The 104,534-nt window shown below is 46.9% G+C and overlaps 1 protein-coding gene across 4 annotated transcripts; it reads left to right on the top strand.

Annotated features, from left to right (window-relative positions):
* The first annotated feature begins 12,851 nt into the window (after positions 1-12,851).
* On the top strand, positions 12,852-82,382 carry LOC117053340 (leucine zipper putative tumor suppressor 3-like). Of its 4 annotated transcripts, none has more exons than XM_033161012.1 (5): positions 12,852-13,235; positions 67,088-67,184; positions 73,285-73,773; positions 76,605-77,435; positions 81,473-82,382. In XM_033161012.1, the coding sequence occupies exons 3-5, from the start codon at positions 73,324-73,326 to the stop codon at positions 82,187-82,189; spliced, it is 1,998 nt and encodes a 665-aa protein (XP_033016903.1). In that variant the 5' UTR covers positions 12,852-13,235; positions 67,088-67,184; positions 73,285-73,323; the 3' UTR covers positions 82,190-82,382. The 4 variants fall into 4 exon arrangements, with proteins under 4 accessions (XP_033016903.1, XP_033016904.1, XP_033016905.1 ...); XM_033161013.1 differs by lacking the exon at positions 12,852-13,235 and adding an exon at positions 50,458-50,560; XM_033161014.1 differs by lacking the exon at positions 12,852-13,235 and adding an exon at positions 50,766-50,790.
* The last annotated feature ends 22,152 nt before the right edge of the window (positions 82,383-104,534 follow it).

The following is a 104,534-nucleotide window of genomic DNA, read 5'->3' as shown; positions in this document are numbered from 1 at the left end:
TATTTAATGGTCAAAGGACTGGGTAAAGAGGAATGATGATGATGATGATGATGATGATGATGATGATGATAATAATAATAATTGTATATGCCGCCCATTTGACTGGGTTCCCCCAGCTACCCTGAGCAGCTTTCAACAAATTAAAACAATACAACATCCCTTCTACGATTGGATTGAAGACTTCTACAAATTTGCAACATATGAGCAACTTGCATATAAATGCAGACTTGCCATGGACAAATTCAATGATATTTGGAATCCATTCTTACAAATACTGCAATAGGTTAAGATCTGGTAAAGTAAAATAACAACCTTGTAAAATATACAGTTTTGGGTCCCCCCCCCCTACTTTGTTTTCCCTTCTGCGTGGGTTCTGCTTCTCTTTTTCTTTTTCTCTTTTTTTGTTTGTATCTCACCAAGTTTGGTGCACGTATAATTGTGCACTTTTTGAACTTTCAATAAAGATGTTAAAAAATAAACAAAAACAAAAAACCCAGTACGATATCAAACATTTTCAACTTCGGGTCTTCGGGTGTCTTCTAAAAGTCAGGTGGTTGTGTATTTCCTCGCAAGCTGACGGGAGGGCAGGCACGACTGGTACCTAAAGACATGTAAGGGTGGTGCCAGGCGAGCCTCTCTGTGGAGAGCATTCCACAATCGGGGAGCCACCACGGAAAAGGCCCGTTCTCATGCTGCCACCCTCAAACTTCTCTGTGATGGGGGACATGGAGAAAGTCCTCAGGTGACAAGTGGAAGGTCAAGGTCAGTTTGTATGGGGAGAGGAGGTCCTTAAGATATGGAGGTCCAGAGCAATGTAAGACTTTATGGGTCAAACACCAGCACTTTGAATTGGGCCTGAAAACTAATTTTATGCTCACACCAACCCTGCGAGGTAGCTTTGGGGGAGAAAGAGTGAGTTGTTTAAGGTGATCCAAAGAGCTTCATGCCGAGTGGAGATTTGAACCTGCCAGGCCTAGAGTTAGTGCCTCTCTCGTGTGAGCACATTTTCTCTCCACCCCCCGCCCCCCGCAAGCACAGAAGAGGCAACGTGAGGCCGCAAACAGCTCACTGCAAACAGCCTGCTTCCAATCTGCCACGATCTTTGGTCTCCATCGGATGCATATTAGTCCTGGGACGTGTCATCACGTGATTTCTCCTGGGGCTGGGAATCTCCTTATATGATGAAATGAACATCTGGTGAGCGTCAGATCCGATGGACACTAAGCTCTAAATAAGCTAGGAGCTGAAATAGCAACCAGATGCTAAGAAGCAGGAGGCTCAAACTTGTCTTCTTCTTCTTTGGCGATCACTCGTAGCCGAGTAAGATGGTCTTCCATAAACACGGTTTTAAAAATGAGTCCGTAAGTGACTGTGGAGGCCAATTCTGGATCCACACGTCCTTCCACAGTGGGGACGTTGGTTTCTGGGCGGGAGTTGATCCCAGTGTGGATTTGCCAAGCGTGCCTTCCTCTTAGCATGTTTCTCCCTTGCGTCCTGAGTTCGAGTGTCTTCAAAGCCCGTGACACCTTTGCCTTGAGACAGTCTTTAAACCTCTTTTGTTGACCACCAGCATTACGCTTTCCATTTTTAAGTTTGGAATAGAGTACAGTTGCTTTGGAAGACGATCATCAGGCATCCGCACAACATGACCAGTCCAACGAAGTTGATGTTGAAGAATCATTGCTTCAGCACTGGTGATCTTTGCTTCTTCCAGTACACTGATATTAGTTTGCCTGTCTTCCCAAGTGATGTGTAAAAGTTTTCGGAGAATCCGTTGATGGAATCTTTGGAGGAGTTGGAGGTGGCATTTACAAGTGGTCCATGTTTCACAAGCATACAGTAAGGTTGGTAGTACAATAGCTTTGTAAACAAGCATTTTGGTTTCCCTGCGAATGTCCCGGTCCTCAAACACTCTGCACTTCAATCGGGAGAAAGCCACACTCGCAGAGCTCAGGCAGTGCTGGATTTCGGCATCAAAACTTGTAACTCCCCGTGGCCCAAGAAACGGAAGGGGACTCGGGGCATCATCCAGACTGACGCCTCCGCAAAGTCCACGATGATATTACCTTGATATAGCACCAACTGTATCAGCTGCCAACCAAATGGACCTCACTTTCAAAGATGGCAGGGTCAGACGAAGAACCATAACCACTTCCATTAAAGAGAATGAGCGCTCAGGTGCCGGCTCCTCATCCGCCGTCGACTATTCCAGCCAGTTCATAGCAAAAAAAATTATTTGCTGATAAGGAACCGGGATCCCGCCGCGATAATGGAACGGAATTGTTTCTCCTCTCTTTCAAGTTAAGGAAATAAGAGATGAAGCTAGGGGGAACTGAATAATAAAAGATTATTCTCATAATAACAACGCAGAGATTTGCAGGGAGTTGAAACAGCTTCCCAGAATTAGAAGCTGTCAGTAATTATAACCTAGTTCAGTGTGGGTGCTATTTAAAGATAATATGTTAAAGGCGCGTTTGATAGAAATTATTTGATTGTGCCATTGGGATGGGGATGCCGGGGGCTCATTCAGACTAGCAGCCGCAAGCTTGGATGTCAGGGTGGCCTTTTCTAACGGGAACATTTGGTATGATTATCCACAGATTTTGGATTTCTGTTTTCATTCGTTCTCTGCATCAGTGTTCCCCAACTGTTTGATAGCTGAGTTGCGTACAGTTCTGAGTCAAAACTGGGCAAAACACTTTTTGCATGGGAAAAGGATGGCGCCTTTGAGAGAAAAAGTAGGAATTACTCAGAAGTCGAGACAGACAGCTCTGTCCATTTCTGCTTCTATTTTCCAGTCTTCAGTTCTGTTCTTTATTGCTACAATCACAGATCAACCTCCGTATTTTCCCCATCCTAAATTTGGTTCTCTGCATAACTTTGTTGGTTTGTTTGTTTGTTTTCAGGGTAAATGTTTATTGGGAGCTTTGAGGAAGTCTTGACATATATCCTTGGGGATAATTAAAGGAAAACAGTCAAACAAGCCAATAATTAAATAATCATTTACCTTTGCTGGAGTCTTTGCCTTCCTTTGCACAATCCCATTAAGGAAAATATTTCCAGTAAGGGTTGGCTCTGCATCACTTTGCACATCACTTACTTTATTTTATATAAAAAAGGTCTCACCAAAACTCACCAGCATTTTAGGGCTCATTTCTCCTTCAACACATATTTTCTATGCAATTTTGCCTGAGCACACACATTTTTTTGCAAATGATTTCCTGTATTAGAATGCCTTTTCAGTAACATATGCACCTTTATGCACACATTCCCGCAAGATGTGTATTTTTTGCACACGTTCACGTGGCTGGAGGAATGGCATTTCGTAATCTGGGAAAGTGTGGATTTGTAAAGAGAGCTGCATTTTTTGTTCATCCACTGTTTCAGGAAATGCAAATCAGGAAGGTTCGCATTAAAATCCACCTCTCACGCTGACAATCTCTCACACATTCACATTTTCTCTCTCTCTCTCTCTCTCTCTCTCTCTCTCTCTTCCATCCACACACAGAGGACCCTACTTTTCCCATCTCCCTGCAACAAGATGCCCCTCCCCACGAAGAAGAAGGAGAAGGAGGAGGAGGAGGAGGAGGAGGAGGAGGAGGAGGAGGAGGAGGAGAAGAAGAAGAAGAAGAAGAAGAAGAAGAAGAAGAAGAAGAAGAAGAAGAAGAAGAAGAAGAAGAAGAAGAAGATTTAAAAGCTGCTGGAACTGAGATGTGACTCCAAGCAGTGATGGATAGTGGAGGAGGCAGAAAGTACAATTTCAGGAGAAGCTGCGTAGGAAACGTGTTTGCTTCAGAGGCTAGGTGTGTAGGAGCTGGGTGAAACTTCACGCCAAGCTGCTGGTGGATTGGCTCAGGAGCTGCAAGCAAGGTGGGAGGACCAGGCACGTGTGCAGAGGGGAGCATCGCCAACCCCACAGCGAAGCAAGCAGCGAGAGCCGTCGGAGAGTCGGAGAGCCAGACCTCGCCCTGCGTGCGGCTACTTTTCTTGAGATGAGTCAGTGGCAGGGCATATGCCTCGCAAGCAGAAGGGCCCAGGCTCAACCCTCTGCAGCCGCAGGGTCACAGAGCGAGCCGCCAGGAAATCATACCCTGAGAGCCAGTGTGGTGTAGTGGTTAAGAGCAGTAGGCTCGTAATTTGGTGAACCGGGTTCACTTCCCCGCTCCTCCACATGCAGCTGCTGGGTGACCTTGGGCTAGTCACACTCCTTTGAAGTCTCTCAGCCCCACTCACCTCACAGAGTGTTTGTTGTGGGGGAGGAAGGGAAAGGAGAATGTTAGCCGCTTTGAGACTCCTTCAGGTAGTGATAAAGCAGGATATCAAATCCAAACTCTTCTTCTTCTACTGTTCAGAGTGGGAGTTAACATGGGTACTTTTTATCACATGTGGTGGACATGTAAAGAGGTAAAAGCTTTCTGGGAGATGATATATAACGAGTTAAAGAAAATGTTTAAAAACACTTTTGTTTAAAAACAAATAAACCCAGAAGCTTTCTTACTGGACGTAGTGGGTAAAGGGATACAGAGACAAGATAAAAAAAAAATTGTTCTTATATGCAACAACTGCAGCAAGAATTTTATTAGCCCAGAAATGGAAATGGCATGAAGTACCAACAAAATAAGAGTGGCAGACGAAAATGATTGACTTTGCAGAACTGGCAAAACTGACGGGAAGAATCTGGAACCAGCGAGGTCAAGTATCCCAAAAAGACTGGAACTAATTTATATTATATTTGAAAGACAACAGTAAGCAATTAACATCATTAGCAGGGTTATCTGAAGATTTGTAAGATGAATTAGTTACCTATTCAGGTTGAGTAATTTAATATTTTAATATTCACTGACACTCCAGGTACACCCAAAATGAATTTCAATAGGAGTAAATGTCAGGTTCTGCACTTGGGCAGGAACAACCAGCAGCACAAATATGAGATTGGGGAGACCTGGCTTGACAGCAGTACATGTGAAAAGGATCTAGGGGTCTTGGTGGACCACAAACTGAACATGAGTCAACAGGGTGATTTAGCAGCAAAAAAAAAAAAAAAAGGTAATGCTATTCTAGGCTGCATCCACAGAAGTCCAGTGTCCAGGAAATAATAGTACCATTCTATTCTGCCTTGGTCAAACCACACCCGGAATACGGTATCCAGTTCTGGGCACCACGATTTTTGAAGGATGTTGACAAGCTGGAAGGTGTGCAGAGGAGGGCGACCAAGATGATCAAAGGTCTGGAAACCAAGCCTTATGAGGAACAGTTGAAGGAGCTGGCTATGTTTGGTCTGGAAAAGAGGAGACTCAGAGGAGATATGATATCTTAAGGGCTGCCACACACGGAAGAGGGAGCAAGCTTGTTTTCTCCTGCTCCTGTTCTGGTAGGACCTGAACCAATTCAAGTTACAAGAAAGGAGATGCTAACAAAATGTCAGGATTAACTTTCTGACAGTAAGAGCCGTTCGACAGTTGAAAAGACTCCTTTGGAAGGTGGTGGACTGTCCTTCGTGGGAGGTTTTATTTTAAAGCAGAGGTTGGATGGCCATCTGTCACGCAGGATCTAGCTGAGATTCCTGCATTGCAGGGCGATGAACTAGGTGACCCTTGGGGTCCCACCTGTGTACAATTCTATTATTAAGGGCTTCTTGATCAGGGCAGTCACATTTTCAGATTCAGCTAAACTCTGACATGTCAGTTTGAGTTGTAAAAATGGGCTTCTTATGGGGCTATTCTTTACAGTCAGATGATCAAGGGTCTGGGAAACCAAGCCTGATGAGGAACGGTCGAAGGAGCTGGGTGTGTTTAGCCTGTAAAAGAGGAGATGGAGAGAAGAAGAAAAAAGCCCTCCTCAATAGCTCAAGGGCTGTCACAATGTCACACCCCTCCTTGCCAACAGCCTTGGCCAAAGTGGCAGCCGTCGTGTGTGCTTTTTTGGGGGGGTTGGCAACCTCTGATGGAAACTGCCACCAGCCTCCTCCAGCCATCTGCTGTTAGTTTCTTCCTTTCTCCTCGGGTCCCTGCAAGGAGAAGGGGGCTCTTATGCTGAGAAGGAGAGAGATGCGCCCACTCTCTGTGAGTAACCACTGTCAAATTGGATCCTGCCACAGCAAGACAATAAATAACGTCTCTCTCTTCCCATTTAAGTTGCTATGGACATGGGGACACCGGAAAGCTGCCTTGTGCTGAGTCAGATTGTTGGCCTGCATCGCTCAGGGGTGGGGGGACTTTGGCCCTCCAGGGGTTGCTGAACCACAACTCCCATCTGCCCCAGCATGCAAGGCCAAGGATGATGGGAGTTGTAGTTCAGCAGTGTGCGGAGAACCCCAGATTCTCCATCTCTGCTTTAGCTCAGTGTTGTCTACAGTAGCCACTGACAGCCCCCTCCTCCATTAATTGGTCTGATCCTCTGTTTAAGCCATCTGGGTTGGTGGCCCCCACTGCCTCCTGTGGCAATGAGTTCCAAAGTTTATCTATGCACTGCATGAATAAATGCTCTTTTAAAATCTGTCCTGAATTTTCTAACCCTCAGCTTCATTGGCAGAGGCACCAGCTTCTCTAGCAGGGGCTGACATGACATCATGTGATGTCCTCTGAATATTGAGGGGGGCAGCCCCCTCAAAAGAAATATTTGAGGGGCCGAAACTGCCTTGGTCCCTAGGATGTCGCTGCCTGAAGTTCTAGTGTTATGAGAGAGGGAGAGAAACTTTACTCTGTTGGTTCTCCCTGTGCCATGCATAATTTTACTAATTCCTATCCCATCTCCCCCTTCTGATATTTCATGCATGCATGATCTCCCACAATGTGTACATTTCGGGGGCACTTTTTCTTGGGCTGCCGAATCGCATCGCAAAATTCAGAGGCGTGTGGCTTTCATAGAATCACAGAATCGTAGTTCTTCTTTATTTCTCAGATGGCTTCAGCGAGTATGAATTACGGGTAGATAGATTTGCATTAGAAAGCAAATCAAACCATCCTTACTCACTTTTTTCACCTGTTTTTGCAACTCTGCCTCCTAGCTCGCCTTGTGCTTTTGACTGTCACACGCTGTTTCTGACTCACCTCAGACTTCTTCTCATCACCTGCCTGGCATGTATTGCAGATGCACAAAGGGGGCATGCACCCTGAATTCTGCCCCCCCCCACTTCTGAGTTTGCCACCTCCTCTTGTGCAATGTGTGGGGACCTGAGATGGGTGCAGAAATCAGTGCCAACCCCCCCCCCCCTCTCTCTCTCTCTTTCTCCTTGCTTTGGCTAACTCTGTCTGGTTGCAAAAAGAGAGAGAAACCTTCCAGCGATCCATCCCGTCATATTCTGGGCCTCTAAAGACTCCACGACGCCCACAAATATCCTCGTGCTTGATGAAAACAAAGCAAATTCAAAAGCCACATTTGGCAAAATTGCATCAACAAGCAGATTCCCAGCCAGGGCGCCATTCCGAGGGGGTAGATATTTGCAAAGAACCGCCAGGCCATGTGTTCAATTTGGCGCCTTTCTCTTGCCAGGGCCTGCTCTGATTGGGTGGCTTGGGCAGGATGCTCTCCAGTGAGAGCCAGGGTGGTGTAGTGGTTAAGAGCAGTAGTCTCATAATCTGGGGAACCGGGTTCACGTCTCCTCTCCTCCACATGCAGCTGCTGCGTGACCTTGGGCTAGTCACACTTCTCTGAAGTCTCTCAGCCCCACTCACCTCACAGAGTGTTTGTTGTGGGGGAGGAAGGGAAAGGAGAATGTTAGCCGCTTTGAGACTCCTCCTCCTCCTCCTCCTCCTCCTCCTCCTCCTCCTCCTCCTCCTCCTCCTTCTTCTTCTTCTTCTTCTTCTTCTTCTTCTTCTTCTTCTTCTTCTGTGGTGTAGTGGTTGAGAGCTGTAGACTCATAATCTGGTGAACTGGGTTCACGTCCCCACTCCTCCACATGCAGCTGCTGGGTGGCTTTGGGCTGTTGTTGTTGTTGTTGTTGTTGTTGTTCAGTTGTTCAGTCGTATCCGACTCCTTGTGACCCCATAGACCAGATCACACCAGGCATGCCTATCCTTCACTGCCTCCCGCAGTTTGGCCAAACTCAGGATAGTCGCTTCAAGAACACTGTCCAACCATCTCATCCTCTGGCATCCCCTTCTCCTTGTGCCCTCCATCTTTCCCAACATCAGGGTCTTTTCTAGGGAGTCTTCTTTTCTCATGAGGTGGCCAAAGTACTGGAGCCTCAACTTCAGGATCTGTCCTTCCAGTGAGCGACCTTGGGCTAGTCCAGCCATGGGCTTGTGTCACTGGGCTCATGCGTTTATCACCATCACCATTTATTCTTATTAATATGGCGCCCATCTGACTGGGTTGCCCCAGCCACTCTGGGCAGCTTACAATCAAATAAAAACATCAAACACAGTAAATCATCAAACATTAAAAACTTCTCTAAACAGGGCTGCCTTCAGATGTCTTCTAAAAGTTGGGTAGTTCTTTATCACCGTGACATCTTAAGGGAGGGCGTTTCAGAAGGAGGGTGCCACTACAGAGAAGGCCCTCTGCCTGGGTCCCTGGAACCTCACTTTTCGCAGTGAGGGAACCACCAAGAGGCCCTCAGAGGTGGACCTCAGCATCCGGGCTGAGTGATTGGGGTGGAGAAGCTCCTTCGGATCAATTGTGTCTACGGCCAGTCAAATGAGCGTGCTCTTTGTATGATTGCAACCGATGACGGAATTCAGGATTTGATCTACTTTGGTGCAGAATGTTGACTTGTATAGCGTTTCACAGTCCCTGCATATTAGGGCATATTCCAGAACGCCTGGTGTTTGGAACCAAGTGGTGGGATAATATGTCTGGAGACATTCAATTACTTTGACTATACATGCTAAATGGAGAAGTCTGGTGTTTTCACGTAACAAGAATATTCAAGGACCAGTATTTGGGAAAGGGAAATGTTTTCATCTGCAAATACATGGTGTGTGTGTGTGTGTGTGGTGTGCACATTATGTAAGGATTACCTGTGTACGTGCTGGTGAGCAATAACGATAATTGCATCTCCAAGCTCTTGCGCTTTGCTTCCTGCCAGTGGTGAATGCAGGGCCAACCCACATCTGGAACATCAGCACCGGAGGCAGAGACTGACAGCTGTAGGCTGGGTGGGCCCTTTCTGGGAAAAGTGGGGAGGGAAAGGGAGACGGGATACTTGGGACACCAGCAAGGCTGACAAGTTAACTCTGGGGTGGACCACATGGTGGTTACCTAGCAACCACCTAGGTTGGTTATTGGAGAATGAATATCTGGATTAGTATATAAAACCCACAGATTCGGAGGGAGTCGATCTCTAAATGCCATTTGTTGGGGAGCGATGGAGTTTCTTGCTGACACGCTTCGCGCTGTGGGCTTTCCAGGCATGCACACCAAGGCGTATAAAAACAGGGGTTGGGGGAATTCAAATAAATGGAACCAGGGTCTGATCTCATGGGTCAGGGAAAGCCTGGACAAAAATCTACCTCTTTCCAAGCGTCTAGCGTCCAGATCAAAGGAGGCAATTGCATCCCTATATTGTGACATGGGTGGTTGCTGCTTCTCATATGGCAGTGGGAAGGGCGTCCCGCTGCGCATGGGCAATGGAAGAAAGTAATAGTAAATTTATTATTATTATTATTATTATTTTTAAAAAATCTGTATAACTGACTAAAGTGTGGTAATGTTGGATAAATATAGGAAAACTAATAACAATTTTTTTTAAAGGAATGGAATCATAAATTGTAGAGTTGGAAGGGACTCCAAGGGTCATCTAGTCCAGCCCCCTGCAATGCAGGAATCTCAGCTAAAGCATCCATGACAGATAGCCACCCACCTTTGCTTAAAAACCTCCAAGGAAGGAGAGTCCACCACCTCCCGAGGGAGACTCTTCCACTGTCGAACAGCTCTTCCCACCAGAAAGTTCTTCCTAATTTTTAGTCAGAATCTCCTTTCTCATAACCTGAATTGGTTCATGTCCTACCCTCCAGAGCAGGGGGAAACAAGCTTGCTCCATTTTCCACGTGACAGTCCTTAATATATCTGAAGATGGTTGTCATCTCTTCTCTGTGTCCTTGGTCTGATCAAGGCACAATAGGTAAAGGTAAAGGGACCCCTGACCATTAGGTCCAGTCCTGTCCGACTCTGGGGTTGCGGCGCTCATCTCGCTTTATTGGCCGAGGGAGCTGGCATACAGCTTCCGGGTCATGTGGCCAGCATGACTAAGCCACTTCTGGCGAACCAGAGCAGCGCATGGAAACACCGTTTACCTTCCCGCCGGAGCGGTACCTATTTATCTACTTGCACTTTTGATGTGCTTTTGAACTGCTAGGTGGGCAGGAGCTGGGACCGAGCAACAGGAGCTCACCCCATTATGGGGATTCGAACCGCCAAACTTCTGATCAGCAAGCCCTAGGCTCTGTGGTTTAACCCACAGCACCACCCGTGTCAAAATATAGGGGTGCAATTACTTCTCTTGATCTGGACGCTAGACTTTTCTGCTCATGCAGCCTAGAATAGCATTCGCTCTGTTAACAGGCAGGAGTACCTCTGAGCATATGCAGAGTGCATATTCCCCCCCCCCGCAACCATAGCTTGGACTCCCCCCGCCCTGACATACCTGGGCTTAAGGGGGTTAAAGTTTCCCTAGCAAAGGGCTTTCAAGTACCTTTGAGCTCCGGCATCTACTATCTTCGAAAAATGAAAACAACATGTAATTGTATAATTATTCCAGATCTCCCTGGGCACACACTTAGTGGGCTGTGCATTTCTTATTTAAACCCAGTCTCTATAGCAGCGGCGGAACCGCATTAGCCGTGGGAGATGAGAAGAGTCGTCGAAGGAAGTTGAGAGTGACTGAATCACATCACAGGTTGCAATGGCTTAGAACCAGGGTGGCAAACACAGGGGCCTGGATCCAGCGGCCTGCCGGCCTCCCATCTTTCTCCCCATCAGGTGAATGCAACAGGGAAACCACCCCATTGCCCCACTGGGAAGGTTTAAACCCTTTCTGAATTCATTGAATCCTTGAAAGTTGCCATTGACCCCCACCCAGATTCTTAGGAATGTAAATGAAATAAAGGGAAGAAACAATCGTCATTGATTTATTATCAACCACTTTGGTTAGGTATCTTAAAGTGTAAAAAACAAGGATATGACTATTGAATTGTGGAGTCGTCTTATTAAATACAGAGTTTCCTCATCGGCCAGGGACGTGCCCTCTGTACAAGTCCATCCTCTTTAGTGCTGAAGCTCAGACTTCCAAGTTACTTCTTAGTAAACTTCTTTTTCGATCTCTAGGGCTTTATTCATCCCCTGCACAGTCCTGCTGACCCCAAGAGGATCAATACTGACCCCTTTAGGAAACCCTGCACAGCAACAGGGGAATCTGGACAAAGCAATTTCCATGGGGCATAATTCGCACACATCACGCCCCCTCCAAAAAAAATGAGCATTCAGCTTCAATAGACCGGGTCCATCATGTCTAACCGCCAATTACAGAGGCTCTTCGCCTCCACCACAAATTTGTTTAATCTCTTTTAACAGTCATCTTTTAAAGCTTCACTTTGTTTTTAATATTTGACGTTTTATTGTGTTTTTCTATTTTGCTGGAAGCCGCCCAGAGTGGCTGGGGAAACCCAGCCAGATTTGTGGGGTATACATAATAAAATTATTATTATTATTATTATTATTATTACTACTACTACTACTTGTGGCAGGGAGTTCCATACACTAAGGAAATACTGTGTGAAGAAATACTCGAGCTTCTGCCTCTTAATATTATTGGGCCATCCATGAAGTTCTAGTATTATGAGAGAAGGGCGAAAAGCTATTTATATTAGAATCATAGAGTTGTAGAGTTGGAAGGGATACCAAAGGTCATCTAGTCCAACGCCCTGCAATTCTGGAATCTCATCTAAAAGCATCCATGACAGATGGCCATCCAACCTCTGCTTAAAAAACCCAAAGAAGGAGAGCCCACAACTTCCCGAGTTTCCCCTGATGTTTAGTTGGAATTTAGTTGAAGCCGTGGGTTCGAGTCCTGCCCTCTGGAGCAGGAGAAAACAAGCTTGCTCCCTCCTTCATGTGACAGCCCGTAAGATACTTGAAGATGACTATGCTACCATATCTACTCTCTGTCTCCTCTTTTCCAGGCTAAACATATCCAGCTCCTTCAACCGTTCCTCATAAGGCCTGGTTTTCAGACCCTCAGTCATCTTGGTTTCCCTCCTCTGCACACCTTCCAGCTTGTCAGCATCCTCCTTAAATTGTGGCACCCAGAACTAGACACAGTACTGTATATTCCAGGTGTGGTCTAAGGCAGAATAGAGTGGTATTAGTACTTCCCTTGATCTGGACACTGGAATAGCATTAGCTTTTTTTGCTGCCGCATCACACTATTGACTCATGTTCAACTTGTGGTCCACCAAGACCCCCTAGATCCTTTTCACATGTCCCCTGGATGTCTGTCAACCCAGGTGTCCCCCATCTTATATTTGAGCAGCCGGTTCTTTCTGCCTATGTTCTGCCTCTGTTGAAATGTCTGTTTCGTTAGCTTGCGCCCAGTTCTACAATCTGTTAAGGTCAATATTTATGAACGTGGATTCAGTTTCCCAATTGGAGGAAACGCTTCATCACTTGCAACTTCTAACCGGTGCACAGAAAAAGCAATCCGCGCAAAATGAGACAATAAAACGTGTTCAAAAAATAAAAATCTCATCAAACCCAAACATCTCCCATCACGCGTGGACCAGCCCCGACTCTTCCTCCATGCCTTGGAGCGCTGCAGTGCGGGAAGAGTTAAAAAGGGCAGGCGATCCACCCTCCTCCCGGATCCTGCTCTCCGATAGGCTGGGGCTGTGACAAGGGGGGCGTGGCCAGGGGGGTTGGCTGCCGTTTGCCGCAAGAAAAGGGGCAAGATGCGTGTCTGCGAGTGCGCGCGTGTGTATCGGTGACGCTGGCCGGGATGCGAGCCGCCAGCCCGCTCGCCTGCAGCGCCGCTCGCCTCCTTCCTCGCAAAGGCTCCGCGAATCGCCGGATGGCCGCCTGAGCGCACGCTTTGAATTCCGCCCCCGTGCAATTGGTCGGAGGTCGTCATTTTCGGTTGCATTTCATTTTTGAACTCCAAGCTCCTTCCCCGTCGTGGTGCATGCTTCTCTCCTGCATCCCGAGCCGCCGCCACCAAAAAAAGAGAGGATTAAAAACCGGACGCCTCCCGGCTGAAGGAGCTGCTGCGCGCCCAGGGCGCATCGCCTGCGTTCCTGCAAAGAGTAAGGGCACAGCGGGGAGGAGGAGAGGTACCTCTTTGCCTACACGCCCGGGAGGGATTTGGGGAGGGGGCGCAGGAGGAGGGAGAGAGGGAGGCGTCGCCACACACACTTGGACCGGCGGGGTGGTGGTGGTTGTTGCTTGCATGGTGGTGGAAGACTGGTTACGTTTGCACGCACCACCTTTTCTCCCCTTTTGCAAAATCGCTCAGGGTTGAGGAAATCAGTGCATGAAGAGGATTCTGTGGGAGGACGGAGCGTGTGCAGATATTGTTGCAATTAAAATGTGGTGCACGGCGGAGAATGATGCGGGGGTCCTCGGAAATAAGTCTCGCCACCTCTTCTGATTCCCCCCCCCCCCCGCCGCTTGTTAGTTTAGTTTGCCTTCCCCCACCTAACCCCCGTGAGCTTGGAGACCTCTGCTTCTTGCAATATAATCTGACGCCGGGGGTGGGGTGGGGATTGGAGGGGCGTTCATCTCCGTTGCAATGTGTGCATTGCTCCAGAATAAAATATTTCCATCAATTTCTTCCCTTTTTTAGGGGGGGGGTGTCATCTGGGGCGCGGGTATAGCCTCTTCGCTTGCTTTTCCCCACCCCACCCCTCCCGCCTTGCAATGTTGAAGAAGCAGCCACCCATTGATAAAGGATGTACGTGCGTTTGTGTGAGTAAAACCGTAAAACCCCTTGCAGGTATGATCAGGGATGGTTGGTGTTAAGGTTGTGTGTGTGTGGTTTTTTTTTTTTTTAAGATGATGTCATAAATGGGGTGTCATCCAGAGCGCGAGGTGAGGTGCTGGCGTTTGGGTGATGAACAGGGGATGGCTGCAAATTATGTCATCTGCTTTTTCTGGATGTTTGCTACTGCTGCGTGCCATTTCGCTGGCAAACTAGAGGGGAGGGGAGGGAACCCGCTCCCCCCTTTTTTTTAGGCTAAGCCAAGGTGCAGAAACTGGGAGAGAGGGGTTCGAAATGGCTAAATAATGCCCTTTGGTTGGTTGGTTTCTTAATGTCGGCAGCATTGTAGCTGCAAAGCGAGGGTGTCCATAAACTCCTGGTAAACGTGACATGCTGTCCAGCTGAGCAGAAGGATTAAATGTCCTCTTCCTCTATGTGTGTGTGTGTGTAGACCGAAACATTTTTGCTTGCTATAACCCTCCTTCACATCGTTTTTGGCTCCCTATACGCATGGATATATTATTCTACGATGATCAGGTCTCTTCTTTGGCTGTGCATGGATCACCGAGCTCACCGGAGATCTCCCGTTTCTTGAAGATGGAGCCTTCGTTTGTGGGTTGTTGTTTTTTAAAGCGGATTTCATTTCAGTCCTGTCGTCGTGGACATATCTTCAAAAAAAATGATAATAATCCAGATCCTGTGAATTTGGCATATCCTTTATTTGGGGCATCTGAAATCCACCCGGTCTCTTCTACATCGCGTCCATAACCTTCCTTCTCCCATACCTAACAAGGTTTCCTAAAATAGAGAGCGAGGGAGAGGAGAGTACAAATCGCATCTCTTCGGGGAGAGCCATCCAGCAAGTGTAGCTGGGTAGACCTGTACTATAGGGGACAATATTGAGTGTGTGGGACACACACACACACACACACACACACACACACACACACACGAATCAAGTGGCTTTGGTCTGCTGAAGCATTTCCTCATTACTGCTCATCTCTAGAGTTGGCCCAGTGCATAACTGGGTCATTGTGCCTGCAAATTTCTCCCTCTCTCTCTCACACATATATAATTATTATATCCTGAAGCTGGATTTCTGAGCTGCTTTAGGAAGGCATTTTTCTGCTCCCCCCCCCCATCTCCCTAGTAGAGAGCTCAGGGAGCACGTAACTGCAGTGCAGTGGAGATAAGGGAGAGAGCTGGGTAGCGTTCTCTCCCTCCCCATCCTCTGCTACCCCCTTGCTAGCTACCCTGCACTCGGGCTTATTTTCACGCTGGCTCGGTTGGGCATGAGATAAGTATGTTGGCAGGGTTACACATGCATGCACATCCGTGTTGTCTTTCACACTCCAGCAAAACCTTTGATCTCCCGATCTAGGAGAGCGAGAGAGCGAAAGGTTTCTTCCTGGTGAAGGAGCACCCCATTGGTTGAAGGAGCTGCTTTCTACCAGATCTGTGGTGCAGCTGTTCTTTGCAAGGCAAGGGTAGGCAACCTAAGGCCCATGGGCCACAAGAGGCCCATGGGGGTCATTTAACCGGCCCACAAGCCGCCCCTGAACCGAGCTGCCCACTCGGCGAGTCCCCATGCACTGCGCTAAACCTGCTCAGCGACTCACTCCCATGGTGCCAAAAATCGCATCTGCGCATGCTCAGACGCCGAAAATCGCATCTGTGCAGATGCAGACACCGAAAACCGCGGCCACACGTGTGTGATCTGGCCCACGGAGGGATTTCCGCTGGAGTGAACCGGCCCAGTAAAGGTAAACCTTGCTGACCCCTGGTGTAAGTCTTCACTGCCCATTCAGGCAAAAGTGGCCTTTCTCTGGAATGAGTCTCTGCCCCACTTGGGATGCTCTCAGTCTGCATTTCCACAGTGGGAGACACCAGAGGAGGAGGAAAAGCAATACTAACAGGAGGTGAATGTAGGGGCCCAGATTTTGGAATAAACCACCTGTGATAGACTCCCAGAATTGTAGGATTGTGGTGTCGGGAAAGGATCCCAAGCGTCATCTAGGCCAACCCCCCGCAATGCAGGAATCACAGCAAATAATCACTCAGATGGCCATCCAATCTCTAATCAAAGGAAGTAGAGAACGGGGCCTTCTCTGCAGTGGCTCCCTGTCTGTGGAATGCTCTCCCCAGGGAAGTTCATTATACCCCTTTAGACACCATGCAAAAACGATCCTTTTTAACCAGGCTTTGGCTGATTTGATTGACATCCTATGCCCTTCTAAAATGTTTTTTTTGGGGGGGGGTGGAGAAGAGTTATTGGGTTGTTGTTTTTATTTTGATTACAGTATATATTTTGTGCTTTTATATTTTGATTTTGTTTTGTGAACCGCCCTGAGACCTCTGGGTACAGGGCAGTATATAAATTCAATAATAATAATAGTAACAACAACAACAACAACAACAACAACAACAACAGAGGCACACCACTTTTCAAGTTAGTCCGCTCCACTGTCAAACAGCTCTTACAATCAGAACGTTCTTCCCAATGTTTAGTCGGAATCTCCTTTCTTGTAACTTGAATTGGTTCAGGTCCCGCCCTCCAGAACAGGAGAAAGCAAGCTTGCGCCTTTCCATGCGACAGCCCTTCAGATAGTTGAAGACGGCTAGCCTATCTCCTCTAGATCTTCTATTCTCCAGGCTAAACATAGCCAACTCCTCAACTGTTCCTTGTAAACCTTGGTTTCCCAGACCCTTGGTCATCTTGTTCAACGTTCTCTGCACATGTTCCAGCTTGTCAGTATCCTTCTTAAACTGTGGTGCCCAGAAATGGACACAGGACTCCAGTAGGGCTGGGTGATATAGCAATACATAATCTTCGGGATGCAAACACAGCAAACCCGGAAGTATTTTTCCAGGTTTCGCCACACACGCATGCCCAGAAGCACTAAACTGTGCCGCACGCATACACTAAACCACGCGATGCACAGAAGCGGTCCTCCAGTTGTGAATTCCTCAGGATGTGGACGGACCTCCGGAGCGGATCCTGTTCGCAACTGGAGGTACCATTGTATATCTTCCAAAACTGGTTTGAAGTCCATATTGTGACAATCTGTTTCATAAATTTTGACCCGGCGATATATCACAAATTATGATGTGTGTGTTTGTGCTCTGCGAAAATCACAATGTGGGGGGGACCCATGAAGCCAGCCGGCACCTCTGCGTAGATCCATCCTTATTTCAGACATTGTGATATAAAACGATAAGGCAGAGGGCAGTGGAGACTGGTCCTTTAGGGCAAGAGGGACACTGCCCAGCCAAAGTCAGCCCCCATCTGCCTGCCTTCTTAACTACAGCCAGTCTTGGGGGGTGGCATTGCCTGTTGGTTTCCTCCTCCTTAGCCAAGCGTAGAACTCAGTGGGGAGGTGTACTGGACTGGTTGGAGGCAGAGGAATGGTGGGAGGAACCAGCTGGGGAACCCCCAAAGGAAGAAGGCTCAGAGCCCGGGTTGGTGGTGGGACAATGAGTGGTCAGAGGGAGAAGAGGAGGTGCCAGAAGCTGAAGAGGTAACAGGGCTTAGTGAGCAAGGAGAGTCTGTGGCAGAGAGCAGTCCAGAATCAGGGGCAGAAGCTGAAGCAGGAGAGGAGGGAGGAAAGGCAGAGAAGAGTCTGGCTGGTGCAGAGTCACGGGTGTCACCCCCCCTTTTTTGCTGCGAAAACCTCCCCTCCCCCCTGATCTCCCAGAACCAGAAGAGGCATGAAAAGGGGTGGAGGAGAGGTTGGCTGCATGCAGACACAGTCTCCGATTGCTTGGAAAGAGCCTTGGTGAGGAGGCGAAAGCTTTCCATCCAGATGGGCGGGGTATAAATAATAAATTATTATTATTAATTATTATTTCAGTCTCTGCAACTTAATTTCATGGAGGAAGACTGCCAGGAATTAGCCATTCTGCTCCTTAGGCCTGACACTCAACTAAGTTTGTGGAAGTCGTGTTAATAAAGAGTTCACTCCATCTTTGAACGGTGTGATTACGGACAACGCTAGAATCCGTTGGCTGTGCCTGCCATTGGCTCTGCCTGCTGTGCTCTCTAGCGCCACCTAGTGTTAGTCTCCCTGCCTTCCGCTCTATGAGTCCCAAAGGGTACCAGCCTACCACTGGCAATGAGAAAGACCTCTCTCTCTCTCTCTCTCTCTCTTTTCCTGAAACCACAAAGACCTGCTGCTATTCTGATCAAGGCAGTTCCTTGTTTGTTGGGCCAGTGATCTGACTTGCCATGAGGCTGCTGGCTTCCTGCCTCCAGCCCCCACAAGCCCACCTGTCTTCTGCCGGCGTTTGCAGCCGCTGAGGTTGCAATTTTGGGGAATACGGAGTTTTGTGCCGTTTGTTCTATTTAGGGACAAGGACCACGACCGACTTCGCATGTGTCTGTCTCTCTCCATGCCCTTCGGAGCCTCCCACGCACTGCTGATTTGTACGTGCGAAAGACAAATGCAGTTTTTAAACCTGCCTTTATCGAGTTCTTAAAACTGCAAACTCTTGTTCCAGTGTGACCGTCAAGTGCACCTCCGACTTGCTACGCCTTTTGTGTCGCCTGCAAACAGATGCTTTATTTGGGGGAGTGAGATCTTAGCCCCGCACCTCCCGGGTTCCTCCCTCCCATAGAGTTTGCACACGTTTTAGGAATGGCTTTTCTACATCTGAACCTCTCCTCTCTCTATGGCACTGTCTTGCAACAGCTAATCTTCCTCACCGATTCCTTTCTCGTGACTGTTGTCCTATGAGGAAGAACTTTCTGACTCTCCTTCCTTGGAGGTTTTTAAACAGAGGTTGGATGGCCATCTGTCATGGATGCTTTAGCTGAGATTCCTTCATTGCAGGGGGTTGGACTAGAGGACCTTTGGGGACCCCTTCCAATTTTACAATTCTGTGGTTCTCTATGGCCCTCAACCTATCCTAAAACTGCCTCATTCTTCTGTCACGAGAAAAGTTCCTTCCTTCTGCTTCCTTTGCTTCATTCCATGGTGTTCGCAACACCATTGGAAAGGGCAATATCTTGTTTGATAAAAAATAATATGATGTTTGTTAATTTCTTTCACTGGTTGTATTGCTTGGGAGAAGATTTTTTTTCTGCAGCTGCCTGAACAAATTGGGAAGCTACTACTACTCTCTCTCTCACATAATTTTTATAAAATTTTCTGTTTTGCAATTTAAAATACTCATTTTACATCCTTAAAATATCAGTGACTTCCCTTCTTCTCTTTCTATGGTTCATTTTACATATCATAGATCCCTGCATATTTTACAAAAAAACTATACCATTCAGTATTCCACTATTGCATCCATCAAAACTTATTTACACTCTTGAATTTATCTTAATGCTGCCAGCGTTCTCCCCTAGTACTCTAAAGCTGGAAAGGAATCGCTTTCCGTTGTTTCCCAGAACATAAGGTGTATCGGTCAGTTGTACTAAAAATAATAACTCTCTGTATACATATTATTTAAGGGATGCGGGTGGCGCTGTGGTCTAAACCTTGCCGATCAGAAGGTCGGCAGTTCGAATCCCCACGACGGGGTGAGCTCCCGTTGTTCGGTCCCAGCTCCTGCCCACCTAGCAGTTCAAAACCATGTCAAAGTGCAAGTAGATAAATAGGTACCGCTCCGGGGGGAAGGTAAACGGCGTTTCCGTGCGCTGCTCTGGTTCGCCAGAAGAGGCTTAGTCATGCTGGCCACATGACCCGGAAGCTGTCTGCAGACAAACGTCGGCTCCCTCTGCCTCTAGAGCGAGATGAGCGTGCAACCCCAGAGTCGTCTGTGACTGGACCTATCAGTCAGGGGTACCTTTACCTATACATATTATTTATATTTGGCATTTATATCCCACCTTTCCTCCAAGGTGGTGACGTACATTCTTCTCTTCCCTGTTTTCTCCTCATAAACAACAAGCCTGTGAGGTAGTCTAGGCTGAGAATGAGTGACTGTTTCAAGGTCACCCAGTCAACTTAATGGCTGAATGGGGATTTGAACCCTGCTCCCCCAGGTCCTGGTCCAGCATTCCAGCCACTACACCACAGAGTAACCTCATCAGGTCCAGTGGGGTTTTGTTGTTTTGTTGTTTAGTCGTGTCCGACTCTTTGTGACCCCATGGACCAGAGCACGCCAAGCACTCCTGTCTTCCACTGCCTCCCGCAGTTTGGTCAGACTCATGTTGGTCGCTTCGAGAACACTGTCCAACCATCTCATCCTCTGTCGTCCCCTTCTCCTTGTGCCCTCCATCTTTCCCAACATCAGGGTCTTTTCCAGGGCGCCTTCTCTTCTCACGAGGTGACCATAACCCAGTGGGGTTTACTTCTGAGCAGATGTGCATAGGATTGGGGATTCCAATCCGAGGTCGCCATAGTGAAAATGGACACAGGCCAGTCTCTATTCCAGATTAGGGAAGAGGGATAGATCTGATTCACTTCCCATCTGACGGTGAACCCACCTAAGTCACAGTTTCTGAAACAGTGCAAGAACTGAAGGGCAGTTGTCCTTCGAAATCCGATCCGGTGCTCACGACAGGAGTGTAGGGAAGTCTCCCTTTGGGAAGAGTCTCCTGTACGTAAGACTTTCCTGCGGGAAGTAGCGCTGGGCAATATGTCGATATATCGCCCCAATCCGGTTTGAAGTCCTTATCATGGTATCAGTTTCATCATTTTTGACCTGGCGATATATCACGAATCGTTGTGTTTGTGTGCTGTGCAAAAATCGCAATGTGGGGGAAACCGTGAAGCCAGCCAATGGCTCCACATAGCTCCATGCTTATTACAGACATTGTGGTATATCGGCATATGACAATCTTTAGCTGGTGATATGTCGCTATGTAATAAAACAGATATCGCCCAACCCTAGTGGGCAGGTGCTGCTTCCGAAAGACATTTATTCTGGCCTTCTGATCACTTGTTCAGGGCTTTCCAAAGGCTGCAACTGGAGCATGGGAACGGTCTGAAAGCCCCTCGCAAGCCTCAAAAGGCTTTCAGATAGCCCTGGGAACTCCAATAATCAGGATATCAGAGCTCAGCATCACCTGATGTCAAGGTGACACCAGGTGACGATTGACAGGTGGGCAATCCTGCCCACATGCCAAATCTGGCTCTCCAGGTGGTGGGGAGATAACACCCCGAAGAGGTTCTGCACCCCTGCCTTAAGGCAATACGCTCAATCTAGCCAGCGCTAATTAATATTGCGGATTTTGCATTTTTTGGATCGGTTGGAATTTGTGGGCGCTCTTCAAGGGCAGCCCCACATAGAGCGAGTTGCAGTAGTCCAGCCTATAGGTTCCTAAAGCGTAAATGTCCGCAGATAGGCTTGTCTGCTGCAGAAAAGGATGGAGCTGGCAGCCCAGCCCAAGCTGGCATGATACCCGAGGGCCCAAAAGCAACACCTGGTCGATGAGGACCCCCAAACCGAACCGAACTTGGGGTGCAACCCCAATCCAAAGCAGAACTGCAACACCTGTCCTGGCCGCTCCCTGTAACTTGCAGCAACCGCTGCTCCCCACACAGCCAGTTTAAAATAGTCCGTGAGCAAGACAGCGCATTATTTAGGACAATATGTACTTGCAAAAGAGACGGGTGAAAGATATTAGTTCTTTTGTGGCTGTGAATCATCGTGCCTTCAGTTACAACATTCAAGCACTGTGCGGCGGAAAACTGTGATGCTTATTCCTGGTCCCGTCCCACCCCCCACACCGTCAGCTGAAACCTTTCTCCTGAATCTGAACTCGTGACCCGAATTTTTTTCTCTCCTTTCTTCTGGCAGACATTCGTGGTTCTGGTTTGAGAAAACAAACGATGCTTTGGGTGGATCTGAGATTGTGCTTTCGGGCTTAACCTTAGTCCCCAGCTTGAGATATACCATATTTTTCTGTGTATAAGACTAGGTTTTTTTAACGCAAAAAATTAGGTTTAAAATTGGGGCTTGTCTTATACACAGGTAGTGCTGAGGGGTGTTTTCTTAATTTGGAGTCCCCCGAAATAGGGGGCGTCTTATACACCGGGGGGGGGGGGGAGATACGATATTTGCAAGCTTCCATGCTCCCAGTTTGCGATTGGGAGGCAGGAGCTACCAATCGGCTAGAATCACTTTGTGGGTTTGTGATTTTCTTTGGGTGTGTGTGTGTATGTGTGTGTGTGTATGGGGAGAGGTGTGTTAATCCTCCCACGATTCAGCCCAGTGGTTCCTTGGCAGTGAATTAAATTGGAGCGATTGGTACAAGGAACTGACGAGATCCAGCGAAGAGTGTGTTTCTTTTCTCCCCTTTTCTTGCTTTGCTCGATTGGAATTGGCTAGCGGTGAATCTGCAGCGCTTGAAAAGAGCTTTCAGAGTGGAATTTTAGCAGCAGATTAAAAGATTATTAAGAAGGCGGGCTGGATTTGTTGCCATCCTTCCAGCCAAGGCTGTTTAAGAGAAGGATTTTGGTTGTCGCCGTCGCCGTCGTCGTTCCCTTGCTCTATCAAGGCTGACCTTAATGTTCGCTTGGAAACGGACATGACAAGGAGGGTCCGAAATGGGAGGTGAACACTTGCAGCCCAAAAGCTAATATTAGACTTTCTGGTGCCAACTTTGCAAGAAGGGGATGGGATGGGAAGGAGCCGCCCAGAGTGGCTGGGGAGACCTGGCCAGATGGGCGGGGTATAAATAATAAATTATTATTATTATTATTATTATTATTATTATTATTATTATTATTATTATTAAGAGTGGAGACCGTTGGATTTCACAATCGCCTTTCCTTACCAGGGCAAGAACCTGTGCTTTTCATAGGGGCCCGTGACATGGCGACACTGTAGGCCGTGTTGGATTTTCCAACTTCCCGCTTGCAAAAATGAGGGTTGCTAAAAAGTTGCAACATGACTTGGGAATTCAAAAGATATTTCGGTTAAAGTAATGTGATTTAGGTTTGCTTGATAAGTGAAATACAGTGGTACCTTGGCTCTCAAACGCCTTGGTTCCCAAACTCCGAAAAACCCGGAAGTAAGCGTCCCGGTTTTCAAACGTTTTTCGGAAGCCGAACATCCAATGCGGCTGTCGGTTATTGTTTCCGGGGCACCTGCACCAATCAGAAGCTGCGTCTTGGTTTTCGAACATTTTGGAAGTCAAACGGAGTTCCGGAACGGATTAAGCTTTGCTCTTTTGTTTTTGCTGTTTATTTTGCTTTTTTGTTTTTGAGGCGTTTTCGGTTAATTTGTTTTTGTGACTGCGTGGATGATAATTTTTATCATCTACAGTGCTGTCTTACTTATTTTATAGTACAGTACATAGATTATTGCTTTCATTGTATGGATCAATGGTCTCGTTAGATAGTAAAATTCATGTTAAATCGCTGTTTTAGGGGTTGTTTTTTAAAAGTCTGGAACGGATTGATCTGTTTTGCTTTACTTTCTATGGGAAAGCGCGCCTTGGTTTTGGAACGCTTTGGTTTTGGAATGGACTTCTGGAACGGATTGAGTTTGAGAACCAAGGTACCACTGTATGTATAAAATTGCATAGAAATCATTAAAAATCGTAGAGTTGGAAGGGACAACAAGGGTCATCTAGTCCAACCCCCAGCAATTCAGGAATCTTTTGCCCAACATGGGGCTCGAACCCATGACTCTAAGATTAATAGTCTCCTGCTCTGCCGACGAAGCTATCCCTGGCTTTCCAAGTATTTGCAGTTATATTATACATTATTTATTATGTTTATGATTAATTATTATTAGATGGCATTACCTGACATTTTCAGAAGCTAAAATTAAAATTCCTTGGTTTTCCGAAAGCAGTGCTTCTTCATCGGATGTAGACCATTCTGGGCTGCATCAATAGGAGTATAGCGTCTAGATCAAGGGAAGTAATAGTACCACTGTATTCTGCTCTGGTCAGACCTCACCTGGAATACTGTGTCCAGTTCTGGGCACCACAGATCAAGAAGGATACTGACAAGCTGGAACGTGTCCAGAGGAGGGCAACCAAAATGGTCAAAGGCCTGGAAACGATGCCTTATGAGGAACGGCTTAGGGAGATGGGTATGTTTAGCCTGGAGAAGAGAAGGTTAAGGGGTGATATGATAGCCATGTTCAAATATATAAAAGGATGTCATATAGAGGAGGGAGAAAGGTTGTTTTCTGCTGCTCCAGGGAAGCGGACACGGGGCAATGGATTCAAACTACAAGAAAGAAGATTCCACCTAAACATTAGGAAGAACTTCTTGACAGTGAGAGCTGTTCGCTGCCAAGGAGTGTGGTGGAGTCTCCTTCTTTGGAGGTCTTTAAGCGGATGCTTGACAGCCATCTGTCAGGAATGCTTTGATGGTGTTTCCTGCTTGGCAGGGGGTTGGACTGGATGGCCCTTGTGGTCTCTTCCAACTCTAGGATTCTATGATTCTATGAATGAGGTTATACAAATGAATAAAGTACTAATAATAACAGAGGCAGCCCTTTCTCGCTGGCGAGTTTAGGGCTCTGGCCACCTAGATCACCCGACTGCTTCTGGCTGGTGACGGACAGCCAAAACCCACATTGTTCAACTGTGTGAGACACCTGGGAGTGAGAACCTTTTAATTGCCACCTCCAACAATCCAGCGAGGCATTTAACAGCGATGCCTTTGATGCAACCTCCCCACCCCCCCCAAAACCCCCACACACCACGAGTTGACATTTTCCCCTCTGCAGAGTATGGATAATGAACGCATTGTACCTGTGTAGGAGAAACAGGGAGTGAGACTAATTGCGCTTGCCTAATCCCCTAAACTGGAATAGCTGTCATAGTTTCGGGAGCCAAAGGGAAGCTACAGCCAGAGGAATTGCATTTCGCTATGAAGGCTGCACACACGCGCACGCACACGCATGCATTTTATTAATTTTCCAAAAATAAAAACAACAGCAATACAAAAACAAAACAAATTGACTTCCCCCATGTCCCTTCCTTGGTTCCATCCTTTCCTTTATCAACATACTGCATGTCCGTAGTTAAATTTAAAACTCATTTAATTTACCTATTGTCCATTCATAACAAAATTACTTTTAAAACGCTGCTAATGTATTAACCCGTGTACGTTGCTTCTGAATATATGCAATAAACACCTTCCATTCTCCCTTAAATTCGCCATCGTCTCTTCCTCTTAGTTTCATTGTCAATTTTGCCATTTCATACAAAAAAAGATACCCCTGTGTTGCAAATTACAAGCAGGATATGAAAAAGGCAACGCGTGGACCAAATAATGTAGGGCAAAATGTTTCTTATAATGTCAAATAATATGCAGCGAAATTTCTTTATAATGTCAAATGATATGCAGCCGTATAACCACTACTCCATGTAAGGAGCATGTATATTAAGTTATGAACTGGAGAAGATTACACCGAAACAGTGTACTTATCCGGAATGCTGCCTATCTGGAATGCTGTCTTCGCTGCATATTATTTGACATTATAAAGAAATTTCGCTGCATATTATTTGACATTATAAGAAACATTTCGCCCTACATTATTTGGTCCACGTGTTGCCTTTTTTCATATCCAATTTTGCCATTTCAGTATATTCCGTTAAGTTAATTTAACTTGCCAATCCTTTTTAGCTGGGACACCTTCTTCTTTCCAGTGCTGTGTTAGTAATGTCCGTGCACCTGTGGTTGCGTACATAAATAAGTTCTTTTGAGATTTTGGTAAGTCCTCTCCTGCAATACCTAACAGGAAAGCTTCTGGGTTTTTTTTTTTAAAACAAAGGTTATTTTAAACATCTTCATTTCATTATAGATCATTTCCCAATATTTCTTTATAATTTTACACTCCCACCACATATGAAAAAAACGGCATTTCACTATAAAGCCTTGAATGGTTCAGGACCTCAGGACCTCGAGGATTGCTTTCTCCCTATCTAAACCACCCTGGACTGTGTTCATCCTCTGAGTCCCTCCTTCGTGTGCCTCCTCCTCAAGAGGTCCGGAGGGTGGCAATACGAGAACGGGGCCTTTTCTGCAGTGGCTCCCCATCATGGGATGCTCTCCCCAGGGAGGTTCGCCTGGCGTCTTCATTATGCACCTTTTGGGCACTTGGCACTGTGGTCTAAACCACTGAGCCTCTTGGGCTTGCCGATCAGAAGGTCGGCGGTTCGAATCCCCGCCACGGGGTGAGTTCCCGTTGCTCTGTCCCAGCTCCTGCCAACCTAGCAGTTCGATAGCATCCCAGCGCAAGTAGATAAATAGGTGACAGGAAGGTAAACAGTGTTTCCATGCGTTCTGGTTTCTGTCACGGTGTTCTGTGGCGCCGGAAGTGGTTCAGTCCTGCTGGCCACATGACCCGGAAAGCTGTCTGTGGACAAATGCCGGCTCCCTCAGCCTGAAAGCGAGATGAGCGCTGCACCCCATAGTCGCCTTTGACTGGACTTAACCGTCTAGGGGTCCTTTACCTTTACCTTTACACCTTTGGGCTCCAGGTGAAAATGTTCCTCTTCAACCAGGCCTTTGCCTGATTAATATCCTGTTGTTGTTTAGTCGTTTAGTCATGAAGAGTCGGACACGACTAAACAACAACAACAACAAAAACAACTAATTTTTTTGTGACTAGCACATGCAGAGTGGGTAGGTTACTATCTTTTGAAGGTAGAAAACAGAGTCCCAGGTTGTGGTGTTTGTATTTGGGAATGCAAATGAAGTGAGAAATTGTTAAATGTCTGCCGTATGTCAGTGCAAACGGGACAAGCTGAAATCCACAGGGCTCATGCAACTCTTCGTAGTAGTTTGGCAGCAGAGGGGGAAATCTCTTGCACAACTCTTAAAAACTGGAGCTGTTTAGCCTCCTTCCTTTAGGCTTTTCCAGCTCTTGAAGTGGCTTGGAGGCCTAGCAGAAATGAGAGTGTTAACAGGCAGTGCATTTACAAAGCAGCAACACCATGGAGGCATTGCAGAAAGCAGATGAATTTTCCACGTCTATGGGAAGACTGTGACTACACGCCATAGATTTAAAACCCATTTGACGGACATGACTCTCCCAAAGAATCCTGGGAACAGTAGTTTGTTAAGGATGTTGGGAATTGTAGCTCTGAGCAGGGTAAACTACAGTTCCCAGGATTCTTGGGAGGAGTCGTGTGCTTTTAATGTGCTTTAAATGCGTATGCAGTCATCGGCTGTGTGATCAATCTGTGTGTGAGCTGTGCCATTTTGGCTTGGCTTCTGTTGTTGTTGTTTTTTAAAAAAACCAAAATAATAAATAAATAAATTGCATATAGAAATCTAGGGTGGTGGTGGATTTGAGCCTGACTTCCTCCCTGACATGCTAGCTTTCTACATGCAGGGATTTATGTATTAATTGTACACAGGAGCATTCCACCATGTGAGTCCTGTCAAACTTAACTGCTGTGGCCCAGCAATAGGTTAACCCACAGGGGGGAAGTAGGGCCTTGACTTTCAGCCAGAGGTTTGCTGGTAATGGAGAGGTAGAACGAAATTGAGTAAAACTCTGGATTTAAGAAATGCTGAATGAGACTGACTTGTTGCATCTTACACATGCACTAGCGTAAGAGTGTACATAGAAATGAGAACAGGGCCTTTTCTGCAGTAGCCCCCGCTTTGGGGAATGCTCTCCCAAGGGAGGTTTGGCTGGTGCCTTCATAGTACACCTTTAGGTGCCAGGCGAAAACTTTCCTCTTCAACCAAGCCTTTGGCCGATTGTATTTTAATCTTTGTTGGAAGCCGCCCAGAGTGGCTGGGGAGACCCAGCCAGATGGGCGGGGTACAAATAAATTATTATTATTATTATTATTATTATTATTATTATTATTATTATTATCCAATGCCAACTAAATGTGGGAGTGGGGACTTATTGCTTTGCTTCTGTTCTTGTTTTTATTATGCATTTTGTGTTTGTTATCTTGCATTTCTATGATGTGAAGCATCCCGAGATCTATGGATGGAGGGCGACATACAGATTTAATAAACAACACATGAGTGGAAATAACATACAGTCGTACCTCGGGTTATGCCCGCTTCGGCTTACATATTTTCGGGTTACGTACTCCGGGAACCCAGAAGTGTTTTTCGGCGCATGGACGCTTCTGCGCATGTCCGTGCAGTCTGTGCATGTGCAGAAGTGCAATATAGCGCTTTGCGCATGCGCAAAGTGGACGATCGGGTTACGTACTTTTCGGGGTGCGAACGGATTGGGTACATAACCTGAGGTACCACTGTATATAAACGCATTATATATGGGGAAACCGCTTTGCAAAATGAAAAATGCCCATATTAGGGAAAATGGCACGCAAACGTATAAATTCGGAAAAGTTCAAACTAAAAAGTGGGTGAGTTTTTATGATCACCTTTAAAAAAAAAAAAAGCAATTGCAAACTCATGTGGGAATGCGAAGAACTGAAGCTTGGAAAACCGGGGAGAAGCAAAAATGGACAGGTGTGCTCACCTGCACCCGGAGAGGCAAATTTGGCCTCCACACCTGAAGGTCACCCCCACCCCCCTTTCTGCGCTACAGGAAAAAGGCATTTGTGTTGTCCTGCCAAAATGACGTCCCTTTTACCCGCTCCCTGTTTGCAGTGCTGCTTAATGCGACCCTGTTTGGGACTTGTGAGACGCCATTGTCCATGGACAGCCTTTTCCTCTTCTCCTTCCGCGCATCATCTCCCCTTCGTTCTCCCTCCTGCCCGGCTGCCCACCCCGTTTGAGCCGCCTGAGGACCTCGCTCGGGAGCCCGTGCTGGCTGGCTGGCGAAGGCTGGAGCGGAGGAGACGTTTGCACGGGCACATGAGGTTAAGGAGAGCTGACATTTGGCCCGGAGCCTCCGAACGTTGTCTCTGAAGTGGCGGAGAGAGGCTGCCGGCCGACCTTCTCCTGGGAAGATGGACCCGCACGGCTGTTCCGAAGAGGCAGCCCATTCAGTTGCAACGAGGGCTGATTGTGGAGTGGAGGAAAACGAGCAAAATAGAGACGTCGGGCAGGCTGCCAGCTTGGCTGCCAACAGCAATGGGAGTTTCGCGGCTTGTGATTAGATTTCAATTATGCTTGGTTTAGGGTGCGGGGGGGGGGGGTTCTCCGCCGTCATCTGTTGCGGCTCTGTGGACTTGGAAAGGGGTTGCCTGCGGCCGGCCTTGGCTATCAGGAGAGGAAAGCAAAGCCTTGGGGTGCTTCCAAGATGTCACTGTTAGCAAGAGGGGTTCGAGCCCCTCTTTCTGAGCCGTTTGGCAGGAGATCGGCCTACCTCAGAAGGCGGAAGGGTCTCCTAGGTTGGAGGTTTTGAAGCAGATGTTAGAGGGCCACCTGTCCGGGTTCCTGGGTGAGAATAGGTGTCCTCGCGACTCTACTGTTCTGTGACACGGAGGTGAATTTTGCTCAGCTCACAATTTAATGTGAATCTACTTAATTCATGTTTCCTGAACCAATAAGCAAATTGAAAGGCAGCTTTCCTTTGAAATTCACACGTCTTAATTTTTTAATAAGTGTGTGTGTGTGTGAGAGAGAGAGAGAGAGGGAGAGGGGGGGGGGAGAGCGTTATCTCCAAGGAGTGTCTCCACCCCCATCGTTCAGCCCAGACACTGAGGTCCTCCAATGGTCTTCTTCTGTGTTTGTATGCGATGAAGGGTCTTCCTCCCAGAGCTTGAGAAAGAGAACTGTCATTGTCTAGGAGAGGTTGTAGATCTCTGATGATGCGTTGTACTGTTTTAACTTGGGAGCTGTATGTGATGACTAGTGGTGTTCTGTTATTTTCTTTTTTGGGTCTGTCTTGCAGCAAGTTCTCTCTGGGTATCAGTCTGGCTCTGTCGTATCAGTAGCTGTCTTAATACAAAGAAATTTCAGAAATAGACTGGAAAGAGAAGTGGCTGAATTGCAACTAATCACCAAACTTAAAACCATGGAGAAACCTGGTTTGAACAAAGACATTGGATTCTTATCTCATTATACATAACAAAGCCATCTTTAGCCATCTCACCCCTTGCATTTCCCTGCAAGACTAACTGCAGCTGTTTAGAGTCGTCAACAGGTTTTCCACACTTATCAGCCTATCACCCATTCCCACCACCCTTCTGAGTAATTGTGAGGATCTGAAAGGGTTACACACAGATCTAGCTACGCCGTCACACAGGAACTGACATGTGATGTTATGCTTTGTAATATGAGACTGCTGTAATTCTCAGAGAGCGAGTCTGAAGTCTGTGTGAGAAGGTTGCTTTCGTTTTTGCTTGTACCGGAGAGGAGCCATGAACGCCTCATCTCCGGGCTTTTGAGTTATGCTACGCTGCAATAAATCTGCTTTGCTGACAGTGGAGGAGTCAGTGTACGTTTGTTAAAGACTGCTGATTAACAAAGACGATATTGCAGGGGGTTTCGCTTCAAGAACGCTGTGCATTTGAACTCTGCTATGAAGGTGAAAGTGTTTTGGAACTGCGCGATCGGGAAGCCTGCCGGACCCATTTTGGTGATTTGTGGCTTCTGAACGCAGGGGTTTTATTGCTCCTGACCCCTCGCAACACAAAAGGTTATGGGCAAAAGGTTATGGCTTTGCTAATTGCCTGCCTGCTATCGTCTTCAAAGGGAGGAATGGACAGCGTGCCACGGCAGTGAAACCCAGCTGGAGTGCAGCCAGGGCTGGCAAGCATTCGCTGGTGGGACGACGCCATTAATCCGGAGCCGGGAGTTTGAGTTCTACAGCAGTAAGTAGAAAAGCCCCGGGGGGAGAGAATGGCTGCCGCTGCTGAAGGAAATGAATCCTTTTCCTGCCCCTTTCCTCCACTGAATGGAGAAAATTATTTGGAATGGAGAGTGAAAGCCCAAGCTTGGATTCTTGCCAGAGGGCTTAGTGAATGCCTGAGAAACCCCCCTGTCCAAGCTGCTGCTGGCGCTGGAGCTGCAGCGGTCGCAGCTGCACAAGCTGAGCAACGCAGGGATGAGAGAGCCAGGGGAATGCTCATAATGGCCCTGGAAGGTTCCCAATTGCCCCTGATAGCTGGACTTGAGAGTGCCCACGCTATCTGGACCGGGCTGGAAGGAATTTATATGAGACCTACAGCTGGTGCAAAAATCCATTTGACCAGGCAGCTGTATGGCTTAAAACTGGCTCATGGACAGAGCGTCCAAGAACATGTGCAAAAGGTGATAGCCACGTTGGAAAAGCTGAGGCTTTTGGGCATCACGTATACGGAGGAGCAGAAGTCGTATATCTTGCTCACTTCTGTTTTTGATGAGTATGAGAGCCTTTGTCTCACTCTGGAAGCCATGCCTGCTGCAGATCTTAATCTCCGGTTGATTGCGGGACGCTTACAGGAGGAGGAGAGTAGGAGGCACAGTGACTCCGGCAATGGATATGCTGGAGGCTGCCCTGTTCCCAGCAGGAGAGGGGGGGCAGCTAGAAACAAAAGCCATGATGAGTCAACTGTGCAGGCCTTTGCTGCTACACGTCGCTGTTATCTCTGTAATTCGAGTAGCCACCTGCAACGAGACTGCAAGGCCAGAGGCGCTGCTAATGTAAACACACAGATAAGAGGTTTTGGCAAGCCTGGAACCGCACGTAGGAGAGACAGAGGTGGGGGCTCGACTGGAACAGGCCCACGTCATCTTGCTGCTGCTATGGCTACCGTCAAGGACGTTCCTGTTGCTAAGTTACAGTTCATGATTGACACAGCAGCATCTCACCATTTTATACCACCTGGTAACCATGCTCGGGACTGCAAGGACATTGTTGGAGGCAAACAAGTTTCCCTTGCTGATGGTTCAAAGAAAAAGCTACAGACTGAAGCTACTGTCTTTGTTGATTTTTTACAGGCTGATCTTCAATGCTTTGTTCTTCCAGGCATGAAGCGCTGTTTATTGTCTGTGTCTTCTCTTTTAAGGGATGGGTATGTGGTTCATTTGGAGAATGATGTCTGTACCATCTCTAAAGGGGGTAAACTGTTGGTCAGTGTGCCTTGTAATGATGATGGAGTTTTTGTTTTGGAAACAGGTAACAGTACCTCTGACACAGCACAGGCGCTGTGCGCGAATACACCGATGCATCGTGATTGTTTACACTTATGGCATCGACGCTTTTCTCATAGGAATTGGCAGTACGTAAAGAAGGCCCCAGGTAACACGCAAGGGTGCGAGTTTTCACCATGCTCACGGTTTCTTGACTGTGCTGCATGCAAACAGGCCAAGGTAAAAACGTGCCATTTTCCTAGATCAGATAGAGTCACCACGGAGTGTTTTGCCCTAGTTCATGCAGATCTCTGTGGTCCGTTCCCGACGCCCAGCATGGGCGGAGCCAAATTCATTCTAACTCTCACGGACGACCACTCGAGAGCAGGATGGTCGATTCCGCTCAAACACAAGGGGGAGGCGGCCAGCATGATCAAGGAGTGGGTCGTTGCGGTTGAACTTGAGTTTTCCTGCAAAGTTCGCAGCTTTCAGTCGGACCGAGGAATGGAATTCTTAGGGTCCACACTGCAAGGGTTTTTCCGCCAGAAAGGTATCAAGCACAGGTTGTCAGCTCCATATGCTCCTCCCCAGAACGGAGTTGCCGAGAGGAGGAACAGGACGCTGCAAGAGGCGGTGTCAGCCATGCTTTTCGATGCTAAGTTGCCTCAGAAGTTCTGGGCTGAAGCATGGAAGTGTGCTTCTTTCTGTTTGAACCGCACCTACAATTCGGTGGTAGGTGACACGCCCTATGCTCTGTTGTATGGCAAGAAGCCAAAGGTTCACTTCATGAGAGTGTTCGGCTGCCAGGCTTATGTGCTGCTGCCTAAAGCCAAGCGCCGCAAAGGTGGACCTAGGTCCCAAAAGATGATCTTCGTCGGGTACGAGCCAGCCTCCAAGGCCTGGAGGTTCGTCTACCCTGAGGGGAAGGATCAGTCTCGGGTAGTGCTCAGCTGCAGTGCTGAGTTCTGCGAGCAGGAGGGGTGGAAACGTGTTCACGGCAATCCAGAAGTTCTCACTGACATTCTGGAAGGTCCTGAAGATGTGGGACAAGCAGGTGCACCACCGGCTGGTGGTGGTGGTCCGGGTGGTGGTCCGGCTGGTGGACCAGGTCCAGCTGGCGGACCAGCCCCGGCCGTTGGTCCAGCTCCGAGAGGTGGTGGTGCTGCCACTCCTGGCACTTCTGGTGGTTCGGGCCGAGCACCCAACCAAGGCCAGGTTGCACCACGTCCAGTAGCTACTCCGAAGCAAGAGCCGCGGAGTGCACCAGTTTCTCCAAAGGCTAGATCTGGAAGACAGTTCAAGCGCAGTAGAACGTCTCCAGAGGCTGGTCCAGGGGAACCATTCAAGAGGAGCAGGTCAGTAGGAGAGTCACCAGACGCCAGGGACTCACAGGCAGAGTCCAGCTCGTCTGGGTCAGAGGGGGACTCCGATGACACACTGAGGAGGTCCCAGAGGACCACGAAAGGAATCCCTCCTGAAAGATACACAGCCACTAGTGTGTGGGCTTGTATGGCTCTGTGTGAGCCAGAGAGCTTTGAGGAAGTGCAGAAATTGCCTGAGCCGGAAGCCAAGAAGTGGCACCAGGCAATGCAGAAGGAGATGGACTCTATGAAGGCACTGAAGGTGTTCTCCACAGTGACGCTGCCCAAGGGCGAGCGTGCTGTGAGCAGTCGCTGGGTGTTTAGGCTTAAACCCACAGCAACTGGAGAACCTCAGTACAAAGCTAGGCTAGTAGCCAGAGGCTTCACGCAGAAGAAGGGCTTGCATTACACGGAGGTGTATGCGCCGACTTCTAGGAGTGAAACTCTTCGGTTTTTGTTAGCTGTAGCTGCTCAGAGAGGCTTTGTAGTGCACCACTTTGATGTGGACGTCGCTTATCTGAACTCGTCTTTGGAGGAGGTTCTGTACATGCTACCTCCACCAGGGTTCGAGGGCAATAAGCCGAATGTCGTGTGGAAGCTACACAAATCCATTTATGGCTTACGGCAGTCCGCCAGGAACTGGAATTTGTGTCTCCATCAAGCGCTGGTAAGCATGGGTTTCCAGCGGAGTCTTGCTGACAGTTGTCTTTACCTGGCAGGTTCCGGCCAGGAGCAAACTCTGGTGCTCTGTTATGTCGATGACATCATTTGCCTTGCCAAGTCAGAGAGTCAGGTGCAGGAGTTTGCACAGGAGCTTAGTAAGCACTTCAAGCTCAAAGAACTAGGTCCAGTGAGTGTTTACCTAGGAGTCAAAATTGAAAGGACTGAGGATGGCAGTTTCTTGCTAAGTCAGGAGAGCAAGATCGAACAGCTACTAGAAAAGTTCAGGATGTCTGACTGTGCCAGTGTCAGAACACCAATGGAGACTTGTTACGTAAAGGACAGTCAGTCCGGGGAACACTCTGCGTTCCAGAGCCCCGAGGTGTTCCAGTCAGCACTTGGAAGTCTGTTGTATCTCTCCCAGTGGAGCAGACCGGATATAGCCTTTGCTGTAAATCTGCTCAGCCGGGAGGCAGCACAACCCAGTGTGCATGCCTGGAATGGCATCAAGAGGGTACTGAGGTACCTACAAGGTTCCAGAGATTGGCACCTCAAGCTGTCAGCAGAAGGTGGAGCACAGCTCTCTTGCTGGTCTGACAGCAGCTGGGCCAATCTGGACGACAGGAAATCAGTGTCTGGACTCGTTGTCAAGTACGGGGAGGCTCTGGTCGGGTGGAGATCCAGAAAGCAGAGTCTTCTAGCTCTCTCCTCTACAGAGGCTGAATTCAGTGCGTTATCTGAAGCCTGTAGGGAGATGGAGTTCTACAAGTGCTTGGTCCAGGAAGTCAACGGGGAGTGTTGTTTACCCATCACAGTTTGGGAGGACAACCAGCCCTGTATGAAGCTGGCAGAGACTGGACAGTTCAAGTCCAGAACCAAACACTTGGACATCCGGTTTAGGAATGTTTGTCAGAGTATTCAGACAGGCTTGGTGAAGCTGAAGTATTGTCCAAGCCAAGAGAACCTAGCGGATGGGTTCACCAAACCTTTGGGGTTCCAACTGCATTGGGAATTCTGTAATGGTTTGTATCTGGTGTAGGCCACAACCTGCACCATGCCCTGTGTGTCCGGCGAGAGGGGGTGTGAGGATCTGAAAGGGTTACACACAGATCTAGCTACGCCGTCACACAGGAACTGACATGTGATGTTATGCTTTGTAATATGAGACTGCTGTAATTCTCAGAGAGCGAGTCTGAAGTCTGTGTGAGAAGGTTGCTTTCGTTTTTGCTTGTACCGGAGAGGAGCCATGAACGCCTCATCTCCGGGCTTTTGAGTTATGCTACGCTGCAATAAATCTGCTTTGCTGACAGTGGAGGAGTCAGTGTACGTTTGTTAAAGACTGCTGATTAACAAAGACGATATTGCAGGGGGTTTCGCTTCAAGAACGCTGTGCATTTGAACTCTGCTATGAAGGTGAAAGTGTTTTGGAACTGCGCGATCGGGAAGCCTGCCGGACCCATTTTGGTGATTTGTGGCTTCTGAACGCAGGGGTTTTATTGCTCCTGACCCCTCGCAACACAAAAGTAATACCCCTCCCCACTCCCCCACTATATTTAAGGATCTGGTGACTTCTGTTTCAGTGTATCTGAAGAAGTGTGCATGCACACGAAAGCTCATACCAGGAACAAACTCAGTTGGTCTCTAAGGTGCTACTAGAAAGAATTTTCGATTTTGTTTTGACTATGGCAGACCAACACGGCTACCCACCTGTAACTGTTTAGGGAAGTTTTTAATGCTTGACGTTTTTATTATGTTTGTAGATATGCTGTAAGCCGCACAGAGTGGCGGTTGGAAACCCAGCTAGATGGGCGGGGTATAAATATGCTGATGATGACGACTCTGATGTTGTTGTTGAGAGAAAATGGAGTATGCTTCTGGGGGTGAAGCCAAACTGCTGAAGAATCACAGCACCTGCTGTGGCTGCAGAGACTGGAGACTTGAAACTGCCGCCTCCCGGGTTGTCTTTGCAGTGTTAGCAGCACCGAAACGACCTCCTCGGGGCGCAAGCTTGGGCAGGGTGTATGGAGGTCCTGGGCTGCCCAGAAGAGGACCCCCCCCCTAATCAGCCTCACTGATGTGGTCCAAAGGAGAGCAGAGAAAGATGTTCGGCACCAGTTTGGCTGTAGAAGTTGGCAGGAGGAGGCGTACAAGATTTGTGTAGGGTTAATAATAATAATAATAATAATAATTTATTTATACCTCGCCCATCTGGCTGGGTTTCCCCAGCCACTCTGGGTGGCTTCCAACAGAATATTATAAATAATAATAATAATAATAATAATAATAATAATAATAATAATGTGATAAAACAACAAACATTAAAAACTTCCCTAAACCGGGCTGCCTTCAGAAGTCTTCTAAAAGTCAGGTAGTTGTTTATTTCCTTGACATCTGATGGGAGGGCGTTCCACAGGGGTTCCTTCTAGGGGTTACAGGTGAGAGCGGAGTGCAGGATAGGGGCCAAAGGTGGACAGACTACCTATGATCTGACGGAGGTTCCACTCAGTCAAAGCATAAATTGTGGGCTTACTGAATTGCTATACAGGTGAAACTCGAAAAATTAGAGTATCGTGGAAAAGTCCATTTATGTAAGCAATTGTTTTCATTAGCTACTGGAGTTTAATATATGAGATAGACTCATGACATGCGAAGCGAGAAATGTCAAGCCTTTGTTTGTTGTAATTGTGATGATTATGGCGCACAGCTGATGAAAACCCCAAAGTTGAGATTGTTAATTTGGGGTTCTCATCAGCTGTACGCCATAACCATCACAATTATAACAAATAAAGGCTTGACGTATCTCGCTTTGAATGTCATGAGTCAATCTCATATATTAGTTTCACCTTTTAAGTTGAATTACTGAAAGAAATGAACCTTTCCACGATATTCAAATTTTTCGAGTTTCACCTGTATATCTTCCCTCAAAAACGCCCGATTCCAGAAATCTTCTGCTCTGTCCATTTACAGTATATTTTTACACTGCTTAGCAGACAGCACCTTATCTGAAGCCACCTTGGGAGAGGCAGGATTCGCACGTGGACCCCGTTCCGCCCCTGAGCCGAGAGCTTGCTCTAGCTCGAGATTTAGACTTTCTCTGGGGTTTTTTTTTTTAATAGTTCTGAGCGGCTCCATCAGGGCTGCCCCGTCTGTTGACAGAGACACTTCATTTGAGTTGATCTTGTTTGCTCATTAGCTGATGGTAGCAATTTGGAACGAATTACCCTGCGATGACAGAAAGTTCAAGCAAATCTCGGGTGGCCGGTGACTCATGTGTCTGAATGGAGGAAGGAGGAATGCTGGCGGCCTCTCTTTCCCCCTCTGGGTTGCTGCTAACGACAAAACGCTTAGGGAAATCCTCTGCAGGCCTTCATAATATCAGGGGAGCTTTTGAAAGCGAAGGTGGCAGCAGTTTATGGTCTGGAGCCCCTTTCTGAAGTTAACGCAGTTCTGAATCTGGCTGCCTGCAAACCACATTTATGCTGTTTTGTGTTCCGCGATGGACTAAAGGCGAGGTTTAAACATGTACAGCTTGCATCCAAGACTGCAAGAAGCAGATTTCTGCTTGCAAAGTGGGATTTCCTCTCTCTCTCCCCCCGCAACCTCGTGCTCCCCCTAAATCTGCCTCAGAGGTTTTCCCCAATCCCCTGGAGCAAATTTTGAGAGCATGTTTAGGTGAGGGGAGAAGAAATTCCGTCTGTTGCAAGAAACAAAGTGCAGCGCTGAATGTTGTCCTGAAAAAGAAGGAAAACAACCATATAAAGGGCCGCGTTCATTATTCTAAAATTGTTACAGTGGTACCTCGGTTTTCAGACCTCTCCGTTGCCAAACGTTTGGTTTTCGAACGCCTAGAACCCGGAAAGAAATGCTTCCTTTTTCGAACGTTCCTTGGAAGTCGAACGGCTTCCGCTGCGTGTATCTGTTGTTATTCAAAATTTTCTTTATTGAATTGGCAGGCCACCCTTTGCCCACCTTGGTTTTCGAATGTTTCAGAAGGCGAACGGTCTTCCGGAACGGATTATGTTCGGAAACCGAGGTTCTACTGTACCAGGAAAGCGAGGTTGGAGTGAAGGATATTTACTGAGCATGTATTTAATCTGTAAAATCGTACAAGTCGCACCTCTCTAAGCACCAGGGGTCTTCGAAGGGACTTGGCAGCGTTTAAAAACAAACAAACGAAAGCCCAAGAAAGGTTCAGTTTCTTTTGGCGGAATGCATTTTTATTTTTATTTGTGATTTTATGGGTGGTTTTTTTTACGTTGTAAACTGCTTCTCGACATCTAGATCCATCTGTATCTTTAAGACTGATAAAATTAAAATAAACGAGAAAGTCTTCCCCCTCCCGATCTAAGAAACATGAGAAACATGAGAAAACCGAAGTGGACAGGTTCTTGCTTGCTGGGCATGGCCCTGGTATCATGTTGGGATAAAAAAAGGATGTATTATTACTGCCTTTGTCCATGGAGTTTTCTTGGCAGGGAAACTGGAGTGGCTTGCCAGTTCCTTCTCCAGGTGGATCACATTTAGGCTAAAACTCTCCACTATGACCTTTCCATCTTGGGTGGATCTGCATGGCATAGCTCATAGCTTTCCTGAGTTATCCAAGCCCCTTCACCATGACAAGGCAGCGATCCATGAAGGAGACTCCCTGGAAAAGACCCTGATGTTGGGAAAGATGGAGGGCACAAGGAGAAGGGGACGGCAGAGGGTGAGATGGTGGGACAGTGTTCTTGAAGCGACCGGCATGAGTTTGGCCAAACTGCGGGAGGCGGTGGAAGACAGGAGTGCCTGGTGTGCTCTGGTCCATGGGGTCATGCAGAGTCGGAAGAAGAAGAAGAAGAAGAAGAAGAAGAAGAAGAAGAAGAAGAAGAAGAAGAGTTTGGATTTGATATCCCGCTTTATCACTACCCAAAGGAGTCTCAAAGCGGCTAACATTCTCCTTTCCCTTCCTCCCCCACAACAAACACTCTGTGAGGTGAGTGGGATTGAGAGACTTAGAATCCTAGAGTTGGAAGAGACCACAAGGGCCATCCAGTCCAACCCCCTGCCAAGCAGGAAACACCATCAAAGCATTCCTGACAGATGGCTGTCAAGCCTCTGCTTAAAGACCTCCAAAGAAGGAGACTCCACCACACTCCTTGGTAGCAAATTTCACTGCCGAACAGCTCTCACTGTCAGGAAGTTCTTCCTAATGTTTAGGTGGAATCTTCTTGTAGTTTGAATCCATTGCCCTGTGTCCGCTTCTCTGGAGCAGCAGAAAACAACCTTTCTCCCTCCTCTAGATGACATCCTTTGATATATTTGAACATGGCTATCATATCACCTCTTAACCTTCTCTTCTCCAGGTTAAACATACCCAGCTCCCTAAGCCGTTCCTCATAAGGCATCGTTTCCAGGCCTTTGACCATTTTGGTTGCCCTCTTCTGGACACGTTCCAGCTTGTCAGTATCCTTCTTGAACTGTGGTGCCCAGAACTGGACACAGTATTCCAGGTGAGGTCTGACCAGAGCGGAATACAGAGAAGTGTGACTAGCCCAAGGTCACCCAGCAGCTGCATGTTGAGAAGCGGAGACGCGAACCCGGTTCACCAGATTACGAGTCTACCGCTCTTGACCACTACACCACACTGGCTCTGGGCACGGCTAAACAACTCAACAACAACATGATTATTGCAAAAGTGGCTTTTCCTCCCTCTCCTCCCCCCACCAATTGAAAACCGAAATGGGAGCTTCTCCAATGATGTCTTTCAGAGCATATCAGGACAGCCTTTTTAGCGTTTGTTTGTTTGTTTGTTTGGGGATGATGGGCTGCTGAGCCGCAGGAGCTTTATGTATGAGAACTGAAGCCGGGTTTAAGCTGGAAATAGCTGTCAGGAAGTCTAGTGGGGTCACATTGTGAGCGTGAGTCGCTAATGCTTTGCCAAAATCGTTTCTTTTTTTGCAATTGTTTGTTGGGTCCTCTTCCCTTCCCCTCTCCTGCTTCCCAACACCCTTTAATATTTCCACCAGTGAACATTCAGAATCATGAAAAATCCTTGATGAGAGTTCTCTTTGGAACTGTTCTTTTTGTTTTGTTTTTCGATTTGAATTTCATTTTTCATATTACGTATATTCGCCGAATAATAAAGAAACAATCTTTACCATCAATCCACATTTTCTTCAACTTCCCTCACCTCCTTTCTGCGGTTACTTTTTTGATATCTTTTTATTACTGCATATGCAATTTAAATCTCTTTATTAACTTCCCGTTACATTCGCTTTTAGTTATCTGTTACTGCACCGGTTTATTTAAACCCTACTAACGTTTTAAGTTGTCTACAATACGTCTTCAAATAATCAATAAGTTTTCTGCACTCAGTCATAAAGAGTCTCTCATTTTGATTCCTTATTCTTGTGGTAAGTTTCGCCATTTCTGCATATTTCATCATTTTTAATCTTCTTTTGTTGGAACTGTTTCTTCTTTCCAGCTTTGCGCATATATCCTACGAGCTGCTGTGGTAGCATACATAAATCAAATTTTCTCTTCCTTGGGTTCCTCTCCACCAATTAGTCATACCTCGAGTTAAGATAGCTTCCGGTTGCGTTCCGCATGGGTTACGAACGCGCTGCACCCGGAAATAACGGAACGGGTTACTTCCAGGTTCGGCAGTTCGCGCATGCACAGAAGTGCAATGTGATATCATGCGCAGAAGCACCGAATCGCATCACACACATGCGCAGGCGCGGTGCTTCAGGATACGCGTGTCATGGGTTGCAAACGGGGCTCCGAAACAGATCCCGTTTGCAACCAGAGGTACCACTGTATTCCTAAAAGAAAAGTTTCTGGTTTTTAAATAAAAGTTATTTTCAGCATTTTGTCCAATTCATTATATACCGTATCATTTCCCAGAAAGCTTTTACCACCTTGCATGACCACCACATGTGGAGAAAGGTACCTTCTTTCTCTTTACATTTCCAACAGGTATCAGATTTCGACTTATACGTTTTTGCTAATTTACTAGGAGCCAAATACCATCTATATGACATTTTCATATAGTTTCCTTTTATCGCATAACATGCTGTGAATTTTAAATCTCTTCCAAACAGTTAAATCAATTTTATGTACTATATCCATTGCCCATTGTTCTACTTGTTTTAGGCTTGGATCAGTTTTGTCTGTTTCTAGATGAAAAGGCTGTGTGACCAGGTCACCCCGTGAGCTACATGACTGAGTGGGAATTTGAACCCTGATCTCTCAGGTCCCACTACACCACCCCGCCTTCCTAGCGTACTTCTGCTATGGGGCAGCTCTATACTTTCAGTAGGTGGATAAATATGAGGAAAGCAAAATGTAAGAGAAGGGTCTGAAATATTTTCATTTGAAGCTTGAATTGGTTTTATTCTGGATTTGTTTGATTTGATGTTTTAATGTGTTGCAAACCTCTTTGAGATCTCCCCCCCCCCTTTAAAATATAAAGCGGTATAGAAATGAAAAGTAATTATAATTATAATAAATTCCATGGCGAATGTAATGGTGGCCAGACATTCCATTGTGGTGAACATAACCTAGGTTTAAGGTGCCGTTGGACGGTTAGCTTATATATCTGAGTTTCTGGCATGCCAGGAAACTGGGGTTGGCCAATCCTTGTCTGAAAGAGAGCGAGGAAAGGCCTTTGCATCACTGTGCATTTTGAACCCGCCATCGGAGGAGAGTTTGCCCCCCGACGGAGGCTGTCGGCATTTTATATGGCGTGCTGCGGCTTCACCTCCTACACGCTTCTGAAATGGCAGCTAGCTGGAGGTTTAAAAGTCTCTTGCAAAGTGGTTCTGGAGCGCTGGGAATATGATCTCAGTGTCTACAAGACAGCTCCAGCGAAAAATTATTTACACAGCGGCTCGAGGAGTTGCGGGCTCCTTGGGAGGCAGCTTAGAATGCAAGCTGCCTCCTCCTTTTCTATTTCTGTGATTATTTTCTTGCCAGGATGCTCAATGCATTCTCAGAAAAGGATGCTGGGGGTGGGGGTGGGGGGCCCAGGAGGGATAAAACCCAATTCCATAGAAAAGGAAGCAAGCAATTTCAGTTTTAAAAAAAATGGGGTTGTTTTGCCAAACCACTGTGCTGGTCCCAACAACATCAAACACACCATCTCAGGACTATTTAATTGCTCATCTTCCAACATTGTGTACGCAATCAAATGCCAACAGAGCCCTTCAGCTCTCTATATTGGACAAACAGGCCAAACCCTACGCCAAAGGATAAATGGACATAAATCTGATATCAGGAATCACAAGACAGAGAAACCAGTAGGAGAACACTTCAATCTCCCAGGACATTCTGTAAAAGATCTCAAAGTAGCTGTCTTAATACAAAGGAATTTCAGAAATAGACTGGAAAGAGAAGTGGCTGAATTGCAACTAATCAGCAAACTTAAAACCATGGAGAGACCTGGTCTGAACAAAGACATTGGATTCTTATCTCATTATACATAACAAAGCTATCTTTAGCCATCTCACCCCTTGCCTTTCCCTTGCCTTTCCGTTAAGAGTCGTCAACAGGTTTTCCACAGCTATCAGCTGATTACCCATTCCCACCACCCTTCTGAGTAATACCCCTCCCCACTCCCTCACTATATTTAAGGATCTGGTGACTTCTGTTTCAGTGTATCTGAAGAAGTGTGCATGCACACGAAAGCTCATACCAAGAACAAACTCAGTTAGTCTCTAAGGTGCTACTGGAAAGAATTTTCTATTTTGTTTCGACTATGGCAGACCAACACGGCTACCCACCTGTACCTGCTACCCATGTCACCCAGCAGCCTCCATTGGGAAGGGGGGGCTCCATTGCAGGGCAGGGGAGATCATAGAATTGTGGGAATCCCTTGCAGACGACCGCAGTGCCTGAAGACAGAGAGTCAAGTCGTGCATCCATAGCAGTGACCAGCGGGAGGAGCGCAGAGAGATGAAAAGCCATGGTGCATCTGCAGCAGCACAACTGGATGCCTTCACCTGCCCCAGCTGCAACAAAACATGTCTCTCCTGTATCGTTTTCTACAATCACAGCAGGCGCTGCGAGTTCCAACTGTTTGGCTTCACCCCCAAAGGGGCACTCCTCTGTTGTCTCCCGAGACAGACGAATGCCAACCAACCTTGCCCTGAGACACAGAGTTCTTCTCCTCCTGGCTCAGTATATTGTCTACCCCAGCGGTTCCCAACCCTTTTTGAGCCACTAACTCCTTGGTTCCACAAACTCGCTCCCGGTGCCCCCTACCCTATGAAAAGCATCACTCAGAATAGCAGGTGGCACAACCCGCTAAGGGAGATAGCAACATGACGAGATTCAAAACGGTAACGCCTGAATTGCACGTTGGCTCTAAATCCAGTTGAAACTTTATAGTTTAATTAAATCAAGAGAATGGGGCTGACGATGCCAAGGTCATGGGTTCGATCCCTGTATGGGTGCATGTTCCTGTAGTGCAGGGAGCTAGACTAGGTGATTGATGGGATCTCTTCGATTCTATCATTCCAGCCATCCCATGATGTGCCACACTCCGCCAGTCCCCTCCTCGGTCTCCGTGTTGCCCTCTTACGATTCCACAAGGGAGGAGGAAGATGGGGACAAATCGGTTGGCTCCAGGACCCTTCAATTTCTCTGACTCCTCCTATCATTGGCTCTGGTGCCACCTCTTCTTGACCACCCCGCCTTCCACCCTGTCTGTCCAAATGGGTGTCCCGCCTTCCTTTTTGACTGGCCAGTCACGGGTGGGGTCGTGCTTTCCCTGGGCCAATAGCGATCCTCCTTCAACTTCCTGCATGGCGGTCCTCCTTCCTGCTCTTCGGATGATGCCACTGCCAAGCATTGAGAGAGACAGAGAAAGCAGGAGGTCCATGTTACACACACAAAATGGTACCAGGCTGGAAAGAAATCTGCTTCTGATCCCACAACCCAGAAAATGTTGCTTGGTGTTCCTCCATCCTCGTTTCCCATATAGCACTTCTCTGGCCTGTCCATTTCGGCGCAGTGAATATTTTAGGGTGGCGAATTCCGCAAGCACAGAAGTGGTTATCCTGGAATTTTTTCCCACAAAAGTAAAAAAAAAATCACTATTTTTGCCCCTGAGGATTTTTTTTTATAGAAATAATGAGGACTGTATCATACACTTCAGAGAGAATCTTGTAACTTTTGTTGTTGTTGTTGTTCCTGATTGTTCCTCTGGAGATACCAGCTGTAGAATAGTCAAGTGTGTGTTATGAGAGTGTTATGTAATCTGTTGCCGAGATGAAAAACAAAAACCCATCCTGCCCGTATTGCTTCACCTGCTTTTTTCAACTCGAAATCTTCCTTCTGGCGCCTTTCTTTTTATTAAGATTCTCCATTTGCAGAGTGGCTTCTTTTGAAGTCGCAGATGATCTCGCCCAGGAATAGTGACTAAGGCGAATAGTGATCGCACGCGGCCGCCCCACAAGCCGCCTTTTCACTCGGCGGGCTCATAAAGTTGCCGCGGAACATATCGCGCGTGCGCACTCCGTCTGGGCAACATATCGCGTGCACGCACTCCGTCTGGGCCAGTGCTGCCGCTTCCACAGCAGCTCCAGCAGCAGGGGCGGGGCAGCCCCATAGCGGTGCTGGCGGGCAGGCCCCATACGGGCTGCGGGGCGGAGCGGCCTCGCTCCGCGGCTTGCTTGCAGGCCGCCGAGCAGGTTTGCAAGCAGGTTGCGGGGCGAGGCTGTCTCGCTTCATGGCTTGCTCAGAGCCTGCCGGCGGGACGGGGCCGGCCCAAGTGTCATCCCCCCTCCCCTGGAACCCGGGGCGGACTGCCCCCTGCCCCCCTTGTGACGCCCCTGCTTCTTTTATACAATGGGTTCGCTTCTAGCCTTGTCACTATTTTCCAGAGCTGCACTGCAAATTTCGGAGAAGTGCGAATTTTGAAAGGACCCAGCTAAGTTTCCGTGTGTGTTTTTGTTTGTGGGATTGCAAACGCAGCCAGATCTCCTGCTCGTGCCTACCCTTAGGGGACCGTAATCGACTCTGCCCTACATTGGCAACCCTGCAAGGGAAGATCAGCAGGAGAGGGCATGCTCTCTCTCCGGGGAGCTTATGTACTGATACTGATCATCTCACCAGGGAGCTGCAAGCTTCTTAGGGATGCCGGAGTTTCCTGGACACCGTTGGAAAGCTGTCGGTGTGCATGCGTTCCATCCCTTGTGCGGAAACAAAGGCGCAAAGCCAGGAATGATAATAATAATAATAATAATAATAATAATAATAATAATAATAATTTATTTGTACCCCGCCCATCTGGCTGAGCTTCCCCAGCCACTCTGGGCGGCTCCCAAACAAAATGTTAAAACAATACAGCGTTAGATATTAAAGATGTCCCTAAACAGGGCTGCCTTCAGATGTCTCTTAAAAATAGGATAGCTGCTTATTTCCTTGACCTCTGATGGAAGGGCGTTCCACAGGGTGGGCGCCACTACCGAGAAGGCCCTCTGCCTGGTTCCCTGTAACCTCACCTCTCGCAATGAGGGAACCGCCAGAAGGCCCTTGGCGCTGGATCTCAGTGTCCGGGCTGAATGATGGGGGTGGAGACGCTCCTTCAGGTATACAGGACCGAGGCCGTTTAGGGCTTTAAAGGTCAGCACCAACACTTTGAATTGTGCTCGGAAACGTACTGGGAGCCAATGTAGATCTCTCAGGACCGGTGTTATGTGGTCCCGGCGGCCACTCCCAGTCACCAGTCTAGCTGCCACGTTCTGGATTAGTTGCAGTTTCCGGGTCACCTTCAAAGGTAGCCCCACGTAGAGCGCATTGCAGTAATCCAAGCGGGAGATAACCAGAGCATGCACCACTCTGGCGAGACAGTCCACGGGCAACAGGAATAGGGCTACAACATTGAATGTGCTAATGGTTAGATCAGGGGTTGTCAACCTGGTCCCTACCTCCCACTAGTGGGCGTTTCAGGATTCTAGGTGGGCGGTAGGGGGTTCTACGGCACAAGCTGAATCCTCCTTCCATTGAGCACTGGTGGGCGGTAAGGAAATTTTACCATCAAGAAGGATGCATTAGTGGGCGCTAGGTATAAAAAAAGTTGACTACCCCGGGTTTCTCATTTTTCTAGTCTTGAATTTCCACATTTCCACATCACACTGGATTTTTTTTTTAATAAGGACATTCAGCAGCGAATTTCTCCCAGTATACATGTCGCTGTGCAATTTTTCTTCATGTGCTCATTTTTGCAAATCTAACGCTAACATAATACAATTTTAGCTTGGGTTTTAACCGCTATGTGCATAAAATGCAGTGTATTCATTCGGATGCATTTTTGCACAACTGATGTCAGAAGCGCAGGTGAGCAATAAAAAAGCCCTCTTTATTCAGTGGGTCTGGCCCCAAGGAGGCAGTTGCGTGGACTGAAGGGCCCCCCACACCTTTCCACCGCTCTCTAAGGCTCCTCCCCCAGTTCCTTCCCCAGCAGCCTAAGGCTCTGTCATCTCATCTCTGTTTGCTCCACCCTTTTCATACCACTTTGGGTTCTCAGAGACCAGGCGGGAGGGAGGGAGCTGGTCGCAGCAGGAGGGGGAGACCCCCTGGCTTCTTCAGCAGCCTGGCTCAGCTCTGCCTCTTGGGCCTCCTCCTCTCCAGCCTCTGCTTTTGCACTGCTCTCTGCTACAGACTCTCCCCACTCACTAAACCCTGCTGCCTCTTCAGCTTCCGACACCTCCTCTTCCCAGTTTTCTGCCTCTTCTCCCTCTGACCACTTGTTGTCATCCCACCAGCAATTTACGGGCTCTGAGCCTTCTTCCCTTGGGGTTTCCCCAGCTGGTGCCTCCAAGCAATGTGTGATCGGTGGCTGACAGTGGGTGCCGTTATTTCTGTGTTTTTAGCAGACATTTGGCACCATGGGTCCATGCATCTGGCTGTTACCCAGAAAGTTGGGGGTTCGAACCCATCCAGGGATGGCTGTGGGCAAGATTCCTGCATTGCAGGGGGTTGGACTTGATGACCCTCGGGGGTCCCTTCCAACTCTACAAATCTATGATTTCCTGGACTGTCGGCGTTCAGAGCACCATGCATTTGCAAGAATATTTGAAAGGAGGCTATTTTGGTTCCCACCTCTCCCCCTCTGCAAAACGTCTGCAATTTCACATGGTCTGCAGCACACAGCATTAAATTATTCACAGCCTAGGGATCCGTATTCGAAAAGCGCACCTGCGCGTGTTGACCGCTGCAGTCTTTCCTAACCGTTGCACACTTGCCGAAAATGGATGTGGTGTGCAAAAGGACACAAGGTGTTCTGTTTTCAAACAGCAGGATAATGGGTTTGCGGCGAAACGCCCGTCCTGTGGGGAGTCTTAAAATGGGTATCTAGACTCTGTCGCTCTGGTACGAAATTAAGCCTTGAGACTCGAGTTCTCCAACGGGTACCTTTTGGTTAACTGCGGGCTACCGGTGGATGCCGACATTGACCTAGTTTCTGCGGGTGATCGTAAGATTGCCTCCTGCCCAAGTTTAATAGGTCAGCTGGTATCCCCGGTGCAGGGAAGCCCTTTCTGAAAGGAGGAAGCATCAAGTGCTGCGTGCCCAAGCTAGCTTGGTGCAAATGTGGAGATCTTGGGATGGAGGAGGGAAGGAGAACAGAAAGCCCTAGGCCCTTCCATCTTTAGTGTGCCAGGCATTATCGAGCAGGCATTTAGAAGGTGCCAGGTTCCAGTGGTGTAGCACAGGGGCGGTTGCCCCGGGGCACAAAATTGTTAGGGGCACAAAATTTCAACACCTGGTGCTGCCTCAGAACAGCTGCTTGCTTCCAATGCTGGGCTCTGTTGAAAATGGTTTCTCCCTGAGAACCGGGGAAAACTTTCCGAAAGGCAGAGCTGTTTGACAGTGGAACGGTCTCCCGCGAGAGGTGGTGGACTCTCCTTGGAGGTTTTTAAGCAGAGGTTGGATGGCCATCTGTCAGGGATGCTTTAGCTGAGATTCCTGCATGGCAGGGGGTTGGACTAGATGACCCTTGGGTCCCTTCCAACACCAATATCTTGGTCTTCCTCGTTGATTTTGATGGGCAGCTCTTACTCTAAACCCAGCGAGCCATTTAAAAAGAAAAGGGCAGAACGGATACAAAAACTTATGGAATAAATATGCAGAAACGGCCAAACTTACCGGAAGAATAAGAAATCAAGATAACAATTTTTTTTATAAAAGGATGGAAATGGTTTATCGAATATTTACAGGACTATTGTAATAACTTGCCATTTTATATGGGTATAGATTTAAAGTAGACGAATAAATGAGCATATTAAGTTAATTTGGATATGCAGAAAATATTAAAAATAAATTTAAGGAACCGCAGAATGAGGGGGAAGGAAGCCAAGTTTTGAAACGTCAAAGTGATTGTAAAATTAGTGATATGTATAAACCTGAAAAACATATAAAAAAATAAAATACAAAAGGTCAAACATAACCCGTCCAGACAATGAGATGGTTCAGTTCACCCGTCAGCTTTTTATCTCCAATTCTCTCCACCATCACCTGGTTTTCATTCCCCGTCCCCCCCAGTCAGTCAGTATTCTGAGGGCATTGAGCCCCCTCCCCTGTGTTTATCCTTACAACAACCCTGCAAGGTAGGTTGGGCAGTGGTCTATGGTCGCCAGCTAAGCTTTGTGGCTGAGTGGAGGTTTGAGTCTGGGTTTCCTCCGAATGCCATGCTGTCCAGGGCTGATGAGAGTTGTAGCCCAAAACTTCTGGAAGGCAACACTTTGGATAGACAAATAATCTGACATTTTACAAGGCCGTTTCCTGTGTTGCTGAGATGTTGCTGCCCAGCCCCGCTGCTCTGCAGCTGGTGGCGGAGGAGCCCGATTTTGGGCTGCTCGCCACTCTGCCACTGGCAGAGGGGGTGGAGAAGCCTGATTTTGGGCTGCTCCCCCCTCCCCCAGCACCCTGCCGCTTGTAGAGCGGCGGCGGGGCAGGCTGGCCAGCGCCCCCTCCATTTTGGCGCCCTAGGCAATTGCCTAGTTTGCCTAAATGGATGCGCCGGCCCTGGATGTAATTGCAGTACCTGGTCTCTTCTGAACAGGTTATGTTTTGCTGTGTTTCTTGTGCAATATTGTTAACGAATGCCTCGCACAACGAAAAACTCGCAAAACGAAAGGGTTTTGCGAGTTTTTAGTTGACTCGCGAGACGAATTCGTCTGTAGCTGTTTTTCGCAAGACAAATTCGTCTGGCGAGGTACCACTGTAAGCCGGCACCGGAGCCGCGCTGCGCTGCGTTTTAAAGCTGCAGCGAGCGAACAGCAGCGCTGCTGTTCGCCCGCTGCAGCCTTAAAACGCAACGCAGCGCGGTCTGGTGCCAGTTGGCAGGGGTGTCGGCCGATCGCGCCCGCCAAACAGTGCTGCTGTTTGCCCGCTGCAGCTTTAAAATGCGGCGCGGTGCCATAGCTGTAAAGTCTTACCTTTTGGCTCCGGTCGGAAGGGGTGCCATCCGATCGCGTCCGCCATCTTGGGTCGACTGCGCATGTCTGCGCATGTCCAGACATGCGCAGTCGAACCAAGATGGCGGACGCGATCGGCTGGCGCCCCTTCCGACTGGCGCCCCCGGACTATTTCCCCATAGGAATGCATTAATTGAATTTTAATGCGTTCCTATGGGAAACGGTGCCTCGCAAGACGAAATTTCCGCAAGACAAAAAGTCTTGCGGAACGAATTAATTTCGTCTTGCGAGGCACCACTGTAAATACGTACGATCGCATTGTGTCTTATAGCTGAGAAAAAACAAACAGAATGTGTTTATTGGGGTCATCTAGTCCAACCCCCCGCAATGCAGAATTTTTCACCCAACATTGCGACTCGAACCCACGACCCTGCAAAATGAAGAGTCTCATGCTCTACCAGTCGAGCTATTGCAGCCAAAAGAAAGTCCAGGAGGTTTGCCTCTGTTCTCACCGACCTCAGTTTAAGCAGTTATCCTTTCATTTCACTTTTTATTTGTCTACCTCCTTTCTATATTATTATACACAGGGCAGTTTGCAAGCTGAAGAAATAACAATGGACGGCAAAGATCACACAGTCTGATCCAGTACAAAAAGTCATAATAAAAACAAACAATTTAAATCAAACAAAGCAATATTTAATAATTGATTGGAATATAATAGTAAGTAGCAAAATTGAATATCAGCAAATAATAATTTAACCGTTTACACTTAATCATTGCAATAAAGAATTACTAAACTATAATCAATAAAAATAATAGCAAGTCACCATCCATAAAATACCACCAAACGTACAAAACCACGTCAAAGGATCAATCTGAAAAACAAGGACACACAATAATTGTAATTTTGTCTTTAAATATCCCTGAATGCCTCTTCTTTCTTCCCAGCTGCTTCTGCTGTTCTCGAAGTTGGTAGAGACCGCGACTCTTAATCTCAGAGTTGTGGGTTCGAGAACCAACGTTGGACAAAAATAATAATAATCCTGCATTGCAAGGGGTTGGACTAGATGACCCCCGTGGCCCCTCACAGCTCTGCAATTGTAGGATTCTGTTCCTAAGGTTTACTAAGGCAGGTCAGGGCAAGTTGCCGTCTCGCCTGGGAAGAGTTAATGGAACTTGGCAGGCAAGCGCTTCCTGGTATCGGCCAATCGGAGGGAACAAAGGTTGGCAACAGGTGATGGGTTTGTTGACGGCAGGTATTAATTTTAGTTTTTTCTCCAGAGGTCCCTGCAGGCGAGGAAGCAGCTTAGAGCCCAGCGAGGGTGAGGATCCGGAGGGAGCATGGGAACAAGCCTCTCCTGGAGCGTGGAGGTAAATGACCCGAGGAATTCCTGGTTTTTAAAAAGGACTCCTTAAAAAAAAAAGGAAAGAAAGAAAGAAAGAAACTTGCTTCCCTCTCACCTCCCTTTGCAGGGTAATCTGAAACTCCCCTCTTTTCAATAAGGCAGGACCTTCCCAGGCTGGGCAGATTGGGGGGGGGGGGCAAACAAACTGAGAAGGTAGCTCTGTCCTTGCTGGCTGAGGAAGGAGGCTTCAGACAGGTGGGTTTCTGTCCGCAGGTGCAGAGCAGACATTTGGGCCAGAATCTGTGACCCGTTGCCTTCCTCCTCCCCCCCCCCCCCGAATTGTGTTTTTGTGATTTGTTTCCAAGCCCCTCCATTGATAGGTTTGGAGCGCGGAGGGGGAAATCTCAGACCCAGTGGCCCTAGAGATATCTCCGTCTGGCCCCCCGGGACTCTCCCCAGGTCATACGCCCCCTCCTGAGCAGCAGCCCTTTTAACAGCTCTGCTTTGCACCCTCCTCAATTCATGGAATCGGAAGGGACCATGAGGGTTGTCTAGTCCAACCCCTTGCAATGCAGGAATCTTTTGCCCAACGTGGGGTTCGAACCCATGACCCTGAAATTAAGAATCTCAGGCTCTGCTGACTGAGTTATCCTTTTGCCTGTCTGGAATATGGCAATGCCTCTTGCTTGCTTGGATAGAGGACAGAGGGGTGGGGGGGGTGAGTGGGGGGGTATAGCAACAAACCTACTGTACAGTGGCGAAATTCGCACCCGCTACTTGCCCGCATTCTCCTCTGGCCGCTCCCGCCGCTGGAATGTGGCCCCCATAAGGTTGCTTGGAATGGAAAGTGGCCCTTGAGCTGGAAAAGTGTTCCTGTCCCAGTTTTAGAGAACCGGGATCCTGTTGCTTTCGTGGGTGGAATACTTTTAAAAGTGTAATAATAAATACAAGCCGTCTCCAGGGCTGTGGCATGGGAGGGGAACTCTGCCCCGATCGGCTGCTTTTCCTGCAGAAAATCTCACTCGCCTCCTTTTTGCACCCGGAGGTGCTGTTTGCAGCAAATGTGTTTTTGGGAGTTTGCAACTCCTCTTGGGTGAGTGGCTTTGCACAATGTCTCCATGCTCATCTGACACTCTTCTTTTCATTCCTTTGCTCAGAGCAGATTGCAGGGTTGGACTTTGCCCGCTCGGCATCCAATAGGGCCGGGTTCGAGTTCTGGCAGGGATATGATCCAACAGGTGATATAGCCACTGCCTTGCGAGTAGGGTTGCTGGGTTTGTTCTCCCGCAGTACTCCCAGGTCTTTGAAAACTGCATGGCAGGTTTTGACTGAGCGAGAAAAGTGGTTGTTGTCATTGTGTGCCTGTTGTCCTGCCGAACCTCTGCTTGTTGTGGAGCAGTTAAAGGCATGGGAGCTCTGCCTCTCCCAAGAAGCTGGCAACCCAACCCTCCCATTGGTGAGGATTGGGGTCTCTGAGAATCAGGGGATCCCCCCACCCTAAACTTTGCACACGTGCTAGCACAAGCAAATTGTCGGGAGCTGCCCCTGGCACAGTTGTTGGGAAGATTCACACATACACACTTCACCAGTGTTAGTTCCAACGCTTGAAACTGCTGTCTTACGCTCCTTACTTCTTGGGTGGGGGGGAGTTCTTTTTAGATTGTGGGATGTCTTTGGCTCAAGCTGCACATCTGTTAAGCTTGGGCCTGGGTTCCCTTGAAAGCTGCTGGAAAGATCTGTTTTGACTTCCGAAAGCAGCAGAATTTTAAAGGGACTCGGTGGGGCTCTGTGTTTGAGAAACTGCCTTCGAAAAGTGTTCAGAAACATTAACGAGTTGCGACTGAAACTGGCTGAAGAGAATGCAGCATAGCACCCATTTTTCAAAGGGTTATACTGGCTTCAGTTTTAGCTTTCAAGATTTGGTATTTAAATCCCAGTACAGCCTGGGACCAGTATACCTGTACAGGGAAGTTTTAAATGTTTGATGTTTTACTCTATTTGATGTTTTGATTTGTTGGAAGCCGCCCAGAGTGGCTGCGGTAACCCAGTCAGATCAAGCAAGGTTCAACTTATATCTTTACGTTGCTATTTTAGGAAACTGGCTTATTTTGATTTTTAAGGACCCTTAGACAGCCCTTTGCAGATCAATCTGCAGTTTTTGAGGAGGGGGAACGTGTTTGCAGTTCTGTATGGTTCCGTCGTGAGCCTGGAACTGGGCTACACGAGAGGCATCGCTTGTTTGAAAGGGTGGGTGGTTCTGGGGGCTCAACTGCTTCTGTGGCTTTGGAGTGGAATAATTGGTCAGATTTGCTTATACCCCATAGAATACCTTTGCTTGAAAGGAGAGAGGGAGAGCTATTCCCAGGTGGAACGGTGCAACGAGATAAACAATTGCATCAGGAGCAATGATGGGTTGTGTACAAAACAGAGGAAAGGTATTTTTTGCTGCTGGTTGCAGAACAGATGCTCCAGGGGCATGCAGAGCAACCTGGGTTCGACTTCAGTCACCAGACCCTCCCAGTGTCCCTGTTTCCCAGGGACATTCCTGGATTTACAGAAGCCGTCTTGGTTTCTCATTTAATCCTGTTTTCCTTTGGATGCTCCTATTTTCATCGGAGAAATGTCGGAGGGGATGCAGTCCTTGGTAGCTTCAGTTGGAAGGATTAGAGAATGGACCTCCGTGAGACCCCGGGGAATTGCTGCCAGTCAGAGTCGACAAGATTGGATCCAGTAGGGACTGGTGCCCACTGAAACTGGTGGGCAAGGAGACCCGCAGAAGTTGGAGGCAGAGCCACCCCTTCCCTGCCTTCACGCAGATGGGGGGCGGACTGAGGTTCGTGGGACAGGAAGCATTTCAGCTTAATGGACCACCCTCCATGGATAGGATTAGAATCAGCAGTGGGGAACCTTTATTTTTTTATAAGAGAACAACAGAACATCAAAAAGAAAAACATACAGACAAAACACATACATTTCACGAATCATTACATTGAAATTTTCCATTGTTTGGTGACTTCCCCCAAACCCCTCCTCTGAGCTTCATTGTGCATTTCTTTCCTGTAGCAGGTTCTTTTTCTAGACATTTAAATTGTAAATAATAATAAAACCAATACTTTGCAAAACATCAAACTATATAAGTCACCGATAACCTAACTGTACTTCCATAAGGGTATTCTATATGTTGCAACATTTCTTCAAATACTCTTCCAATCTTCTTCTACTTTCTCCTCTTTCTGGTCGCAGATCCTTCCAGTCATCTCGGCGAGTTCCATATATTCAAGCATTTTCATTTGCCGTTCATTTATCGTAGGAATATCTTGCATTTTCCAGTACTTGGCTATTAATAATCTAGCTGCTGTTGTGGCATACAAAATGAATGTACCGTCTTTCCTTGGGATCTCATCTCCTACAATTCCAAGCAAAAAGTCTTCTGGCTTCTTAGTAAAAGTGTTTTTAAACACTTTTTTCAGTTCATTATAAATTTCCCCCCAGAAGTCTTGGGGCATGTCCACCACATGTGGAAAAAGGTGCCTTCTTTTTCTTTACATGTCCAACACTTTTTATCAGCTGCGTAATGCATTTTAGCTAATTTCACAGGTGTTAAATACCATCTATACATCATTTTTAGCACGTTCTCTTTCAAAACATTACACGCAGTAAATTTCATACCATTTTCCCACAGTCTTTCCCAGTCCTTCATCATAATATTGTGACCCACATCTTTTGCCCAATCAATCATAACTGACTTCACTTGCTCATCTTTCATGTGCCACTCCAGCAGCAAATTATACATTTTAGACAATTTTTTTTTTGTTTTTGTATCAAGCAACTCTGTTTCCAATCGTGACTTTTCACATGAAAAGCCTGCAAGGAGTGGGGAACCTTTAGACCTCCAGATGTTGAACTACAACTCCCATGCACCCTGGGAGCCTGGCTTGCTGGGGCTGAGATGGGCAGATAATCTGACTTGCCATAGTGGCAGTTTTCTGTGTTTCTAAATACACCGTCGTTTTACCATCTCAGGGATGGCTCACAGCTCGGCAGCAGAGGCACACGCGCTCATATAATCCCAGGTTCAAACCCAGGCCTCCCCAGATGAGAAAAAAAAAGATCCCAAGAAGCAGGATATTTGCAAGAGACTTTGGCTGGCAAGATTTCTCGCAGCACTGGGCTGGAACTGTCAGGCTTTTAAGGCAGCTTTGCATTTATGCAAACAGATGTGTACGGCAATGATATTCAAGAGATTGTGCCGTACTCCTTGGCAACCCTAGGGGTAGTCCAAATGTTTGCAAAATTCTGCCAGAAGCCTGATTTGCATGGTAAAATGAGGACATGAATCCCGACTTGCTCAGTTTGCATAACGGGTTCAGGTTGCAGGCTGTGATTTTAATAATAATAATAATAATAATAATAATAATAATAATAATAATAATAAGTTTGTCTATTTATCTTTCTTTTACACCCTGAGAATGCAGAAATCTCTGAACATGATAACCAGGAGTGAGGGGAGGCATCCCTGCAAAAAGTTGCCCATGCTTTTCGTTGTTGGCATCCATCTGTCTCGAGAGACAATGGAGTGTGCCTCAAGGGGTGAAGCCAAACCAGAGAAGCTTTTGGGGTTGATGGGAATTATAGTCCAAAAGGAGCTGGAGGGCACCAGCTGAGCGAAAGCTGCCTTCAAAATCACGGCTTTCAAACTGGTTTCAAGGCCTAACACTTGCAGTTTCTGGCTGAATCCCCACCAATGAATAACTAGTGTTTTTGGACCCTCCCACGCCGAATTTCTTTTGCCAGTAGCATACCAGGAGCAACGCTGCGCTTCAGCTTCTTTATGCCAAGTTAATAACAAATCCGTAATGCGTTTGCAGTCCAGGGTCGCTGGGGCTACTGTGGGGAGATTTGACCTTCTTACAGTGGGTATGATTTGCAAATAAACTTCTCCCTGCTGCAAGACCCTGGGCGTTCGGGTGTGGGCATTCCCCTCGCCCTTTGTGTTTTAAGCAGGTGCAATCAGATTGTGTTCCAAAGAGCTATTTGTGTGCTTATATATTTTGGCCGTCCCCCAGAAGCGCAAGGGTGGAGCAAAGCTCGACAAGGAAATTGGCGTTTGCCGCGGAGGCAGGTATGTGTGACGAATGAAAGTGGAACGGGAGCCAGGCTCACCCACCAGGTACCGAAATTTTAAAAAAATACGAATCCGTCTTTTGTGGAACATTCTGTATTCCTTCTCTGTTTACAGCCCTTCTGGAGGGAAAGATACGCTTGGAAACGCATGAGCAACATCAGCTGAAATATTGGAATCCAGCCAATATTTATTGAGCATGTTAAGAATACCCTGGACTTTTTGGGGGTATGTGTGCGAATTACCCTCTTAAATTCTTTTTCAATTGCACTTAGCAAACTTGGGTATCCCCCTGAGTATATTAATAATTTCCTTTCATTTCTGACTAACCCTGTTCGGTCTTCACATCCGCTGACCCTTCAGGGCCTGAGTTTGAAGGATTCACTGCAGTTTATGATATTGGCCATTTTTTGTTTTCAATGTTCAAAATCGGTTTGTGGCTCCTTGAAGCTGCCAGCACGAGACAGCAGCCATACCCCGGGAAAGGGCTTCGACTAGTCAGCTAAACCAGGTGAGGATAGGCGATGGGTCTCAAACCCTTGGTGAGTTGGGGACTTCTCTTGCAAGCAAAGACAGGCTCTGGCGAATTGAGCGGATGAGACCAAGAGTGGGCCCAACGGTCGCAAAGATGGTTTCTGGACGTGATGTAGAGGGGGCAGAGGAGGCTTGTGAGCCTGGGGAGGGAGCCCATCTAGAGGAAGGAAAACTCTGAACCTAAACCTCCCCTCCCTTGCGAGATATCTTGGGGAGCAGAAAAGGCTCAGGAGTAAACCCTACCCAAATCTGGAGCGGAGTCCTTAAGGCGGTTGGGTGGCACCTTGTACGCCTCCTTTCAGCAACTCCTACAGCTAAGTTGGTGCCAAACATCTTGCTCTGTGTGTTGTAGTGGTTAAGAGCGGTGGACTTGTAATCTAGTGAACCGGGTTCGCGTCTCCTCTCCTCCACATGCAGCTGCTGGGTGACCTTGGGCTAGTCACACTTCTCTGAAGTCTCTCAGCCCCACTCACCTCACAGAGTGTTTGTTGTCGGGGAGGAAGGGAAAGGAGAATGTTAGCCGTTTTGAGACTCCTTCGGGTAGTGATAAAGCGGGATATCAAATCCAAACTCTTCCTCCTCCTCCTCCTCCTCCTCCTCCTCCTCCTCTTCTCTGCTTTCCTTTGGACCTCATCAGTGAGGCCGGGGTGTGTGTGTCTTGTCATCTGGGCAGCCCAGGACCTCCAGACACACTCCCCAGGCTTGCGCCCACAGGGAGGTCACTTCAGTGTTCCTAACGCAGCGGTTTGACTACACCCCCAGAGGCGCACTCCATTGTCTCTTGACAATGTACAGTGGAACCTTGGTTTTCAAACTTAATCCATTCCGGAAGTCTGTTTCACTCCCAGAACCTTTCAGAAACCGAGGCGCGGTTTCCAATCGGCTGCAGGAGCTTCCTGCACTCAATCGGAAGCCACACCAGACATTTCTGCTTCCGAAAAACGTTCAAAAACCGGAACACTTACTTCCAGGTTTTCAGCGTTCGGGAGCAAGTTTGTTCGTCAACTAAGCCATTCGAGAACCAAGGTATGGCTGCAGTTTTAAACTGTTTTTAATATTGTCTTGTAATGCTGTAACCGCTCTGGGACCTTACGATGAATGTCAAGTAATAATGATGATGATGATACAGTGGATGCTCGTGTTGCGAACGTGATCCGTGCGGGAGGCACATTTGCAACCTGCAGCGCCGCGTCTGTGCACGCACAGGTCGCGATTCGGTGCTTCTGTGCATGCGCAAAGCACCGAAACCCGGAAGTAACCTGTTCCGGTACTTCCGGGTTCGGCGCGGTGCGCAACCCGAAATCGCGCAACCTGAAGCGTCTGTAACCCGAGTTATGACTGTAATACTAAATAATGCCTGATGGATGGACCTTGGGACTTTCTTGTTTGTGTGTGATGCGTCTTTGTCGTTCATCCCCTCGCTCATTTCAGCGCCAGTCCCGTTTCCATCTCGCCTGTCCTTTGCCTTGTGATTACTTATGCAAATGGGCGACGCAGCCCCCATAATGGGCATGTTGTCTTCCAGAACAGAAAAGCCTACAATTATCTTATTATTGGGATGAAAGGGAGAAAAAGAAGCCTGTGCGTTGTGTTTACAACTGTTTGTTTGTTTGCGTTTCCCCACGCCCGTAGGAGACGGAGGCCTCGTTTGCCACTTTGCCTCAGCTGCGGCCTTTCCAAAATGGATTTTGCGTTGTTTTTTAAAAAAATACATTTGTATTGAGTTTTACATTGCTGATTTAAATTCAAACATCAAACGTCTAAATCATCCCCGAATCCTTCGACTCCCCTCCGCCCTTCCATGGTTACCATTATCAATCTTCCCCCCCCCAACTGCTTCTCTTATTTTCTCAATTTTTTAAGAATAATCATCCATTTTTTACCATAGCTTTTTCGCGCGTTGCAAGCATTGTTCAAATCCTGCCAAAGTTTTTAGTTGTTTACAATGTTCTCTTAAATACATTATATTTCACCCCCATTCCTTCTTAAAGTTCTTCTCTTCCTGCTTTCTGATTTTGCTGTTTCAGCATAGTCTTCATCAGCCATTCATCTCTGGGCCAGTAGTATCCGGGCTGCTGTCGTCCTGTACATAAATAGTCGTTTCTGCTCCTTGGATTTTGCATTTTATATGGGGGACGGGGACGCCGCTGAGATCCGCTTGAAATCTGGGCTTTCAGACGCAGCACTTCTCCTCCGTGACAGTAAACTATATCAGTTAACATGATTTCACCACTGTGGAACGCAAGGTGAATAGCATGGTTTCTGGCGGAAGCGTAACTGCAGCACAACGGAAACAGTGGTGCGTGTGATGAATGCAGCAGGGCAGCATGTGAAACAATATCTTCTTTACACGCCTGTCTTCATGGCTACAGACTTATCCGCTCTTTGACCCTTCGGTGCCTGAGAACGGATGCTTCCCCCATAATGTCCACATTCCCAACATCCGCGCTTCCAATGGCCATGAATGAAGGGTAAACAAGAACACCCTGGGCTCCTTTGCTGTTGGTAACTACAGGTTTCTCCCCTAGAATAGCACTGATTAAGTCCTCCTGTTGTGTTTTGGGACTGGAAAGATGCCCGGGGATTTCTCACGCAGCTGCTGGCTAGCACAACATTAATGATTAACCTACCAGGCCCAAAATGGGCTTATTTCATGTTCTTATCTAAATGGAATTCTATTTTCAAATAGTTGGCAGGTTTAGCCAACTGAAGGTTGGCTCGCATGACCCTCTCCCCCGCCCCTTCCATGAGATTTCATTAAAGCTTTTTCATAATGCAATACAATAAAAAAACCAGACTAATCTAAATGAAAACAAAAACAGAAAGAGATAATAAATAATAATAATAATAATGCAGAGTCCTCTCTCAAGGGTAGATTTGAACCCTTGCTTCACACAGAAAGGGGTGGACCCTACCAGCTCTCACCCAGCAGCTTCTCATTCTTATTTTATTCTTATTTTTATTAAATTTATATACCGCCCTTGATCTGAAGATCTCACAATACACGATAAAATCACAGCAGGCCCCCCCCCGCCCTGAGAGACCGCCCCCTTCCCTGCCTCGCACAGGGGGCCTTCTTGGTAGTGGCACCTGCCCTGTGAAACGCCCTCCCACCAGATGTCAAAGAGAAAAACAACTACCAGACTTTTAGAAGACATCTGAAGGCAGCCCTGTTTAGGGAAGCTTTTAATGTTTAATAGACTATTGTATTTTAACATTCTGTTGGAAGCCGCCCAGAGTGGCTGGGGAAACCCAGCCAGATGGGCGGGGTATAACTAAGATGGGCATGACTAAGCCGCTTCTGGCAAACCAGAGCAGTGCACGGAAACGCCGTTTACCTTCCCGCCGGAGCGGGACATATTTATCTACTTGCACTTTTGACGTGCTTTCGAACTAATGTAAAAATCTGCACACAAAGCTTAAAAAATATGCATTGAGCAGTTGCCCTTTTTTGTAATAATTTGCCCTGCATAGTTCAGTAATTTATTTTGCCAATCTTCTTCTTTATATTCTTTGGCCGAGGCTGCTTCCTTCCATAGGGGCTGGCTGGACTTGGCCTGGCATCCAGTCTCACATATCGGAACAGAGTCTTTTGTTCAAACAACCCGTCAAGTCCTGTACATCTCAATATCATAACTTCTTCTTCTTTTAACAACAATCATTTTCCACATTTTCTTCAAATCCTTATTATGTCTTTTCCCAGGCCTTTTTGATATCTTTGTTTGAGACCCTGTCCTGCCATGCGATGCGGTGTCCCAAAATCTTCCTGATGCAGAAGTGTTCAGCAAACTTCTTCAGCAGGGGGCCGGTCCACTGTCCCTCAGACCTTTTGAGGGGACGGACTAAATTTTTTTGGGGGGGGGGGAATGAACGAATTCCCATGCCCCACAAATAACCCAGAGGTGCATTTTAAATAAAAGCACACATTCTGCTCATGTCAAAACACCAGGCAGGCCCCACAAATAACCCAGAGATGCATTTTAAATAAAAGGACACATTCTACTCATGTAAAAACATGCTGATTCCCGGACCGTCCGCTGACCGGATTTAGAAGGCGATTGCGCCGGATCCGGCCCCCGGGCCTTAGTTTCCCTACCCATGGTTTATGGAAACAAGGGAGTGGTGCTCCGCCCCAGAAAGTTTGGGGGAAACTGCCCTATAAAGAAATACACCCCAATCGAGGGGAAGTTGCAAGGATGTGCTTGCTGAAGGTTGTGACCTGGGACAGAAATGAGAGTTGAAACCAGATGGAGAAGGGAGGCCAAAAGGGAGTCCCTTCGTTCCATGGCACGTGGCCAGGCCTCTCACCCCACCCTGAGGGTTCAGTCTTAGCTTGAGAATTTCTTGTGGGGCAAGGACAACCCTTTTATTACAGCATTAACCAGTTCGATGAGTGTACGTAGACCTCTTCCTCCCCTCCTTTTTTTCTTTTTTGAAAAAGAGGATTTGCAAAGGACGTCTCCGTTTACCACAGTCCAACCCAAACAAAGAGATTCTTCTCAGCCTCGCTTGAACATGGGGAGAAAAGGGGAATTAGGCTAGACAAAGACCTCGGATTCAGCTCCCCGGAAATAGAAAACTCGATCAGCGTTGATGATGGAGAAGTTCTCTTTTGTCTCCTCTTTTGTAGTTGCACGAAATCTCCCTAATGGATGCTTTCAGCTGAGGAAACCAAAAACCCTTTTTGGAGCCGTGAGGGAGGGGCTGGTTAAATATTGACTGTTGGCTTAGTCAAGTTTTGTAGACTAAATCCTGCTCATGTTCAGCCAAACATAACAAACACATACCAGAATGGGGCAGTAATAAAGATGGGAAAGTTCTGTCTCTCTTGCACACGTGATGCAGAAGCAGGGCTTCCAATCTCTGCCCCGCCGGGAGCCGCTTGGAAAAGTTGCTTGAATTGGCGTTGCTGTGACAGTGAAACGTTATCTTTTAACTCAGCCTTTAGTATTGTGCTGCAGGATCCAAATAATCTTCACGGTTCCTTTAAGAATTTTTTTTCTTTTTAAAAAAAAACAAGCAAGGTGCTAGTCCTCATGACGCAAGGGAAGAATTACAAAGCACATATGATGGCTGTGCTGTTCTCCAAAGGTCAGGGTGGGTCTTCCAGTAGTAAGAAAATAGTGGTGCCAGCGCTAGGAGTGAATTGGGGACCTCCTAGTTTTGTTGCCAGATCCTGAAGTTGAGGCTCCAGTACTTTGGCCACCTCATGAGAAGAGAAGACTCCCTAGAAAAGACCCTGATGTTGGGAAAGATGGAGGGCACAAGGAGAAGGGGGTGACAGAGGATGAGATGGTTGGACAGTGTTATCGAAGCTACGAACATGAGTTTGGCCAAACTGTGAGAGGCAGTGAAGGATAGGCGTGCCTGGCGTGCTCTGGTCCATGGGGTCACGAAGAGTCGGACAAGTTTTGTTGCAATAGTGAGAATGGAATTTTCTGCTTGTGAATTTTTAAGTTCATTAGCACAGAATTTCCCATGATAGTAATGTCAAGGGGGGGGGATAGGGATGAGGGAGAAAATTTGTTTTGTTGAATTTTAATGAAAACCTAGCTAATTTGAGCTTCCCATACCAATGCATGAACCTATTCTTCAAAATTTGCACGCCTCTGAATTTCACAATGCAGTTCTCCAAGCACTGTGTACAGAAATGCGTATATAAGGATAAAGTGTGCATTAAAATGCAGGTATTAGTGGAAAAAATAACATACAGAAATGCATTATAATGGGGCATTTTTGCAGAAATATGTATCTGAATTATTATCTGAATACTTGCTTATTAGGAGAATGCAGAGATTTGCTTATTAGGAGAAATTTGCACTAAATGCACTAGATGCATTTTCATGAGGAAAGAATTCGCGATTCGCGATTTGCTGAGGAAATACGGAGACCTGAATTCAAGATTGGAAAAATGGGAAATGGGGAGAAGCCGAAACTGATATATTTGCCTGTTCCCTAGAAAGAAATGGGAGCCTTCTCCCCTGCCCTGTCTCATTCTTTAGGTGAATCCCCTTCTTTTAAACCACCCATAATTGGTTTGCCCCCCTTTGCCCGTCTCTTTCAGAAGTATGGTTTTATCATAAGTAGAATCTGACAATCCAACTCCCAGTGCCTGGGGACATGCCAGACTATTGTTAGCTAATGAAACAGACTTTGTCCAGCAGCCTCAGTGGGTGCCAGGCATTTTATTTTCCTTTACGGGTTCTGAAAAAGTTTGCCTCCTTAGCCAAGCTGCATGGAGGATGACAGGACGACATCAGGAGAGTTGCCGTATTTCCAAAACCTATACGACCGACATGGGCTGCCATGCATCCAGCGGTTTCTGCCCGGGCGCTGTTCACGAGGGCTGAATACCAGCTGTGTCCGAGAAATTCCAGACAACCCTAGATTCTATATTTAGGTTTTATTTTGGAGGGCAAGCAAGGACTGGCGCTCTTTGATACAGGAAAACAAGCCAGAGAAATGGCTCCGTCCATGACTATTAGCCATGGTGATATGGGATGCGGGGATTCTTTGGCTGGAGACTCCCGCGCACAGGACAAGGTCAACTGCACGCGGGATACCAGTTGCTGGGGGATCTGGTGGCCAGCGCCTCACGTGCACCTTTGCACGGAGCACCGGCCAAGCCTGCGGACGGGACGGCCGGTAATTCCGGAGCCCAGCTCACACCGTGCCGTGAAGTAGATTGTCCGCCGACTTGAATCTGAAGGATGAGTGAGTTGAATGAATGAATGCCTCGTAGATGGATTTGCAGGCGTCTGCGACCTCCTAAGTTGTTCCGGAAAGTAAAGCACCAAAGTAAAGGGTGGCCAAAACTGCGGCCAAATAAAACACTGGTAAACGCTAAAATTTAAACTAAAATGAAATAAAGACAACGACCATGGTCTCTTTTAAGACGGCTTTGGCTGACCCGCGTGGGCTGTTTCTTCTCTCTGTACCTTGCCACGCAACTTTCTCTCTGGGCTTGTCCGTTCTACCGTCTTCCACGCTAGCTAGCTATCTCTCTTAACTCCTATCTTATCCGATCTGATCTCGCGTTCTACACCCCCAGCACGGGGAGCCGCAGCCTTTTATTGACAAGAACAAACAACGTCATGATCAATGTTTTTACCAATCAGAACACTGTTGCTGCCCTTGAAAAGGGCGGGAAGCAGATTAACTGACCACCAAACAATTTGAACTTGGAGCCAAAAAGTCCCGGCGGAGGGATCTCAGCGGCAAGTCGCCTGCTGGATCCTCCTTTCACTTTCACTTTCTTGCGGAGGGATACATTAAATAGTGCATAAATAATAACAAGCAAACATAAACGACCGCAGGTGCAGGTGCACCCACGAAGTGTATTCCCACAATGGGACCACTGCATTCTACCATATTCATAGGTCAGCTGGAGTTTCATAGAATCACAGAGTTGGAAAGGGACCCCAAGAGTCATCTAGTCCAACCCCCCTGCAATGCAGGAATTTCAGCTAAAGCATCCATGGCAGATGGTTTCTGTTGAGCAAGTGAGGCAGCCAAGTTTGCTGATGATACCCAATTGTTTGGGGTGGCTAGAAGGAAAAGGATCTCTCCAAACTGGTTACAGGTAGGTAGCCGTGTTGGTCTGCCATAGTCAAAACAAAATAAAAAAAAGAAAATCCTTCCAGTAGCACCATAGAGACCAACTAAGTTTGTTCTTGGTATGAGCTTTCGTGTGCATGCACACTTCACCAGATACACTGAAACCGAAGTCACCAGACCCTTATATATAGAGAGAGGGTGTATATAAGGGTGTACATCTAACATTGTGTATGCCAACAAATGCCAACAGTGCCCTTCAGCTCTCTATATTGGACAAACAGGCCAAACCCTACGCCAAAGGATAAATGGACATAAATCTGATATCAGGAATCACAAGACGGAGAAACCAGTAGGAGAACACTTCAATCTCCCAGGACATTCTATACACGTGCGGTGTGGCAACCTTTAAGGCTGCAGCGCGTGAATAGCAGCACAGACGCTGTGCTGCTTTTTGCGCGTTACAGCCTTTTAAAAGTTGCCGCACCGACGGTGTCGATCGCGGGGGTGGGGCCTGCCCCCAGAGTGTCACCCTCCCCAGGGCGGTACCCGGGGCGGACCGCCCCCACCCACCCTGCCCCCTTGCTCCGCCCCTGGTTCCGGGAGTCTGTTCGACTCCCGAAACCGTTTGAAAACCAAGGCGCGACTTCCAATTGGCTGCAGGAGCTTCCTGCACTCAATCGGAAGCCGCGTCAGACGTTCAGCTTCCGAAAACCGTCCGCAAACCGGAACACTCACTTCCGGGCTTACGGCGTTAGGGAGCCAATTTGTTCGGGAGCCAAGCCGTTCGAGAACCAAGGTACCACTGTATTTTACACGAAACAGCGAAACATAAATACGAACCCTCTTGGACCCTGAGATCAGTATCGGAGCCCCTTCTCTGTGTGCCCCCTCTGAGGGCGTTCTGGGGGCTGGCGATGAAACCGCAGGGCCTTTTCTGTAACCGAAGGCTGCTTGAATTGGAACAGAGCAGCATATTGATTCCCAAAAAACATAACTCAGGATCTGTTGTGGCGGAGGAAGGAGAACAGCTTCTGCAGGTTGTCCTTTTTTCTTTATTACAAGGGCTGAACAAACCATGCACCGGCCATCAACAGGCAGTGAACAGATTTATAGCTGGTCTTTGCTACGTTGGGAGCTCTGCTGTGCCGCCAGGCAGGGAAGGCAAAATTTAAGGCGCGCTCTGGCCTTGATCCGAGAAAGTCCTTGGCTGAGTTGTCACTCCCATGCTTTATGGTCTCTTCTCTTGCAGGTGCAAGAAGCGCATTATGGGTCTGTTAGGACCATATTTTTCAAAGTCTGTGAGTCCAGTGGTTCAAAACTGACCATAAGGGAATCTTCATGTACGGTGCTAAGTTCTCTCTTTTTGGGGGGGGGGGAATGTTGACAATCAGGCATGTCCTGATTATTATAAGGGTGACAAAAATGAAACTGCTTAGATCGGGGCTGTCCAACAGGTCGATCGCGATCTGCTGGTAGATCCCAGGATGTCCCCAGTTGATCCTGGTTGATCGCAGGAACCTCCCCCCCCCAAAAGAAACTCAACAAGTTTGTCTCATCCTCCCTAGGAAAAGTTCAACAACTTTGTCTCATCCTCCCCCCCAAAAGCTCAATAACTCTGGTCAATCCAATGGGAAGATCACTGCCAGTTTTCTTTATATTGGGAGTAGATCGCAGTCTCTTAGAAGTTGGATGTGCCTGGCTTAGATTAATCGATAAAAGCATTTTCAATGACTAAAAGGGTGCATTTTTAAAAAAGAAAGAAAGAAAGAAAGAAAGAAAGAAAACACAACACCCACCTTTAAGCCTGTTTTGAATTGTTTAATTGGGCACTTTTTGACAATGTCTGCGTTTGCCGTTTGGCACCGAGATGAAGCCACTGCCCATGAAGGTGCTAGCAGTTTATGCCACTGGAGTTTCACCGTGGGGTGGTGAAAATGGGTGCAGTTTGGTAATTCTATGGAGGGGGTGTCATTTTGTCCTTGCACCATGAGTGCTGCACTCTACGTGGGGCTACCTTTGAAGGTGACCTGGAAACTGCAATTAATCCAGAATGCGGCAGCTAGACTGGTGACTGGGAGCGGCCGCCAGGACCATATAACACTGTTCCTGAGAGATCTACATTGGCTCCCAGTACGTTTCCGAGCACAATTCAAAGTGTTGGTGCTGACCTTTAAAGCCCTAAACGGCCTCGGTCCAGTATACCTGAAGGAGCGTCTCCACCCCCATCATTCAGCCTGGACACTGAGATCCAGCGCCGAGGGCCTTCTGGCAGTTCCCTCACTGCAAGAAGCAAAACTACAGGGAACCAGGCACAGGGCCTTCTCGGTAGTGGCGCCCGCCCTGTGGAACGCCCTCCCATCAGATGTCAAAGAGATAAGCAACTACTTGACATTCAGAAAATACCTGAAGGCAGCCCTGTTTAGGGAAGTTTTTAATCTGTGATATTTTAATGTATTTTAATATTTGTTGGAAGCCGCCCAGCCAGATGGGTGGGGTACAAATAATAAAATTATTATTATTATTATTACTACTACTACTGGTGGGTGAATTCCCAGGCTCGTCTTAGACGGTAATTGCCAGTCCCAAACGAAAGTGTGGCATGCTCACAGAGATCGTCTCTCCTCCCACCCCCCCAAATTCCCAATAGATTCCTAACTGTTGACCGACCTCCAGCTGCTTAACTGGGAGATGGTGGCTACTGCTCAGTGACTGAAGAAGGTCTTTCTCAACTCTCCTCTTTTCTTCCTTTCTCCCACCTCCCACCATCCTTGGTGCCTGGAATTCTATTTATAGTTACATTTCAGGAGCCCTTGGAAATGTAATTTCCCCAAGGCAATGGTAGCCATACTGATACCAGGTACCTCCCAGGGCTCCCGGCACTTAGAACTTTGACAACAGACAAGTCAGTGGGTGGGTGGGAATAAGGAGGAGTTCTTCTGCGGCTCAGATTCAATCCAAGTCGGGGCATAACTCAGGATTCTTAATGCTCACCTTGTATTGAATGTAGCATTATGAATAAGTGAGATTTGTATTCGGAGCCAATGAATTATGGACTTCAGTGAACCAGTCATTTATGACTGTGGAAGGGAAGAGACAAATCCTGTGTTCAGGTGGTGAAGGGTTACCCGGGGCAAGTGCCATGTTTTTTGCTCGTATGCAAAATCTGAAGTGGCTTTTGTGGTTCCTGTTTCTGCAGAGGCGCTTCTAGGGTGACGCTTCTGAGGCGAACACATTGTCAGGATAAGAGGGGCAGAATGAAAATTGTATTGTTTTCAAGACTTTCCAGATGAGGGGCCTTGTTTTAATCTGTTTTATCTTCTTCCATTCCATTTTTTTTAGCACCTATAACCAGGCCCATGAATGAGCGGGGATCGTTTGGGAACCTAGGAGGTGCTGTGTCGCAGCCGGAGATTTAGACCTGAGCCGGCTCATTCAAGTAAATAAAATCACTGTTCTGTCTTGTGCGAGGGAGGGATAAGGACACGATGACCTCGAGGCCAACCCACGAGAGCACCGCATCCTAAGCTAATTCCTTTTCTTCCTCACCCGCCCCCACAGTCAACCCAATTTGTCCCTTTTGCTGACTGACATTCCCCTGGTCGGAATCCGCACCCCCCGTGGTTGGTGAGTGAGTTTGCATGGGGGTTATAATAGCAATCTCTCCCTGCTAGGTGAGGAGACTTGTCATTCCGCTGTGGACATTGGTTCTTTTAAATGTGCCACAACTTGGCAAAAGAGGATGGGCTCAGGTATGTGGGAATAAGGCATCTTGAATTTTTCAACTTTCAAATTCCCAAAACTAGGGATGCTTAAAAATATATATATATTAACACGACTTGGGAATTCGAAAGATATTTCGGTTAAATTAACACAATTTAGTTTTGTTTGGCAAGTAAAATGTGCATAAAATTGCATAGGAATCATTAAAAATGATTGCCAAGCACTTGCAGTTATTTGTTGTTGTTATTTATTTAGCATTACGTGGTGTTTTCAGAAGGTGAAAGTCTTTGGTTTTCCCAAAGCCGTATATGTGCTTCTTCATCAAGCGCAGACTTGCCGAGCTAAATGTTGTCCTGTCACAAAATAACTGCAGTTTTAGAGACACCCCCCCCCAATTGAAGAAATTAGCAAAAATTAAGTTTCACCCCCTAAAATGACATGCCCTGGTTTGGAAAGGTGCCTGAGTTGGTCACATGGAACCTGTGGCTACATGCTACCTTGAAGAAATGTCTTACACACACACACACACACACACACACACACACACACACACACACAAACACTCTGTCCCCCCCCCCATGTATATGCATACAGCTGTATGGTTAAACCTTCGACTTCCCCAGTTTTCAAATGGCAGCTGTGAGGAGCTGCAGGCTATCACATTTGTGGATCTGGATCTCGACCTGTTTGGTGAAACATGTCTCTCCTCTCGCTCCTCCAGTTTTATCACCTGCTTGTAGGCACCTGTTTAGCTACTGTGAGAAGGGGATGAGAGACCAGACAGGTCTATGGCCTCATCCAGCAGCCAAGGCTCTCTTTAGGTTATGATGCCATTACTACTAGCCTCCCTGATATTTAGCACCTGATATTAGAATGGCATTCATAGGATCATATAATCAGCGAGTTGGAAAGGGACCCCAAGGGTCCTCTAGTCCAGCGTTTCCCAAACTCGGGTCTCCAGCTGTTTTTGGACTACAACTCCCATCATCCCTAGCTTAGTAGTCAGGGAAGGTGGAAATTGTAGTCCAAAGCAGCTGGAGACCCGAGTTTGGGAAACACTGATCTGGTCCAACCCCTTGCAAGTGCAGGAATCTCAACCAAAGCATCCAAGACAGATGGCCACCCAACCTCCAATGAGGACGAAGCCATGTTCTGCCCCCAGTGTTGGAGGCGCCATCCTCCGGGTACCAGTTTCTGGGAATCGCGGGGTTGGTGGTGGAGGGTGATGTTGCGCTCAGCATCTGTGTGTGGGCATCCTATGGGCGTCCTTTTCGGATGCCGCGAGAACAGCGCGCTGTACTAGATGGGCCCCCTTGGCCTGATCCAACAGCACTTTTCTCATGGCACTGGGGACTGGACGTGTTGTTTTGTGGCTGTGTGTGTGTGTGTGTGTGTGTAGCTGTTGTGGTTAGAGTTTTCCGAATGCCAGTGCACTTAACATCCTTGCTGCAGGATTTTATTGGTGTGTGTGTGTCCATGTCCGTGTGTGTGTGTGTTGGGAAGGGATCATGGGGGTGTTGGTAGCTGTGGTTTCACTGTACGTGCAACAATCGTAATTACGTCTGGTTAGCTGTTGCGCTACTCCCTGCTGTCTCGGTTGTGAGGGTTGCTGCACTATGCTAGCTTGCTGCCCATCCAAACTGCCCCTTTCGCTGATGCCCGCTTTGCAAGGAGTCGGGTGCACGCAGCCGGCGTCCTGGAATCTCCTCCGGGTGCCACCATTAAGCCCTGGGATGAATAAAGAGGAGAATCTCACAGAGCACCTACAACAGCAGCTTCCTAAGATGGAATGGGGGAGGAGATGGCAGACAGATATTCAGGTGAGGCTGTTGAGGTGCTTAGGCAGTATCAGACCTCGGGGTAGGGGGGAGAGAGAAATAGCAACGGTTGGGGCCCCATTGGCTTTCTCCCAGTTTTTCTTTTTCTTTTTCTTTTTTCCATAAATTTTATTGGTTTTCCACACCATAAAAAACACAACAACATCAACATAATAACATAATGACAAAATAACATAATAACAAATAGAACAATTCAAACAAAACAAACGCAAATACATACCTAAACTGGGACACCAATTTATCTCTTACTACTTAACAAAATCTAGTTTCTAATCTTCTTGAGAGACCTCCCCCGCTCTCCCTCCTCTGTTTTCTATACTAATATACTTTGGTAACATCCATTTTTAACATTACAATTCATTATCCATATCCACTTACAGTTGGTTAATTTGTTAGAAAATTCCAATAAGCTTCTTTACTTTTACAATCCTTCAATTATCTTTTGTTCCAAATCATGGGGAAAAAAAGGAAAAAAAAAACTTAACCTCTTATACTATCATAAAAACTTAACATCTTATAGTATCATAGAATATTTCTTAAGTCAATCTTATTCTTCTTTTCACTTAAACTGCTGCTGTTAATCAATTGCACATCTCTTCACTAATTCAATATTCCCAAGATCTTAACATCAGAATCTTACAGCTTAACAACAAAATCCTAAAATCTTAACACGCTATCTTCAGGGTACCATGAATCCGTCCTAATTCAATTTTTATCATTTTCACCCTATTCCCCTTCTTATCATTTTTCTGCCCTCTCCCATGTTCCCCCGCCATTCATCTTTACATTTCCCTCTATTGTCCTTGTTCAGTATCACCTTATAGTTTATAAATCTCCTCCTTAGGAGCCTCAAGGAGCACCAACTCTCCTGTTCCAGCAACTCCAATTCACGATTTTGATTTTCTTCCACTTGTGTCTTCAAAAATCTTCTCACCTTCATCTCTGGACTCCCACTCCAGAGACAGGATATTGTAACTCCAGCCAAAACATCGGCCCTGTGTCTCTCACTACAACAGGGCCATCCATTTACTTGGGGATGCTGAATCAGTTCATCACATTTCTCCAGCACCTCCTGCAGCTCCCTGGAGAAGTTTACTTCCAAATTATCAAAGTCCTCCCAGATCTGACTGGTTTCTCTTGTTCCATAGCAAATTTCTTTAAAATTGCACCTTATCCAGTCCATTTTCCGATTCATCAGTTCAAATTGCAGAAGGATTGTTCTTTGTTCCTGGGTAATACCCGGATCTAGGATCAGTTTAAAAGCGAAAGCAAGCATGGTTGGAGAAAACAAAGGGTATCAAATGTCAGTAATTTTCCATCTTGCGTACTAGTTTTCCAGCGCCATTTTCCCTGAGACAGGGTGCCAAGAACAATTCCAAAAGTCACAGAAGAGATGTTTCCAAAATCTTCAATCCCCTCACCGGGATTTAATCCATCTTCTCTGTCAAAGTAGTTCCAAACAACATTGTATCTAGCGATGTAGCTGCAGCAACTTGAAACTTAATTACCTCTCTACACAACAAAGGAGAGGGACGGGCTTCCTTTTAACATCCCTCCCGGTTGCCAATTGTTCAAATGTAAATCCAATTAGTCCCGTACTTACAGCAGCCGGGGTTCTTCTTTTTTCTTTGAAGTTAGCAGGAAAAGCTTGGTGCTCAGGTCTGGCAGAATCGCTGCTTTGATCTCCTGGGGGGGTGCATCCGCCTCTTCAGTCCCGTGTCGGAGCTCCGCTCGCTTGATTTCCCCCCCTTACGAGGGTCAATCAAGAGCAGAGACGGCACGTCTGGGACCCACGAGGCCGCGGTCCACGGGACGCTCTTCCCGTGGCTTTAAGGGGCCCTTGGCGCAGACAAGGAGACCCCTAAAACCCCCCGGGAGCCGGAGCTCTTCAGCTCCGCTCCGCCATTATCCGGCACCAAACCGGAAGCCCTTCTCCCAGTTTTTCTGACTCAGCATGCAGGGTGATGACCTTGGCAGGCTGGGTGGGACGATCTCAGCTGTGCTTTATTTTATTAAATCGCACCCATGTAAGGGCCAGAAGGCTGTATCATTAGCCCTGGACTGTGGGCAGCTGAGCTCAAGGGCCTGACCTGGTTAGATCCTATACTGGACTGCAGTAGGTCTACATGAGGGTCAGTGTGCGGGGCAAGGGTACGAAATCCACCCAAAGTGGGCCTGGGATGAGGTGCGGCCGGTGTCCCACCACCAGGATCCAGGATCTAAGTTGTCATCTATTGTGCCCTCCTGGCGGGGGCAGTTGGGTGGTGGCTCCCACCATTCTTCCTCATCCAGCCAGTCCCTAACAGATAGGCAAGTGGGTGAGCAGGCTAACAGGTCAGGAAGGGGACAGGACGAGAGGGGGATGGCAGGCAGTAGCGTCCAGTGGTCACAGTAGGTCTCCGTTGCTCTCCCAGCTTCCCGACAGCAGGGGTTGCTGCCGTTTGCCAAGAGGGGCAAGCAGGGGTGCCAGCTTGAATAAAACATTAGGGGGCGGCCAGGTAAGCCCAGCCCCATATAATCAATCACAAGATGTGGCACCCACCCACTGTTTGAATGGCAATGCCCATCAACTTTGGGGGGCTGGCCCCCTCAAATGTTTTATTGGGGAGGCAGAGACCTCGGCCCCTAAGAGTTGGCTCCTGTTATGGGGGCAAGGCACAGGGAGACTCTAGTCTGGAACACCCTCCTCTCTCTGACCCAATAAAGTCTGGATTTTTACACCTCTGCTGTTGTGATCTGTACTGTTTTTATACCATTCTTTCATTTTTCGCTGCGTTTTCATTCGTACCGCTTATTTATTTTTTTAATGTTCGGCAACTCAGAAATGTTGCGATAGAGGCGAGCAGGAGTTGCAGCGCGCCAGCTCCTGGCCCCTTACCCTGGCCCAGAAACAAGAATCGCAAGGACGCAAGTAGAGCCCTGCAGGATCAGGCCCCATGGTCCATCTAGCTCAGCAGCCAAGCAGAAAGAAAAGCTTGGAAGCGAGACCTGAGTTCCGGCAGCGCTCTCTCCACCTGCAGTTCCCGGCAAGTGGGATTCCAAGGTTTACTGCCTCCCCCGGTGGAGATGGAGACAAGCCATTGTGGCTGGTAGCCACCGATAGCATGCCGCTCGGCTGAATTGGCTCCCGCAGGACGTAGTGGTGGCTGCCAACTTGGGTGGCTTGAAAGGGGGAGGCGGGGAAACCACGGGGGACATCTGTGGCTGTGAGCCACGGTGGCTGTGTTCTGTCCCCCAGGGTCAGAGGCAATACACCTTCTGTTGTTGTTGTTTTATTAAAAATTTATAAAGTTTTTCAATTTAAAACAGAAATCATTACATGGTTAAATTTTTCATACTCCCCCCTCTCCCACCGAGGAGAGCAAAAATCCAAACCCCCCTCTCACAGAGGCACATATAGTATCATTTCACATTTAACCCATCATTTTATATAAATCATTGCTAAAGTCCTGGCCCTGCACCTGGGCCTGGTATTTATAGTCTTTTCAATTTCATCTTTCAAATGACTTCCTCAAATCCTCCCCCCCCCCGGTTGATTTCAAAATAAAAACCTATTTCCCAGTTTTCTAATCATCTTCAAATCTAATTTATACCACCTTTCTTTCCTCCTTATCATTTTTACAATTATTATTACATCAAACTTAGTTACATATATTTTCTTCTCTACCTCGGCTTTAGTTTACTTCTGAACTTTTATAATTTCCTAACCAATTTTGGAGACAATACACCCTCTGAATCCCAGCTGCTAGGGAACTCAGGTAGGAGTCGAGGACACTTGCACCCAGGTCCTGCTTGGATGGCATCTCTTTGGCTACTTGGAATACAGGATGCTAGGCTGGCTAGATGGGCCTTTGGTGAGGCTCTTCTCACGTTTATTCCCCTTGTGGCTCCATAGCTGGGCTTTTCTTGTGCTCTCACGGCTTCTCAAAGCGACCTCTTTTTGTGACGTTCTGTTCTCTCCCCCTTTCTCTCTCCCAGTGCCACTGACGTCTCGTGCCTGCACTACCATAGCTTGCCATGGCCAAATTAGAGACCCTGTCCGTCCTTAGTGACGCCAGCTACCACAGCAAGGAAGCCTTCCACCCTTTCGACCCCAGGCTCACCGAACCCGCCTCCCAGGGCACGATGGGAAGCGTCGGCAGCGGCGTCGCCGGCGAGCAAGAGTTCGCCATGAAGAGCGTGGGTACCAGGACGCAGAGCGGCAGCCGCCAGCTCGATGGGTCCCGGAACAGCTACTCCACGCGGGAGATCTCCAACCGCTACTCCGGGGAGGAGAAGACCTACAAGACGGAGAAGATCTCCCACTCCATCTACATCAACGGGGACCTGCGCAAGAGCGAGAAGGGGAAGGCGGACCTCTGTGGGAACGTCGCGGCCAACAACGAGAAGAACATCCCACCTCCTCCCCAGTACAGAGAACCCAGTAACCCACCAAAGATATTGCCAGTCTCTGGTAAACTAGACCAGGTGAGATTCCATTTGCATCCTAGAAGAGAGGTACCCAGGCCGTGGTCTGTGAGCAGCCACACTGGCTCACGGCAGGTGGTCTGTGGAATGACGGCATTAAATGTTTGCATTCATTCTCAATTGTATTTTCATTGCTTCCTTTATTTCTTACAGACTGCATTTCATTGTATTGCAGTTTGAAGGAAGCAATTTTTTTAAAAAAAAACACGATTAAAAATAACGAAACATCTAGCTCTTTGCATGTACAACAGGCGATGCTTGGTTGTTTGGTTATAGGTCACTTGGAGTTGCCTTGGGCAAGACGAAGTGACATGAACAAATTTAATAAATCACCATTATCCTCATTAAGTGGTCTGCCAAGACACCCCCCCCCCCCAATTTTCAAGTGGGGCATGGCTGGGGGTTGGATGTCCTAGGAACACAAGGAAGCTGCCAAGTCAAACAATTGGTGGAGAAATTCCAGACCCTTGACCATCAAGGTTGCCCTAAACCAGGCATAGGTAAACTCGGCCCTCCATATGTTTTGGAACTAAAACTCGCATCATCCCTGACTACTGGTCCTGTTAGCTAGGGATGATGGGAATTGTAGTCCCAAAACGTCTGGAGGGCCAAGTTTGCCTATGTCTTCCCTAAACTGTACACCTTCCAGCTTGTCAACATCATTCTTTAAATTGTGGTGCCCAGAACTGGACAAAGGACTCCAGGTAGGGTCTGACCAAGGCAGAATAGATTGGTACTATGACTTCCCTTGATCGAGGCTCTAGACTTCTGTTGATGCAGCCTAGAATAGCATGAGTTGTTTTTTTTTGTTGCTGCATCACACTGTGGACTCATGTTCACCTTGTGGTCCACTAAGATCCCCTAGATGCTTTTCACATGTGCTGCTAGGAAGTCAGGTGTGCCCCATCATATTTGTGCATCTTGTTCTCCTTGCCTATGTGCAGCACCTGACATTTGTCCCATGTGAAATCCATTCAACTGGCTTGGGCCCAATTCTCCAATCTCTTGCAGTCATAAAGGTAAAGGGACCCCTGACCATTAGGTCCAGGCGCGGACGAATCTGGGGTTGCGGCGCTCATCTCGCTTTATTGCCCGAGGGAGCCGGCGTACAGCTTCTGGGTCATGTGGCCAGCATGACTAAGCTGCATCTGGTGAACCAGAGCAGCGGAAACGCCATTTACCTTCCCGCCGGAGCGGTACCTATTTATCTACTTGCACTTTGACGTGCTTTCGAACTGCTAGGTGGGCAGGAGAAGGGACCGAGCAACGGGAGCTCCCCCCATCGCGGGGATTTGAACCGCCGACCTTCTGATCGACAAGCCCTAGGCTCTGTGGTTTAACCCACAGCGCCACCCGCAATTGCGGCCATATTGAATCTCAGTTCTGCCTTCCATGGCATTAGTTACCCCTCCCAACTTGGTGCCATTTGCAGGTCTGATGAGCTAGCAGCAGGTTTCTCCTTTCCCAGTGCTTCCGGCGTCAGAGCTGCACCTGTTGGACTGACTTTGGGAAAGTGCACCCTTTCTACCCAGGCTTCTGGCCCTTAATTTGAAGGTGTTTTACGTATCTGTGGCCTCTTCTGGCGTGGCAGGATCTGTTAAGACCTGTGTCTGATTTGTATACATCTTTGGGTTTGGGTTTTTTAATTTTTTTAAATAATAATAATAATTTTATTATTTATTCCCCGCTCATCTGACTGGCTCATCAGCCACTCTGAGCAGCTTCCAGCAAAATAAAAATATATATTTTAAAAATCCACAAAACCCACTACCGAGAAGGCCCTCTGCCTGGTTCCCTGTAGCTTTGCTTCTCGCAGTGAGGGAACCGACAGAAGGCCCTCAGATTTATGACAGAAGAAGAAATGATGCTGGAGGGAAGTCAGAGGGGGGTGGCGATGAGGGGTTATAGGTGTATGATTTGTATGCTTTGATTAGTATGTATGATCTGGCTAAGTTGTTTAATTGATTGTTTTAATTTAAAATTTCAATAAAGTTGTTTTTAAACAAAAAAAAAAAAATAAAAGGAAGAAAAAGGAAGAGTTTGGATTTGATATCCCGCTTTATCACTACCCAAAGGAGTCTCAAAGGGGCTAACATTCTCCTTTCCCTTCCTCCCCCACAACAAACACTCTGTGAGGTGAGTGGGGCTGAGAGACTTCAGAGAAGTGTGACTGGCCCAAGGTCACCCAGCAGCTGCATGTGGTGGAGCGGAGACGCGAACCCAGTTCACCAGATTACAAGACTACCGCTCTCAACCACTACACCACACTGGGTCCCTGGGAGGGAGATTTTAAGAAGAGAAACAGTCATGCAAAAGTGTTTCCCCACTTTTTTGCCATTGCTTTATTTTGGGCTGCAACTTAAAACTGCCGGTTCCTCAGAGAGAAATAGAGATAATGCAGGAAATTATGGGCTGCAAGTTAATGAAATGATGCCCGCCCCCCAGGGCTGCCCTGAATGTTCCTCAAGTCACCCCAGGGTGCTATGGCACACCGGTTGAAAATGCTCAGGATTGGAATATCACTTGCAGTTTAAGGTTGAATTCTGGACATAGTGGAAGAGGTAAAAGGATTTGGATTATCAAAGAAGATGCAGGAGGAAATGATAAATAATAGGACCCACTAAGGGGAGGGTAGAAGTCCAGGAAGTTCCTTGGAATCTCGTTTTTATTATTTATGTTTGATATATCTCTGTGAAATCTTAATTTGAAAAACAAAATAAATATATTTTTTTTTAAAAAAAGAAAACCAATGTTCTAGCCAACCGAGCTATCCAGGCTGTGTCAGTCCTCATGTTTAATTTGCTGTTTTTTTCTTTCCCTCCTCCTTGCAGAGCAACGAGCCCTTAGTTAGACCATCAGCCTTTAAGCCCGTAGTCCCTAAAAACTTCCATTCCATGCAGAACCTGTGCCCGCCGCAGAACAACGGCATATCGGAGACCCGGAAGACTTTGAACCACACCAACAGCAATAGCCCTTCCACGGTCAAAAGTGGGATGGAGAAGCCCAGCCATAACAGGACTACCAACCAGGCGGGCGGCCTCTCCGATTCCGGGAGGAACTCTTTGACCAGCCTGCCCACTTACGGCACAGGCTATAGCCAGCACATCGGGCCCATGAGCGCCTCGACCAGCCACATAAACCGCATTGGGACCACCTACGTGGACAAGAACATTGTGGGCTACAATGGGATATCTACCTCAGACAGCGGCCGGTCTTCCAGCAAGAGCACGTCTTCATTCAGCCGGCTCAACCACCTCAACGAGACGATGCCCTTCCACTCGCCGTCGACCGACGACATCATCCAGGACTTGGAGGACCGGCTGTGGGAGAAGGAGCAGGAGGTCCTTCAGATGAGGAGGAACCTAGACAAGAGCGAGGCGGCCATCTACCAGGTCTTTGAGGAGAAGCAGAAGATCTGGGAGCGCGAGATGGAGGACCTGCGGCAGAATTACGCCAACAAGCTGCAGCAGGTGTCCAAGAAGGCGCAGAGGGCGCAGCAGGCTCTGCAGCTCCAAATCTTCAAGCTTCAGCAGGAGAAGAAGAAGCTCCAGGACGACGTGGGGCAGCTCCTCCAGCAGCGGGAAGAGCTGGAGAAGAAGTTCGTGGCTTTCAAGAAGGAGCAGGCCGAGTTCCTTCCCAAGATCGAGGAGACCAAGTGGGAGGTGAGAGGCAGGTGTGGTCCGTGTCACGGAGAGCCAACTTGGGGGCCTTCAAGATGTTGTTGGCCTGAGGAGGGGGTGTAATCTAGACGCGTCCTGAAGGCCCACATTATGTGTGAGCAACCTTTGACATTTCAGATGTTGCAGAACCACAACTCCGGTGGGATTTGTTGGTCAGCGATATTTGGAGGGCCAAAGGTTGTGGTGGCGGTTATCAGGATCCTCAAGGGGTTGCTCACAAGTAAAGACAAAGTCCGTCTTGTCTTTTAAAAAAAAAAAAAAAAATTAATATTTTATTAAGATTTTCCAATTTAAACCAAATTACAAAACATGATTAAATTTTCCCAACTCTCCTTTCTCTCACCAAGGGGAGCAAAACAAACAACCCCCCTCTCACTGGGGTAATTATCAATTTTTTCCAATTTAATCAATTTATTTTAACATATCATCTTTAGAGACTTCCCTGATCCCCCCCCCATTGATTTCCAGATTAATCCTAATTCAGTTATTGCCAATTAAATCACCATATTACTTATACATTCTAACGTTTTCCTTTAAACTCTTTTACCAAATAGTTTTCATCTGAAATATCTTATTTATGAATTTAACATATCCTCTGCTTTACAATATTCCGGAATCCTCCATTGCCTAATTTTAATTTTCAATATAACAACATATTTTAATTAATTTCATTTTAGCTCTTCTCCCCCCCCCCCTTCCTTCCACCAATCCCCAGAATTTTGGCATTTAATTCTAATCCTTAATCCTTAACCAGTATCCATTACCATATGTCAATACCATAACACAAGAGAATATCCATAAAGACACACATTTTTCAGCCCACCCCTAGTCCGCCTTGTCTTTTAACCATTTTATTGTGCAAGGCTATTTACAGTGCAGAGCTACTGAGAAACATGACTACCTGGTCGCTAGACGAATCCGGAAGTGCCGTTCTACGGCTGCGACCCCAGCATAAGAATTTCGGCATCCTGAAGTGCCGCCTACCCGGTCTTTTGACCCCTCTGTGGCAGCTCCCCTTCAGAGCGGGTCTGCTGGGCGGTGCTGGGTCCTTGAGCAACATCCAGGAGCCCTTGCTCCACCTGGCTGCCTGAGGATAACTCCTCCTCCCCAGGGGAGGTGCTGGAAGACCCGCTGGAAGACGTATCACTGGCTAGGAGTGGCTGGGGCTGTCTGTCCCCACCCAGACTCTGTCTGGCAGTGGGGTGCAGCTCCCTGACAGTGGTGGTGGTTTTACTTTTATTTATATTTATTCATTTATATTTTACTACAGTGGTACCTCGGTTCTCGAACTTAATCCGTTCCAGGAGTCCGTTCGACTCCCGAAACCATTTGAAAACCAAGGCGCGGCTTCTGATTGGCTGCAGGAGATTCCGGCACTCAATTGGAAGCCACGTCAGACGTTCGGCTTCCGAAAAACATTCGCAAACTGGAACACTTAACTTCCAAGTTTGGCGCGTTTGGGAGCCAATTTGTTCAGGAGCCAAGCCATTCGAGTACCAAGGTAACACTGTATTAGTGTACAAAAAGCCCTTAACTGCTGACAACCAATTTACTTATGGGGTTGACTTGCCTCTTTCCATGCCTGTTAGATCATTTCACTCTTCCAAACTAGCATTCATACAAGTGCCACATGACGTCCATTACACATTTGCAAGGAGCTGTTCCTTCGCGTGTGCTGTGGAACTCCCTGCCCCTTGATATTAGGTAGGTGCCTTGCTGGATTGTTTTATTAGATGCCTCCCGAAAACGTTTGTGTTCCAGCAAGTCTGTCCAGGCCCTTGATTTAGTTACTTATATTTGTTGTAAAGACTTACAGGTTTTATCTTCCTAATAGTGAAGATATTGATGAAGATTCTATATTAAGTGGTTTGTGGTTTTTAGCTATGTTTTCTACGTTCTTTTGGATGATTTCTTTCGATCCAGCGGTTTATCAATTATCTAAAGGAACAAATTAAACTCAGGCACCCAAATCTTAGGGCGCTTCAACATTTGTCACTGTTTAGGGGTTGGATTCCATTGCATAGTGGCACTGGCGGAGTAAGGCTCCGCGCTACCTGGGGCGGCGAAAGAAAACGCCCCGGGGCGGGGTGTCGTGACGTCATATTGCTAAATTCAGACAAATGCACATTTCATACGATAGCTGAAGGAGCATCTCCACCCCCATTGTTCAGCCCGGACACTGAGGTCCAGCTCCGAGGGTCTTCTGGCGGTTGCCTCACTCCGAGATGTGAGGTTAAAGGGAACGAGGCAGAGGGCCTTCTCAGTGGTGGCGCCCGCCCTGTGGAACACCCTCCCATCAGATGTGAAAGAAGTAAACAACTGTTTTACAAGACAGCTGAAGGCAGCCCTGCATTGGGAAATTTTTTAATGTTTGATGTTTTATCGTATTTTTAATATTCTGTTGAGCTATCGTATGAAATGTGCATTTGTCTGAATTTAGCAATGCAGTTCTCCAGCCAAGTAATGTGCAAGTAAACTAGCATAAAACGTGTGCTATGATGCAAACTGCTTTGCAAAAATGTGCCTATTAGTGAAAACGGCATGCATTAGAAGATATCTGCATTAGAGAGCTGATGAATTTTCACGAGGACTTAAAAATAAATAGCTCACTAGCTGAAATGAAAATGTGGGAAAACGGAAGTTACCAGTGAAAAAAAATGAGAAACTGAGCAATCCCAAGACAGATAGATGTGTCCGTCTCTAACGGCATTTCTGCGTGTGGAGCGGCTGGGTAAAGTAAATTGGGCAGGAGTGCTGTGGCACCCGGTGCCTTTCATTCTGTGGGGCTGGCACAGCAGCTTAAAGTAGGCCTTACATTTAAAGCAGTGCTACACCACTTTCACATTCATGGCTTCCTCCAGAGAATCCTGGGAACTGTAGTTTGTTAGCGGTGCTGTTAGGAGCCCCCTATTCCCTTCCCAGAGCTACAGTTCCCGGATTGTTTTAACAATCAGTCCCTCTTCCCAGGAAACTCTGGCAACTGTAGCTCTGAAAGGGAATAGGGGGGGGGGTCTTCTAACAATTCCCAGCACCCTTAACAAATGACAGTTCCCAGAATCCTTTGGAGGGGGGAGCCTGTTGGGTTTTAAATTATACCTGAGCCAGTCTGGTGTCAGTACTGTCTGTTTAAGAAATAGAAGATACAGGTGCCGGTGTTTTGTTCTTAATTGGCTGAAGCGTGGCCGTTACTCTGTGTATATAAGTGTTATGTACTGAGTTGAATAGGATCCAAAATGCAGCAGTCTGATTGGTCCTAGAATAATAGGATTGAGATTGCAGCAGTCTGATTGGTCCCAGAACAATAGGATTGAGATTGCAGCAGTCTGATTGGTCCCAGAACAATAGGATTGACATTGCAGCAGTCTGATTGGTCCGCAGGAGCCACCCAATCCTGCTCCAGGTGGAAGTGAATCCGCACTCCGATTGGCATACAGGAGTATCCCGGAATTAGCCAATCACGTGGGGCCCATTGTGTAAATAGTGTATATAAAGCAAACGTTTTGGGGGAACTGCATTCCTCACCACTATGAGCTGAATAAAGAGCATGAAATTCACACTTGACTCCAAGTATATTTCAATAAGGCTCTGTTGCAAAGCGCGTTCCTAGCTTTGGGAGTTGTTGGGAATGTTGGAGGCTGGGAGTGAGAGTTTTTCGATAAAGTGTATTTGTATTTAGTTTAACAGAGTCTCTGGAAGAAGGCTAGAAACTAACAGGGAGTTCTTACTTAGTTTACGTAAATTAAACTCTAGTTTAGAAAGCCTTTTCTTTACTCCTGGTGCCTGCTTTAGCCAAGTCAGTTTTTCTGTTGCGTTTAATCTTTAACTCTGCTGGAAGCGTACTTCAATGGGCCACTGTTAACTGGGGTGTAAGTTCTGCTTTTGCACTTCTTGTTCAGTACCCAGTTATTTTCATTCAATAGAGCCATGACTGTCCAGAGTGGTATGATGTTGCTTGAAGCATAGTGTGCACTGGAGCAAACACTGTTTTGAGTTGTCTCATGACAAGGCCTCTCTTCCAGGTGTGCCAAAAGGCTGGCGAGATCTCTCTGCTGAAGCAGCAGCTGAAGGACTCCCAGTCCGACGTCTCCCAGAAGCTCAACGAGATCGTCGGGTTGCGGACCCAGCTCAAGGAAGGCAAGAGCTTCCTCAGGGAGAAGGAGGAGCAGATCCTGAACTTGAAAGACTCCTACAGCACCAAGAGCGTCAGCCTGGAGATCTCTGAGGGCGAACTGCAGCGGAAGATGGGCGAGGTGCAGATGCTGAGGGAGAAACTTGACCAGTGTGAGCTGGAGGTCTCCAACCTGAAGCAGACCCTCACCAGCCTGGGCGGGGCCCACGGCCACTTCAGCGCCGAGCTCGCGGAGAAGCTGGCGAGGGACCCTTTGGCTTGCGAGAGTGACGAGGCCAAGATGAAGCGGCAGAGCGAGGAGAACTTCAACGCGCTGAAGAAGGAGGTGGAGCGGCTGCAGGCGGAGGTGAAGGCCGAGAGGCAGCAGCGGGAGCAGCAGGTCATGGACTTTGAGGAGGAGCGCCGCACCTGGCAGGAGGAGAAGGAGAAGGTCATCAAGTACCAGAAGCAGCTGCAGCTGAATTACGTGGAGATGTACCAGAAGAACCAAATTCTCGAGCACAAAGTCAGCGAAATGACCAGCAAGGTCACCAGCCCGCCACACACCGACGAGAAGAAAGCATGGACTCCTTCCAGGCTGGAGAGGATAGAGTCCACAGAGATCTGAGGAAAGGACTTGAGGCGTTCAAAGTACGTTGTCCCCCACCCCACCCCACCTCCCCAAATTACTGTGCATGTACTTCAGCCAGTGATCTTCCCAAGGAGAATAATATGCTATATAACCAGCAGTGTACGTTCGTCTGCCCTGGGCATCTCCAACATGCTCTGGTGCTCTGCGGGTGATCAAGGAAAAATAGAGACAGGTGTTTCTTCTGTGTTTCTAGGGATGAGCTGACATCAGGAGTATTGGGGGGGTGGATTGTTTGTGCGTATGTGGGGAGGGGTCAGGGGTGCAGTCTTGCACCCAAGATTGGGGGGGCCCAGCGTGCATCGCATTGTGTGATGTCATGCTTGGGACGCGCGTCGCACAGGTGACATCGTACGTGTGTCACTTGCATGTGATGTCATACGCGCATCGGCGGGAGGAAGCCGAGTGGGGAGCCCGGCGTGGTGCGGTTCAATGGCTGGCTCCTCCTGAGTGCGAGAGAGGAAGCCGCGCCGCACTGGGCTCCCCGCTCGGCTTCCCCTCGACGTGACGTGGAATGCGCATCACACTATGACATCACACGTGTGTGGTGTGCATTGTCGGGAACAGGCCAACTGGGCAGCCGGGTGCGGCCTCCTATCTCGCACTCAGGAGGAGCCAGCCATTGAACCATGCCGGCCTTCTCTGCCCCTTCCACATCAAGAGGGCCCAGTCCCTTGCCAGCAAATATTGAGGCATGTTGTAGAGCCCTCTGCCCCTAGGAGTTGGCGTGCCTGGTGTGGGTTGTTGTTTTTTTCTTAGCCCCATTGACAAAGACACCTCAGAGTTTTCTGTGTCTGCCATTACTGCAGCACCTCTCTTAATCGTCTTCTGACCCACCCTTCTTTTTCCAGGGCATTTTTTTAGCCATATTGGCTAGTAGAAGTTCATGCCACACTCAGGCTTGCCTCATCTTTGCCATAACCCAGGGCGGAATCCCTCCAACATTCCTCAGGGGGGAAAAGGGACGTTCTCTTTCCACATCAGCAGAATGTCTCTATTTTCTGAGGAAGCCTTGGGGCCTTCCAGGTATCAGACTCCCAACTCCCATCAGCCTCAGTCAACATGGCCAAGAGTCAGGGGGTGATGGCAGCTGCGGTCCAGAACATTTGGAGGCCCCCCCCCCCCAAGGTTGGGGAAGGTTATCCTGAAGCATTTCTGTGTCACAACCAGACATAAATCATAATTTCTGCTCCCTAGATAACTCTGGATACCGTCGTTCTGAGAGGAGCAGGGGGTGCAGATCTCTTGCAGGCAGTTCTCAGCACCTAGAAAACTTACAATTCCCAGGATCCTTTGAGAGGAGCCATGAACCAGTATAAAAGTGATACGAATTCGTAGTGTTGCTGTCTGTCGCCCCCTTTTAAAGGAGTTACCTATGAAAGCCAATTCTGAGTTCTCAATTGCGGGGTTCATGCGTGCCACCTTCGGTCCCAGGCTAAGCCAATTATAAATAGGGAGCAAGGTGTATTTATTTACTTCCTGGTTCACACTCCCATCTTAGTTTGTGGTGGTGTTCATATGCTGTTCTACACACACAAGATGTGAGAGAGGTTGCACAGACAGTAGGGGGCAAGACTCCCTTCCTGACATGTACAATCTATGCTCTGCAGCATGAACTGAATGGAAACAACTCTCTCAAAGGCAGTGCTCCAGGTATCCCGGCGAGAGGGTCGTGAACTGAGGTGGGATCAGTAGGCCTGGATTGGTGAAACCGCCCCCCCCCCAGGAACATTGATAACATTTTTTTAAAATTGACTGCCATTTTAGATAGTTGGCCCTTAACACCTCATTCCTTTAATGCAGCCAGGAGGGCAAAAACTAAGCTACCACATGTAGTTGGCACTGGGGGAGAAGGCAGAAGAACAGGATGGAAAGGAAGTTATGTGGGGCATCTAGTCCGGCTCCAAACACTAAACACAATTGGGTCATCTGCCTTGTCCAGCGTGGTTAAGAAAGCAAGAGCAGAGGCGTTCTCCTAGGTCAATAGTTCCTAAGCATTTCCAGGCCACACACACCCTTGGCTCCTTAAATTCATCCCTGGTGCCCCCCTACCCTATAAAAAGCCATTATTCCAGAACAGCATAGCTGTCAAGTCTCCCTTTTTTGGTGGGAAACTCCCTTATTCCAAGCCGTTTCCCACTGCTATCCCTTATTGTTGACATCCCTTAAATTTCCCTTATTTCCGGGAAGGAGAGTTGGAGTCTGGGGACTCCTTGTGTCCCTGCCTTTCTCAGCCCTGCCTGCCTGCCTGCCTACCTCACAGGACTGTTGTGGGGATTACATGAGGACTAGGACCAGGGAGCTCCTTGGAGAAAAAGGTGGAATATAAATACTTAATAACTAACAGAGACAGACAGACAGACAGACACAGATATAAAAAGAAGAAGATAAAATAGATGACTGTTTCTTGGCAATAGGTTCTCAGATTAAGCATTGCTGCCCCAAACTGGAGGCAGAGCAGAGCCAACCTGGCCAGAAGCCATCAGTGGTCGTCTCCTCCTGCATGAATTGGCCTAATGCTTTTCTAAAGCCATCCAAGCTGGTGGCCATCGCTGCTCCCTGTGGCAGGGCGTTCCAGAGGTTAACCGTGCGCTGCGTGAATAAGTGCTTTCTTTTCTCTGCCCTGATTTCTCTTTCCTGGGGTAAATTAATTTGTAGCCTGGGGGGATTACCACAGCGTGGACTGTCTCTGAGAACCGTAGACTGTCCCCGGGACAGGTGAGGGTGCTCATCCCTTATTTTCAAATCCGAAACTTGACAGCTATGCAGAACAGCGGTTTTGGATGAACCCACCAAGAAAGATAATAGCACAATAAAATTCAAAACATTTATTTTTATTTTAAAATCTAATTAAAATTATTAAGTTTCATTAATTCAACAAAATGGATGATCCAGTGACCCTAGCTTTTCAAAGACTAAACGTCATTTGCAGCTCCAGAGCCCTCCCCCTACCCTGGCTGCCCCCTTGCCTCTTAGCACCCCCTTAGACAATCCCACTAACCCACTTTGGGAAAGGCTGCTCTAGATCATTGCACTGCTCTTTGCTCAGCCAAAAACTGTATTTTTTTTAATGGGAAGATGGTTTGGCCAAACCTATTTAGAATTAGAGATGATCTCAATCGAGAGATGGGTGGTTTTTCTCTCCCCTCGGGCCTTTCTCTCCAGAACATTGCTTTTGTCGAGTAGCAGAAACACACACGCTTGGAGGCTGCCTTGTACTGAGCCAGCCCATTGGTACACCTGGCTCAGTATTGTCTACACTGATTGGCAGCAACCCTCCGGGATTTCAGGCAGGAGGCACTCCTAACCCTGCATGGCGATTCTGGGCGGTGACCCAGGGGGCTTCTGCATGAAAAGCAGAGGCTCTACCCAGGGGCGTAAGGAAGGGGGTGCGGGCCGCCCCGGGTGCCACCCTGACGGAGGTGACAAAATGGCGGGTGGCACTCGTCACCGCAGGGCCTGCAGCATGCCTGCAAGCTCTGCGCTGTCCGTCCGCTGCCTCCCTCCCAGCTGTAAGGCGGCTGAGGCCCTGCTGCACGCCCCATCCCTATGGGCACTGCGTACCACCCCATGGGCAGTTCACCCCGCCCCTGGGCACTCCGCCCCAGGTGCCCGAGAGGCTCCCTCTATTGCCGGGTCTACCATCCAGTCCTTTTGTATCCTTCCCTTGCGAAGGAGCTCCTGCCACCAAGTGTCCCTGCTGCTTCAGCTGCATGCAATTAGATTTATTTAGCAAGTGCTGATTAGGTCCCAGGAATATGAGTTGGGCTCCCATACAGGTGAAACTCGAAAAATTAGAATATTGTGGAAAAGTCCATTTATGTAAGCAATTGTTTTCATTAGCTACTAGAGTTTAATATATGAGATAGACTCATGACATGCAAAGCGAGATACGTCAAGCCTTTATTTGTTATAATTGTGATGATTGTGGCGTACAGCTGATGAAAACCCCAAAGTTGAAATTGTTAATTTGGGGTTCTCATCAGCTGTGCGCCAGAATCATCACAATTATAACAAATAAAGGCTTGACATATCTCGCTTTCCGTGTCACGAGTCTATCTCATATATTAGTTCCACCTTTTAAGTTGAATTACTGAAAGAAATGAACCTTTCCACGATATTCTAATTTTTCGAGTTTCACCTGTATTTGCGGCAGAGCATTTCAGCAAGCCGATTTCCTCAAAAGTGGTATTTTGCTAGTCTGCAGCAACTTAGCCGGTTCCTCCCAGCTTTTCCACACCCTCTCATGGACCTTCTTATCTGCCCTAGGTTAGGAAAGGAATGAATGCTATGCAAGGCCGATAAAAGAACCAATTATTCTTGGAAGCAATTGGGAGCTCAAAATTCCTTACTTGGAGGAGGGGGCCACCTGAAGGCGTTCGTGGCTACCATTGTGCTGTTGGACTTGCATTTAAAGTGATTTAAAAAAAAAAAATTAAAAGCAAAGGCTGCTCGCTAGCTGGGACAGGAAAGGGCGATGGCATTTTTCCAATACCAAAACGTCGCAAAGTTAAGTGTTTGGGGGAATGTGGCATCCTTTGCAATAGGAGGTGCCTCCTGGAAACAGGAAATCTGGAACCTGTCTACACTGCAAAGCTAATCCCATTTCAAGCTCATGTAGCTGATTTGGCACCCAACCAAACAAGGAACCCATAAAAACACAAAAAAGAGCCCTGCAAGGTCAAGTCAACCAGGAGTATCTCTCTAGTCCAGCCACCTGCTTCTCACATTGGCCAACCAAGTAAGTGCTCTCAGGAATAATAATAATTTATTATTTGTACCCCGCCCATCCGGCTGGGTCTCCCCAGCCACTCTGGGCGGCTTCCACCAAACATTAAAATACATTTAAAATATCACAGTTTAAAAAACTTCCCTAAACAGGGCTGCCTTCAGGTATTTTCTGAATGTCAGGTAGTTGTTTATTCCCTTGACTTCTGATGGGAGGGCGTTCCACAGGGCGGGCGCCACTACCGAGAAGGCCCTCTGCCCACAAGCAGCCCTTTGGCTCCCCTGCAATGGGAACTAAGGCCCTACATCTGCATTGTGGATTTAAAGCCGTGTCATCCCACTTTAAACAATCGTAGCTTCCTCCAAAGAATCCTGGGAAGTTCAGTTAGTTAAGGCTGCCGAGAGTTGTTGCAGGACCCTTATTTCCCTCGCAGAGCTACAATTTTCAAGAGTTCTTTGGGAAGGGGGAGATAGACTATTGAACCACTCTGAGAACTGTAGCTTGGTTAGTGGAATTGGGGTCTCCCTCACAACTCTCAGCACCCTCCCAGGATTCCTTGGCCGGTGTCTTGTCAATTTGTGAAATTCCCCTGTAAAGCCCACAGCTGTTATTGCCACATCTCCTGACCATGAAATATGTAAGCTAGAGTCTACATTTTGTGATTAAAGGTTTTTGGCTCCGGAATCTTATTTCCAGCCCGTTTTATTACCTAAAACTAAATCCTGAGTACTCGTATTAAAGAGAGGAGACATCACAATTCTCTTTGGGGCTTTGGCTACCCTTCCCGGGATTTACGGGGAAACCGCGATAGTTAAACCCAGTTTTAAGATGGTTTATATTTGGAGTGCAGACGTGCCCTTGCATCTTCCACTGAAAAAATAAACCTATGCTGCCAGTACTCGTGGTAAATCAGTATACAATCAGCAGCACAAAAACGGCGCACACAAATCTACTAAACCATTCCACGTATAGAATTCTATATTGGTAGTCCAATCAACAAGAAAGCAATGCAAAAAGTCAAAGAAGCCACAAACAGAAAACTCATTCAAGTTAGTACAACAGGACAATTTCAGTCTTTAAATGTCTTTAGTCAGGCTCCTGTAGATATTGATGAAAATAGGTCCAGTCAGATGATACGCACAGATGTTAATAGATGAAAGCAAGTCCAATCAGATGGAATATTGACGATGTGACGCACAACAATTAGACAGGGTGCCGGCGTTTGTCCCCTGTTTCGCCCATGGACAATTTTGGGCTTCTTCAGTAAACTCTTTCCCAGGATTTACTGTATATTCATACATACACTGGTGGGATAAGTCAAACCTTATTAGTATTAAAACATACAGTGCAAAGGGCTTGTAAATAATAATAAGTTTGTAAATAATGTCTGAACAGACAAATACAAAAATCCATACTTACAATTTACATGTTACATCTCATCTAAACTATAACATCTAGTCTTCTTCTTCACAATATTCTTTCACAAAGATTTGGTACATTTGCACACTTTCACTGGTGATATAAACCAAACCTAGTTAACATTTACACATTCATTATATGAATAATCAAAAATTTCTATATTATTAATGAAAAGATAAATGAATACAGCAATCAATACTTACACTTCATATGCTAAGTTCTTTCTTGGCTTAAGCATTAATTCATATGAAGTGTAAGTATTGATTCCTGTATTCATTTATCTTTTCATTATTTACAAACTTATTATTATTTACATTATTTACTGAAGAAGCCCAAAATTGTCCATGGGTGAAACGGGACAAACGCCAGCACCCTAATTGTTGTGCGTCACATCGTCAATATTCCATCTGATTGGACTTGCTTTCATCTATTAACATCTGTGCGTATCATCTGACTGGACCTATTTTCATCAATATCTACAGGAGCCTGGCTAAAGACATTTAAAGACTGAAATTGTCCTGTTGTACTAACTTGAATGAGTTTTCTGTTTGTGGCTTCTTTGACTTTTTGCATTGCTTTCTTGTTGATTGGACTACCAATATAGAATTCTATACGTGGAATGGTTTAGTAGATTTGTGTGCGCCGTTTTTGTGCTGCTGATTGTATACTGATTTACCACTTGCATCTTCCACAGCAAATCAGTAACAGCAGCAAAAACTTTGTGCTGTAAGTTGATTTGGCTGCATAAAAGATTTGGGGGGGGTGTGTGTCTTCTTTTTGCGCAATCCATGGTTTACAGTAGCTTGCCTCCAGAATGCCTGATGGTCAATGCCTTCTTCAGAGGGTTTTTATGGTGCTTTTTTTGGTGGGGGGGGGCCTTGATAGATATCAGAGAAGAACCCACAAATTTTCCCATTCTACACCAGTTTTCCCAATCACCCACGACAGCAAGATTCAGGGTCAGGCCTTCTCAGACATACTGGTGCCTAAGAAACAACACTCTCACAAACTTGCGCAGAGTCACCCTCTCTAAATATATATATAAATGGGTTTTGGAACAAAATGGTTTGCCGCTCTACAATGGTGCCCAGATTCGACCACCTGAGACAGACGCCTTCTGCCTAGTGGTGGTTTGCGTCGGGCGAACCCTACTGTTGCTAGCATCTGCAGGGAAATCACTGCCGGGTTGTCTGTATGTGAAAGTGCTTATTAACTGAACTAGGAAGCAAATCATTTACTTATATGCTGCTAAGTTATACAGAGACAAGTGTACTTGGATGTAAATAACTGTTCTGTATATGTATATATGATTATTAAAGCAAAACGCGTGTACAAAGAGAGAGAAAACTCTTGTGAGTAACTGGGCTTTGTGGAAAGAGGAGAATTCACTGCCGAGAACTGAATTTCTGGCAAGAAGACAACACCTTGGAGGGTTTTCCAAAGCCCCACTGATTTCATGCGCTCTTGAGATTACACTATACCTTCCTGGGGTTGCAAGTCACATGGCAGTCTTGTTTCGGTGTATGTTTCCTGTCTACCCGTCGATAATCTTGTAGGTAGGTAGGTGGGGGGACCTGAGGATTTTAAGCTACTTTGAAGTGTCTGTGCGCTGTCGCTTCTAACTTGTGGTATGAAACCAAACTCACTTGAACAAGACCATTTTAGATTTCCCCCACCCCTTCTCCTGAGGCATCTCCGCATGGAAGAAATTCCCGAGAGACACCGCTGCCTGCAGCTGCATTGTGGACGGAAGCAGCCATGGGGGGGACGGGACACCCAAGAGGACCCACCTGTTGAAACAGCACTTTATAATATTTGCTTCCGATTCCTGGCCTGTGTGACCAAAGACCTGCTCGGATAAGCCTTCCGGATGCCTACTGGAACCATATTTCTATTTTTTTTGCTGGTGCAATGGGGTTTCTAGGCCTTGGCGACTGACAGAATCCCTGCTGGGTTTTGCGTGCTGTGGGTTCCCTCGTGAGGAGGTGGCCGCCGACACATTTTCCCGTTGCTGCTCTTTGCATCCGCGAGGGCTAAAACGCTTGCTGTTCTCCGAAGCGAAAAGCTGAGGTTCTCAGGTAGTCGGATGCTGCGCAGGATTTCGGTTTCTCGGAATCGTCCGTCACAACCGTTAAGCCGCTGCTTGGCGCGCTAGGTGTTGCGATACCGAATGGCGAGTTGGCTTTGTGGCAAACGCCTCATTTGGATGAGCTGCTTTGCCGTACAGCACTATCTGGCCGTGGGGCGGGAACCAAAATAGGCGGCCATGCACAGATGCCATGAGAAATGGTCCTTAATAGATGTTTCCTAAACACCAGGGGGAAACTGATAGGCCTGGGTGCTGAAACAATGCCACTGGTTGTTTAATAATAATAATAATAATAATAATAATAATAATAATTTATTTATTTATACCCCGCCCATCTGGCTGGGTTTCCCCAGCCACTCTGGGCTGCTTCCAACAGAATATTAAAATACAATAGTCTATTAATACCAGTTTCTGGGGAATAACCACTGTGATTTGAATGAAAGGGGTAGCGAGCCTTTTATTGCTGTGGATGTCTGAGAGACATGGGTGGTGGTAGGGGTGAGGCAAGAATGGAACAAGATACCCTTTCCCACCCTACTCTTCTTGTAAATCTTGCTGCTCCCCCTCAGAGGAATTTATTTTTAATTCAACATTATTTTTTATTTTTGCAGAAGTGACCGAAACTTGGATTTTTTCTAGAGGCTGGTGTTTTTTGTGTTCAGAGAGATTAAAAAAAAAAAAAACTGTTCCCTTTTCCTTGTATCCAACCTGAAGGACATTAACCAGCAAATGTTGGTGAGAATAAATGAGACAAAACTGGAAATAAGAAGAGAAAGAGTCTACAGTTCCCCCACCCTCACGGTTTGGAATACAGTGGTACCTCGACTTACGAAATTAATCCGTTCCGAAGGCGCGCTTGTAAGTTGAAATCTTCGTAAGTCGAAGGCGCCATCTTGGAACGGGGAAAAATTCGTATGTCGAAAAAAACGCATTCAAAACTTTGTAAGTCGAGGTATCGTGCCGCCGCTTTCCCTTCGTAAGTCGAAAGTTTCGGAAGCGGCGGCCATTTTTTCGCTTCCAGAGGTCGAGTCACTCGTAAGTCGAGGTACCACTGTAGAATCAGCAGCTGTCAGCTCTGGACTAAAATGTAGCCCTTTTAAGGCACCCTCTCCAGCGCCTTGGCTGCCAACAGGAAAGAAACCTGTATTGACCATTCTGCGTGGTTATGATTTTTTCCCAGTAGCCCGCTTTTGGGGGCTGAGTTGCAATCCTTCATCGCCACCCAGAATCCCTGCTTCAAAATGCTTCTCTCTGCCCTCTGCTTTCTGTTCAGCAGGGAAACTACTGACCAGAAGGAATTGGTTCTACACTTTTCAGTTTACAATAGCTAGCTTCCAGCTGGAGATTCCTCAAAGGACTGGTTGTGTGAGTTTGCACAGTACAGCAGATAACAAAACAAAATCGTAATCAGGCATATTACAAGGATATTTTTATTCAAATTACAAGAAAGGAGATTTTGACTAAACATTAAGAAGAACTTTCTGCTGGTAAGAGCTGCTCAACAGTGGAATGGGCTCCCTTAGAAGCAGGTGGGCTCTCCTTTGGAGGTTTTTAAACATCTGTCAGGAAATATTTGATTCCTGCATGGCAGACGGTTGGCCTAGATGACTCTTTGGGTACCTTCCAATTTTATGGTTTCACCATTCTGTATTCAGAGCTAGATAATACAGAGACATCTGCAGAAGTCCAGTGTGTGTGCACCTTGCTACCCATAGCAAAACCACTCTGCAGATATCACACATGGAAAAGGACAGAGCAGAAAGGGCAAGAGACTGAGCTGCCATGGCAAGGGCTCACAGCTTTGTGTTAAACCAGGGAACGGGGGGGGGGGGGGCTTCTCTTTTTTCCAATTTGTGTATGCACACAATCATTCTTGCACATACTGTTGTCACGTGCTGTCGCCCAACACATGGTCACAGTTGAAAACAAGCAACGCATGGGGGAATTCCATTCTACGGCTCATTATAAGTATGTTACCAAAGAAAAGTCTTGAAAGTCTGCCTAATTTCTTTCCGGACTTGTGGAATTCTGGGCTATGGGATTCTTTTGCATGGGAAGCCTTTGCCGGCCGGAAAACCAGAAGCGAGGAAATTTAGATGTCAAAAGTTGGCAAGACTCCATATAAGTTGTGCTCGAGCTGAAGTTTGTTAGGAACGAAATCAATGAAAGGGTGCTCCTCCCCCCCCCCCGGCTAATTTCTGGTGTGTGTTGTATCGATTCCGGGGAGACTGAATGGAGCTGGGACTTCACTTGCTAGTGACACAGAGTTCCCACCCACAACTATGACAAAAAAATACTTTGCTTCCTACAGTTCAGGCCAGATGTAGCATCATCTGAGCGAGAAAAGTCAAATGGCACCCCCTTGAGGTAAAAAGCCTAATAAAATTAAACGTAGTCATTAAATAACCGACAATTTCTTTAACAGCACGCAATGCCTGCCTTCTGAGACCGCTGCCCCAATTGTGGTGGCCTTGGCTGGCTGCAAAATGGGAGAATCTTTCCTAGACCCTGCAAGTGGGGAAGATGTTCAGACATCGTAAATGGGGAACGCAGCACAAAAGAAGCATCATTATTCAGACGACCCAAATAATAACTAGTCATTATTCAGACTAGTCTTTATGCAGTTTTCCAGCATAAAGGGCCTGTCGTTGCAGAGGAAGTGGCAGTTAATAAGAACAACAGACGAGGAATAAACTCTCATCACAATTGTTCCGGGAGCTTGTCACAGCCCAATTAAGGCCTTTGCTGAACCTATCTGTCTGCCATCTCACGTCTCATTAATAATTCCTTTTGGGCTCATGGATTAACTGCTGGGACCGCAATCAGGGAGCTTCAATGGAGTGTAGCTCTTGTGCAAGACATCCTACCATTCCCAAAAGGAGAATCCCAAGGTTAGTGGGGATGGACACCTCTGACCACAGATTCTGTTCCTTTCATGCCAACAAAAATAACCTATCAGCCACATGAGTATTCCTCCTGATACTGTTCCAACCCACCAGAACCAATATTTCCATGGCTCTTCACACCAATCCATTCTAATTTCCTCCTGCTCTATAATATGCTTCCCTTAAAATGTATTGGCTTTCAGGATCACTGAAATTCCACCTCCTTTCAGACAATACCTCCTCTAACTTTCCTGCAGGGCCCCTCTGGTGGGAGTTGGCCTTATGGCCAAGCGGTAGGGCAAATGGTATTCCGTGTGGCCCGTGGGATATTCCCAAATGCTTACAACCACAGGAGTAGCAGCCTACCTCAAAACACTCTGGTTGGCCGGAAGGGCGCTCGTTATGTGCAATGGGGGATACAATACCAACAGGTTCAACTAAAGATCCCTTACTTCGAATGTTCCTAACACTAATTACAGAAACTGTTCTACTGGTCACGTTATCTGGTAACTGGTCAACACAAATTAAAGCAATACGATCATCCGGTCCTCCCATTCAGTATTCTTTTCTTCCCCTTCTTCTATAGGCGTGCGCAGGGCCAATGGCTCCCGGTGCATTGGCAGCAGGCCTTTGTTGCCATTGGAGACCGTGCTCTGACCCGCTCCCGGTGGGGTCAGAGACAGGGTTTCTCCGGATCTTCAGCTTCTAGGGATATTCCGGCACGCTGCGGCAGGTTCACTTCTGCACGAGCAGGGAGGCACCTCAGCCACTTAGATTTCAGAGCCGCTGCATAGGGATAAACTGGCTTAGCAAGACTACACGGCGAGCATTTGAGGGCTTTCCTATTAAAAAAATAGAAGACACATGACAGAGATAATATCTGCTCTTAAAGGGTACGATCGATAATGGTCACACCTCAGTCCTCCTACCTCTTTGAGGTAAGCTAGAATACTTTAAACAAATAATGATGGCCTCCCATATACTTATAAGGTAAGGCTGACCATGTCGGATCACTATCTCCTCGAAATACAATATTCTTCCGCAATTATTATCCCATAACTCCACCCTTGACCTTACATGGTCTACCTTTGGCCCAGAGCAATAAATTGGTTCATTTTCCCAATCCATGCAATCACTCTAACCTTAAAATACACACAAGTATAAACAAATACACAATACCACATATTTTGAACCATTTCCAATTTATATCGATATTGGAGATATATCTTTTATCTATTAATACCTTCAGCACTTCCACTTGAATAATATTTTCCAATTTCCATAGATATGCAGTGGGGTAGATCTTGCCCTTAATATCTATTGCTCCTGTCTAATCATATGGATTAGATAATATTTTAATATAACCTTTATATCTTGAATCAACACACCAGCTTCCTGCAACATCTATCATTTCAAGATGACCACCTAAAGATGCCAGTTCATTTTCCAGAACTTTTAGACTCATAACATTAATAACTCCAACTCCTGCACATCAGATTGATATATAAATATATAAATTATATATTCTTATCCATATGTTAACCCTTCAGTCATCCCCCAGGGGATTGATTCCATTCCATAATACCAAAATTTGTAATACTTGATATTCACCTTTATTAGACAAATATCCATACACTGAAAGGTAACATCCTATTATTATTATTATTATTATTATTATTTATTAATCATTATTACAATTACCATTATTATCATTATTATTTTCACTATTTCAGACCAATATAGCATTAAAACTCTGCTAATGTCAGGGAACAGAAAGATACAATATCTCCCAAATAAGATCCATTTCCCCATCCCAATTTTATTATCGGTTCCAACAACAATATCAGAGATCAACTTTCCCTCCTCTTCTGTTTGTTTGCATCCAAGCAGACTGGAGAGTCCATGTCAACTTAAGACGCAAAGCCTCCATCACCTGTGGATAACAAGTATATTCAATTACTCAGAAATCACACAGATTAAGTGCTGTCCAGATGGAAACATAACCTCTACCATGCCATATTATTCACCTGAATGTCAGCTTCTATGGTCCCCTTTCCTAATACCTGACCAAAACCACCAGCCCATTATTGACCCTCAGGAGAACTTAGGGTGGGTTCTGCAAACAGAGCAAAAGGGAACAAGCTCTTACAGAAATGGGTTATCAGACAGAGCTTGGCCATCAGTTTTGATTCAGAGCCATCGATAGGTCACTCCCATCATCTCATGCTGCGTGGCGGCCAGCTTAGCAAAGTTTCATTTTGGACAATGGAGTTAATCCCTCGATGTGCTCATTCAAAGGTGACAATTTTCAGGGTTCTTTTAGATAACAACGAATCATGGACAGGGCAATAAGGAGAGCCCCTGTCTTTTTAAAACAGTCTTTGAAGGGTTTGCTATATCCTACCACCTCTGTAATATCAGAGCCATCTCCAGGCTCCTCTCATCGACCCATGGTCCCGCAGCGGCAGCTTGGCGGACCGCCAACTCCTTGCCGGGCCACCAGCCCCGCTCCATGGTGTCTTGTTCGGGCGATGGAGTCACCCCTGAGATGTGCTCTGCAACTTGGGCACGGTGGGTGGTGAAAGCACACTTCAAATCTGCAAAAGATAAATATTTCCTTCAATATGCACACACTCTCTTTGCCATCATTTTTCCTTCCAATCATTCCAAATTTCTGCCCCCTTTTCTCCTGAGGTTCAAACTTCCCCCAAATCCTCACTTTCGTCCGGACTTCTGTCACAATTGCTGCCAATAGCCCTTCCCTTTCTGCTCCTACATTCCATTCTGTACTTGCCACCTTCCTTCCACTTTAAACCTTCATCTAAATTCCCACATACTATACCTTCAAAATCTTTCCAGAAAAAATTTAAAACCTGGGATATAAAATAAAACTTTTCCTCTAATAAACCTTCATTGAAAATCATCAGCCTGCTTAAATCACCTCCCCCTCAAGCTGGTGGGAGAGCCAATTCCCTTCCAAGATTTTGCTGCTGCGAAGAGAGAGAGAGGGGGGGGGGGAAATTTGCTCTTTAAAATGAGGTTTGTCTGTCTCCCCCTCCTTCCTATTCCTGCTAACAGGCTTTTATTAGAGATAGGGGCGATCTCCCTATCACATTCCTTTAATGAGCACGTTACTCCTTTATTACTTAACAAATATCAATCGAGAAGCAAACAAAGACTGTATTAGCTTCAAAAACAAACAAACATTCCTGATTGCAACAGCAATTAAACTTAAACCTCACATTTCCCACAGAAATAATTCTCAGAATGGCATTCACATTCACCTGAACCTTGCAGAGAAAGAGACTTTTACAGCCCATTCTATTGAAGATGCAAACCTTAGCACACAAACAATTTATAAATCACACACACTCACTTAGGTTCAAACAGATTCCTCGAAAGGGAAATTGTGCAGACACATGTCCACTTGGGATACAAGCCTTGGCACACAAATAGTTGTAAATAATACTCACTCAACCCTTGGTTCAAACAGATTCCTTGAAGGGACAACAACACAAAACAAGACATACAAGGGGACTGCCACTGTACAGTCACATGTCATCAATTCCAAATCCACCTGAAAAGGCTGCCATTGTGCAGCCATCAATTCCAAATTCCCACAAGAAGGGCCAAGGGATGATACAAAGGTCTACTTGCAAGATTTTGATAAGCCACCCCACTTCATACACAGAGAAAGAGCTGTGAAAGAGGGTGGACTTTAATGGGGGGGGATCTTCTCTCCTCTATCCCAGCTCACCAGGACCCGAAGCTATCTTCGACCTAAACAAAGTTGCGTGTTAAGGCAAAGAGAGAAAGAAAAAAAGACAAACAAACAAAAACATACATGGAGCCTACAGCAACTTAGCTCCCTTTTGGCTAATTCCTACTGGCACACACACAGTATCAGTGATATTGGGGGGGTTGTGAGGCCCCCCTTCCTTCCTCTTACTTTGATTGTTATGTAAGAGGGGCTATTTTACATAATAAAAACTAAAAATGAGAAAAACAGCACAACAGGTAGACAAACAGATCATCTTGCTTCCATTGTCAAAGGAACACACAATTTTTATTCACACACTCTCTAAGGAGATAGCAGCCCTCCCTTCTCTCTCTCAATGTCAAAAAAACTTGGGGCTGCCCTCTGCACCTCCACTCACTCACACACATTGAGAGGTAAAGGGGGAGGAGGAGGAGGACAAGAGGACAGGCAGTCCCTGTCCGCTAGACAACTGGAGAGAAAAAAGATTTCCTGTCCCAGTTTTTCACTGGAATGTACACACACAGACAACAGAATTTCACCCAGACCCACACATAGAAAAAAAATCATTTCACCAGGCATACTGGATTAGCATAAAAATTCACTTCACAATGCATACTGGATTAGCAGCCAAAATAGCCTCTTGTGGCATCACTCAGACACAGGTGGACTCATACAAAATCACCCAACATGGCATCACTGCAGAGACAGACAGGCACATATACACACACACAAGAGGAAATTCACAATATCATAACATTATTACAAATCATAAGTTTTTACACAGCAACAAAAATTCCAATTCCCCATCTCAGCTAGCGCAGGCTAGCTGTTTTCCCATTCCCCATGACCTGGGACACTCCCCCCACCTAACCAATTTTTTCTCACATCCACTTTCACATTACAGACCAACATTTCGCCTTGCCAGTGACTCTGAGTCCTAGCGTCTCATTCACTCAAACCCCACACACTTGGAGTGTCCCCACACACACCTTCACTTCCCTTTTACCTCTGCTGGTTGCACCTTACTGCAAAACTACCAGCCTTTTCCTCTGCCAGTTGCACTTAACTGCAATCTACCGGCCGGGATTGATCAGATCCCTGTTTTAGCTCTCACAACAGAGCTTACCTCTGGGTTTCCAAACCCCCTGTGCACCCCTTGTGCACCTCCTGTGCGGCCGCTCTTCTTTCTCTCCGTTTCTGCTGCGTCTCCACTCAAGAACGGAATGGCTGCTCCTCCTACAAAGCTAGTAGGACGTGCACAGGAGCCCCAAACCGAACCTGAGCTGATCGCCTAGCAGAGACAGCTCCGGTCCCTGTCCCTCAACCTCGGGGAACGCCAAATCCCGGCACGAGCCCCCAGGAAAATGTAGCCTTTTTACATGGCTGACCATTTCCGTTAACCTTGGGGTTCGCGTTGCACCACGAGTTGAGAGAGAACAAGGGGTCAATAACGACTCCGAAGACATAAAATAGAGAAAGAATTTATATTCTGACTGCCTAGGACAGCAGAAGGCATCCGCGTGATAATTCACAGCGAAATACAACAGGCGAAAAGATACATACAGCTTTTATACCCTTCAGAATCCCTCTCCCCTCATTATGAATTCATGAGTTCATGCACGTCACACCATTTGTAATATCAAAGCAAAAGGTCACTTTGGCCTCAAGTTCCTGGTGCTTGCCTGTCTTCATGTGCCAGGCCACCTATTCAATGACTCATCTTGTCTCCTGGCCAGAACAGCCCTGAGTTCATTACTTGGGTGAAAGTTAAAGCTTTTCACTCTTAAGGTATGGGTCAGTCTGCCCTTTGGCTGGCTCTTATAATTAAAGCTTTTTGCCTTTCCCTCTAATTGGTAGGATCACCCATCAAAGGATTATCCAATCCCCTTCACATCTCTGGCCAATTTCTATACCTTCCACGGGAAGGGGCTTTTTGACCTACAGCTTTTCATTGATTAATAATATGCCAGCAAACAAAGGTATGCACTAAGAACATGTTCCTCAAAAGGAGCTTACTGAGAAAACTGAATATTAAATGGCCAGAAAATTATATGAAGCAAACAGGCAAAACCTAAACATCAAATAAACTTACAGAAAAACTGAACATTATACCAATAACATAAAAAATACAAAAGCCAGACAATCATATCAAATAAATGGGGCTAAAGTTTACAGTGTACTTAGGTTACATCAATACAGTATACTTAAAAGGAAACATTAAGGAGGTTTGCACTCAAGCACAAAGAGAGCTTTCAGAAAATAAAAGACTATCTTAAAGAAAAAGAACCTAGAGAAAAAGGTAAAAGGGGGAACTTACATCAATATAGAATCATAGAATAGAATCATAGGGTTGGAAGAGACCACAAGGGCCATCCAGTCCAACCCTCTGCCAAGCAGGAAACACCATCAAAGTATGCCTGACAAATGGCTATCAAGCCTCTGCCACTGCCGAACAGCTCTAAAGCCAGCCATATGAATTTAAATGTCTTTCAGAAGGAGAACCTACCTGTATTCAGGGAGAAAGAGGGTCTCTTTCCTCTCTAAATAAGAAGATTTTCAGCCCAAAAATCCAGCTCAAAGTCCAGAATGAGAGAGAGATCCCTTTCTCTCCTTAGGAAGGCAACAGACTGACTTCCCAGAGAGGGGGGTGAATGCGCCTCTCAAAAGTGAAAGTAGGAACACTAATTAAAGCTGGGCTTCTGTGCCAGGACTTCTTGGGTCAAGATGACCCTCTCACCAGGACTTAATTGGAATGGGCTTTTCATGCCAGAAAGTTTAACGCCAGCTTGGGTCGAGATGACCCTTTCATGCTATGCAGAATGAGGGGCCCTCTTAGCTGCTCACCCTATACACAGCATGTAGAATATTGATACAGAAGAAAAAACTCCTATAGGCCTTACAAGCTATAGACAATAAAACTAGAGAATTGAATTCTCTCCCTTCAAGATGAGAGTCTGGAATAGCCTTCTCCAACAGACAGTCCCTGACTATTGGCTGTGTCGGCAGGGGCTGATGGGAGTTGCAGGACAGCAAAAAACATTTGCGGGGGGGCGGGAGGCACCAGGTTGGGGAAGTCTGCTTTAGGATAACAAGGAATAACACACGTGAAGCTGCAGGATTTTTAATTCGTTGGCAGGATAACCCAGTGCGATTTCACCAGCAATAAGAACTCTGCTCGTTTGCATGTTTTTAGATTTTGCTAACGGCTAATATCTTTTAAAACACAAAATCTAGACTGGCCCTGGGTCAGCACGTTGGAAGCAAAATGGCCTTGATGTTATTTTTCCCCTTCTCCTTTAAAAAAAGCAAACAAACAAACCATAAGCCTCAATCTGTTTCTGTATATCTGCTTACTGTGAATTTAAGCCGGAAGTGTACTGAATCAAAACTGTTAATCTTTTTTTCACATGTTGACTGTTGATGGTTCTTTGAACTATATCTATCTGAGATTTGCAAAATAAAACCACAAAACCCACAAGAAGGGGTTTTGTGAAACACAATTTTTATTTCTTTATTTTTTAAAAGAATCTTTTCAGAACTAACACTCTAAAGTTTGAGGTGTGTATCCTTTCCAAACCTTGCATTCAGACATGGAACCAGCAACTTTGCCTTGCTGGTCATTGTGTTGCCTTCCCCAAACTCATGCCCTCCAGAGGTTTTGGACCAGGAAGCCCAGCTGTGCTGCTGGAAACTGAAGTCCAAAACAACTGGATGGGGAAGACTACAACAAAAAGTCCTTTTCTTTATGTGCAGCAGAGACATAATAGTTTTTAAAATAATAATAAACTTGTTTCACCATCTTCTCTTTTCTTGTACGTCTTCATTGGTTTTTAAAGACAAGGACAGCTATTGACATGGGATAGTGGTTTTTAAAATAATGTAAATATATATATCTATAGAGAGGTATGTGTATATGTTGGTGTGTACACATGCACACACACACAGAAATACATCCGTCTGTCTACATCTCCACCTGAATGTGAAGGCTTTTTATCTGAGCAAAAATTTAAAATGGAGAAAGACCCCCTTTAAACATTTGAAAGCTGTTGGTGTTTTTGTTGATGAACCTGCCTCTTATTTCTATGACTGGAAAACGTGGCTGCAGTTACAAAAACAGGCACTTATGTACGTGTAGAGGGAGGGAGGGGAAATTTGTGTATTGCAGGGATCCTTGGGGCAGGAGCCAGATCCACATATTCCACTGTTTGTGGAATTTGTTCCAGTTGTTGAGCGGCTGTATCATATGACAGTCATCCCGCCCAGAATCTGGCAACCTGGGCCACCTGCCTCTAAATCCAGTCCAGTTTAGAAATGCATTAAGCCCGTGAAAGATTATAGAGAGGCCCGACTGAAGTCTCGCCAACCAACATATCTTACAAAGGTGCTAAGGTTGCGCTGCTGTGCACACTTGCTTGGGAGTTGAGATCAGAGGTGGGTAACCTTTCGCCCAAGGGCTGCATTCCCTTCTGGTCAACCTTCCAAAGGCCACTTGTCGGTGCTGGATGCAGCCAGAGACAAAAGTGGGCAAAGCGATTCATATAAATTTTAAGTCTGTACAGTAGGCTAGATTCTGTGCACCCACCTGCACACCCTCTTCCTTATCCCCCATCCAGAGAAGCAAGAGCCTCTGTCAGGAATGCTTTGATGGTGTTTCCTGCTTGGCAGGGGGTTGGACTGGATGGCCCTTGTGGTCTCTTCCAACTCTATGATTCTATGATTCTAAGAGGTATCTCGGGGTTCAAGGGCACATCCCAGCCAGTCAGAAACACTCAAGGAGGGTGTAAAACGAGGCCAGTGAAGGGTGCAGCCTGGGAAGATGGGAGTGTGGCGTGGAGAGATTTCTGAGGGCCAGACAGATTCCCTACCCCTGATCTAGATTAACCGTTGGCCTCATTTTTCAGAGCTCTCCTTAGGTTCCTGGGAGGCGATGAACCTCGTGCAGATATGCAGTTTTCCAGCATAAAGGGCCTGTCGTTGCAAAGGAAGTGGCAGTTAATAAGAACAACAGACGAGGAATAAACTCTCATCACAATTGTTCCGGGAGCTTGTCACAGCCCAATTAAGGCCTTTGCTGAACAGCTGATTTAATTAATGGATCTGCCTGGGCATTTGCATGGCATTTAGCTGTGGTCATGTCCGAATGCTTTCATGAAGCTGAGCTAGCTGGGATTATAACTGTGAGCAACTGGGGTTTTTTTTTTGTTTGTCTTTTACATAAGCAGCAGTTCTGGGAGCTCTGAAACTGCCTAAAGCAGAAAGGTGGGGTGCCTCTTTTATTTTTTAAGGGTAGGAAATGAACAAATGATTTACCCAGAGGCATAGAGCAACATCCCTCAGCCACAGGGATGCTACATGTAAAAGGCCACAAAGGTAGCAAAAAAATACCTTTGGCCCTAAAATTCGGTCTGGTGCCCGGGTGTTGAGCTAGGTGGGTCTCTTGGAAAGTTTGCAGTACAGTGGAAAACACCAATAATTCATTTCAATTGGGTTATTTATTAGTTTGTCCATTCCCGAAACCTTTGCCCTTCCCCTGATGCTTAAAAGAACAGCAAGTGTAAAATTATGTAAATTTAGGAACATGCCCCCCCAAGCCAAAGACATCTCCAAGCTGGGTGAAAGGAAAACAAAAGGTCGCACTGAAGGTAGTAGAGTGGTTGTATGGAACCCTGAAGGAGGAGAGGAGAGGAGGGGGAAGTTGCAGTGGAAAGTGTAGCAGGGGGGATGGGGGGCATGAACAGTAAGGAGTCTTCCGTCACTGTTTCTCAGCTGCAAAATCACCCCTACTCAGAACTGCAATTTAGCACAGAATTATCACACCTTTCTCACATTTGGCATGTGGTTTAGCTACAAATGTAAAGTGATGTCTACTGGAGCAAAAATATTCACATCTAGTATACACTCATGGGGTCTGAACTGGCTCCAGGAAAGAAATATTGGGAGCATAATGGTGAGCTTCCTGAAAACATTGGTGGTGTGCGGTAGGAACAAATTCTATGTTGGGTATTACCAGCTGTCTTGATTTCAATCTTCCATAGCAACTTCATTCAAATAGATGGTGGGAGCACATTTGGAATACAGCATACAGCTGTGGTCAACCCACCTAGAATATAAACTGCAGAAAAGGAGGGGAAAAACCCAACACAGCTAAGGGAGGATATATTGCCCATAAATTGCCATAATGGAATAGCTATCACAAGTTTCAGAATTATTCATTGCTTGTCTAAATGTCCATCTGTTTCCCAGTTCGTTCTTTTTATAGTTGTTGCTCTTCATAGTTATTGCCTTGGTCAGCAAGCGTGAAGTACAGATGGATGTGAGCAACCGCTCTCAAATATATATGCTACATATCCTCCTCTGTTGCTAAGGACACTGTTAAGAGTTTAATGGCTAGCACAGAAATGCTCAGCCTGATTCTAATCTGCATTAAAAGTCGTGGTGATACATAAACTTTCAAATGCCCCAAAGTGCATGGTACAGTATATCATAAAACATTTTTATATGACCTGTTGACAAACTCAAAAGCAGTTTACACAAAAATAACTGTGTCAACAAAACAATAATAAAAGCACACAATGCAAGGTGGCCTCAGAATCTGTAAAAATCATACATCTAGCACAGGGCATTGCAAACGCAACAGGCATTGTTTTAAATAAAAAAATTACTATTTATACCCCACCCATCTTGCTGGGTTGCCCCTGCCATTCAGAGCGAAATCATTAAGCAGTCCCCCATGTGGCCCGGGGGGGGGGGGAGGAGTTTAAGAACCATTTATCTAAAGCAGTGGTTTTCAACCAGTGTGCCATGGCGCCCTGGGGTGCCTTGAATGATGGCTGGGGTGCTGTGGGCAACACTGGCCTCTGTCTCTCTTTCCTCCCCTCCCTCCGTTGATGCCTTCTTGCATCTCTGCCTCCCCAAGGCTTGCACAGCTGTTTATTGCAGCAGCCCTAGCCATAAGCTCCGCAGGCAAATGGTGCCTCTGGGAGGCACCTGGGGGGGGGGAGCAGCTCAGAGACCAGGGGGAGCAAAAGTGGCTGCCTAGAGGACTCCCAAGGAGAGGAGAGAGGAGGGAACATTCCACAAGTGAGGGTATTCAAAAAAGGGTGAGGCTGCCAGCTTTGCAGGCAAGTGGTGACATAACTGGGCTCCTGAGCCCCACAGGGGTTCAGCAAAAAGAATGCAGTTGGCCCAGGGAGCTGTGGGCTCAAAAAAGGTTGAAAACATCTGGTCTAGAGGAAAGTGACAAGAAAACACACTGGAAAACACACGGCCTGTTTGTTTGATGCAATAGCATCTAACCTCCCTGCAAACAAATCAGAATGAATGCTCAGTAAAAAGCAAATTCGGGCACACACTCAATAAACAGGTCACCCAGAGAGCTTTTGTCCTGTTTAATTGCACAAGGCTAAACTCCAGGTCCTGGCTAAACTTTAATCCCAATTAGG

This window comes from Lacerta agilis, chromosome 9 (genome assembly GCF_009819535.1).
Source record: "Lacerta agilis isolate rLacAgi1 chromosome 9, rLacAgi1.pri, whole genome shotgun sequence".
Lineage (NCBI taxonomy): Eukaryota > Metazoa > Chordata > Lepidosauria > Squamata > Lacertidae > Lacerta > Lacerta agilis.
Note: the sequence above shows the minus strand (reverse complement) of the source record. Positions and strands in the feature narration are given on the sequence as shown.

Bases quoted from the DNA above. Each gene is read 5' to 3' on its own strand.
- LOC117053340 (XM_033161012.1), top strand. From the start codon at position 73,324: ATGGCCAAATTAGAGACCCTGTCCGTCCTTAGTGACGCCAGCTACCAC. The intron at 73,774-76,604 runs GTGAGATTCCAT...TCCTCCTTGCAG, and splicing joins TCTCTGGTAAACTAGACCAG to AGCAACGAGCCCTTAGTTAG. The intron at 77,436-81,472 runs GTGAGAGGCAGG...CCTCTCTTCCAG, and splicing joins TCGAGGAGACCAAGTGGGAG to GTGTGCCAAAAGGCTGGCGA.